At 41.4% G+C, this 144,179-nt stretch overlaps 1 protein-coding gene across 3 annotated transcripts; it reads right to left on the bottom strand.

Moving 5' to 3' along the window:
* Nucleotides 1–98,067: 98,067 nt before the first annotated feature.
* SUSD1 (sushi domain containing 1) lies at nucleotides 98,068–141,001 on the bottom strand. 3 transcript variants are annotated; one of them, XM_070742427.1, is made up of 16 exons: nucleotides 140,723–140,937; nucleotides 136,432–136,563; nucleotides 133,523–133,669; nucleotides 132,446–132,625; nucleotides 124,538–124,717; nucleotides 123,179–123,358; nucleotides 118,370–118,461; nucleotides 116,717–116,912; nucleotides 113,805–113,899; nucleotides 109,844–110,030; nucleotides 108,937–108,987; nucleotides 106,525–106,618; nucleotides 104,601–104,859; nucleotides 102,481–102,520; nucleotides 101,281–101,374; nucleotides 98,068–99,696 (listed from the first exon to the last, which is right to left on the bottom strand). In XM_070742427.1, exons 1-16 carry the CDS (start codon nucleotides 140,838–140,840, stop codon nucleotides 99,675–99,677), a joined length of 2,067 nt encoding a protein of 688 aa, XP_070598528.1. In that variant the 5' UTR covers nucleotides 140,841–140,937; the 3' UTR covers nucleotides 98,068–99,674. The 3 variants fall into 3 exon arrangements, with proteins under 3 accessions (XP_070598528.1, XP_070598531.1, XP_070598532.1); XM_070742430.1 differs by lacking the exon at nucleotides 108,937–108,987 and having other exon boundaries at nucleotides 140,723–141,001; XM_070742431.1 differs by lacking the exons at nucleotides 98,068–99,696; nucleotides 101,281–101,374; nucleotides 102,481–102,520 and having other exon boundaries at nucleotides 104,777–104,859; nucleotides 106,472–106,618.
* Between the last annotated feature and the right edge of the window lie 3,178 nt (nucleotides 141,002–144,179).

Raw genomic sequence — 144,179 nt, 5'->3', positions numbered from 1 at the left:
GGAAAGTGAACACAAGAACAAGGGGACACAATCTGAAGTTAGTTGGGGGAAAGATCAAAGGCAACATGAGAAAATATGATTTTACTGAAAGAGTAGTAGATCCTTGGAACAAACTTCCAGCAGACGTGGTTGGTAAATCCACAGTAACTGAATTTAAACATGCCTGGGATAAACATATATCCATTGTAAGATAAAATACAGGAAATAGTATAAGGGCAGACTAGATGGACCATGAGGTCTTTTTCTGCCGTCAGTCTTCTATGTTTCTATTTGAACCTAAATGCCATCATTGAGAAATATGTTATCTCTTAAGATTTTCCCCCAAGAGGCATTTCAGTAGACAGGAAAATCAACCCAACATAATCCACTGAGTTTAATTTATTTGTGTCACAATTCATCTTACAATCAGCTCAAATGATGTGATCTATTTAAAATAGCATAATGAACGTCTACAAATGGGACTCTTAAGAAAGTAGTACTGTAATTGCCTTGAGTTTGCTGTTGGGTATCACAATTTCTCAAGTAGATTTAGCCACGGTGAAGTGGTTTCCAAGCTCCAGGCCTGCTCTGAAAATCATATTTAGTTTTAATAACTATATAATTCCATCCATGTTAATTAAAATGAACAATCTGGCTTCTTTCGGATCTCCTCTAACAGGTCTTCAAAGGCCTGACAATCTCTGCTAACACCTTCTGATTTGGGGCTTATTGCCAAGAGCAGAACAGGTAGAAAAGAGACAGTTAAGCAACTGGCCATATCTTGGAGAAGCTGGCCTTGGGGGGGGGGGAAACCCATTAACTGAATTATTGTTAAGCTGAATTATCCCCAGTGGTGGGCTACTAGCCAGAACGCTAAATTGTGCTCGCCGCCATGGCTCGTAAGTGCTTGCGGGGCCAGTGCAATTTTGCTTCTGCACCTGTGGAGGTAGAAAAATCATGCACGAAGCTGCAGGTACGCCAGTATTTTGGCAAGGGTTTTTTGCTTCCATGCATGCTGAAACACGGGTGCACCTGCGACTCCGTGCATGATTTTGCTACCTCCACAGGTGCAGAAGCAAAATCGTGCTGGCCCCGCAAGCACTTACAAGCCGCGGCGGTGAGCACAATTTAGTGTTCCAGCTAGTAGCCCACCGCTATGCTGATCTCCTACTTTGACAGAAGAGACAGGGACTCTTTGGCCTTGCTACCCAAGAAGGAAGATAATTTCTAGAAGCATAGGCACTGGGATCAGAGTAGAGCCAGATGATAGTCTGGTTTGATTCTGCAACCCAACAAGACAGACACAGAGACACAGAGGATAATTAGAACTGCAGAAAAAACAGTTGCTACTAACCTGCCTTCCATTGAGGACCTGTATACTGCACGAGCTGTGAAAATATTTGCAGACACTTTACATCCTGGACATAAATTGTTTCAATTCCTACCTTCAACACAACGCTATAGGGCACTACACACCAGAACAACTAGACACAAGAACAGTTTTTTCCTGATTGTCATCACTCTGCTAAACAAAGAATTGCCACTACATTGTCAAACTATTTACTAAGTCTGCACTATTATTAATCTCATCGTTCCCATCAGTCTTGTCCTCCCACAAATGGCTGTATGGCTGTAACATTTTGCTTTTTTGTACCCGGACTAGCATTAAGTGTTGTGTTTGTTTGTTTGTTTGTTTGTTTGTTTGTTTGTTTGTTTATTTGAATGCCACCCCTCTCCGTACCTTATGATTCTTGATGAATGTATCTTTTATGTACACTGAGAGTATATGCACCAAGACAAATTCATTAGGAGACTCCATTAGGAGAAGGGCAGTCTACAAATTTAAGTAATAACTTAAATAATAATAAATAACAAATTCCTTGTGTATCCAATCACACTTGGCCAATAAAATTCTATTCTATTCTATTCTATTCTATTCTATTCCATTCTATTCTATGGAGGCTAAGAAAGCTTTCAAACAGCTTTATGACTATTATTCCACCAGATTTGGGGTCCAGATCTAAGCAGATCTATTTACTCTTCATAAATCTCAGGTGGAAACAATAACAAAATCAGTAGGAAAAGAAGACATTTTTAGACCTATTGGTCTTGAGTACTAAAACCAGATCCCCAAAATTTTGATACAGTAGCCCGAGTTATAGTTGCCTTTGTATTAACTTCCACAAGAAAGCACTTCAGGTCTCCAATTACTTGGGAGTTAAATAGGAGTCTTATTGAGTAGACCTAGTATTTTTTTTTTGTTATGTAGTGTTCATTTTCCAACTTCCAGTTGTTGGACTGAGTATGTAAATCAGCTTAATATAAGAATTCAAAGAATATCCTCTGCAATTATTAAATATATAAGTCAGCATGGAAACAACGATGTCTCTGCAGCAATTAAATTATGTAAAGCTAATGTTCTGATGCTCAGTTGAACATCTATAAGGAGACATCTTTAGCTTCAAAGACATCCAACCTAAATTCTTGAAAACTATAATGTGTAGGCTGTAACATTTGAGTCTCAGTGCTTTCATGGAACTAGGTTGTTTGTCCTTGTTTGTCACCTTGGTTAAAGCAAATCTGTTGAGTTGTGGGAATAACAACAGGAGACCGACTTCAAAAGGAACTTCTTTACTTGGCAACTTCTCTGTACAACCAGCAACTTGCAGTCTGACACCTTTTATAGTGAGCTGTCAGATGTAACAATCAATAGGAATTAAGCATTCTCCCATTCAAATGCTAGACCTGGGTGAAACTATGTATGCCGACAGTACATAACACCCAGGGGCAGGCCACCAATCTCATCCCTACTGGAATGGGCCAGGAACGCTCCCCCGCTCCCCCAGCACGCACTAGTGCAGGATTCAGCTTCTGCACATGTGTAAGTGAGCGTGCAAGATTCCTGGGTTTTTTCGCTTCTGGGCATACACAGAAGTGAAAAGAGCCCGGAAAAGAGCCCAACTGCTGTTTGCTCCATCACCACCTGCTTGCTGTCGTTTGCCCACCCGGCGGCCTCCCTCCCTCCCACCCTAACCCTAACCCTAACCCTAACCCGGCGGCCTCCCTCCCTCCCTCCCACCCTAACCCTAACCCTAACCCGGCGGCCTCCCTCCCACCCTAACCCTAACCCTAACCCTAACCCTAACCCTAACCCCCACGCGGTGACTCCCACCCACCCACTCTGGCACCACGCCACCCCCTCGCCGCACTGCAGTGGTGGGCTTCTAAGCTCGCCACCACGGGTGAGTGCTTGCGGGGCCAGTGCAATTTTGCTTCTGCACCTGCGGAGGTAGCAAAATCATGCATGAAGCTGCAGATCCACAATGTTGCTACCTCCACAGGTTCAGAAGCAAAATCGTGCTGGCCCTGCAAGCACTCACGAGCCCAATTTACTGCTATGGCTAGAAGCCCACTCCAGCTCAGGCACTTCTTACACTGGCTTCCCACCCCCCACCCCCCTACTCCTGCCTGCCGCGCCATGTTATGAGCAGCCTGCCTGGCCGTTTCCTTCCCTGCATGGGTGCTGCAAGCATGGTGCTCTCCTGCGCTGCAGGCATCTCTCTCCTGCAGCACGAGAAAATAGGCGCTTGGCAAGAGATGGGCAGCAGCCAGAACGGGCAGACTGCTTTTGGCAGCTGCTGCTCTAGGCGCCACAACGAGATTCCATGTGCAGCAGCCGAAATCTTGCGTGTGGATGTCTTTCCACCAGCAAAAATTGCTAGTTTCCTTGCTTCTGTGCAGTAGCAAAAAAACCCAGTAATATTTTACCAGAATCGCTGCGGTTGCTCATGCATGTGCATGCACACCCAGCTGCAACCGGAGCGGGTCTACACGCTCCACTTTCCACAGCAGAACAACGGTTCTGGGTGTTCAGGCTGCTGCCCATGATTGATAACACCCCTCCTGTCCTAGATGGAGTAATCCATGTGGCACACATAATCATGCAGGTACATAGGACATTTAGGAACCCTCCCTGACTTGTGCATCTCAGTTGCAGGTGAGGCAGCGGCCTGAGCAGACACATCTGCTGCTGCTCTGGGGTCTGAACTTGGAAGCTTCTGGACTCTTGGAAGTAGCACTTCTGTAGGCCTGGAAGTGTGAGCTTCAGGTTCGGCCAGGCAACAATGGAGACTGCTGAGCCAGTGTCGATCTCCATGAGCAAGGAACACCATCGATTGAGGTGATGACTGTCAGCTTGCTTTTGCTGGGAACACTGTGTCTGGCTTGTAGCAGGCTGTTGTTGAATTGTAACTTTGCAGCGCGGTTTCCAAGATTCCTGCCAAAAGGGTTTTGATAATTTGTTAGTGTGGCATCAGGCGCATGCTCCCAATTGGCAAGTAACCTGGCATAGCAGACTTTAGCCAGAGGGCCTTTCCACTTGCACCAATGGCAAATGTCATTAGTCAGCTCTGCTGTACCTTCTGTCAGGTAGCTGTCTTCGGTCAGTGCGGCAAACATCTTTGTTGCTTGCTGCTAGTCGAATCCTCGAACATGCCTTTGTGCACTCAGGCGGGTAGCTTGGTATCAGCCTTAGAAGTGGCAAATTTGTGCAGTAATTCCGTGACCTTAGTCCAATATTCATCCACCCTCGCTTTGTCCAGAACAGCGGCCAGGATCAGATTGGGTCTCACCAGGAGCTGATCCTGGAGGTGAATGTCCTAAATGCCACAAATCAATTGGTCAAGCAGGATGTCGTTGATGTCTCTGAATTCGCAGTGATCTGCAGCTTTGTGGAGGGCAGCGATATATTGGTTAATAGTCTCACTCTCCTGCTGCCGTCTCTGCCGGAATTCATAATGCCAGACAACTTTGGATGGAGTGGGAGCATAGTGGGTCTTTAAAGTTGCTTGCAGGACCTACCACAGCACAGAGTGTACTGGAGTTGGGTCCGACAGCGACTTCACGATGTCGACACTTCGGAGCCATAGTGACTTAAGAAAAATGCTCTTTTTCTGTTATTAATGAGGTCTAACAGGTCATTCGCTTCCAGGAAGCATCCAAACCTCCTCATATACGATTACCATTTCTCTTTAGCCTGGTTGAAAGGCACCTGTGGATGGAAGGGAGACCTCCTCAGTAAGGTGTGCCTGGTTGATTGCTTATGCCTAAGTAGATCATATTTGTTCTCCTACTCCCATGCCTTAGTCGCCACTGTTGAGTTGTGGGAATAATGGAAGGAGATAGATTTCAAAAAGAACTTCTTTACTTGGCAACTTCTCTGTGCAACCAGCAACTTGTAGTCTGACAGCTATCCCTTTTATAGGGGGCTATCAGATGTAACAACCAATAGGAATTGAGCATTCTCCCATTCAAACACTGGACCTCGGTGAAACCATGTATGCAGACAGTACATAACAAAATCCTTTGGAGAACTTTCTTGTTTCACCCTACCTAGATTCTTTAATTCTTCTTTAATTGATTTAGCATGCTGTGACTATTCCTCTTCTTCAGTATTCCTCTTTGGTTTTGATAAAGCAAGTTTCCCCTCTCTGTTACAAGGCAATTTCCTTCTTTCCTGAATTGCTCTGATTTTTTTTAAGCAACTGGCATTTTCTATAAGGGAGACAGATATGCCAGCTCCCTTCCAAAAATCACACGTATGCATGTTCTGAAGGTAGAATCTGTATCATATTTACTACTAAAATGTCCTTTATATCCCCAGCGATAAATAGATCTCATGTTAAGAATGGTCTGAAAATGTAACTGTTCATGTAATTGTGAGGTTTCTCCTCCTCTTTTATGTGACAAATTCCTAGACATGTCTAAAAATGTTGCAGTTTTTTCATGTATATATGAATGCATGCATCTGTGGTATTTGACATCTTTTTATTATTAGTCTTAGATCATAAGGAATTTCCCACCTTCACTTATATTGAGTTCATTAAAACAGAAACTATTTGAATGATTTGCAATGTGATTTTCCAAGGAACCTGCCTATCTTCCTTAAGCAACCAAGCACTGAGCCACTTTTATGTCTTACAGAATAATATCTCCCAAGAGGACGCCTTTTTCTTTGGGCTATCACCTTGACTTTCCAAGAAAGAATCCTAAAGTGGCTTACTTTCCCTTCATGTACAGCAGGGGTCCCCTAACTTTTTAAACAGGGGGCCAGTTCACTGTCCCTCAGACTGTTGGAGGGCCGGATTATAAAAAAAAACATATGAACAAATCCATATGCACACTGCACATACTTTATTTAAAGTAAAAAACAAAATGGGAACAAATACAATATTTAATATTTATTCTCCCCCTCTCTCTCTCTCTCTCTCTCTCTTTCTCTCTGTCCTTCTCTCTTTCTGTTGTGTTCTTTTAAAAATAATATAAGAAATTCAGTAACTGGTTAAGACGCAGCTATTTGGAAAATAGCCGCGAAAGTTAAATAACTGTCTGTTGAGAAAAGCCCGCCGTTTTAAAGAGTATAAATAGGGCAACGGATTAGCCATTGCCCTCATTCGGAAGATACTTGTTTGGTGATTGTTTCCTGTCTTGCTGTTACAATAAAATTCTACTGTTTGACCAACCTCCGGAGTCGTGATTTAACAGTGGCGACGAGGAGGTCGAACTCCCGCAAACGCAGGCATGAACTCGGCCATGGCCCCACCACCGCCTCTCTTCAATTCCGAGTCAGAATCGTGGACTTCATATATGTCCAAATTCAGACTTTTCCTCAAAGCGAGCAACCTGCACGACGCAGAAGACGAAAGGAAGAAAGCCATATTTTTGAGCTACTGTGGTCCAGATATCTACAGCTTGGCTTCAACACTCGTTGACCCAGACACGTTGGAAACCGTTGCATGGTCAACCCTCCAAACCAAACTCGCTGCACATTATCAACCCATGACTCCCGTTTGTGTACACCGTCACCAATTCGCTCAGATGCGGCAAGCGGACGGGGAATCAACCAACGATTTCATCACCCGCCTCCGCGCCCTTCTTCCGAAATGCAGATATAAGGATCCTGAGGAACAATTGGTTGACCGCCTCATCTTCGGGTTAACCAACATCACGCTACAGAAGAAATATCTAGTGGACGAAGACGCTTCCCTCCAAGACATTCTTAAAGCTGCAAAAGCCTCCGAGATCTCCGAAACTTCTGTAGCTGAAATAAAACGCACAACGCCAACCGTTCACCACATTCCAGATGACTCCGAATGGCACAACTGCCCAAACGAAGACAAACATCTGGAATCCAGCACAGCGGACGACGCCTGTCTCCAAATCCGCAGGCCATCTGACCACGACGCCAAAGAGGCACCCCGCCAGGACAAGTGCGCTGGCTGCAATGGAAATCATCCACGCTACCGCTGCCACTTCAAAGATGCCTACTGTCGCTGTTGCCAGCATCGTGGACACATCGCAGAGGTTTGCCGAGCCGTAACTCCCATTCCAGCTAACCCACAAAAACCAAGATCTTTCTCTGCACCAAGAAATAGACGACCGCCGTTTTCTCGCAACGTTTCCCGACCAGCCGACGACTCGCACTCTTTCAACCAAAGAGGTAATTGCCCCTCTTCTGTAAACTTCAATTCTCCTGCCGCGGAGAACAAACTAATTGTCTCTCTTTTCCTAAACGGCCTTCCCTGTGAGATGGAGTTGGACACGGGCTCGAGACACTCCATAATGCCTTGGCAAAAACTTAATTTGTATTTACCCCGTGTGAAAAAAACCGATTTAGAACCTTGGGATGCGGGTTTGAGTGACTTTCAAGGTTGGAAAATTCCAGTGTTAGGAAGCCTAAATGTACCAATTATGTTTTAAAAATTTCAAGGTCTTTTACCTCTTATTGTGGTGGATGGTCCTAGACACACATTATTGGGACTTAAATGGTTACAACCTTTGGGCATTGCAATTTCAGGAGTCAATAATGTATGTGAATCTTTTGACCCAAATGACTTATTGAAAGAATTTCCTGAAGTTTTCTCTAGTGAATTAGGTAAATATACAGGCAGCCCTATTTCTTTTAATCTAGATCCAAATGTTCCTCCTATTCGATTAAAGCCCCGCCGAATTCCCATTCCACTTTTGCCTAAAGTAGATGAACAATTAGATAAATTAATAGCTCAGGGCATATTGATCCCAACGGATCACGCCAAATGGGAAACACCTATAGTTACCCCTATTAAACCAGACGGCTCGATTAGAATTTGCGCAGACTATAAAGCCACAATCAACAAAGCATTACAACACAATGCTTATCCAATACCAGTCGTGCAACAACTCCTGCACACTTTGGGTAACGGTCAATCTTTGCGAAATTGGACCTTGCTCAGGCATACCAGCAACTCCCCATCGATCAGAACACCGCAGAAGCCCAAATGATTGTTACTCACAGGGACACCTTTAAATGCTCTAGACTCCAGTTCGGAGTTTCTACTGCCCCTGGCATCTTCCAAGGCCTCATGGAACGAATTTTAAATAACATTCCCGGGGTCGTCCCATATTTCGACGATGTATTAATTTCGGCCACATCAAAACCAGAACTCTGGGACAGAATTAGAAGTGTTTTAACGAAATTTAAAGAGACAGGGCTCCATTTGAAGGCAGACAAATGTTCCTGGGCAGTCCCCAATGTTGAATTTTTAGGTTTTAACATAGACAGATTTGGAATTCACCCCACTAACGATAAAGTTGAGGCCATTAAAAATGCCCCAACCCCCTCCAATAGAATGGACTTGCAGGCTTTCCTTGGACTCCTTAACTTTTATTCCGTCTTTCTTAAACAGAAAGCGACGGTGGCAGAACCGCTCCATAATCTCCTAAAGAAAGACTCTGCCTGGATGTGGGGACCGAAAGAACATGCCGCTTTTCTTTCAGTAAAAAATTTACTTTCATCAAACAGTGTCTTGGTTCAATACAATATCGCTATGCCCTTAACATTAACATGCGATGCGTCACCCTTCGGCATAGGAGCCGTTCTTAGTCATAATTTCCCAGACGGCACTGAAGCCCCGATTGCCTATTACTCTAAAACCCTTTCTTCAGCAGAGAGAAATTATTCCCAACTTGATAAGGAGGCGTTGGCAGCTGTGGCAGGGGTCAAACGGTTCCATTATTACCTCTGTGGTCGTTCTTTTACTTTAATTATGGACCACAAGCCTCTCCTTGGCATTTTGGCGGGAAACAAACAAACTCCCGCCTTTCTTTCCCCTCGCATGACTAGATGGGCTATGTCCCACAGGGGGGAGAAGGACATAGGAAACACCGATGCACTGAGTAGGTGCCCTCAAAAAGAACTAGTCATTGACCCTGCTCCAGCCTCTAGTATTCTTTTAATTGAGACAAATAAGCAAGCCCTATTGACAGCATCAGAGATAGCTGAACAAACACAAATAGATCCAATTTTAAAAAAACATTAAACAATGGGTATTAAAAGGTTGGCCAAATGAACAACAAACAGAACAATTTCAGCCATTTAAAAATAGACAACTTGAACTTAATGTATTAAAGGATTGTATTTTATGGGGGGACAGAGTTGTAATTCCAAAAGCATTGCAGAATCAAGCCTTGAAACTATTGCATATAGGACACCCAGGAATAGTCAAAATGAAAACAATAGCCAGAAGTCATCTCTGGTGGCCTGGATTGGACAAGGACATAAAGTTGTGGGTGGGTGGTTGTGTACCCTGCCAAAAATCAAGACCCAATCCACCAAAAGCCACACCATCAGAGTGGCCAACACCAAGAGGGCCCTGGTCCAGGATACATATTGACTTTGCAGGACCAATCAGGGGCCAATCCTTTTTATTAGTCGTAGATACATATTCTAAATGGTTGGAAATTGAACTCATGGCATCTACTACTACCAGTGCAACTATAAAAGCCTTAAGGAAAATGTTTGCCACACATGGCATCCCGGATATTGTGGTTTCTGATAATGGGCCTCAACTGACAGCCCGACAAATGGAGTTATTTCTTGCAGACCAAGGCATAAAACATGTGCTCACTCCCCCTCATTTTCCTCAAGCTAATGGACAAGCAGAACAAATGGTTAGATCCACAAAGGAAGCATTAAACAAGGCACCACTAGGAGATTGGCAACAACAACTTGATGAATTTCTAACCATTCAACACATAACACCATCAGCTTCAACGCACAAAAGCCCAGCGGAATTGTTAATGGGCAGGAATCTTCGTTCTAAACTAGACTGAATTCACCCAAATTACCAAAACGAACAAAAAGAACTTAAAATACAAACTGATAGACAATTTAATAACGGGGACTGATTGATTCAAATGATAAGTGGAAAGAAGGAACAGTAGTAGAAAAAACGGGTTCAAAAACGTATTTAATTTTGTTAACAGATGGGCGTAGTTGGCACCGTCATATTGACCAACTACGCAAGCGGATTAAAGCTAACACAGACATTTTACCCACTATAGAAAAATCAACAGAGGACTTACCAGAACCAGTTCAGGACTCCAGCCATGGCTGCCTGTTGCCCCTGGAGGCCGGCGGAGATCCAATTGCAACATCGCAAACAGGCCCGTCAGAAACTAGCCTTAGCGGAGCAATAACAGCGCTGACCGTCCAGGCAGGGAGCTCCCAAGAGAATGAACTGCGCAGGTCTCAGAGAGCTGTGAAACCACCAATCCGCTTGCAGGACTATGTGACATGGATTAACACGTAGTCCTAGTCTCTTCTAAAAAGGGAGGGGTGTTGTGTTCTTTTAAAAATAATGTAAGAAATTCAGTAATTGGTTAAGACGCAGCTATTTGGAAAATAGCCGCAAAAGTTAAATAACTGTCTCTTGAGAAAAGCCCGCCGTTTTAAAGAGTATAAATAGGGCAACAGATTAGCCGTTGCCCTCATTCGGAAAATACTTGTTTGGTGATTGTTTCCTGTCTTGCTGTTACAATAAAATTCTACTGTTTGACCAATCTCCGGAGTCGTGATTTAACACTTTCTATTTCTCTCTCTCTCTTTCTCTCTGTCCTTCTCTCTCTTTCTCTCTCTTCTCTCTTTCTCTCACTCACTCTCTTTGTATCTCTCTCTCTTTCTCTCTCCCTCTCTCTGTCTCCTCCTTCCTTTCTCTCTCCCTCTCTATCTCTCCCTCTTTCTCTCCCTCTCCCCCTCTCTCTCTTTCTTTCTCTCTCTCTTTTCTTTCTCTCCCTTCTCTTTCTCTCACTCACTCTCTTTCTATCTCTCCCTCTTTCTCACCGCGGTCGGCTGCTGAGCGAGGAGAAGGTGGAGAGGCAAGGGGGCGGGGAGGATAGCGGGTCTGCAATTGGCCAATTTCTTTCTCGCCTTTAGGAAGAGAAACTGTTGCTGCTCTGCCATAGGGTTTCTCTCCCTAAAGGCAGCAAAGGATGGGGCCAATTGCAGGCCTGCTTTCCTCCCCACCCCCTTGCCTCTCCACCTTCTCCTCACTCAGCAGCCGACCGCAGTGAGTGGACAGGAGATTTGGGAGCTTATTATATTGATCAGTAAAATCTCGTGAACTGCTGCAGGCCAGTTAAAAGACCTCATCGGGCTGCATCCGGCCCGCGGGCCGTAGTTTGGGGACCGCTGATATTCAGTATGGTGTTGCAATATTGGCTACTTTAAGCAGCCATGTCGGATAGGAAAAAGGAGTACAATCATAATAAAAGAAGACAGTATGATTTATAAAGAAGAAGAATAAACAATGTCCCATAAGTCACTTCACCTTGTTTTTCGGGTATACAGTACTTTGTTCTATTCACACTATCTCTGGATGCTTATAAAGTAAGTAGGAGAATCAGATATCAATGCATGTCATATTAAAATTACCATGAGGATAATCTCTATCAGAATTCCAGCTGCTCCATAGAAACAGGAAATTGTGATACACAGATCTTACCACATTAAATTCCTGGTTTATACCAATGACAGGTAGCTATTAATCTGAAGCATGCAAAATGCCCTTCCAAAGAGCTATGTGGGACCTCTGTTTCCAAACCAGGTTTCATGCTGCAAAACACTTATCCAACTGCACTGAGAACAACAAAACTCTCTTTGTTCTAAACACAAACACTGCATTTTATTGAGGAAGGCTGTCGTGTAATTCTGGATGGCAGCCAGCGGGATTCCAGTCAATATTTTTAGTGGAGAGAAAGAAAAGAATAAATGGCAAAACAGCTGACTTTCATGAATTTCTTCATGAATTAGTTTTGAATGTTACAGGGAGTCATTCCCAGTCTGAAATCACAGAATAATGTTATAAATGAGAACTGTCAAGAAAAGGAGTAATCTCACAACGGCTGCTGTGGTTTTGTGCTGCTGTTTTAGTTACATTGTGTGCTAATATTATTTTTTTTAATTGTGTAAATTTAAAGCGGCTCAATCTGAAAAGGCAGCCTCAAAGTATTTTAAATGCATTCAAAAAGCCTCAAAGTATTTTAAATGCATTCAAAAAAATAAATCAAAATTTCCTCTCTTGGATGGTTTTAAATGGTTTGTTTTTGCATGCTGTAATACTAAACTCCTTTACATACCGTAACTGATGTAAAATTTACTAAGATGATATATGTGAGAACATTTTAACATTTGAATGCACTGTATAAACACTAAGAAAACAATTCAGGCTTTCATAAGCCTAGTGCTCCTGTGCTAAAGAATCAGTTCTGAGCGCCATGCTTGAATTTACAGACAATTAACTTCTTTATTCAGTGCATAAATCCAGCACTGGAAACGTGCATTCGAGATATACCCAACTAGAATTTTCACTTTTGCCATCACCAGCGGATTATAATAAACAAATAAACAGAAACCCTAGAAGGGTGGAGGTTTTAAAATACAGGTAGTCCTTGCCTTTCAACAGTTTGTTTAATGAAGGTTGAAAGTTACAATGGCTTATGACCCTCTTTCACTCTTATGACCATGGAAGCATCCCAATGGTCACATGATTTACATTTGGATGCTTGAACAACTGATTCACATTTATCACCATTGCAGTGTCATTGGATCGGGGTCATGGGATCAACTTTGGCAATCTTCTGACAAGTCAACTCAATGGGGGAAACCAGATTCACTTAACAACAGTGTTACTAATTTAACAACCGCAGTGATTTGCTTAATGACTGTGGCAAGAGAAGTCATAAAGTGGGGGGGAAATCATTTAACAAATTTCTCACTGATCAACTTAAATTTTGGGCTTAATTATAGCCATAAGTTGAGGACTCACCTGTATAAAGCCTACGACTTTTCAATATCTGTTATATGCAAATATTTCTCTTCACAAAGCTGATCCTGAAACTCCATTTCATTCATTCATTCATTCATTCATTCATTCATTCATTCATTTAACAGATGGCATTGTAACATTAACATTTCATCTAGAATAGTAAAATTCTACAGGCACCTAATAAAAAACATGAAATAGAAAAATTTTGCAATGCACAGATTTTCTCAGTTTTACATGAAACAGACTAGTCTTATGGGCTTAAATTGGATTCAGATTACAGTGTTCATCATTGTCAATTACATTATTTATTTATTTCTAGGCTGCCCTTCTCCAGCGGATTCAGCATTATCAAGCACTGATACTGTATTTATATTTATTAATTATTTGTATTTATCAACCTAATTTTCACAGTTAGAACCAAATCATCGAATCTAATGGCTATGAATGCAGCTATTGTGCCCAGAAGCACTCTTGTTACATGTAAACTCTATTCTCATGAAAGATTATTTTAAGCCCTAGTATTTATGAGTAGAAATATAAGAGATATCATGTACCGTAATCCCTAAATACTGTAAACATTGGATTACGAACAGAACATGTTCTAATTCTCCCTCAGGCACAAAAGCCAGCTGGGGGACTTTGGGCCAACCCTAGATTGGGGAAGTTGAAAAATATCCCAACAAAATCTCAAAATCTCAGTCATTAACACCCTTGAAAATGTCCAAAGATACTTCACCAGAAGAACCCTTCACTCCTCTACTCAAAACAGAATACCCTACGAGACTAGACTTTCAATCCTGGGCCTAGAAAGCTTAGAACTAAGATGCCTTAAACATGATCTAAGTATTGCCCACAAGACCATATGCTGCAACGTTCTGCCTGTCGGCAACTACTTCAGCTTCAACCACAACAACACAAGAGCACACAACAGATTTAAACTTAATATTAACCCTCCAAACTTGACTGTAAAAAATATGACTTCAGTAACTGAGTTGTCGAAGCGTGGAACTCCATAGTGTCATCCTCAAACCCCCAACACTTTACCCTTAGATTATCTACGGTTGACCTATCCAGATTCCTAAGAGGTCAGTAAGGGGCGAGTACAAGTGCACTAGAGTGCCTTCCGTCCCCTGTCCTATTGCTCTCCTATATCTCCTATACCTTTCTTCTATTCCTATATCTCTTCTTCTATTCTTTCATTGATATGTTTCATTCCTATATCTTCTCTTTTCTTCTTTCTTAGATATATTTTACTATGAGTATATCCTCTATAACCTTCATTATGTATTTTACTATGTGTATTACCCACTGAAACCCTCATTGTGTATTGGACAAAATAAATAAATAAATAAGGTACTGAAAAAACCACTTCTAAAAATGTTGCCAAAATAATTGTCATCACTAGGAGTGAGGACTGACTCAAAAGATCAAGAATGTTCAGCATGTAGTACATTCAGTAATTGAAAGCATATTTGAATGAAATTTAGAGGATTAATTAGCACAGATACTGCTGTTGATAACCAACACCCTCTTACGTTATTTCTCATATGGAATCGTTCAAATGCTTATCTTTATATTTGTAAATGCAATAAAAAAATTGGGCCAGAAAAGTACATCAGATCACCATATTCTAATAGTCATTGGGGGCAGATAAACAAAACAAAAGTATGAAGCCCCTTTGAACTAGGTCAAAGGAAGAGGGTCTTTGGGACAAGGATCATATGCTGGTCAGTGAATGTGCTCAAATATGCAGTCAAGCCAGGCTTTTACTGCAGAACTGGAAAAACCACAGTCCCCTGTTAAACCAAGTTAGCTGGCAATTCCTTTTCGAAATCTCTCAACTAAATAGAATTTTATTAAGCCCCTGGACTTACACCTTATTAAACTTTGTTGTTTCCTTTTATTCAAATTTTTATAGAAAGCATAAACATAAACTAATATGGAAATGGAAAGAACAGAAAAAGAAAAATCCAGAAATAAAGTATAAAAAGAAATAAAAGCTTCTGGTTTCCTTTGCAGCAAATGTAAGTACAGTTAAAAAATCATCTCTTGCTCAATGGTTACAAAACTCCCCCCCCCTTTTATTCATTTTTTTTTAATCAACAGATAATAAGTACATTTTTCCCATTCCATGCAAAAAGTCTACCAGAGATTTCCAGTCGGCTATAAATGTAGATATTGTTTTTTCTCTGATCAAAGAAGTTAATTTAGCCATCTCTGAAAGTTCCATTACTCTCATCAACCATTCCTCCATTGTGGCTAATGTTGAAACTCTAATTTTTGAGCATAGAATAATCTTGCTATGGCTATCTTATACGAAAACTACATTCCATGATTTTTTTTTCAGTTGCTTATCCACTAAAATTGATAAAATACCCCTTCATGTTTCTAGCTAGGATACAAGCAGCCGGAATGCCCGGAACTGTCGTTCTGCTGTGGAAAGTGGAGCGCATAGTCCCGCTCTGGTTGCAGCTGGACGTGCATGCACGTGCACAAGCAACCAGTTCAATTTCAGTAAAAAAATTACTGGTTTTTTTGCTTCATCGCATGCGTGGAAGCAATGAAACCGGCAATTTTTGCTGCCGAAAAGAGTCCGTGCATGAGATTTAGGCTTCTGCATATGCGCAGCAGCCGGAATCCCACTACGGAGCCTAGAGTGGCAGCTGCCAAAAAAAACCCTGTCCATTCCAGCTGCTGCCCATCTCTGGCGACATGCCTGTTCTCTCGCACTGCAGGAGAGAGATGCCTGCGGCACAGGAGAGCACCATGCCTGCGGCACCCCTGCAGGCAAGTAAGGGCTGGGCGGGCCACTTGCAGTGCGGCTCAGCAGGCGCGAGCCGGGGGGGAAGCCGGCGTGGTAGGTGCGTGGGTAGGGGTGGGCTTCTAGCTGGAACAGTAAAGTGTGCTTGTGAGTGCTTGTGGGACAGCGCAAATTTGCTTCTGCACCTGTGGAGGTAGCAAAATCACGCTCCTGTGGTACCATGTGTGATTTTGCTACCTCTGCAGGTGCAGAAGCAAAATCGCGCTGGCCCCCTGAGCATTCATGAGCCAGCACGGCAAGGCTAGAAGCCCACCACTGCGGGGCGGCAAGAGGGAGGAGCAGCGGCAGAGCTGGTGATAGGGGGGTCGCTGCATGGGGTAAATAGTGGCAAGCGGATGGTGGTGGGGAAGCTGCTGTGTGGGGCAAACGGTGGCAAGTGGGCAGTGGGGGACAAAGGGCAGTGGGCAACGTCGAGCGGGCACTTACCTTTTTGCCCATTCCCGGGTTCTTTTCGCTTCTGTGCATGCGCAGAAGAGAAAAAAAACGGAAATCTCATGTGTTAGTATGTGTGAGAAGTAATGCCCCAGCTCCTGCTAACCTATTCTCAGCCATTTTCAGTTAAAGCCATTGTAAATAATTTACAGAATTATTAAATAAGGATGCTGGTCTCTAATTTCTTACTGAAGTCAAAACGGGCCCCTCTTTAGATATTTATGTTATTTACTTTATTTATTGGATTTATATGCCGTCTCTCCCCAAGGACTTCTCTGAGGTTATATTACAGTCTTTCCAACTTTCTTTCATCTTTCCCCCTATAGCATAGAATTTATTGCGTTTTATAAAAGTTGTAAAAGTTTGTGTTCACAATACTTAGACTATAAACTCATAGTCCATCTGATTCAGGCATCTTTCCAGATTTACTCTTTTTAATTGCTTCTGAAACTTCCATCAGGCTTATCGGTCCATTCATCATTTGCCTTCTCCTTCCATAATATGATAAAAAAATTATTTTCTAAAATATTTATTTTATTTATTTATTTATTTATTTATTTGGTTTTTTTTTAATGCCGCCCTTATCCTTAGACTCAGCTGTTAGCAACAGCACTTTTTAACAGAGCCAACATATTGCCCCCACAATCCGGGTCCTCATTTTACCCACCTCAGAAGGATGGAAGGCTGAGTCAACCTTGAGCTGGTGATGGGATTTGAACTAGCCATTCTGGAGGAAGAAGAGATTGCTGCTTAAAAGCGATCCCTTATTCCGGTCCCATGAGCTCAACCCGGGGCACTGGTGACGAGTGTAATCCGGGCCTTGGGCTCAAGCTGCTGCTACTCAATGCCAGGTCGGTGGTAAATAAAGCTCTCCTCATCCAGGATTTGATCCTGGATGAGGCAGCCAACCTGGCATGTGTGACCGAAACCTGGCTGTGCCCAGAGGGAGGACTTCCTCTCTCGGAAATTTGCCCAGCTGGGTTTCAGGTATGGCATCAGCCTCGACCCCAGGGAATGTGGGGTCATCACATCAAGGTTCAAATACTGCAATGCTCTGTACATGGGGCTATCTTTGAAAAGTGTTTGGAAACTTCAGGTGGTGCAGAATGCGGCCGCAAGAGCTATCGTGGGGCTTCCCAGATTCGCCCATGTTTCTCCAACACTCTGTGGCCTGTACTGGCTGCCGATCAGTTTCCGGTCACAATTCAAATTGTTGGTAATGACCTTTAAAGCCCTACATGGCCCTACATGGCATCGGACCAGAATACCTCCGTAACCGCCTTCTACCGCATGAATCCCAGTGGCCGATAAGGTCCCACAGAGTTGGCCTTCTCTGGGTCCTGTCGACTAAACAATGCCATTTGGTGGGTCCCATGGGAAGAGCCTTCTCTTATTAACTGCTGACCTACAGATCTACAGTCAGCTTTAATAGCCTGCAGTACTTTACTCTACCCACTGCGCCACCTCGGCTCATATTTTCTTCAAAAATCTATTACGTCCTTTATGCCAATGAGAATGAAGAGCTCGCCATTTCCTTCTGATAGATTTGCCCTATTTGCTGTCCAGTGGACCAAACATTCAATGTTCCTTACATGCAGGAAGCAGCCTCCTCATCAAGAATTTGGCATTAACAAGGGGCTCAGCTTCTGAAGCAAACCCTTTCAACTCATTTCACGTTCCCTGTCCTTCTTTGAAGACTGGGGGTCAGCAACTGAAGCCTTGTTGCCTCTGATTGACCAAAAAAACCTATTTTAATCCATGAGAACAATATGGTACGTTGGTTTCACATATACAGTATGGTGTTTCCACAGTCTGTCCCTCAGTTACATCTCACTGATTGGCTGTCTTGTCTGTTTGACTTGACTGTCCACCAACTGTGCTTGATGTGGCACATTACGCCCTCTCTGCCAAGGTGGCTTCAGTGTGTGTATCAACTACCACCACTTGCTTTTAGATTTGCCTATGCAGATGAATAGATGAGAGGATACTAACAAATGGCCTTGACCAGAGATGTGATGGGAGCTTAAAGGACAGGATGGGGTATGGGTGTTAAGCCAAATGATACCTCCACAGCAGGAAGAAGCCACATACCTCCCAGAGACCAATAAGAGCACACAGAGTTGGCCTCCTCCAGGTCCCGTTGATGAAGCAATGCAGGTTGTCAGGACCACGGGGGAGGGCCTTCTCTGGGGCCGCCCCGGCTCTATGGAACCAACTACTTCCCGATGTCCGTACAGCTCCCACCCTTCTGGCCTTCCATAAGGCCAGGAAGACCTGGAGGACCATGAATTAAGAACGGACAGGGCCACATTGTATGAATGGTATGTATGTAGGAGATTATCACTGCTTTTAATAAATGGGTTTCCTTTAATACGGGGTTTTATAGTTTTAGATTATATTTGACTTCTTTTTATTGTTTTGTATCTTTTTGTATTTCTATTAATATTATTATTGTAAGCTGCCCTGAGTCCTTTGGGATTGGGCAGCATAGAATTCGAATAAACAAACAAACACACACACACACAAACAAACAAATAAATAAATAAATCTGGGTTGTGCCCTTTATGAGTTCTGTGGAATTTATTACTTACTAAGAAGTGGATCGTTTTTGTTAAATTTGATTTCAGCTCGAATGATCAGGCCTGTCAAACTAGTGACCCACGGGCAGGATGCGTCACATGCAGCCACATCCACCCCAACTCCGCAAAGGCAAAAAATGTAATGATACGTCACGTGACATGATCACATTTGACACCTGTGAGCTAGATAATAATAAAACCTATGTGGTCTACTCTGGAAGTGACTGCATTTTATTTTCTTGGAATAAGAGTCCATAAATTATTATGCAATTTTTTCTTTGCTATAAGCAACATTACCATAACTAATCAGCACAGGAAAGGAAGTGATAGAGTTTGTGTGTAATGCATCACTCTACATAGTTCCTGTTCTTCGTGAGCACTGATTTTTTAAGTAATGTCACTAAGTTTATTTACTCATCTTCATATACTGTAAATCCTTGACTGGATTGCACCAGCTTCCATTTTTTGGATGACGTACCCTTGCACACTACAGAGAATACTAAGAGAATATTTCATGGCACATCCAGTAGAACATATGGCTCAAGGAGCGTCTTGCAATGTTTAGAATTTCCCTGCATTTGAGCATCACAACAGAGGTGGGTTCTTCCTGGTTTGGACTGGTTTGCTCGAACCGTTTGCGACCCACTGGTGAAATCATGATGACATCACGAAACCGGTTTGGTTTGGAATCTGTGGTGCCACCATCTTTTTCTTTGGAATTTTTTTTATTTTTAATTCTTTAATCTTTAATTGTTCTGAGTAATTTTTAATTCTTCTGAGCATGCACAGAAACCGAGTTTCCAGAACTGGGAATGCATCATCATCTTGTTTTCAGCTTTTTGGGGGGTGGGGTTACTTTTTGCCACTGTGCATATGTGTGCATGCCCACATGGCACGGGAGGAAGCAAACCAACAGTGAGATAAATTAGAACTTAACCCTGCATCACAGGGGACATGCCCTATGACATGTCTTTCAGAAAAGGTTTCCTGGACTTTCATTACTGATTATCCCAGATCCAAGCTAAAGATGGCTCTTCTTTTTCTTTTTCGGTAGAACAAGAGTAATAATCAGAATAGAGACCAGTATGTCTGGAGATGGTTTCAATCACTACTGCAATTTGCCAAGCCAAACCATTCTGCATGACCATAATTCACATTCCTTAAGAAGAACCTGAGTTCTTTGGTGGGGGGAGAGAGACATTAAATTATTAGGGTTGAACCAACACCAATACATGACCTGGCTATCCAAATCAACAGACTGGAAATTTTTGCATCTCATTTGGAAACCAAGGGCCCAGAGTATGGAGGAAGAATGGAGAGACACACACTGCAAGATGCTTGAGGTACAGTGCAACGTTTTCACAGTCTATGTTGATTTGGTGAGCCATGTCATCTGCTGGTGTGGGTCATCTGTGCTTCATTAAGTCCAGGGTCAACACAGCCATCTACTGGGAGATTTTGGAGCGCTCCATGCTTCCATCTGCATACGAACTTTATGGGGATGGTGACTTAAATTTTCCAGTAGGACTTGGTACTTGCTCACATTGCCCAAAGCACCAAAACCTGCTTCAATGACCATGGGATTACTGTCCTTGATTGGCCAGCAAACTCACCAGACCTGAACCCCATAGAGAATCTATGGGGCATTGCCAAGAGAAAGATGAGAGACATGAGACCGAACAATGTAGAAGAGCTGAAGGCCACTATTGAAGCATCCTGGTCTTCCATAACACCTCAGCAGTGCCACAGGCTGATAGCTTCCATGCCACGCCACATTGAGGCAGTAAATGCTGCAAAAGGGGTTTAAACAAAGTACTGAGTACATATGCATGCTTATACTTTTCAGAGATCCAATATTGTTCTATGTACAATCCTTTTTTTATTGATCACATGTAATATTCTAATTTTCTGAGATGGGGGATTTAGGGTTTTCATGAGCTATACCCCATAATCATCACAATTATGACAAATCATAGCTTGAACTATCTTGCCTTGCATGTTATTAATATCTCACATATATTAAGTTTCACCTTTTAAGTTACATTGCTGAAATAAATGAATGTTTGCACAATGTTCTAATTTTTTGTGTTTCACCTATAAAATGACACTTATTTTAAATGTGAATGCACTAGTTTGGGGGGGTCATAATTTTCTAAATGGCCACAAGAGACAATATGAATGTGATACCACCCAAATTATATGGTAAATGTCTTCTAATCTTTTCTTAAAATGGGGGATGTTTCAAGAAGGGATCAGACCAATTTTCTTTTGAGAAGCTTCCCATGTCTATACCATGCTTATAATGATGTTGAAACTCACACACCCAAGTTATTTTGTGGCAGGATATCAAACTCATGTTGTCACAATGGTGTTATGTGATTTATCGCGACTTTAGTATTGGATTTTTACTGTATATTGTTCATGTATATTGTTCATGACTGTTGTTAGCCGCCCCGAGTTTTCGGAGAGGGGCGGCATATAAATCCAATAAATTGAATTGAATTGAATTGAATTCCCCCACTTCATAAACCAAGCATGGGCATGACCAGCATATGATACATCTTGCCCGGGGACCATGAGTTTGTCACCCCAGCAAGCAACACTGGTGAGGTAGTAAATTGAGGATTTAACAGTTCACTTGCACGATGATGATCATTCAAGCCACTCCCACCTGGTCACATGGCCAGCAAGCCACTCCTACCCAGGCACATGACCATCAAACCACACCCACAAAATAAGCCACACCCACAGTGTGGCAGCAAAGATTTTGGCTGCCCATTACTGATTGTATGTACTATTTTTCATTGTAAACCGCCGTGAGTCCCACTGGGATTGGGCGGAATAGAAGTCACATAAATTAAATTAAATTAAATTACATTTGCTCGTTGGAATATTTGTACATGAGGGCTCTAGTTATTGCAGGGATCCAGATTTATACTTTTCAGCAAAGGTCCTGGAAACATATGAAGAATTACAATTTCTTGAAAGAGAGAAGAATTGTTTGTTAATAAATTATGGGAATCCTTTGGGTGACATCTCTCTAACTTCCCATGTCGTTTAATTATTAACAGCAGCTTCTCCACCACTTTACTGTTTGAAAGCTAAAGAAACTGCCTGCTTGCTCACTATGTTGGATAGCAACACAAACATAGCTAACTAAACAATGTTGTCTGATGGGCCCCAGGGGAAGAGCCTTCTCTGTGGTGGCCCTAGCCCTCTGGAATCAACTCCTCCAGATATCAGAACTGCACCCACCCTCCTTGTCTTTTGTAAATTGCTTAAGACCCACCTACATCACCAGGCATGGGGGAATTGAGACATCTCCCCCAGGCTTATATAGTTTTATGTATTGTATGCTTCTGTTGTATGTTTTTTTAAATAATGGGTTTTTAGATATTTTCTTTTAAATATTAGATTTGTTCATTGTATACTGTTTTATTATTAATTTATTATTGTTGTGAACTGCCCCGAGTCTGAGGAGAGGGGCGGCATAAAAATCTAAATAATAATAATAATAATAATAATAATAATAATAATAATAATAATAATTGTTGTGGTTAGCTCTGGCCCAGCTCCTGCCCCAAGGACTGTGGATGTGGGGGAGACATCCACATGCTGCAGGCCTGTTTTGCCCCCGGTGGAATCTGATGATGATGGCTCCTCTGACCAAGAAGACATGAGTGACAGGGAGGAGGAGAGTGTGGCAGACAGCTCAGAAGGAGATCAATTATCTAGCTCCTCCTTGGATTCAGAACAAGAGTTAATGATACAGCCATACATGCGGAGAGCAATGCATAGGCAACAACAACTGAGAGATTATTATCAAAGAAAATGAGGCTACCTGTGGTTGGGTGGGGCTGTGGTAATTAGTGAGGCTGCTATAAATAGCAGCCTGTGGGTTTGGCCATTGTGGAGGATTATCTGATCGTTGTGTTTCGTGCCTGCTTTACTGACTTTGACCTTTTGTGTGCTGATTTTCCCCCGCTTTGAAACTAAACCGGAGCAAAGTATGTTTCACTTTATGAAAGAAGAAGAACTGTGAATTGCCTCACAGCTGCAAGCTAAGTATCACAGAACTGATAAGGGACTTGTACAAATTACCAGTTTGTTTGGAGACGAGTGCTCTTTGCTCTACAAAAAGAGGGCTTAGTTTAAGTGAATTTTCATTATAAAGAACATTGTTTTGAATTTTCAAACGTGTGTGTGTCTGAAATTTGTACCTGTGAATTTTCGGGAGGAGTCTACCAGAGAGCCCGACAGAACAAATAATAATAATAATAATAATAATAATAATTATTATTATTATTATTATTATTATTATTATTATTATTATTATTATTGTGGTGGTGATGATGATGATGATGATGATGATGATGATGATGATGATGATGTGGCATGGCCATCTTGTCTATCCTGCCCAGTTAGACCTAAGGGAAATTAGGCTTATTCAGAAATTGGAAGTGCTTCTTAAACAATCTCAGTTTGACTACAGGGGAGTTGGCCTGCAGGGCAGAGACTTGTGTTGTTCTTGGCTCCCCGCTGCTGCTTCAGTTGACATCGTTGCCTCAGGTTGTCAAAGCCAGGAGCCTCCTAACCTGCTTCTGAGTTGGCCGATATGTCTCCGTCACTCTCCCTCATCATTCAACTTCAGTTGATAAGATTTAGGACCAGTGATTTCAATTACGGTGGCACTTGGGTTGCTTGGGTAACACAATTGCTTCACTTCTTAACAAGTCTGGTCTAGTACTTAGCACAATACTTCATTTGAGTTTCCTCATGAGTCAAAGGGAGTCCCAGGAGGAAGTGATTTTTATACCAAGAAGAGCAATGTAAAGGAAAAGAAAACCGAGAAAGAGTTTCAACCCAACAGTTTCACTTGCACTGAACTTTTTTCATCCCCATCCAGCTTCTGCACAGGTTTCCCCAACCTGGTTCCCTCCAGTTGTCTAAGGATTATGTTAGTCACATTGGCTAGCAATACTCAAAATGGGTGAGCAGTATGGTCGTGCAGTAGGAAAAGCAAGTAGGATGCTTGGCTGCATAGCTAGAGGTATAACAAGCAGGAAGAGGGAGATTGTGATCCCCTTATATAGAGCACTGGTGAGACCACATTTGGAATACTGTGTTCAGTTCTGGAGACCTCACCTACAAAAAGATATTGACAAAATTGAACGGGTCCAAAGACGGGCTACAAGAATGGGGGAAGGTCTTAAGCATAAAACGTATCAGGAAAGACTCAATGAACTCGATCTGTATAGTCTGGAGGACAGAAGGAAAAGGGGGAACATGATCGAATCATTTAAATATATCAAAGGGTTAAATAAGGTTCGGGAGGGAAGTGTTTTTAATAGGAAAGTGAACACAAGAACAAGGGGACACAATCTGAAGTTAGTTGGGGGAAAGATCAAAAGCAACGTGAGAAAATATTATTTCACTGAAAGAGTAGTAGATCCTTGGAACAAACTTCCAGCAGACATGGTTGGTAAATCCACAGTAACTGAATTTAAACATGCCTGGGATAAACATATATCCATTGTAAGATAAAATACAGAAATAGTATAAGGGCAGACTAGATGGACCATGAGGTCTTTTTCTGCCATCAGTCTTCTATGTTTCTGTTCTGTCTGGGTCCCTCCAGAAGCAAACACCAACCCAAAAAGAGAATCCAGACACACTGGTAAAAAGCAAAGGCAGTTTATAGAATTCAAAGCAAACACAGGTAACAGAAAATGTCCATACAAACAGGAACACCCTGAAACTTCAAAGATGTTTCACGAAGGCCATGAAGTAAAACAGGATTCTTTCTGTCAAAAACAACGCTGTAGATAACAAACATACGCCTCCCCCAAGTCTTCCAGTCTTCTAGGCCACAAGCCAGGATCAGAGACACCGAGAAGCAAAGCAGGGTCACAGAACTTCCAGTTGATAACGCTCCACATGGCTTAAAGGGCTGGCCTGCCTTTTAAACCCTGCTGTGGAGAACCACACCCAAACTCAGCTGTTGCCAATTCAGTGATAGAAACATAGAAACATAGAAACATAGAAACATAGAAGACTGACGGCAGAAAAAGACCTCATGGTCCATCTAGTCTGCCCTTATACTATTTCCTGTATTTTATCTTACAATGGATATATGTTTATCCCAGGCATGTTTAAATTCGGTTACTGTGGATTTACCAACCACGTCTGCTGGAAGTTTGTTCCAAGGATCTACTACTCTTTCAGTAAAATAATATTTTCTCATGTTGCCTTTGATCTTTCCCCCAACTAACTTCAGATTGTGTCCCCTTGTTTTTGTGTTCACTTTCCTATTAAAAACACTTCCCTCCTGAACCCTATTTAACTCTTTAACATATTTAAATGTTTCGATCATGTCCCCCCTTTTCCTTCTGTCTTCCAGACTATACAGATTGAGTTCATTAAGTCTTTCCTGATACGTTTTATACTTAAGACCTTCCACCATTCTTGTAGCCCGTCTTTGGACCCGTTCAATTTTGTCAATACAGTGGAACCTCGACATACGAGCAGCTCTACTTACAAGCTACTCGAGATAAGAGCTGGGAGGGGAGCGACATTTTTGTTCGCCTCCCGAGCTCACATTCGGGATACGAGCGCCAAGGAGCTGTCTCCTGAAGCCGAACACTAACTTCCGCTTTCGGCTTCAGGAGACAGCTCCTTGGCGCTCGTATCCCGCATGTTTTAAAAGGTTGCAGCCGGCCTGGGGGGCTGGGGGGGTGCTGGCAAGCCCCCCAGGCCGGCTGCAACCTTTTAAAACACGCGCGCCGCTTCGCAGCTCTCTGCTGAATCCGGAACGCTAACTTCCGCGTTCGGATTCAGCAGACAGCTGCGAAGCAGCGCGTGTGTTTTAAAACGTCAGAGCCGGCCTGGGGGGCTCGGGGGCTTCCCCCCGAGCCCCCCAGGCCGGCTCTGACGTTTTAAAACACGCGCGCCACTTCGCAGCTGTCTTCTGAAGCCGGAACGCTAACTTCCGCGTTCGGTTTCAGAAGACAGCTGCAAAGCGGTGCGCGTGTTTTAAAACGTCAGAGCCGGCCTGGGGGGCTTGGGGGAAAGCCCCCGAGCCCCCCAGGCCGGCTCTGACGTTTTAAAACACGCGCGCTGCTTCGCAGCTCTCTGCTGAATCCGGAACGCTAACTTCCGCGTTCGGATTCAGCAGACAGCTGCGAAGCCCCCGAGCCCCCCAGGCCGGCTCTGACATTTTAAAACACGCGCGCTGCTTCGCAGCTGTCTGCTGAATCCGAACGCGGAAGTTAGTGTTCCGGATTCAGCAGAGAGCTGCGAAGCAGCGCGTGTGTTTTAAAATGTCAGAGCCGGCCTGGGGGGCTCAGGGGCTTCCCCCCGAGCCCCCCAGGCTGGCTCTGACGTTTTAAAACACGCGCACCGCTTTGCAGCTGTCTCTGAACGCTAACTTCCGCGTTCGGCGGCAGCGGGTTTTTTTGTTGTTGCACGGATTAATTGACTTTACATTGTTTCCTATGGGAAACAATGTTTCGTCATACGAGCGTTCTGACTTACGAGCCTCCTTCCGGAACCAATTAGTCTCGTAAGTCGGGGTTCTACTGTATCTTTTTGTAGGTGAGGTCTCCAGAACTGAACACAGTACTCCAATGTGGTCTCACCAGCGCTCTATATAAGGGGATCACAATCTCACTCTTCCTGCTTGTTATATCTCTAGCTATGCAGCCAAGCATCCTACTTGCCTTTCCTACCGCCCGACCACACTGCTCACCCATTTTGAGACTGTCAGAAATCACTACCCCTAAATCCTTCTCTTCTGAAGTTTTTGCTAACACAGAACTGCCAATGCAATACTCAGATTGAGGATTCCTTTTCCCCAAGTGCATTATTTTACATTTGGAAACATTAAACTGCAGTTTCCATTGCTTTGACCATTTATCTAGTAACGCTAAATCATTTACCATATTACAGACCCCTCCAGGAATATCAACCCTATTGCACACTTTAGAGTCATCGGCAAATAGGCAAACCTTCCCTACCAAACCTTCCCCTATGTCACTCACAAACATATTAAAAAGAATAGGACCCAGAACAGACCCTTGTGGCACACCGCTTGTAACCTGTCTCTGCTCAGAATACTCGCCATTAACAATAACTCTCTGATGTCTATGCTTCAGCCAGCTTGAAATCCACTGAACTATCCAGGGATTAAGTCCAATCTTCACTAATTTATCTATCAGCTCTTTATGTGGAACCGTATCAAAGGCTTTGCTGAAGTCCAGATAGGCAATATCCACGGCACCACCTTGATCCAACACCTTTGTGACATAGTCAAAGAACTCAATGAGATTAGTCTGACACGATTTGCCTTCAGTAAAGCCATGCTGATTTGGGTCCAATAAGTTATTGTTTTTTAGATGCTGATTTATCCTCTTTTTGAGTAGAGTCTCCATCATTTTAACTACAACTGATGTCAAGCTAACTGGCCTGTAGTTACCAGCTTCTTCTCTACTGCCCTTCTTGTGGATAGGCACAACACTGGCCATTCTGCAATCCTCAGGGACATCTCCTGTTAACAGGGATTGGTTAAACAAATCAGTCAGGGGGGTAGCAATGACAGATCTGAGTTCTTTAAGAACTCTGGGGTGGATGCCATCTGGACCCATTGAAAGATCTTTAATCTTTCAAGTTCTTCTAAGACATCGGCTTCTAAGATCACTGGAGCTGAATCCGTACAGCTGGAAGCAATGCTATATCCCTCTATAGTATTATTTTGTAAGGTGTCTTTTGAGAAAACTGAACAGAAGTAGCTATTGAAATGGTCAGCGATCTCCTTATTCCCATCAATGCATGTATTATTCCCGGTACTAAGCTTTGTGATGCTGCAGTTTTTCTTCTTCCTATCACTAATATATCTGAAGAAGGTTTTATCCCCCTTCTTTACAGATTTTGCTATTTCTTCCTCTTTTGAGGCTTTAGCAGCATATATTATCTGTTTCGCCTCCTTCTGTCTCATTTTATACACCTCTCTATCAGCTATACTTCCAGACTCTTTATACCTCCTATAGGCAACCTTTTTTTCATTGACTATAGCCCTTACATCATTGCTAAACCATAGCGGTTTCTTCTTCCTTTTACCTTTAGTTACTTGCTTTACATGAAGTCTTGTGGCTTTTAAGATGGCCTTTTTTAATACAGTCCACTAGGTGCTCGCTCCTGCCAATTTATTCCTCCCCTTTAATTCATTATTTAAATATTCCCCCATTGCATTAAAATTTGTTTTTCTGAAATCCAATACTTTGGTTGCAGTATAGGATTGCTCACAATCAGTTTTTACATCAAACCACAAACATAGATGGTCACTGTAACCTAAATTTTCTCCCACCTTGACCTCTGAAACCCAATTCCCATTTGTAAAAACTAAATCTAGAATATTCTCCCCTCTAGTTGGTGTCTTAACTAGCTGTGCCAGAGCTGCTCCTGTAAAGGCCTCTACTATATTCTTACTTTTGCATGTAAGGGCACTGGGGATATTCCAGTCAACATCAGGCATGTTGAAATCACCCATAACCACAATATCTCCCTTTACTGCCATTTGGGTAATTTCATCCATCATCTTGTTGTCATGTTCCTCAGATTGCCCTGGAGGCCTATAGATCACCCCAATTCTAATGACAGAACCATCTTTATTTTGTATGCAAATCCAGAGGGTCTCCAGATCTTTACATGTATTTTGAATTAGTATTGTTTTTAGACTTTCTTTAACATAAATGGCTACTCCACCTCCCCTTCTCTCTATTCTATCCTTCCTATACAGTGTATATCCTGGTATGGATATTTCCCATTCATTAGAATCCTTAAACCATGTCTCAGTTATGGCAACCAGATCCAAATTATCTCTAGATATTATGGCCATTAACTCACAGAGCTTGTTGCTCAAGCTTCGAGCATTCGTGTACATTACCTGAAGAACATTATTTTCATTATTAGTTTGCCCCTTATCATCAACAACTACATCTATTTTATTTACAGCTCCCTTTTCATAAGCTTTCCAATACCTTTCTAATTGGTCCCATCTCTGAGCTGCACGTCGCTGTCTCATGTCAATTATAGCCTGTGCTTCCTCATCCAATGAGGCCAGGCTACTGGCTGGGGAGAGGGCCCCCCCAGGGCTCTCAGGCTGCCCCCCCTCACCCTCTTCCTGACTTTCCTCTCCCCCGTCTGCCTGGTCCTCCCCCTCCTGTTCACTGTCCTCCTCCTCCGGGCCTGGATCCAGCAGAGACGCAGCCGGTCCCTGAGGAGCCTCAGGCTGAATCACAACAGTTTCTATGTAACTGTAGTCCCTACATATTTGGAGGCAGGGGTGGGCAGCAGGCAGGACACGGTGGAACACAGTTCCACCGGCGGAAATTTATTTTATTTATTATTATTTATTACTTAGATTTGTATGCCGCCCCTCTCCGAAGACTCGGGGCGGCTCACAACATGTAAAAACAAATCATAAGCAATCAGACAAATTTAAAATATTTAAATATTTAAAAAACCCCATATGCTAACAGTCACACACACAGACATACCATGCATAAATTAAACGTGCCCAGGGGGAGATGTTTCAGTTCCCCCATGCCTGACGGCAAAGGTGGGTTTTAAGGAGTTTACGGAAGGCAGGAAGAGTAGGGGCAGTTCTAATCTCTGGGGGGAGTTGGTTCCAGAGGGCCGGGGCCGCCACAGAGAAGGCTCTTCCCCTGGGGCCCGCCAACCGACATTGTTTAGTTGACGGGACCCGGAGAAGGCCCACTCTGTGGGACCTAATCGGTCGCTGGGATTCGTGCGGCAGGAGGTGGTCTCGGAGATATTCTGGTCCGATGCCATGAAGGGCTTTAAAGGTCATAACCAACACTTTGAATTGTGACCGGAAATTGATCGGCAACCAATGCAGACTGCGGAGTGATGGTGAAACATGGGCATACCTAGGTAGGCCCATGACTGCTCTCGCAGCTGCATTTTGCACGATCTGAAGTTTCCGAACACTTTTCAAAGGTAGCCCCATGTAGAGAGCATTACAGTAGTCGAACCTCGAGGTGATGAGGGCATGAGTGACTGTGAGCAATGAGTCCCGGTCCAGATAGGGCCGCAACTGGTGCACCAGCTGGAAATGAAGATGTGTGCGCAGCTCCAGCTGATTGGCAGCTGTCACTTCCTGGAGTACTGGTCTCAGCTCGGCTCTCCTTTTTTTCCCCTGCTGCTGCTGCATCTATGCCCCTTGCTTTTTCCCTCTTTCCTCCTTTCTGGCCTTGGATGAGCTTCCCTCTCTCCTGCCCGGCTCGCCTCCAGCCTCACATGGCCACCCCCCACCTCAGGTGCAAGCAGAAGACGTGGGTGGAAGCAGCGCTGGCAGCATTTATGCTTCTGGCAGCACCCGCTCGCCTAGCTACCCAGCCTGAGGCGGGGGGGGCAACCCAGGAAGGAGAGCGCAGGAAACACGAAGTAAATTGTCACCCCAGCAAGCAACACTGGTAAGGTTGTAAGTCGAGGACATAACAGTTTACTTGAATGATAATGATCATTCAAGCCACTCCCACCTGATCACATGGCTGGCAAGCTACTCCTATCCAGTCACATGACCATTAAGCCACACCCACAGTATGGCAGTAAAAATTTTGGCTTGCCATTACTGTTTGGAGGGAATCTCCCTTTCTTTTAAGGGTTTATTGCTTGCATTGTTTCTGTGATATCTTTGTAAGGGAACAGGATATTATATTGTTGTCATTGGAAGCATTGTTATCCTGAGATACCAGGGGTGGGAATATCTCTCTTCTAAATTGGGTTGTAGAGACAGGTTTGGGATCCTAGTGGAAAATTGTGTGAGAACTTGCTGCCTCACACAATTCTTCCCTGAGCCGTTGCAACTGGTCTCCAGGCTGTGGGTGGGGTACCTCCATCTCTTGCTTTTGGAGAATTTCCACCTATGTGATGTGAGGGACAATTCTGGAAAGAATTCATAGCTTCCACGTCAATTCTGGGCTCATATCAAGTAATCTGACTCATGTACATTCATGTGATTTTTGCCTCTGAGCAGCTGTTACAAGGTTGGGTTATGAAGGGGGTTTCCAGCATCCCTTTGCATGCTGTGACCATGTGATCAGATCACACCCTGATCCTGGTGTAATTGATAGCCAACTGTGACCTCCATGGAACAAGTAAACTTATTCAGACAATCTGTCCTGTTCTGACTCAGCCTTAGCAGAACCAAGAAACCGACTCCTTGTCTCCAAAAACCCCTCTTTGTTTATCTAGCGTGAATTAATGGCATTCACACACTGAAAAATCCAGGCAATAATCCTTCAAATGATTAAATGACCTTATCCATTCCTTGGGATACTTGCCAGGCTGGGAGCTTCCAGCTGCAAAGCTGCAGTAGTAGTAGTACTAGTAATAGTAGTAGTAGTAGTAGTAGTAGTAGTAATAATAATAATAATAATAATAATAATAATAATAATAATAATAATAATGATAACAACAACAACAACAATTGCCGCTACCCTTCTCGCCTTCCCCAAGATGTTGAAGACCTATCTACGTCGCCAGGCATGGGGGGAATAACTATCTCTTCCCCCACCACCACCTTTTTTCCTGACTGTAATATATGAGAATGGTGTGATAGTGCAGTATGATTGTTTTTAATATCTATGGGTTTTAAATCTTGTTTTTTAACTTTATTGGATTTGTATTCTATGTATTGTATTGTTGCTGTTGTGAGCCGCCCCGAGTCTTCAGAGAGGGGCGGCATACAAATCTAATAAATCTTAATCTTAAATCTTAACAACAACAACAACAGAGTTGGAAGGGACCTTGGAGGTCTTCTAGTCCAACCCCCTGCTTAGGCAGGAAATCCTACACAACTTCAGACAGATGGTTATCCAACATCCTCTTAAAAACTTCCAGTGTTGGAGCATTCACAACTTCTGGAGGTAAGTTGCTCCTCTCCTTGTTTAGTTTCCACCCATTGCTTCTGGTTCTACCCTCAGGTGTGTTGGAGAATAGGTTGACTCCCTCTTCTTTGTGGCAACCCTGAGATATTGGAACATTGCTATCATGTCTTCACTAGTCCTTCTTTTCATTAAACTAGACATACTCAATTTCTGAAACTGTTCTTCATATTAGCCTCCAGTCCCCTAATCATCTTTGTTGCTCTTCTCTGCACTCTTTCTAGAGTCTCAAAATCCTTTTTGCATCATGGCCATCAAACCTCAATGCAGTATTCCAAGTGTGGCCTTACCAAGGTCTTATAAAGTGGTATTAGCACTTCGCGCGATCTTGATTCTATCCCTCTGGCAAGGAAATGATGTCTTTCATTTTCTTTTCCACAGAGCTATTGTTGGATTCTTAGCATTCTTCGAAATTGGTTGTTACCAGTCTAGGTAACATCAGCGCAATTACAAAAGTAAATGTGGTTTACCACATCCCCATCAAAAAGGGCAAGTTACCCTGTATAAACAGCCAACAAATTCCACTCTTCTTCATGCAATGTTGAAAAAAAAAAAAACAAGCTCAGAGAACCAAAGAGTTCAAATATATTTTCTTCTATTGGAGCAGAGCTATTAGTTTTGTGGCCTCCTAAAACTTTGCTTTAGATCAGTAACATTCCCAGGGCGGAAAGGGACAACTCGCTGCAGTCAACTCGCCACAGCTAACTTGAATGCCAAACAATTGAACAATGCATTTGAATTATTTAAAATAAAAATTGAAAATATTTTAATATTTGTCATTCACATTTCATTTTGTCCCTCCTTTGGCATTCTTTTTCCTGTAACGATTCTATTCTACCGTTTCTTTGATATTAGTATAATTCTTGTCCCATGCAAGTTGGCCATAGCTAATTGTCCTGCAGCGAGTTGGCCCTGGTGAATTGTCATAGATCTGTGATGGCGAACCGTTTAGACACCAAGTGCTCAAACTGCGCACATGTGCATGCCCAAACTGAAAAGTACAGGGGGGGGGGAACACATGCTTAATCTTAATCTTAAATCTTAACAACAACAACAACAGAGTTGGAAGGGACCTTGGAGGTCTTCTAGTCCAACCCCCTGCTTAGGCAGGAAATCCTACACAACTTCAGACAGATGGTTATCCAACATCCTCTTAAAAACTTCCAGTGTTGGAGCATTCACAACTTCTGGAGGTAAGTTGCTCCTCTCCTTGTTTAGTTTCCACCCATTGCTTCTGGTTCTACCCTCAGGTGTGTTGGAGAATAGGTTGACTCCCTCTTCTTTGTGGCAACCCTGAGATATTGGAACATTGCTATCATGTCTTCACTAGTCCTTCTTTTCATTAAACTAGACATACTCAATTTCTGAAACTGTTCTTCATATTAGCCTCCAGTCCCCTAATCATCTTTGTTGCTCTTCTCTGCACTCTTTCTAGAGTCTCAAAATCCTTTTTGCATCATGGCCATCAAACCTCAATGCAGTATTCCAAGTGTGGCCTTACCAAGGTCTTATAAAGTGGTATTAGCACTTCGCGCGATCTTGATTCTATCCCTCTGGCAAGGAAATGATGTCTTTCATTTTCTTTTCCACAGAGCTATTGTTGGATTCTTAGCATTCTTCGAAATTGGTTGTTACCAGTCTAGGTAACATCAGCGCAATTACAAAAGTAAATGTGGTTTACCACATCCCCATCAAAAAGGGCAAGTTACCCTGTATAAACAGCCAACAAATTCCACTCTTCTTCATGCAATGTTGAAAAAAAAAAAAACAAGCTCAGAGAACCAAAGAGTTCAAATATATTTTCTTCTATTGGAGCAGAGCTATTAGTTTTGTGGCCTCCTAAAACTTTGCTTTAGATCAGTAACATTCCCAGGGCGGAAAGGGACAACTCGCTGCAGTCAACTCGCCACAGCTAACTTGAATGCCAAACAATTGAACAATGCATTTGAATTATTTAAAATAAAAATTGAAAATATTTTAATATTTGTCATTCACATTTCATTTTGTCCCTCCTTTGGCATTCTTTTTCCTGTAACGATTCTATTCTACCGTTTCTTTGATATTAGTATAATTCTTGTCCCATGCAAGTTGGCCATAGCTAATTGTCCTGCAGCGAGTTGGCCCTGGTGAATTGTCATAGATCTGTGATGGCGAACCGTTTAGACACCAAGTGCTCAAACTGCGCACATGTGCATGCCCAAACTGAAAAGTACAGGGGGGGGGGAACACATGCATTTGAAAACATGCATGAACGAGCACATGGACATGCATGCATATTTATTTGTTTGTTTTTTTGTTTATTTACTTATTTACTTATTTACTTATTTTCTTATTTTCTTACTTTCTTACTTTCTTACTTTCTTACTTTCTTACTTACTTACTTACTTACTTACTTACTTACTTACTTAAATACTTACTTACTTACTTACTTACTTACTTACTTACTTACTTACTTACTTACTTACTTACTTACTTACTTACTTACTTACTTATTAGATTTGTATGCTGCCCCTCTCCGGAGACTCAGAGCGGCTCACAACAGCAAAACAATACAAATCCAATAGTTAAAAAACAATTTAAAACCCTTAATATAAAAAACAATCATACGTCTCATACAGACCATACATAAAACAAAGACAGCCCAGGGGAATCAGTTCCCTTATGCCTGACGGCAGAGGTGGGTTTTAAGGAGTTTGTGAAAGGCAAGGAGAGTGGGGGCAGTCATAATCTCCAGGGGGAGTTGGTTCCAGAGGGTCGGGGCCGCCACAGGGAAGGCTCTTCCCCTGGGTCCTGCCAGATGACATTGTTTCGTCGACGGGACACAGAGAAGGCCAACACTGTGGGACCTAACTGGTCGCTGAGATTCGTGCAGCAGAAGGCGGTCCCTGAAATAATCTGGTCCGGTGCCATGAAGGGCTTTATAGGTCATAACCAACACTTTGAATTGTGACTGGAAACTGATCAGCAACCAATGCAGACTGCCGAGTGTTGGTGTAATATGGGCATATTTGGGAAAGCCCATGATTGCTCTTGCAGCTGCATTCTGCACGATCTGAAGTTTCCGAACACTTTTCAAAGGTACAGCAACACCTCCCACTAGCTAGAAAGGATGGGGAAAATAATGGTGAAGCCTCACAGCAGCGAGGAAATGAAAGCACTTGAGAACCAAGAGTTTCTACCAATGATGGGAACCATTTGTCTCTCTCTAGAGAGGAAACAGGGGGAATTATTGCTGCTGTGTTTCCTTTGCAGCAGCAAATGCGCTGGATACCAGACTCTGTAGTGTCATCTCCTAACCCCCAAATTTTAACCTTTAGACTATCCACGGTTACCTCTCCCGATTCCCAAGAGGTCAGTAAGGGGCGTGCATAAGCGCACCAGCATGCCTTCCATCCCCTGTCCTAATACTTCTCTTCTATTTCTACTAACTACATGTACATATGTTTATGAGCTCCAGTATTTCCTCCATATTATTCCTATATCTTTCTTCTAATCTTCTATTTTTATACTGTACTATGTTTATATCCTCTGAAACCTACATTACATATTGGACAAAATAAATAAATAAATAAAAATAAATAAATAATAACTTAAGGTAATCAGCTCAATGAGCAAGGCCTACTCACGATGTCTCAGGGACATACAAGGGCAGTGCCAATCAGTCCTTCCAGGTGAAATGACCCTTGAAAAATGTACTTAGAGCTTAATAATAGCCACCCATTGTGTCTTCAAATGCAAGTGATCCCACACACCGTGTTTCTGTGTCCCAACAGTTTTGTTGCAACCTGAAACCTACTAGAAGTTAATCCCATTCTGTTTGTAAACTTTCTCAGTGTTTTGTGTTAGATTGTTACAAGTGTAGGTTTATGGTTTCAAATTCATGCCGGGAGAGATTTTTTTTCTTTCTTTCTTTTCCATGATCTTGTTTCATCTTAGTGAAGGCTTTAGAACAGGGGTGGGCAATTAATTTTGCCATGGGGCCGCATGAGAAATTGGGATGGTTTTAGAGGGCCGGATTAATATAATTAACTCAATTCTAACCAATACTGTATATTATTGGGTAGAACTGAGTTAATTATATTATAATTATATATTATATTATACTACTATAATATTATAATTATATTATAGTTATAAATTAATTGCCCACCCCTTCCTTCCTTCCTTCCTTCCTTCCTTCCTTCCTTCCTTCCTTCCTTCCTTCCTTCCTTCCTTCTCCAGATGGAGAGAAGCTTCTGTCTCTCTGATTTTCTCTGCCTTTTATTTCTGCTTTTGGGCAGTTCTTTACTTCTCTTTCAAAATATTCCTTTCAGCTACCTCTCCTCAACTGACCTACATTGTCAGTTGAGGAAACATAGTGGAGGCTTTGCCTGAAAGTAGCCTTGGATTCCTCTTCCTCCTCCTCCTCCTCCTCCTTTGCTTTAAATTTCTTGGAACCAATGAACAATTAAAAAATGAGCATTTATTGGACTTTTGCAAAAGGGCATGGAAAGAGAATTTCTCCTTCCTTCCTTCCTTCCTTCCTTCCTCCCTCCCTCCCTCCTTTCCTTCCTCCATTTCTCCTCCCTTCCTCCCTCCCTCCATTTCTCCTTCCTCCCTCCCTCCATTTCTCCTTCCTTCCTTCCTTCTTTCCTTCCTTCTTTCCTTCTTTCCTTCCTTCTTTCCTTCTTTCCTTCCTTCCTCCCTCCCTACCTCCCTCCTTTCCTCTCTCCATTTCTCCTTCCTCCCTTCCTCCCTCCCTCCCTCCATTTCTCCTTCCTTCCTCCCTCCCTCCATTTCTCCTTCCTTCCCCCCTCCCTCCCTCTCTCCTTTCCTCCCTCCATTTCTCCTTCCTTCCTCCCTTCCTCCCTCCCTCCATTTCTCCTTCCTATCTCCCTCCCTCCATTTCTCCTTCCTTCCTTCATTCCTTCCTTCCTTTCCTCCCTCCCTCCCTCCTTTCCTCTCTCCATTTCTCCTTCCTTCCTCCCTCCCTCCCTCCATTTCTCCTTCCTTCCTCCCTCCCTCCATTTCTCCTTCCTTCCTTCATTCCTTCCTTCCTTCCTTTCCTCCCTCCCTCCCTCCCTCCCTCCTTTCCTCTCTCCATTTCTCCTCCCTTCCTCCCTCCATTTCTCCTTCCTTCCTTCCTCCCTCCATTTCTCCTTCCTTTCTCCCTCCATCCCTCTCTCCTTTCCTCCCTCCATTTCTCCTTCCTTCCTTCCTCCCTCCATCCCTCTCTCCTTTCCTCCCTCCATTTCTCCTTCCTTCCTCCCTCCCTCCATTTCTCCTTCCTCCCTCCCTCCATTTCTCCTTCCTTCCTTCCTTCTTTCCTTCCTTCTTTCCTTCTTTCCTTCCTTCTTTCCTTCTTTCCTTCCTTCCTCCCTCCCTACCTCCCTCCTTTCCTCTCTCCATTTCTCCTTCCTCCCTTCCTCCCTCCCTCCCTCCATTTCTCCTTCCTTCCTCCCTCCCTCCATTTCTCCTTCCTTCCCCCCTCCCTCCCTCTCTCCTTTCCTCCCTCCATTTCTCCTTCCTTCCTCCCTTCCTCCCTCCCTCCATTTCTCCTTCCTATCTCCCTCCCTCCATTTCTCCTTCCTTCCTTCATTCCTTCCTTCCTTTCCTCCCTCCCTCCCTCCTTTCCTCTCTCCATTTCTCCTTCCTTCCTCCCTCCCTCCCTCCATTTCTCCTTCCTTCCTCCCTCCCTCCATTTCTCCTTCCTTCCTTCATTCCTTCCTTCCTTCCTTTCCTCCCTCCCTCCCTCCCTCCTTTCCTCTCTCCATTTCTCCTCCCTTCCTCCCTCCATTTCTCCTTCCTTCCTTCCTCCCTCCATTTCTCCTTCCTTTCTCCCTCCATCCCTCTCTCCTTTCCTCCCTCCATTTCTCCTTCCTTCCTTCCTCCCTCCATCCCTCTCTCCTTTCCTCCCTCCATTTCTCCTTCCTTCCTCCCTCCCTCCATTTCTCCTTCCTTCCTCTCTTCTTTCCTTCCAACCTCCGCAGGCCGGTCACAGACAGTGGGCGGGCTGCATCCAGCCCGTGGGCCACCCATTGCCCACGTCTGCTTTAGAAGAACACTGAAATTCAAGTTCTATTTTGTAATGCCATTGGACATAATAAAGACCCGGCCGTAGAGCAAGACTTTAAAGATCTGCCAGTTGGGGGGGAGGGGTTGGTGTTTGTGTAATATTGGCTTTTGTAAAACATTTGCACCAACAAAACAGTGAGAAAACCCATCTTCAGTACAACAGTTGCTCATCTCCATCAGATTCTCATTGTTTCCATTCATGCAATTTGTATCAGCCCAGAACCAAATTTGAACCTGAGATGTTTAGCCCATTGCATGTGTTTGGCAGCTGGGCTGATTTATTCCTGTCTCTGCCACTATGTCATCTACACCACAAAAAGTGGTTTGTAGGTGTTACATTTTACATTACATTCACTTTTGGGGATCTCCCTTCCTCCCTCCCTCTCTCCCTTCCTCCATCCCTCATTCCTTCCTTCCTCCCCCCCTACATTCCTTCCTCCCTCCCTCTCTCCCTTCCTCCATCCCTCATTCCTTCCTTCCTTCCTTCCTTCCTCCCCCCTACATTCCTCCCTCCCTCCCTCCCTCTCTCCCTTCCTCCATCCCTCATTCCTTCCTTCCTCCCCCCTACATTCCTTCCTCCCTCCCTCCCTCGCTCCCTTCCTCCCTCCCTCCCTCATTCCTTCCTCCCTCCCTCCCTCATTCCTTCCTCCCTCCCTCCCTCATTCCTTCCTCCCTCCCTCCCTCCCTCATTCCTTCCTCCCTCCCTCTCTCCCTTCCTCCATCCCTCATTCCTTCCTTCCTTCCTTCCTTCCTTCCTCCCCCCTACATTCCTTCCTCCCTCCCTCTCTCCCTTCCTCCATCCCTCATTCCTTCCTTCCTTCCTTCCTTCCTCCCCCCTACATTCCTTCCTCCCTCCCTCCCTCTCTCCTTCCTCCCTCCCTCATTCCTTCCTCCCTCCCTCATTCCTTCCTTCCTTCCTCCCCCTTACATTCCTTCCTCCCTCCCTCTCTCCCTTCCTCCATCCCTCATTCCTTCCTTCCTTCCTTCCTCCCCCCTACATTCCTTCCTCCCTCCCTCCCCGCTACATTCCTTCCTCCCTCCCTCTCTCCCTTCCTCCATCCCTCATTCCTTCCTTCCTTCCTCCCCCCTACATTCCTTCCTCCCTCCCTCCCTCTCTCCCTTCCTCCCTCCCTTATTCCTTCCTCCCTCCCTCTCTCCCTTCCTCCCTCCCTCATTCCTCCCTCCCTCATTCCTTCCTCCCTCCCTCCCTCTCTCCCTTCCTCCCTCATTCCTTCCTCCCTCCCTCCCTCATTCCTTCCTCCCTCCCTCCCTCTCTCCCTTCCTCCCTCCCTCCCTCCCTCATTCCTTCCTCCCTCCCTCATTCCTTCCTCCCTCCCTCATTCCTTCCTCCCTCCCTCATTCCTTCCTCCCTCCCTCCCTCATTCCTTCCTCCCTCCCTCCCTCATTCCTTCCTCCCACCCTCCCTCATTCCTTCCTCCCTCCCTCATTCCTTCCTCCCTCCCTCTCTCCCTTCCTCCATCCCTCTCTCCCTTCCTCCATTGTAAAACAGAGTCGACTGACAACGAGTCAGTCGAGGTGACTGGGGCACGTACTTGTCCACCTGTCTGGGAAGAGTTTGATCTGGTGACACCTGATGAAGTGGACAAGGCCATCGGAGCTGTGAGTTCTGCCACCTGCTTACTGGATCCGTGTCCCTCCTGGTTGGTCTCGGCCAGCAGGGAGGTGACACGGAGCTGGGCCCAGGAGATTACCAACGCTTCCTTGGGGAGGGGAGTTTTTCCACCACTCTATAAAGAAGCGCTTGTGCGCCCCCTCCTCAAGAAGCATTCCCTGGACCCAGCCGTACTTAACAACTATCGTCCAGTCTCCAACCTTCCCTTTATGGGGAAGGTTGTCGAGAAGGTGGTAGCGCTCCAGCTCCAACGGTCCTTGGAAGAAGCTGATTATCTAGGTCCCCGACAGTCAGGCTTCAGGCCCGGTTACAGCACGGAAACCGCTTTGGTCGCGTTGATGGATGATCTCTGGCGGGCCCGGGACAGGGGTTTATCCTCTGTCCTGGTGCTCCTCGATCTCTCAGCGGCTTTCGATACCATCGATCATGGTATCCTTCTGCGCCGGTTGGAGGGGTTGGGGGTGGGAGGCACTGTTCTGCAGTGGTTCTCCTCCTACCTCTCTGGCCGGTCGCAGTCGGTGTTAGTGGGGGGTCAGAGGTCGGCTCCGAGGTCTCTCCCTTGTGGAGTGCCTCAGGGGTCGGTCCTCTCCCCCTTGCTATTTAACATCTACATGAAACCGCTGGGAGAGATCATCCAAGGACATGGGGTGAGGTATCATCAATATGCCGATGATACCCAGCTTTACATCTCCACCCCATGCCCAGTCAACGAAGCGGTGGAAGTGATGTGCCGGTGCCTGGAGGCTGTCGGGGCCTGGATGGGTGTCAACAGACTCAAACTCAACCCGGATAAGACGGAGTGGCTGTGGGTTCTGCCGTCCATCACCCTGGGGGGGGAATTATTGACCCCCTCAGAGAGGGTCCGCAACTTGGGCGTCCTCCTCGATCCACAGCTCACATTAGAAAACCATCTCTCAGCTGTGGCGAGGGGGGCGTTTGCCCAGGTTCGCCTGGTGCACCAGTTGCGGCCCTATCTGGACCGGGACTCATTGCTCACAGTCACTCATGCCCTCATCACCTCGAGGTTCGACTACTGTAATGCTCTCTACATGGGGCTACCTTTGAAAAGTGTTCGGAAACTTCAGATCGTGCAGAATGCAGCTGCGAGAGCAGTCATGGGCTTACCTAGGTACGCCCATGTTTCACCAACACTCCGCAGTCTGCATTGGCTGCCGATCAATTTCCGGTCACAATTCAAAGTGTTGGTTATGACCTTTAAAGCCCTTCATGGCATCGGACCAGAATATCTCCGAGACCGCCTCCTGCCGCACGAATCCCAGCGACCGATTAGGTCCCACAGAGTGGGCCTTCTCCGGGTCCCGTCAACCAAACAATGCCGGTTGGCGGGTCCCAGGGGAAGAGCCTTCTCTGTGGCGGCACCGGCTCTCTGGAACCAGCTCCCCCCAGAGATTAGAATTGCCCCTACTCTTCCTGCCTTCCGAAAACTCCTCAAAACCCACCTTTGTCGTCAGGCATGGGGAAACTAAACATCTCCCCTGGGCACGTTAATTTATGCATGGTATGCTTGTGTGTGTGTCTGTTATCATATGGGGTTTCTTTTCTTAAATCGTTAAATTTTAATTAATTGGATTGTTGTGACTGTTTTTACATGTTGTGAGCCGCCCCGAGTCTTCGGAGAGGGGCGGCATACAAGTCCAACAAATAAATAAATAAATAAATAAATAAATAAATAAATCCCTCATTCCTTCCTTCCTCCCCCCTACATTCCTTCCTCCTCCCTCCCTCTCTCCCTCCTCCCTCCCTCTCTCCCTTCCTCCCTCCCTCCCTCATTCCTTCCTCCCTCCCTCATTCCTTCCTCCCTCCCTCTCTCCCTTCCTCCATCCCTCATTCCTTCCTTCCTCCCCCCTACATTCTTTCCTCCCTCCCTCCCTCCCTCTCTCCCTTCCTCCCTCCCTCATTCCTTCCTCCCTCCCTCCCTCATTCCTTCCTCCCTCCCTCATTCCTTCCTCCCTCCCTCATTCCTTCCTCCCTCCCTCCCTCTCTCCCTTCCTCCATCCCTCATTCCTTCCTTCCTCCCCCTCCATTCCTCCCTCCCTTCCTCCATCCCTCATTCCTTCCTCCCTCCCTCCCTTCCCCCCTCCCTCCCTCCCTTCCTCCATCCCTCATTCCTTCCTTCCTCCCCCCTACATTCCTTCCTCCCTCCCTCCCTCTCTCCCTTCCTCCATCCTTCATTCCTTCCTTCCTCCCTCCCTCCCTCATTCCTCCCTCCCTCCCTCATTCCTTCCTCCCTCCCTCTCTCCCTTCCTCCATCCCTCATTCCTTCCTTCCTCCCCCCTCCATTCCTCCCTCCCTTCCTCCATCTCTCATTCCTCCCTCCCTCCCTCCCTTCCCCCCTCCCTCCCTCCCTTCCTCCATCCCTCATTCCTTCCTTCCTTCCTCCCCCCCTACATTCCTTCCTCCCTCCGTCTCTCTCTCCCTTCCTCCCTCCCTCATTCCTTCCTTCCTCCCTCCCTCATTCCTTCCTCCCTCCCTCATTCTTTCCTCCATCCCTCTCTCCCTTCCTCCATCCCTCATTCCTTCCTCCCTCCCTCCCTTCCCCCCTCCCTCCCTCCCTTCCTCCATCCCTCCTTCCTTCCTTCCTTCCTTCCTTCCTTTTGCAGTGCAGCAACTCTTGCATTATTCTCTGGCCTCAACTGATGGAACAGTCTCTTCATAGTTCTGTGAAGTGAAAAAGTAGTCTGCTAGCTTTCTCTTTAGAGAATCACATTGATATTTTTGCAAATAACTGGACAAATGAACACTACCCTGCTGAGGTTACTTTAAAACACTGCCAGAATTTGCATGGCCTGTTATGATTTTGCAACTGTTCCCGCAGTTTCATGGTAGGCATAGAAAACAGGAAATGGGCAGGTTTTTTCCCCTTTTTATTAGTCTATTTGCATCTGACTTCTCGAGTGTTTTTCAGTCCCAGTAGTTCAGATAGCAGAAGGAGACCCTGCTTTCTCTACCTGATTTGTGTGGTGAAAAGATTATGGGATTTCAGTCATAATCTCAACCATGGTTTCATAATAAAATACAGGGAGCCCTCAACTTACACCAGTTCGTTTAGTGACTGTTCGAAGTTATAATGGCACCAACAGGGGGCCACCATCGCCCAATGCTCCCAGAATGCGGCGCAAGTGCGTGAGCGCTCCCGGCATGAGATTTAGCTTCCTGCACATGCGCAAAAGCCAAATATCACGCGAGTACACTCGTGCTCAAGAGATTTTGCCAATTTTTGGCCTGAAAATAAGGTAAGTTATCTGGTCTGCTGATGCCCCCCCCCCTTTCCCTGCTGCTTGCAGTGGCTCCCGTGCTTGCGCCCCCCCCCCCACAGCAGCTCCCCTGCTTGTGCCCCCCTACACTGCCACTCATGGCAGCTCCCCTACTCGCGCTCCCACCCTGCCATTCATGACGACTCTGCTGCTCGTGGTCTGCCCGCCCCGTCCCTTGCCTTCTGGGGCCTGTTTGCTCACAAAGTGCAGAAGGGGCCACACCAAGAGGAGGCAGAAGGGGCATACGGGTGGCAGGCTGGGCAGCCCCGAGCTCCAGCTGCGCGGCCTGTTCTGTGTTCTCCCATACTGCAGGCATCTCTCGACACAGCGATCGTACCCGAGCAAGTCGTGGCCTTCGGGAGCACAGTGCTGCTCCCGAAAGCCACGACTCACTCAGGGCGCCATCGCTGCGTGCACCAAGAGATGCCTGTGGCGTGGGAGGGCAGAGACCAGGCCATGCGGCTGGAGCTCGGGCCAGCCAATGTTGCTGCCGGTCCCAGCTACTGCTCTAGGTGCTGCAGTGAGATTCGGCTGCTGCATGTTCTGCCTGACTGGCTCAACAATGTGTAATAGTCCAATGAAAAGAAATCAAACACACACGTGCTTTGCTAATTATTAGATTAGATTTTGTTTATTAGATAAACAAAAATAGCTGACTCAAAAACAGTTCTTAATGTCCGAAAAACAATGCAAGGCTTACTTCAGCTGCATACAAAAAAAAAACACAGGGAAAAACAAACAAAGACAACCTGGAATGAACAAAGATGTTTCAGGAGTCCTTTTGAATCTTTGGAATCAACCAGCAAGTCCCAGAAGTTTCACCTCCCACTTGTCTGACAAAGCTGGGTTGAAAACTCCAACGGCACAGAAACTTCGAAGCAGGAACCACAAAACAACACAGATAAACAGCCACAGTTTGCCTTGGCCCCTGTTCCCTTTTTATCCCTTTAGCCCTCATTAAGGGAACCACACCCAGCCCAGGTGCTCCTATCATGACTTATAATACTTCTTAAAGCGATCCCTTCTTTGCAAAGCTCTTCGGTTACGTAAATCAATATATTGCTCTGCAGAACTGAGCGAGGACAAACTGTCTGAGGGACTGCAGGCCAAATCCCCTGGGCTGTCTGCTGAATCCTCCTGGCTCTCTGCCACATCTTCCTGGCTGTCTGCTACATCTTCCTGGCTGTCTGCCACATCTTCCTGGCTGTCAGCCAGGCTTTCACATTCACTTTGTGCCGCGTCTCTCCCATCTGTGGGAGCAACGGCTGGCCCAGGCCCAAACACAACACTGCACATGTCTGCAACAACCGAAATCTTGTTCAAACCTCCCAGTAGCAAGATTTTAGGAAAAATTTATTTATTTATTTATTTATTCATTCATTCATTCATTCATTCATTCCACTTTTATGCCACCCTTCTCCTTAAACTCAGGGCGGCTTACAACATGTTAGCAATAGCACTTTTTAACAGAGCCAGCATATTGCCCCCACAATCCGGGTCCTCATTTTACCCACCTCGGAAGGATGGAAGGCTGAGTCAACCTTGAGCCGGTGATGAGACTTGAACCGCTGACCTACAGATCTACAGTCAGCTTCAGTGGCCTGCAGTATAGCACTCTACCTGCTGCACCACCCTGGCCATTTCTACTACCGGAGCAGTGTTCCCCCTTATATAGTGGGGCCCACCCCTGAATGGCACTGAGGAAAGTGACTTTTTCACACGTCAGTTCAGCATCCCCAAGGTCATGTGATCAAAAATCAGACGCTTGACAACTGACTCACCTTTATGAGCATTGCAAAGTCACGGGATCATGTGATCTCCTTTTGTGATCTTTCTGACAAGCAAAGTCGATGGGGAAGTCGGATTCATCTAGCTACTGTGTTACTGGTTTAGCAACCGCTGTGTGATTCACTTAACAACTGTGGCAAGAAAGGTTATAAAATGGGGCAAAATTCACTTAACAACCATTTTGCCTATCAACAAAAACTTTAGGCTGAATTGCAGTCATAAATCGAGGACTACCTATACCAGTGGTGGGCAATTAATTTTGTCAGGGGGACATATGAGAAATTTGGATGGTTTTAGAGGACCAGACTAATATAATTAACTCAGTTCTACCCAATACTGTAAAGACCCAGCCCCTGGCCTGACCTAAATACCCAGACCCACTCTACAGACCCCTAATTGTTTGCTTTACGGCAACATGGTGCACCACAGTCACTGCGCTGGAGTGTTTGTGTGGTTTCTGTGCTCCGCCGCTCTCGGTAGGAGGTTGGGGTCCGCTCCAGTGCGAGGATGAAAGAGCTCACTGCATCTGCCGGGACTCCTCCGGTTCCTGCTTTCCTGATGAATCATGAAGAAACCAGGAACCGGAGGAGTCCCGGCAGACGCGGTGAGCTCTTTCATCCTCGCACTGCAGCGGACCCCAACCTCTGCGGACCAGTCACAGATAGCAAGCGGGCTGGTCACAGACAGCAGACAGACAAGTCACAGATAGCGGGCAGGCCGGACACAGACAGAGAGTGGGCTGGATGCAGCCCATGGGCTGCCCCTTGCTCAGATCTGATCTATACTGACAATTCCAATCGGAATCATAGTTGCTACTGTTGGGGAAATAATCGGATTGTGAAACTGAGGGCAGCCTTCATAATCTCAATGGTATTTTTAAGAAAGGAGGAATGATGGCATGGATGCGGAGAGGGGCGACATACAAATCCAATAAATTATTATTATTATGCCGGGCAGCTTCATTCAATTAGAAATGGACAATTTTTTAGAGGGGATAAACAATAAAACATATACAGGCTTACAACAGTCCATTTAATCACCACTCAAAATGACAACAGCACTGAAAACAAGTGACTTATGATCATTTTCCACACTTACGACCATTGCAGCATCCCCATGGTCACGTGATCAAAATTCAGATGATTGGCAACTGACTCATATTTCTGACAGTTGCAGTGTTCTGGGATCATGTGTAGTTCCTTTTTAAAACTTTCTGACAAGCGAAGTCAATAGAAGCCAGATTCACGTAATTAGCGTGTCACTAACTCAGTATTGCCGTGATTCATTTGGCAAGATTGTAAATGGGGCAAAGCTGATTAACAAATAGTTTTCTTCTCCCTTCCTGATTTGTCTTTTTTTCTTTTTTAATTTTTAGTTTTTATTCTTTTCCACTGATTCCATTTTGATAACAAAACCCATACACCTTAAAATATATTGGTGTATGAAATATTGAACATGTATACGTATTTTATTGAGCTATTCTTTTTTTAATTAAAAAATAATTAATGAATAGCTGCCTTTCTGACTGCATTCCTGTGGTTTTGTTATTGCAACTAAGTACTATTTGCCTGTTAAATGGTTCTTGGCCATCTGCCCTGGCTGGAACTATTAACTGAAGGGAGAGAGAAGGGGGAGAAAAACCCTCTCTTGCATTTTAAGCCTGGGTTTTCAAGGGGCTAGAATTTTTCTGCTGAGGAAATGGCTATGTGGTTATTTCTTCTTTTTCTTTTCCCTATGATAATCAAAATAATCTTATTGTATTCTTGTTGTATTTTTCCTTGTTTGTTTCTTGTTCTGTTATCTTAATTCCCTTTACACTCCTTTCATTTCTTCTTTGTTATTGTTGTAAGCTGCCTAGAGTATGGCGAGATTGGCAGCATATACAGTGTTCCCTCGATTTTCGCAGGTTCAAACTTCGCGGAACGTCTATACCACGGCTTTTCAAAAATCTTAATTAAAAAATACTTTGCGGTTTTTCCCCCTATACCACGGTTTTTCCCGCCCGATGACGTCATATGTCATTGCCAAACTTTTGTCTGCCTTTAAAAAACATTTTTTAAAATAAACTTTAATAAATAAACATGGTGAGTAATAATCTAAATGGTTGCTAAGGGAATGGGAAATTGTAATTTAGGGGTTTAAAGTGTTAAGGGAAGGCTTCGGATACTGTTCATAGCCAAAAATAGTGTATTTACTTCTGCATCTCTACTTCGCGGAAATTCGACTTTCGCAGGCGGTCTCGGAACGCATCCCCCGCAAAAATCGAGGGAACACTGTACAGTGATCCCTCGAGTTTCACAATCTCGATCTTCGCGAAACACTATATCGCGATTTTTCCACCCGATGATGTCACTCTCTTCCTTCCTTTCTCATCTTTCTTTCTCTCTCTCTTTCTCTATCTTGCTTCTTCCTCTCTCACACTCTCTTCCTCCCTCTCTCATCTCTTTCTTTCCTTCTCTCTCTTTATCTCTCCCCCTCTTGCTGGCGGGCGGCGGGCGGCGGGCGGGTGAGCGGGGGCATCAGCGAGGAGCCGGGGTTTCCCCTTTGCGTGGGCGGCTGGGAAACCCCGATCTTCGTCTGCTCACTGCTGCTGCGCCGAGCAGATCAGCTGCTGGGTGGCCGAAGGAACCTTCCCTGGGTCTTCCCCCTCTTGCTGGCGGGCGGGTGAGCGGCAGGCATCAGCGAGGAGCCGGGGTTTCCCCTTTGCGTGGGCGAAATGAAACAAAATGAAACAAAACAAAAAACAAAACAAAACAGTGTCCAAATGTATCCATCGTACTGAGTGTGGAAAAATATAGAAACCAATCCCCAGTAAGATCCAATAGTACATGGCTAAGGGCCAGACTATCTATGAGACTATCTCCTGCCCCTTACCTCCCAGAGACCAATTAGATCGCACAGGGTTGGCCTTCTCCAGGTCCCATTGACTAAGCAAGGACCACATAGGAGGGCCTTCTCTGTGGCTACCCCAGCTCCATGGAACCAACTCCCCCCCCCAATGTCTGTACTGCTCCCACCTTACTGGCCTTCTGAAAGGCTGCGAAGACCTGGCTTTCCCAGCAGGCATGGGGGTCATGAACTTCCCATCTGTCATAGCCAAATTGTATTGAATGGTATGTATGTGTGTTGATTGGATTGTCTGAGTTGTGGGTTTTTTAACTGGGATTTATCATTTTAATATTTATATTTGACTTCTTTTTTATTGTAATTTGTATTTTTTATATTGTTGTAAGCCACCCTTAGTCCTTCGGGATTGGGCAGCATAGAAGTCGAATCGAATCGAATCAATAAATAAGTAAGTAAGTAAGTAAGTAAGTAAGTAAGTAAGTAAGTAAGTAAGTAATTAAGTAAATAAATAAATAAATAAATAGAAAGGACGCATAGTCTTGTTCTTTACCTTTTGGGCACATTCTGCAGAAACTGTTCTATGGTACAGTTATAGTACAATATATACAGTAAAATATATGGAAGGACAAGCTGGTCAATCACATTTTATTCTCATGGTTCAATGAGTCATGGTAACCTGAAAAAGATGGAGTAATTGCATGATAGATAGTTCAGTACAGCCATAGTGTAATTTCAGATACGATATTACACCTCATCTTCATCAAACAAAGAAGAGGGAAAGAGGTAGGAACAGGATATTTCCACATATCCTGACCAAATCAGATTTGTTCAACTCATTTACAGAAAGTAAAGTAAGCAAAAATCCCATCTGACAGAATAGGTGCCGAGTTAGTTGCTTATTTTTGCAAAAATCAGTAAAATCAGTTGATAGCTCTCTTTCTGTTTAATGAACTTAAACAGTATTTTATTGCTTTCTTTCCAAAAATGCTGTGAAGTGTTGTACTTTGTCAGGATTCAACCAACCAAGGAGGTGAAATTGCTAAATCAATTATTGGTGACTGGTCTAATTTACTAGCTAAATTTTTGTCCTCATTTGACACAACAATAACAGTTCTTCAAAGGTCCACTAACCAAATATTTGGGAGGGGGAGGTATATTTTATTACACAAGCCATATGTTCGGGAAAGGAGTTTATGTAAAACAAGATTTAGATTTTAGTTTATAAACTCTAATATATATGTGTGTGTGTGTGTGTGTGTGTGTGTGTGTGACACACACACACACACACACACACACATATATATATATATTTATATTTATATATATATATGTCACATGTTTTTTTGCTGAATTTGAAAATTAAGGGAGACTAGGATAGATCTATTTCGGCCTTATTTTGGCCTCATCAGCTAGCCATACCTACTGGGACCTGAACCTGCAACCTTTGCCTTGTAAGGCAGAGAATTATCCTCTAGGCTACAGTATCCAATCCCTTCAGCTCTGCACCAGGGAAGGATTACATATTTTTGTGTTGAATCACCCTGGTGTATTGAAGGAACATCACAGCTCCTTATTTGCCTCTCTCGATATATATATATCGGTCTGCAGTCTAATTTGGGGTTTTGATATTGTACTCATAATAATTCCCTAGGATAATTATTGCTCCTATTGTTCTGAATTTTCATTTGTATCCTAACAAAAGGTTTTGAATTTTCATTGTTGTGTTTCTCCTAGAAAATTTGTAAATGCATATATTATAAGAAAGAGGTGGGACCAAGAAACCCATCCTTTCCTTTCTGTTAATTAAATCAGAAAGTATATATTCAGGAATTGATGCTGCTGTAATATCCACTGACTTCTTTTCCTTCAAGCACCAGGAAAGGTGTTTTAAAATACAAAACATGAGGTGGGATTTCACAGATGAACATGCTGCAAACAATAGTGAGACTGAGCAATTTAAATGATCCTCAAACTGAGTCCTTTGGGATTGGGTGGCATAGAAGTCAAATAAATAATAAAATAAAATAAAATAAGCTAGCAAGATTTTCCTCCTCATGGAGGCAGAACATAGGGTATTGTCTGCCAAATATACTAATATGGGACCAAATTCTCCTTAAATGATAAACATACATTTAATTACAACAAGAAATGGAAAGGAAACCTGACAAGCTGGAAAGCATCAGCATTCCTTCCCCCAAAATCTCTAGGCCTACATTGGTCCCACAAGCATTCATAAACCAAGATAAAATGGTAGCAAAAAGCATGGGGTTACATTTGAAGAACGTTCGGAGACTGCATGTAGTCCAAAATGCAGCTGCATGTCCTCCCAAGACATGCCCATGTCTCTCCAGCACTCCGTGAGCTGCATTAGCTAGCAATTGGTCTCCCAATGCAATTCAAAGTGTTGGTCATGACTAGTGGTGGGCGAACCGAACTTGCAAACTTTTTTAAAAAGTTCGGATAAAGTTCGGGTTCGGGTTCAGGTTCAGTAGAACACTGCAAAACGACGACACCCGGGAGGAGAGTGTAGAATCCCATTGTGGGATTTCCCACCTCCTTTTGCTTGCGGCGCCGGAAGCAAAAGGAGGTGGGAAATCCCACGAAGGGATTCAAGGGGTGGGGCTTTGACGTCACGGAGACTACTTCCTGGCCGGCCGAAACAGGGAGGAAGGAATCTCCATGACATCAAAGCCCCACCCCCAGAATCTCTTCATGGGACTTCCCACCTCCTTTTGCTTGCAGCACCGCTGCGGCATCCTTTTCTGTAAAAATAAAAGAAGCAAAAGGAGGTGGGGAATTCCCCACCTCCTTGATATTTTTACAGAACAGTACCCGCAGTGGCTTGCTGCAAGCAAAAGTTCGGGTTCAAGTTCGGCGAACTCACCCGAACTTCACAGCAAAGTTCAGATGAGTTCACCAAACCTAAATTTCGTTGGGTTTGCCCAACACTAGTCATGACTTATAAAGCCCTCCATGGCATTGGGCCAGATTACTTGCAGGACCATCTTCTGCTTCATGTATCCCAGCAGCCGGTCATGTCCCACAGAGTTGGCCTTCTCCAGGTCCCGTCAACCAGGCAATGCCCTCTGGCAGGGCCTACGGGAAGAGCCTTCTCTGTGGCAACCCCAGCCCTCTGGAATCAACTTCCCCTGGAGATTTGTACTACCCCCACCCTCCTAGTCTTCTGTAAGGCCTTGAAAACGCACCTTTGACGACAGGTTGGGGGCCACTGAATTTGAACATCTCCCCCAGCCCATGACTGAATTTATTATGTATGTTAGGAGAATCTGCGGAGAGGGGTGGCATACAAATCTAAATAATAATAATAATAATAATAATAATAATAATAATAATGAATGTATGTTGATGATTGTTTTTAAATGAATTGGGGGTTTTAGAATAGGAATTATTTAGATTTTATATGTTTCTTAGGATTGATATTTTTTTTCTTTTTATAATTTTGAATGTTTGATTTCTTACACATTTGTATCTGCTTTATTGTAAGCTGCCCTGAGTCTCAGGAGAAGGGCACCATAGATACCTAATAAGTAAATAATAAATAAATAAATACTTTTGTGAATCTGCACAGCATCAATCTTCTTTCCTGAGTCAAGTAGCTACTTCGTGAAAACAGGCACAACATGCTCTCAAAATTCCTGCCCCACACACAAAAAAAAGACTTCTCACTTCTGAAATCTACTAGCCCAAGGAATAGAATTACAGTACTCTGAGCAATGGCTTTTGCCAGCCAGCGAAACAGGATGGCTTTTTCTTCCCATGTTTTCCCTCACACTCAATAGTCCCCCTTCTATCACATTGCTCCCTGTTATGTTTAACAACTCAATAACATTTTTTCTATTTAGCTCAGCTGCATTTACAAATCATTTTCTCAATGCCACCAAAGCCGTATCTGAATTGTGATGTACTTGATAGCCCACTGGCCTCCAAAATTTTCCACCAGCGGACAAATGTGAAAAACATATTTTTCCAGATAGGCAAGCAAACAAGAAAACAAGCTGAAAGAACACGAGATGTCATCTTTTGAGGTCACAGATTCCACCTGCTAAAGAACCCAGCTGTTTGCGCTAAATTCTGAAGGCCATGATCCACAGAAGATATTCTCTGGTGAGTGTTCAGTTTTTCCCAATGTGACGCTCACCAGTTGTGTTGCACAATAATTCTATTAGTCATCTCGGTGAAGGAATTTTTGGAGGAGTCCAAACACATTTACATAATGCCAACTTGAGCAAAGCTTCTATATATATATGACGGTCTTGGTATATTCGGGTTTCTTCCTGTGTAGGATTTAGAAATTTCTGGCGACGTTTCGATGAGGTCCCACTCATCATCTTCAGGCTGGTGTTTCTGTCCTTGTTCTAAGGTGAACACTGCGAGACCTAAGCTGCCTTCCTTCTATATATACTGGTGGCTGGGACCTCATCAAAACGTCACCAGAAATTTCCAAATCCTACACGGGAAGAAACCCGAATATGCCAAGACCGTCATACCTGTACCCGTGAAAATCTACGAAAATATATATATATATATATATAGCCATCAAACCACACCCAGCCACCAGTATTTATAGAAGGAAGGCAGCTCAGGTCTCGCTGTGTTCGCCCTAGAACAAGGACAGAAACACCAGCCTGAAGATGACGAGTGGGACCTCGTCGAAACGTCGCCAGAAATTTCCAAATCCTACACAGGAAGAAACCCGAATATACGAAAACAAATATATATCAAGCTATCAATATGTGCATCAGTAGAATTGTAAACCCTCATAGACACTGCTGCTATGTTGAATATGGTCAGCACAGAGTCAACAGACAATGGTAGTACCTTCCAGACATATTCTTTCAGATATTTACCTTTATTAATTGCATTTTTTCATTCATTCATATCCTGGCCAAGTTCATTTGTAACACTGGCAATTTGTAACACACAAAGAAAACCTGAGCAGAGCCAGGTTACAAGCGGTGTGCCACAAGGGTCTGTTCTGGGTCCTATTCGTTTTAATATGTTTGTGAGTAACATAGGGGAAGGTTTGGTAGGGAAGGTTTGCCTATTTGCCGATGACTCTAAAGTGTGCAATAGGGTTGATATTCCTGGAGGCGTCTGTAATATGGTAAATGATTTAGCTTTACTAGATAAATGGTCAAAGCAATGGAAACTGCAGTTTAATGTTTCCAAATGTAAAATAATGCACTTGGGGAAAAGGAATCCTCAATCTGAGTATTGTATTGGCAGTTCTGTGTTAGCAAATACTTCAAAAGAAAAGGATTTAGGGGTAGTGATTTCTGACAGTCTCAAAACGGGTGAACAGTGCAGTCAGGCGGTAGGGAAAGCAAGTAGGATGCTTGGCTGCATAGCTAGAGATATAACAAGCAGGAAGAGGGAGATTATGATCCCGCTATATAGAATGCTGGTGAGACCACATTTGGAATACTGTGTTCAGTTCTGGAGACCTCACCTACAAAAAGATATTGACAAAATTGAACGGGTCCAAAGACGGGCTACAAGAAGGGTGGAAGGTCTTAAGCATAGAATGTATCAGGAAAGACTTAATGAACTCAATCTGTATAGTCTGGAGGACAGAAGGAAAAGGGGGGACATGATCGAAACATTTAAATATACCAGGAGGGAAATGTTTTTAATAGGAAAGTGAACACAAGAACAAGGGGACACAATCTGAAGTTAGTTGGGGGAAAGATCAAAAGCAACATGAGAAAATATTATTTTACTGAAAGAGTAGTAGATCCTTGGAACAAACTTCCAGTAGACGTGGTAGATAAATCCACAGTAACTGAATTTAAATATGCCTGGGATAAACATATATCCATCCTAAGATAAAATACAGAAAATAGTATAAGGGCAGACTAGATGGACCATGAGGTCTTTTTCTGCCGTCAGACTTCTATGTTTCTATGTTTCTATGAAAAAACTTATTTAAAATAAATCAACCTTTTCTATTCTGGAAGCCTTCACATGCATTAGACCAGAACTTCAATCTCTAGTAGTTTATATGCAGTGATGGGCTCCTACGGGAACGGTCAGGAACGCAGTTCCGGTAGCAAATAATAATTAATAATTAAATAATTTATTAGATATGTATGCCGCCCCTCTCCAAGGACTCAAAAGGCAAAACTCGAGACAAAATTTGGAGCTCCATTCCAGAGCACCCAATTTACACTGAAAGATGCTGAAACAAAATGCATAAGCCATACCCACAGTGTGGTAGTAAAAAATTTGGTAGACCATCACTGTTTATGTGGCTGGGAATGATAGGAACTGAAGTCCAATACATTTGGAAATTGCAGTTCTTGGTGACTGGGGTTACAATCAAACATTTCTAAAAAGCATCATGTTAACAGACTCAATGAAGAGAGTGTCAAGTAGCATAACAAATACTAAATAAAAGTTATGATCGAATAAAAATGTAGTCAAATCCCAGTTAATTTCCCTGAAATATATCTTGTTACTAGTTTTTGAAACTATCAATTTATTGCAAACAACCAAGTCTAAATTAAACTGATTATTTATTTATTCATTTATTTTATTTATTTATTGGATTTATATGCCACCCCTTTCTGAGGACTCGTAGCATAGACAAAAGCAATACAATAGAAGTGTACTAAATCCAATTAATGTAAATTAACTAATCTAATCTAAAATCCCCAGTTACATTAAAAGTCAGGCATTCCCACTTGCACAACAAATATACATAGCATTTATCGGCCAGAGGGCTAGAGTCTAATAGCCCCAAGCCTGGTGGCATAGAAGAGTCTTCAGACTCTTGCAGAAGAGAAGGAGGGTGGGGGCAGTATGAATCCCTGGAGGGAGCTGATTCCAGAGCGCCGGAGCCCCCACAGAGAAGGCTCTTCCCCTTGGCCCCGCCAAGTGACCTTGTCTAGTTGACGGGACCTGGAGAAGGCCGATGCTGTGGGACCTGGCCAGTCGCTAGGACTCTGGTAGCAGGAGATGGTCCCGTAAGTAATCTGGCCCGATGCCATGTAGGGATTTATAGGTTAAACCAACTCTTTGAATTGCATCCGAAAACAAATCGCAGCCAATAAAGTGGTTATGAGAGCCATTCAGGATGCCAGCACTGGTCCTGATAAAATTTTTAGTCAGCTGAAATTAAATCAATACATTCAGCCAAATCATTTCAGCTTTAATTCAGCTTCATTACACAATAAAATGATTATACTAAGCTGCAGGAAAGCAAAAACGGAAATTTCAAACCAGGAAGGATTGGCGTTGACAGCATCCAGTATAAACACATTTAAACTCCATTCATTCTAATCACTTTTTGGTGCCACAATAGGGCTAGCTTAATTTCAAAAACATCAATGATTGACATGTCATTCCCTCCCCCCATCACAATTATATAGCACAGGGGGGCTCATGGCCTATTTGGAACTGGGTCATATGAGTGGGTGGCTGGAGTATGCACATGTAACTCAACTGGCAGAAGCAGCAGGGCGATGGGCACTTGTGCACGTTTGTCAGTTTGCCGCTCGCACAAGTTGCGTGCATTCATGCCAGCCTGCCACTCATGCAGCCCAATTCCCCTCTCCTCCTCCCCCCCCCCCCGCCACTGGGCCACCAAGCTCCAAAGATTGGGGGCCACTGATCTAGCAGGTATGAAAGAAAAATGTTTGCTCACCCCTACTGTAAATTAAGACTTTATAGTAGAGCTATTACCGATATATCTGGCTGCAAAAAAGGTTGATGACTCTAATAAAGTTAGTGATGGCCTTACTAGGTAGAACAGACAAAAAACATGGCCATATAGGTTAATTCTACTTTGTTGAAAAGTTACATTAACAGAGTCTTGCAAATGTGAAAGGACAGTTCTCCCACTGTCACCTTTACAGTCCCGTAATTTAGGGAGAGTCCCTTCTGAGTCTCTTGCTTTATCCACAATGCAGTTGTGGGCTATGTTATCTATTGTTCCCTAGGAAGCATCTCTTTGCCTAGTCTGCCAAGACCATTTATTTTAATTTAATTTAATTTAATTTAATTTAATTTAATTTATTTATTTTATTTATTTTATTTATTTTATTTATTTTATTTATTTATTTTATTTTATTTATTTTATTTATTTTATTTATTTTATTTATTTTATTTATTTTATTTATTTTATTTATTTTATTTATTTTATTTATTTTATTTTATTTTATTTTATTTTATTTATTTTTTATTTGTAAAACATTTATAGGATAGTAGTAGTTTGTATGAACATAAGTTTAAAAAGTAATGATAAAAGGACAACAGGACAGTAGGACAGGGAGGCTAGGCATTCTCACATACTGTTATAGTTTTCTAAATTTCATTACTGCCATCCCATGGTCAGCTGGATTTCTGCAATCCATTGACAGGTTGTTTGTTTGTTTGTTTGTTTGTTTGTCAAGTACGTATTGGTAGTATGCAAAGATATAACACTGTTTATATACCTGAGATGGGTACTAATAAAAGGGAAACATTGGGACAGGGACAGTAGGCATGCTGGTACACTTATGCACGCCCTTTACTGACCTCTTAAGAATTGGGTGAGGTCAACAGTGGATAGTCTAAGGGTAACGTTTTGGGAGTTGAGTGACAAAACTACAGAGACAGGCAGTGAGTTCCAGGCATTAACTACTCAGTTGCTAAAGTTGTATTTTCTACAGCCAAGTTTGGAGCAGTTTACTTTGAGTTTCTATCTGTTGTGTGCTCGTGTATTGCTGTGGTTGAAGCTGAAGTACTCATTGACAGGAAGGACATTGTAGCAAATAATTTTGTGGGCTATTAGGTCATGTCAAAGGCAACATGGTTCTAAGCTTTCTAAGCCTAGGATTTCAAGTCTGGTTGCGTAAGATATTCTGTGGTGAGTAAAAGAGTGGAGGACTCTTCTCATAAAGTATCTCTGGAAGCTTTATAATGTATTGGTGCCCAAATGCGGCGTGGGTTCCATTAGATAGATAGATATAAATAGACATATGATACATGTAAATACTGCATGTACAGTATGTTAAGTACTTATTACCTTTATATTCTATCACAAGTGTAATTGCCTAGATTTAGCTATGAGCTCATCTAGACAGCACATTCTGGGAGGACACCCAGGAGTTTGCTGGCCTAATTTGCTGTCCCAGCATCTAAACTCTATTCTGGTTTAGTATTGAGCCCTGAAAAAGACGAGGCAAGTTAATGGCAGCAATTGATGTCTTTTCCCCCTCCCATCAGTGTCCCCATCCTCCCTGGCAGCCTGGGATGAAGGGAGCTTGTGGAACTTCTCTGGAGAGTGATCAAAAAAAGTCAAGATGATCGAATCTCTGCCTGCTTGTAATGTGCATCATGTTTGCAATGCACATAAAAACTGAGCATAATAAAAGGCGCTTTAAGTGAAGCCTGAGCTGCTTCTGATGTCACAGCAACTGCTTGAGTGGGCTGCCTCTCGTTCCCTGTTCAAACAAAGATAAAAGAGGGAAGATGCAATCGGAAGAAGGGAAAAGAAAAGGTTTTTAAATGAAGGTTGGGGAATATACAGCTTTCCGTTCATTTTCACTACCAGGCTGTGTGCCTAATAATAAGAGCCAGACCATGAATGGAAAATTGGTGCAGGGAGCCAACAGATGGCTATCCAATTTGTGATTTCTCCCAAGGTCTGGCTGTTGCCTAGGGAACTCCATCTCTGCTGGTCTCCCTCTATACTAGACAACTTGTTTTGTAAGAGGCAGCGGGTGCTTCAAGGCAGCAAAACAGGACAAACAGGCTCAGCCACTGCTCCAAATCCAGACCCGGTGGTGGGGGTGGGGGAGAACAACCCCCGCCAACAATATTGACCATGGAATTGTTGCCGTCAGTGGGGAAAGAATTTTCATTTCCCAGCTGATTCTGAGGCCTGGATCAAAGCAGCCAAACCCTCTGTCTGTCTGTCTGTCTGTCTGTCTGTCTGTCTGTCTGTCTGTCTGTCTATTTATTTATTTATTTATTTATTTATTTATTTATTTATTTATATATATTTGTATGCCGCCTCTCTCCGCAGACTCGGGGCGGCTCACAACAAAGTGAAAAACAATTCATAACAAATCTAAATTTCTACTAAAAACATTTTAAAAACCCCATTTTCTAAACACACATACATACACACATACCATTCATAAATTGTATATGCCCGGGGGAGATGTCTCAGTTCCCCCATGCCTGACGACACAGGTGGGTCGTAAGGAGCTTACGAAAGGCAAGGAGAGTAGGGGCAGTTCTAATCTCCAGGGGGAGTTGTTCCAGAGGGTCGGGGCCGCCACAGAGAAGGCTCTTCCCCTGGGGCCCGCCAACCAACATTGTTTAGTTGACAGGACCCGGAGAAGGCCCACTCTGTGGGACCTAATCGGTCGCTGGGATTCGTGCGGCAGCAGGCGGTCTCGGAGATATTCTGGTCCAGTGCCATTACCATTTTATGTCTTTCGTAATGTGCTTGATGCCTCTCCTTGACCCAGCTGAAAAGAGGCTGAAAAAGGCCCATCTTAAAAGAACAAAGTGCAGTTTCTATTTACTATCCAGATGTCCAGAAATCAAAACTGCAGAAAAAAACAATTGCTGCCAACCTGTCTTCCATTGAGGACCTGGACACTGCACGAGTAGAAAAGAGGGATGTGAAAATATTTACTAACCCCGCTCATCCTGGACATAAACTGTTTCAACTCCTACCCTCAAAACGTTGCTACAGAGAACTGCACACCAAGACAACTAGACACAAGTACATTTTCCCCCCAAGCGCCATCACTCACAAATAATTCTCTCAACACTGTCAAACTATTTACTAAATCTGTGCTACTATTATTACTAGTTTTTTCTCATCATTCCTATCACCTATCTCCTCCCACTAATGTCTGTATGACTGTAACTTGTTGCTTGTATCTTTAAGATTTTTATTAATATTGATTGTTTCCTGATTGCTTATTTGACCCCTATGACAATAATTAAGTATTGTACCTCATGATTCTTGACAAATGTATATTTTCTTTTATTTTGATTTGATTTATTGGATTTATTGGATTTGTATGCCGCCCCTCTCCGAAGACTCGGGAGCGACAACTGGGCTGACACCCTGGGCTGCCTTCAGCCCAAGTGTGATGTCAGTGTGCTTGGGGGCAGGGCTCAATCAGGGGACTCACAAATGTTGAAATCAGATGAAAGATGAGGTTGGAGAAGTCTTGAGTGAAAGGTACATGGCCTTGGCTCAGGACTGAGTCAAAAGAGGGGAACTGAGGCAATAGAGGTTCTATCTATACTCTTTCAGACACAATCCTGCATCCTTGGCTCAGGACTGAGTCAAAAGAGGGGGAACTAAGGCATGGAGGTGCAATCTATACACTTTCAGACTCAGTCCTGATTGCCTTAGGGCAGTGTCTTTTCCATTTTTGGAGGCTAGCTCCACCCACTATGGGAAAAAGATGTGTTCGTGTGAGCTGTACTATGTTAGGTTTATTTACACAATGTATGTCCGTTCTCCTTGTAATCTTGTTTATTTTGTTGGATTAATGCCTTGTGGTTGGGGTTTATAATTTGCACATTGCAAGATTCAATCTGGATCAGTCACCAGGACTAGAGATTTAGTCTTCCGAGCATTTGTACATTGCCCCAAATTGCTATGAATTGGGTGGCCTTAGAAATCTCTATTAGAAATAAATAGTTACAGTATTTTCCCTAATATGCACATTGCTGTAAGAGCTTTCGCTTGGAGACCTGAATCTTTCTGCTAATTGACAATACCCAAGGAGCAGTCCGATGTGCATACAGCAGAAACAAATAAAAGCTGTCCTCATTTGTCGTTCTAATGCTTTATCAGTATGCATATGCTGATGCAGCTAGAGGTTTGCATATAAATGCCAAGAAAGTTGAGTAGCGGCAGTGTATTTTTAACTATGCAGAGCAAAAACATTGTGACACAAGTACAAGAAATTAGTCATGGTCCTAGCTGAAAATCATTGTTAATGAAGCCTGAAGTAAGCATATGTCCAAGCAGGGCATATGAGAGGAGGAAATTTTTATGAGCCTATCGAGAATGTAGTAAGGCTCCTCTGTTGATTAAAGAAGGGGAAGGTAAAAATGATATAATTTCTTAATTAGAACAGAGATGGAAGGGATCTTGGAGGTCTTCGAGTCACTAATGCTAGAAGACCTAAGGCTACCAAAATTTTTGCTACCACACTATGGGCGTGGCTTATGCAGGACGCCCTGCATTTTCTTTCAACATCTTTCAGTGCAAATTGGGTGCTATGGATTGGAGCTCTATTTTCGCTACCCCACTGCCTCCCTCTCCCCCTCGGCCTGGGCAGCAGCCCATCCCTGCTTCTAGTCCAACCCCCTGCTCAAGCAGGAGACCTTAAACCATTTAAGATAGGTGGATGTCCAGTTTTTTTTTCCTTTAAAAACTCCAGTGATGAAGCACCCACCACTTTATTTATTTATTTTACTTATTTATTTATTTTGTCCAATACACAATACATAGAAGAGAATAGACATGAGGTAATATATATACAGAAAAATATAAAATAGAGGAGAAGATATTTGAAAGGAAGAAAATATATATGATATATGAGATAAAGGAAAGACAATTGGACAAGGGACAAAAGGCACACCGGTGCACTTATGTACGCCCCTTACTGACCTCTTAGGAACCTAGAGAGGTCAATTGCTGGTAGTCTAAGGGAGAAATGTTGGTGGTTAGGGGTTGACACTACTGAGTCTGGCAATGAGTTCCACGCTTCGACAACTCGATTGTTAAAGTCATATTTTTTACAATCAAGTTTGCAGCAGTTAATATTAAGTTTGAATCTGTTGCGTGCTCTTGTGTTATTGCAGTTGAAGCTGAAGTAGTCATTGACAGGTAGCACATTGCAGCATATGAAGGCAAGCTATTCCAGTGGTTGTCCTCACTGTTAGGAAGTTTCTCCTTAATTCCAGGTTGTTTCTCTCCTTGATTAGTTTCCCATCATTGTTTCTTGTATTGCCTTGTGGTGCTTTGGGAATTAGATTGACTTTCTCTTCTTTGTGGGAGCTGTTCAAACATTGGAACACTGCTGGTCCTTTTTTTCTCTAGCTATGCCCAGTTCCTGCAACCATTCATAGCATGTTTTAGTGCAGGGGGCTCCAATCTTGGCACTTTAAAACAATTATTGCCAACCTGCCTTCCATTGAGGACCTATATACTGCACGAGTCAAAAAAGAGGACCGTGAAAATATTTACTGACCCCTCACACCCTGGACATAAATTGTTTCAACTCTACTGTCAGGCCGAAGCCTTCATGTGGAGTTAGAGTTCAGCCTGACACAACACAAGGGGGAATGGGAGGGGTAGTAAGTAGTCAGAGGGGAAAGTTACTAGACACAACCAAAGATTCCTTTCTCCAAGCCAAGGTCACCGTTTGTTCTGCCTCAACTGAAGAGGAGAGGAAGTTGATAAGCCCCTGCACATGGATTGGTTCTCGTGATGAATCTGTAGATATAGGGGATGTAAGATGAACCTTAACCTTGGTGGGATTCTGGGAACTATTCAGAATCGGAATGACAATGGCGTAGCCAACATGGTTCTGTTAATAAACCAAGCTCTGATTGAGAGAAATGGACTGGGACTTGGTTTATTTCTCAGGTGCTATTTGGAATGCTGACATCTACCCTCAAAATAATGCTTAAATTAAGATTAAAGAAAAAATAAGAATACAGTTATGGGCGAAAGGGTGGAAGCTGAAGATGGAAATTGTTTTCTGTGCTAATACTGAACTATTTTGTTAGGCACCACATACTTTGACCATAGCCCAAGAGGTCATTCTTCTGTTGCTATGAAATCCTTTCAACAGAGTTGCCTGGATCATCCTCCATACACCACATTCACTCTTGCATATACTCACGTATACCCGTTGCTATCAATTCAGGAACATTGTGTACACATAAACAAAAGGTATGCTAGCTTTTCTCAGGTTAAAAATGATGCCTGTCTTTTGAATGGCATGCCACTATTCAAACTGTTAAAGGGAGGTCAGTCCAAAGCAAATATGAGTGGATTTTATGTACTTGCTTAAATTAAAATGAATTTAATCCAAGCCTTGACTGGCCCTTCTGCTTTTGATCAGGAATACAGCTATCAGAACTGCAGAAAAAACAATTGCGGCCAACCTGCCTTCCATTGAGGACCTGTATACTTTATGAGTCAAAAAGAGGGCAGTGAAAATATTTACTGACCCCTCACATCCTGGACAAATTGTTTCAACTCCTACCCTCCAAACGACGCTATAGAGCACTGTACACCAAGACAATTAGACACAAGAACAGTTTTTTCCCCGAATGCCATCACTCTGCTAAACAAATAATTCCCTCATCACTGTCAAACTATTCACTAAGGCTGCATTATTATTACTATTAGTCTTCTTGTAGTTCCTATCACTCTTTTTCTCCCTCTTATGATTGTTTAACTGTAATATGTTGCTTGTATCCTTATAATTTCTATTAATATTGATTGTTTCCTGGTTGCTTATTTGTACCCTATCACAATCATTAAGTATTGTATCTCATGACTTTTGACAAATGTATTTTTTCTTGTATGTACACTGAGAGCATATGCACCAAAGACAAATTCCTTGTGTATCTAATCACACTTGGCCAATAAAGAATTCAATTCTATTTAAGACTTGGGGATTTCAATTCCCAGCTGGCTGTGTTGAAGCCCACAAGTTTTAAAGTTGCCAAGGTTAGAGACCCCTATCTTAGTCTGCAGGGTCCTTTAATCAGCCTAGTCACTCTTCTCAAAAGTCTCAATGTCTCTTTTGTAATGTGGTGACCAAAACAGGATGCAGCATTCCAGATGTGGCCTTACCTATGCATCTCTAGCAATACAGGTAGTCCTCTATATCAGTGTTTTTCAACCAGTGTGCCGTGGCACACTAGTGTGCCGCGAGACATGATCAGGTGTGCCGTGAAGCTCAGAGAGAGAGAGAAAGAAAGAGAGAGAGAAAGAAAGAGAGAGAGAGAGAGAAAGCAAGAAAGAGAAAGAGCGAGCGAGAGAGAAAGAGAACAAGAGAGAGAAAGAAAGCAAGAGAGAGAGAAAGAGAGGGAGGGAAGGAGAGAGAGAGAAAGACATAGAGGGAGTTAGGGAGGGAGGGAGAAAGAGCAAAAAAGAGAGGAAGGAAGAGAAAGAAAGAGGGATGGAGAGAGAGAGAAAGAAAGAGGGAGGGAGAGAGAAATAAAGCAAAAGGGAGGAAGAGAGAGAGAGAATTTTTTTGTCCAAACTTTTTTTACACCCCCCCCCCCCCCCGCTCAATGTGCCCCAGGGTTTCGTAAATGTAAAAAATGTGCCGCGGCTCAAAAAAGATTGAAAATCACTGCTCTATATAAACTATAATCACAATTGGAATCAGAATTTCTGATGCAAAGCAAGGCAGTGAGTTGTAAAATAAAAAAAAGCAAAGGAAGCAAGATAAGCGAGTAAGGTAAGAAAGGTGAGTTATGCCCTATTTTATGAATTTTTTGCCACCGTTGTGAAGGAAATTATTGTGGTCGTTACATGGATCATGCAGAATCCGGCTTCCCCAATAGACTTTGTTTATCGGAAGCCAGCTTGGAAGGTCACAAATGGCACTGGGGGGACCCTGCAAACATCATAAATAATGCTAGTTGCTGTTGTGGTTAGCTCTGGCCCAGCTCTTGCCCCAAGGACTGTGGATGTGGGGGAGACATCCACATGCTGCAGGCCTGTTTTGCCCCCGATGGAATCTAATGATGAAGGCTCCTCTGACCAAGAAGACATGAGTGACAGGGAGGAGGAGAGTGGGGCAGACAGCTCAGAAGGAGATCAATTATCTAGCTCCTCCTTGGATTTGGAACAAGAGTTAATGATACAGCCATGCATGCGGAGAGCAATGCATAGGCAACAACAACTGAGAGATTATTATCAAAGAAAATGAGGCCACCTGTGGTTGGGTGGGGCTGTGGTAATTAGTGAGGCTGCTATAAATAGCAGCCTGTGGGTTTGGCCATTGTGGAGGATTATCTGATTGTTGTATTTCGTGACTGCTTTACTGACTTTGACCTTTTGTGTGCTGCTTTTTCCCCGCTTTGAAACTAAACCAGAGCAAAGTGTATTTCACTTTGTGGAAGAAGAAGGACTGTGAATTGCCTCACAGCTGCAAGCTAAGTATCACAGAACTGATAAGGGACTTGTACAAATTACCAGTTTGGTTGGAGACGAGTGATCTCTGCTGTACAAAAAGAGGGCTTGGTTTAAGTGAATTTTCATTATAAAGAACATTGTTTTGAATTTTCAAACGTGTGTGTGTCTGAAATTTGTACCTGTGAATTTTTGGGAGGATTCTACCAGAGAGCCCGACAGAACAGTTGCCGAGCAATCAAATTTTTATCCTGTGACCATGCAAATGCTACATAGGTCATAAATGCAAGAACTGGTCATAAGTCACTTTCTTCATTGCTTTTGCAGCTTTGAATAGAGTTGCTTAGCAAAAGGTTGTAAATCAAGAATTACCTGTAAACAGTTAAGGGTGAACCACACAATAGAAATAAGCTGGCTTCCAATTGTAATAAACAATATTTATATGGTAAGATTTCAACTCCCATACACAAGAATGCATAAAAACAGAGCAGGCATCCTATGTCTTCTGACAACTTTCTTTCAAGAAGAGCTGTGGGATGCTGTGGGATCCTTCAGGTTAACTATTCTCACACTCTTCTTCTACTCCAAGATTTAAAACCCACTTGCTCCAGCAACCCTTTCGCTAGTTAGGAGAAAGCAGTGGGAATTTTCTCCGAATTGATTCTTATTTTGAACGTAAGTAAACTTTCCCTCCTGAATATCCATTTTTCTTTCAAAGATCACCTGATGGCTAACCTCCTAATGCACAATCAACCACAACAACACAAGAGCAGACAACAGATTTAAACTTAATATTAACCGCTCCAAACTTGACTGTAAAAAATATGACTTCAGTAACCGAGTTGTCGAAGCGTGGAACTCATTACCGAACTCCATAGTATCATCCCCAAACCCCCAACACTTTACCCTTAGATTATCTACGGTTGACCTATCCAGATTCCTAAGAGGTCAGTAAGGGGCGAGTACAAGTGCACTAGAGTGCCTTCCGTCCCCTGTCCTGTTGCTCTCCTATATCTCCTATACCTTTCTTCTATTCCTATATCCCTTCTTCTATTCTTTCATTGATATGCTCTATTCCTATATCTTCTTTTCCATTATTTCTTAGATATATTTTACTATGAGTATCTCCTCTATAACCTTCATCATGTATTTTACTATGTGTATATAGATATATACCCACTAAAACCCTCATTGTGTATTGGACAAAATAAATAAATAAAAATAAAATAAAAACATTTGGCCATTTTAGGCAACAGACCTATATATCTTTAGACTCATCAGAAATCACAACAAATTCAGAGTCAGTGGAGACTGTAAATATTTTGTAGGCACTGTTCCCCATGAGTCACCTTTCAATAAGAGGAGGGAGAGGAAACCTACTTCCATAATTTACTTAGAACAAACAACCATCTTGGCTAAGGCATCTCTGGACTGATCAAAGAAACTATAATTCTTCTGATGGATTTTACCCAAACTGGCAGCCCTTGATGTATTAAACTAAGCAAGCATTCACTTCCTTTTCAAATATTTTCCAGATGCCTCTTAAATAAAGCTGGATGCCTTGCTCATCTCAACAATTCTCCGAGGATTTCTGAATTAATCGAATGCAAGTATTTTGTTTGAAAAGCAAAACAGTGACAGCGAATTCCATTCATACATCCATTTCGCCTAGATATTTTTTATCATTTTAAAATCTTGAAATGCTTAATTTTTATAAGGAATAATTAATCAAAAGATAAAGAAACAACTCTAAAATATCATTTGACACCTAGCGACAGCAGCACAAATTGTTTAGGCTCAATGTTGGGAACTCGAAAATATAGCAGCTAAGGAGATGATTATGGATAAGATATTAGAATGTGCCAAGATGCATGAGATAATGTTGGAAATGGAAGTCAATGAAGAAACAGAATTTTATGAGGTGTGGGATATGTGGTATAATTGGTTAGAACAGAGAAACAAAAATGTATAGAAATAAATGTCAATAACTGTAAGGGATATACAGTGTTCCCTCGATTTTCGCGGGGGTTACATTCCAAGACCTCCCGCAAAAGTCGATTTTCCGCGAAATAGCGGTGCGGAAGTAAAAACACCATTTTTGGCTATGGACAGCCAAAAACTACCCCCGCGCACCGTTTTTCAAGGCAGCGCAAGGAGCCGGGCTTGAAATTAGGGCAGGGAGCGACGAAAGTGCGGAGGCCGGCAAAGATTGCTTTGAATGTTGGCTGCCCCCGCCCCCCAGCGCCTTCGGCCCCCTCGCCGCTACCGCCCGCCCGCCCGATCTACCCCTCTCACCGGCTTTCTTCAGACACGGGTCCTCCTGCAGCAGCACTGGCGGCTACGGCTTCTCATCCTCCTCATTCGGCCGGTAGCCGCTCTGAGCGCTTTGAGAATGCCTGCCTCGCCCCTCTCACAGTCCCTTAGCTGAGAGCACTTTCGTCCCAGCTATCAGCGAGGGGGCTGCAGGAGAGGTGGGTGCAGGCATTCTCACAGAGAGGGAGAGGGAGAAAGAGAGAGAGAGCAAGAGGGGGGAGAGTGGAAGGTAGAGAGAGAGAGAAAAATGATAGAAAAAGGGAGAAAAAAAGAGAAATGAGAAAATGATTGATGCAGAGAATGACAGGAAAGAAAGAGAAAGAGAGAGAGAAGTGACTCTTGGTGATGACGTATGACGTCATCGGGTGGGAAAAACCGTGGTATAGAAAAAAACCCGCGGAGTATTTTTTAATTAATATTTTTTGAAAAACCGTGGTATAGCCGTTTCGCGAAGTTTGAACCCGCGAAAATCGAGGGATCACTGTATGACACAGTGCTATTAAAAATGTTTATTGTTATGTAAATTGGAAAAAAATGGAAAATTAAAAATAAAATAAAATCTTTAAATGCTCTTCCTTCAGTCTTAAAACGCAGCATCCTTTCTGCCAGTCTTATCATGTGAATTCCATGTAACGAGTATTCAAAGAACAAAGAAGAACCCACCAAAATCCCACAAATTAAAGAGAGTGTCATGAAATACAACAGGCTAAAGATTATATGGCGGAAAACAAAAACCGTTGAAAAGATTCCAGCAGATAGAGTTGGCAATTATGGTTAAGAGGCTTCTTTTGTGTTTTATAATCCTCTTGGAAATTGTCCTATTCAAACAACTGCGAACTAATTCTGCCTATGTAAAATTTTAAAAAACCAGCAGGATAAGAAAAGACAACAATGAAAGAAAAGAAGGCTCAAGTGTTATATGCTATAAATCCCACTGTGATTTGTACCTGTGGTAACAATATGCAGCCGTTGGTTGGATTGCAATTTGCTCTCATATTAAGCTCAAATTAAGCACTTTGTAAATACTAGCTCTCTGGTAAGTTATTTGTGACTTTCCCACTAATCTTTTCCTTGAAAAGAATGTCGTGACAAGCAAAAAGAGATTAAAAACCAAAAGATGGAAAAAAATTAGACTCCTGCTTCCCCTCCTTTCTTGAGTTAATTGTTTTTAAATAATCTTTGGCCAAGGTACACACATAGAAGCATTGGAGATACTCCTTTATACTTCATCCTAGGCAGAATCTAGACTGGCCAGGATCACAGGAAAACAATTCAGGTAGAATAGGCAGGTAGAACATTTTGATTGAAGTCAATTGTTCTGCTGTGAGAATTTGCCCTTTTTTAAAAGAAAAAAATGCAAGCGAATAAATTGTGTGCCTCCCAGGTTTCTGCCTTTGCCTTTCAAATGTTTTGGGTTTTTTCCCCCCCAAACTCTATTGTGCTACAAGAGCAAATTAAAAATCCCCTCCAGTGAAGATCTCCCGTTTCGAGTTTTGAAGGAATGCTCAACAGCTGTAAAAGAGCATTTTCTGGACTATGAACAGAATGTTACAGAGACAAATTGAAATTGCTCATGATTGCAAGTTCCTATTTCAGATACCATGCCAGCAACAGGAAGCATGATCACATGTACGCAATGACTATGCCTTTATATGAAAGACTGCAAGGCACAGTTAACACATCTGGCCAAAAAACTGGTGTTCCATTCATAGAATCAACATCTCCCCAGTGGCTTTAAAGGGCAGAAGAAAACGCATGATTACTTCTCAATGATCTATCAGCCAAGCAGCCAAGGCTATTAGAAACAATCACTAAACTGACATTTTCAAAAGCCAACCATTTCGATTTTTCTTCCACAGTTCTTCCAATTTATAATTAAAATAATCACTATTCTGGAACTTTAGATAGTTCAAGCAGGAGCTTTCGGAGAACAAAATATTGGGGAAATTTGCTTCAGTGTTTCCTGTTTTTCTGAACAAAGAGGAAAGGGAAAATGAGCGACTTTCTGGCGTCCCTACTATGTTGGGTTTACTCCAATATTATACGCTTGAAAATAGCCCCTTTTCTAGTAAAACACAACGCTTCGGTCTGCAAGCTTCCAGATTTCCAGAATTACGTAATGAGATTGCTTTAGTCAAATATTCTTGCCCATTAAAATAACCAGCTTTTCAAGGCGGTGCATGATAACTTATATTGACTCAAAAGGACATTTTGTTTTCATCCCCACTGACAAAGAATGGACAAGTAAGCCATTGATTAAAATTAACTTAAAATTGTAAACTTTTTTCAATACCACATTCTAGAAATAAGCTTCATATTTTTCCAAAAAAAGCATATGATCTAAAATGATGCTAAAACATTTTATTGTACTTTTAGAAATAAAGCCCTTGAACAACATATAGTTTTGCTTCTATTAGTTTACTATGCAATTCTTATTACAGATGATATTCTTTAGTCCTTTGTTTAAACTTCTACCCTCAAAACGTTGCTACAGAGCACTGCACACCAAGACAACTAGACACAAGAACAGTTTTTTCCTGAACGCCATCACTCTGCTAAACAAATAATTTCCTCAAAACTGTCAAACTATTTACTAAGTCTGCACTACTATTACTACTAGTTTTTTCTCGCCATTCCTATCACCCATTTTCTCCCACTTATGACTGTATGACTGTAACTGGTTGCTTGTATCCTTAAGATTTTTATTAATATTGCTTGTTTCCTCATTGCTTATTTGACCCCATGACAATTATCAAGTGTTGTGCCTCATGTTTCTTGACAAATGTATTTTTCTTTTATGTACACTGAGAGCATATGCACCAAAGACAAATTCCTTGTGTGTGCAATCACACTTGGCCAATAAAGAATTCTGTTCTGTTCTGTTCTGTTTTGTTCTGTTCTATTCTATTTAGTCCAATGCTCCAAATTAAAAGGCTGCTTTTTATAAAATATTCTGTTTTTTTCAATTGAACCAAAAACATTACTTTAAAAATTGCCTTTCTGCATACTTCCTTTCTTCAGAACAGCCTGTAATAGTGATGACGAACCTATGGCATAGGTGCCACAGATGGCACGTGGAGCCATATCTACCGGCACGTGAGCCATTACCCTAGCTCAGCTCCAACCTGCATCTGCAAGAAAACTCCCATTGATTGTACTGAATGCTTCTAATTGTTCAATTGCTTTTAACATTTGTATGGCTGTTGCTTACTATTGATTGGTTGGTATTATTTATGTTTTAATCGTACACCACTAAGAGTCACAAATGTAAGATGGACAGCCATATGTAAATTAAATTAATACCCAAACATAAGAATGTAAATAAATAAATAGTAAAATCTGTGAAGACTTTAAATGCAACAAGAAATGAAGCCAGGGATATATTATTGAGCAGAAATAACAGGCTGGTACAAAATACGTCAATCTATGAGATCTTAGTAAAGGCATAGCAAAGGCATATAATGGAACTGGAAAAGGTGCAAAAAAGAGCAACAAGAATGATAAAGGAAATGGAGCACCTGCCTTATGAAACCAGGTTGCAATGCCTTGGTCTCTTCAGCCTTGAAAGACAGCATTTAAGGGGTGACTTGATCAAAGTGTATAAAATCATGCATGGGATAGAAAAGGTGAAGGTTTTCTCTATCACACAGTACTAGGATGAGGGAGCACTCCCTAAAGCTCATAGGTTAGAAAGCAAGGACAAATAAAGGGAAATATTTCTTCATCCAGAGGGTCATTGGTTTATGGAATTCATTTCCAGAAGAGGTTGTGACAGCTGTCAGCCTTGATAGCTTCAAGGCAGGATTAGACAGATTCATGGATGCCAAGTGTATCAGTGGTTATTGAAACGGATGTCCGTGTGCCACCTCTATGTTGGTTGAGGCAGGCAGGATTCCCTTGAGTACCATTTGTTGGGGGTCAGGGGAAAGGGAGGGCTTTGCCTTCTCTTTCTGCTCAAGATCCCCATGTACAATTGGTTAGCCACTATGTGACACAGAATGCTGGACTCGATAGGCTTTGGCCTGATTCAGCATGGCTCTTCTTATGTTCATAGCAGGTAGCACACAAAGCCATATTGGAGGGCACACGAGACATTGTCCTATGGCAGCTTCAGTGCATGTGCACGCACTGGCCAGCTGATTTTTGGCCTTGGGGAAGGCCGTTTTGCCCTCTGGACAAAAGGGAAGCTTTCCTGAAGCCCAAAGTGTAAAAAACCACCCAACGGGCAAACCGGAAGTTCCAAAAGTGCGCTTTCCAAACTTCCGGTTTGTCTGTTGGACTGTATTTTGCACTCCAATGCTCCAGGAAACTTCCCTGAACCCTCCGGAGTACAAAACCAGCACAATAGACACACTGGAATTCCATTTTCCGAACGTCCAGTTTGCCCGTTTCTCAATTTTTCACTGTCTCAGGCTTTGGTGAGGCCCAGTGATAGGAACGGTCAAGAATGCAGTTCTGATAGCAAAATTTGGAGCTCCACCCCGGAGCATCCAATTTGCACTGAAAGATGTTGAAACAAAATGCATAAGCCACGTCCACAGTGTGGTAGTAAAAATTCTGGTAGCCCATCTCTGGTGAGGCCTATACGCATGCACGGGGATAAAGGGGGATTGTGCGCATGTACAGGGGCAGTGCAGGAATTTGTGCACATACACGGGGAGGAGGGAAGGTGTAGGCACGTGCACACATGGTAGCCTATCCACACACTTCCTTTTGGCATGTGAACAGAAAAGGTTTGCCATCACTGGCTTAAGGCTACCAAATCTGAACTGCAAAAAATATGACTGATCACTAGAGGGGCCTCAAAGATTTTCAGGTTTGGTTTTCTCTTTGCTGCCATCTAAGTACTTAACTGGAGTTTTGGTGGGTGAGCTATTGATTCTTGTGTAACCAGTTCTTCGGATGACTTAGACTCGGCTCAAGTAAGTCCAGAAATACTCTGGCAACTGTTTTAGCTGATATATAGGATGTTGTGGTTAGCTCTGGCCCAGCTCCTGCCCCAAGGAATGTGCAGGTGGATGTGGGGGATGTTTGCTCCTGATGGAATCTGCGATGAAGCCTCCTCTGACCAAGGAAGCATGAGTGACAGGGAAGAGGGGAGTTTGGCAGACAGCCCAGGAGGAGATCAATCATCTATTGGATTCTGAACAAGAATTAATGACACATCCACGCATGCATAGAGTGATGCATAGGAGACAACAACTGAAGGATTATTACAAGAGAAAATTAGGCCACCTGTGGTTGGGTGGGGGTCCAGTAATTAGAGCTCCTGCTATAAATAGCAGCGTGTGGGTTTGGTCATTGTGAAAGAGTATCTGATCTCAGTTCTTCAGGAATCGTGTGTTGCTGTTTTCTGGACTTTGTTGATTTTTCATGCATTTGAAACCACAGCAGAGCAACGTGTGTGTGTGTGTGTGTGTGTGTGTCTCACTTCGTCGGAAGAAGAAGGGGTGTGAAGTTTCCTCACAGCTGCTAGCTAAGTACTTAATGACTGCTTAAGGGAAATTGTACAGACTACCTGGTTGTTTTGGGACGAGTGCTCTTTGCAATACAAAAAGAGTGCTTAGTTTATTTTGAATTTTGTGATAAAGAACATTGTTTTGAATTTTCAAACGTGTGTGTGTGTCTGCAATTTGTACCCTTGAATTTTCGGGAGGCTCCTACCAAAGAGCCTGGCAGAACATAGGATAACCCATCTCTCCAAACTAATGATGCATTTGACATATGAGGCTGAAGCTTGTATGGAGTGTTGGACCACATTGTACATACGTATACAGCTGGATTTAAAAAACAGCTTTTGTTCTTCCTATATAGACATGCTTATTTTAGAACTTACAATATATTACTCATCTATTTTCCATTTGAAAACAGCAAAATATTATGCCATTATTTTCCAACATCCTTGCTAGGAGTAGAGGATTTTGTGCTGTGAAAACCACAAAATGGAGACGACCTAGTGAAGTGCATAAGGCTATATGATCATCCAATGCTCCCCCACTTTAACCCCAACAAGAAGACTACTGATTGCATTCTGAGATTTCCAAGTCGTAGATCTGTATAAAACATAATGAAGTATTGATGCATAGTTGAGGATATGTTTGTTTATGTCCTCTGAAGCTGATAAAAAGCATTACTGCCCATTGCCACCACTTGTCTCAATACCATTTGCCTCATCAGATCCAAGCAAGGAACAAGAGCATCAATAATGCTGACATAATTTGAGAGCAGCACTAAAATTAGAAAGCAGAAGAAAATTCCATACAATATTTGGAATGGAATGGAATGGAATAGAATAGAATAGAATAGTTGTCTTGTGTCTAGTTGTCTAAGTGTGTAATGCTCTATAGCGTCGTTTTGAGGGTAGGAGTTGAAGCAGTTTGTGTCCAGGATGTGACAGATTTGTAATTATTTCAACTGCCCTCTTTTTGACTCGTGCAGTATACAGGTCCTCAATCGAAGGCAGGTTGGCCGCAATTGTTTTTTCTGCAGTTCTGATAGCTGTATTCCTGATCAAAAGCAGAAGGGCCAGTCAAGGCTTGGATTAAATCTTTTTTAGTTTTAAACACGTACATAAAATCCACTCATATTTGTTTTGGACTGAGCTCTCTTTAACAGTTTGAATGGTGGTATGACATTCAAAAGACAGGCATCATTTTTGACCTGAGAAAAGCTAGCATACCTTTTGTTTATGTGTACACAATGTTCCTGAATTGATAGCAATGGGCATGCATGAGTATATGCAAGAGTGAATGTGGTGTATGGAGGATGATCCAGGCAACTCTGTTGAAAGGATTTCATAGCAACAGAAGAATGACCTCTTGGGTTATGGTCAAAGCATGTGAAGCCTAACAAAATAATTCAGTATTATTCAGTATAAAGGGCATGCATAAGTGCACCAGTGTGCCTTCCATCCTCTGTCCTAATGTTTCTTTTATTTTTTTTCTGTATGAATATTATTATATCTAATGTTTCTCCTTATTTTTTCTTGTTATTAGTATCCTTTATATGAATATTATTATATCTTTACAAAGCTCCAATATGTACTTGACAAAACAAATAAACAAATAAATAAATAAATAAATAAAATTAGCACAGAAAACTTTTTCCATCTTCAGCTTCCATCCTTTCGCCCATAACTGCATTCTTATTCTTATTTTTTAAAAATTTGTATTCTTCTTTCAATTTTTTTTTAAAAGCCCAAAGTAGTGAACGTATTCAACACACTTTCCTCCTCCTATTGACTGGCTCAAAGTCACCCAGTGGGTTTTTGTGGTTAAGGTTGGATTTTAATTCCTTTTGGCACCTGAGCAAAAAAAGCTCTTGTACTGTTCCGGTCATGTTAGCTACTTGCATTTCAACAGATTCCTGTGAAACTAAGCAATCATCTGTACCGACCAGGATCTGGTTTCCCATCCTATTGAACCACAACCGTTTTCATCCTTCACTTCGACATATCCATCATGCCACTAGATAACATACCTTTAAAAAATTATCAGAAGGAATAAGAGGACAGATTAGGGACAGATCTTCATGGAGCAAATGTATCTAACTGATTGAAGGGCTGACACTGAGTTCATGGCACATGATGAAACAACCAATCCATCAAAAGGACTGCTACTTCAGAATATCTTGATAAATTGTGCCATTAATGTACAGGAAGTGATGTGTATATAAAAAACAACATTATCATAAGATAGCCATTGAAAGTTGTTTTTAATGGAGTAATAAAGCAGAAAAAGACACATTAAAAATGGACACTTCCTTGTTATAGAAGGCAAAATGGAATATGACAATGAGGAAAAAGCACATTTTGTAATTATAAAGGACACTATTCCAAACTCCCAGATATCAAAATATTTTTCAGTTTCAGCTGCGGCATCCCAGTTCCCTCAAACCATTTCTTCTGCATTTCATTCAGAATGGTATCAACAATAACACTTAGATGTATACCCTCATCACCTCAAGGTTCGACTACTGTAACGCTCTCTACATGGGGCTACCTTTGAAAAGTGTTCGGAAACTTCAGATCGTGCAGAATGCAGCTGCGAGAGCAGTCATGGGCTTCCCAAGGTATGCCCATGTTACACCAACACTCTGCAGTCTGCATTGGTTGCCGATCAATTTCCTGTCACAATTCAAAGGGTTGGTTATGACCTATAAAGCCCTTCATGGCATCGGACCAGAATATCTCCGAGACCGCCTTCTACTGCACGAATCCCAGCGACTGATTAGGTCCCAAAGAGTGGGCCTTCTCCGGGTCCCGTCAACTAAACAATGTCGGTTGGCGGGCCCCAGGGGAAGAGCCTTCTCTGTGGCGGCCCCAACTCTCTGGAACCAGTTCCCCCCAGAGATTAGAACTGCCCCTACCCTCCTTGCCTTTTGTAAACTCCTCAAAACCCACCTTTGTCGTCAGGCATGGGTGAATTGAGATATCTCCCCTGGGCCTATACAATTTATGTATGGTATGTTTGTTTGTATGTATGTCTGCTTAATAATGGGGTTTTTTAAATATTTTAAATTGTAAATTATTAGATTTGTTATGAACTGTTTTATTGTGTTGTGAGCCGCCCCGAGTCAACAGAGAGGGGCGGCATACAAATCTAATAAATACAAATACAAAATACTGTTTCCATAGCACTTTGCAGCCCTCTAGAAGCAGTTTACAGAGTCACCATGTTGTCCCTAACAATCTGGGCCTTTGTTTTATCCACCTCAGAAAGATGGAAGTCTGAATCAACCTTCAGCGGGATCGAACAGCTGGTGGTCAGCAGAATTCGCCTGCAATACTGCTTTCTAACCACTGCGCGACCACAGGGCTTTGGCAACAAATAGCAACTGAAATTTCAGTCTTTGCAAGAAGGATGTAGGAAGAAAAAGAAAGATTTTAGCCTCGGTGTTGTAATGTCAGCTGTATCTCATAACTCGAGTCTATGGCTTAACAACTGGGCAGCTGGGGGAGAGAGGAATGGGGGAAAATGACTGGGCAGAGTGTCAAAGGATTAGCATACGTGTCTCCAAATTTGGCAACTTTGAGACTTGTGGACTTCAACTCCCAGGATTTGACTCATGTTACTCCTTTCTGAGGCACCAGATTATTCAGATGCAGTAGGGTTACTAGACTTCCATTGAAAGGAAGCCATATCATCCAGTTTTGGGAGTACAAACTTAATTGGTTCTGGGACGAGGTTCTTAAGGTGAAAAGTTTGTAAGACGAAACAATGTTTCCCACAGGAATCAATGGAAAAGCGATTAATGCATGCAAGCCCAAAATTCACCCCTTTTGCCAGCTAAGCGCCCGTTTTTGTGCTGCTGGGATTCCCCTGAGGCTCCCCTCCATGGGAAGCCCCACCTCCGGACTTCCATTGTCAGCGAAGCGCCCATTTTTGTGCTGCTGTGATTTCCCTGCTGTGATTTCCCTGCAACATCACAAAAACACGGAAGTCCGGAGGTGGGGTTTCCCATGGAGGGGAGTCTCAGGGGAATCCCAGCAGCACAAAAACGGGTGCTTCGCTGGCAACAGAAGTCCGGAGACGGGGCATCCCAGCTGCGGTGGTGGGTTTGTAAGGTGAAAATAGTTTGGAAGAAGAGGCAAAAAAATCTTAAATCCCGGGTTTGTATCTCAAAAGGTTTGTATGACGAGGCATTTGTAAGATGAGGCATCACTGTATCTTGAGATTCTCTCTCTTTTTTTGAGGTGGGGGGGACTATTTCCACAACAGTAGTCATTCAAACTTTAATGAATAGTGTTTTTTTAAGTTTCTTTTCCTCATCCGTTGACAGACTCGACAGTCTAGATTTACATTACTTAGTTTATTTCCTGATCCCACTATTTGGCTTTAATCCAGCCCCTTCAAATTTGCAATCACCGGAGCCTGTAGATCGTGTGACTTGTCATGGGTTTCTTCAGTAAAGCTTGAAAAGAACACCATTTATGATTCTATATAATTGCTAGCATGTGTTCCTGAAAAGAAAGACTTATTTGGGGGGGAAATGTTACAATGGAACAGTCTTTCTGATGCTAGAAAAAGTACATCCATTAAAAAGTCAATTTTCACTGAAATTTTTGTTGAGGATGACAAAAAAGGTAAACAGTATATTCCTCTTCTCCCTCCTTTGTCCTTCTTTCCAATTGTATGTGTCCATCTTTGCTTGTTCCAATATCTGGTAAAACTCAGCTACAAAGAGTTTATTATTTATTTATTAGATTTGTATGCCGCCCCTCTTCGCAGACTTGGGGTGGCTCACAACAATAATAAAACGGTGTACAATGAACAAATCTAATATTTTAAAAATATCTAAAAAACCAATTATTTAAAAACATACAACACAAGCATACCATACACAAAACTATATAAGCCTGGGGGAGATGTCTCAATTCCCCCATGCCTGATGGCAGAGGTGGGTTTTAAGGAGTTTGCGAAAGGCAAGGAGGGTGGGGGCAGTCCTAATCTCCAGGAGGAGCTGGTTCCAGAGAGTCGGGGCCACCACAGAGAAGGCTCTTCTCATGGGTCCTGCCAGATGACATTGTTTAGTCGATGGGACCCGGAGAATGCCAACTCTGTGGGACCTAACTGGTTGCTGGGATTCGTGCGGCAGAAGGCGGTCCCGGAGATATTCGGGTCCGATGCCATGAAGGGCTTTATAGGTCATAACCAACACTTTGAATTGTGACCGGAAATTGATCGGCAACCAATGCAGACTGTGGAGTGTTGGTGTGACATGGGCATACCTAGGGAGGCCCATGATTGCTCTCACAGCTGTTGTGGGATCATTCCCAGTCACTAACTTCTATCCTCTAATGACCATCTGAATTTTTTCAATTCAGAGACCTTAATGTAGTTTTAATGTGATGTTGCATGCTGTTGAGCCCAGTCTGCATGCTCGCCATATCTGGGGGGGGGGGAGTGGTGCCAGCGCTGTTGCCCAACCCCAGCTGACGTTTCCGTTTCTGACTGCTGTTCCTTGTTGTCAGCATGGAGAGAGGCAGCACATTGCAAATGGAACCATGGATAGAGGTGGAGGGAACGGCACTGACAGCTGTGAAGTCAATAGGCCACCAGAACTGTGGTGGTCGGGCCACATGGTGGCTGGTGGATGGGTGTGATTCTCGGGTAATTGGGAGGGGGAGTACACATTTTAAAAGTAGCACTGCCTGGAAGGCAGAGCTCCCAGCACTGGCTTTGCATCGACATTTTTGAGACCAAATTGTTGCATTCTGAGGCTCAAGTCTGTTTGATAGAATTGTTTTTGCTGCACTTGTGGTTGCATTTTGTTATTCTTGCCAAACCTGCCTTGACAAGTTGAGACATGCACTTCCAAAAGCAACATTTGCAAACCAGGGGTGGGTTCCACTCTCCTTCCCCACCAGTTCATATCACAACATTGCATCCCCTCGTGCAATTCTGCTCCCACATATGCTCAGTATAAAGTGACCAGATTTTAAGATTGGGAAAAAGGGACACCATTGAAGGGGGGGGGAGGGCTAAAAAAAAGTTTAGAAAAAAAAATTCACCAAAAAAAATATTTTTTTCTCTCTCTTTTTTCCTCCCTCTTTCTTACTCTCTTCATCCCTTCCTCTCTGTTTTTTCTCTCTTTCTCTCTCCCTTCCTCCTTGTCTCTCTTTCTCTCTCCCTCTTTCCCTCCCTCTCTCTCTCTTTCTCTTGCTATCTCTGTCTTTCTCTCTCTCTCTCTTTCTCTCTTGTACACCACGCTGCCGCCTCCCCCGTTGCAGCTCTCGGGCAGCAGTAAAGGCTCGGGCCCAAGGTGGGCCTGCAAGGGCAGTGGGGCCGGGCAGCTCTGACAGGTGTGGGCAGTGGGGCGGGCAGCAAAGTTGGCGGCACCAAGCAGGGGTCAAATTAGGAGTGGGAGGGCACTGGCAGCAGCTGCATTGGGTGGCGGGGCGGTTAGCTGTGAGCGGGAGGCACCAACGGCAGCGGCTGGACGTGTTGCCGGACGCCGTACATGCTGGCACTGTGCTGGGCATGGGTGCAGGGCTGGCATTGGCCCTCTGGCTGGGCCGGGACGAAGGTTAGCCAGCTGGGACGTCCATTGCCGGGCCCCAAAACTCACCTGCCGCTGCCTTCAGGGAAGCTCTAGCCAGGCGGGGCACTGCAGCTGTGGGAGAGGCTGCCTCCGAAGCCGAAGGGTGGAAGCTCACCCCCTCCCTGGAAGGGCTGCGTATGCATTTGGCTCCAAACTTTTTGCAAACTTTGCAAAGCTTCAGGACTGGGGGGAGGGGGAGAAACCAGCTCCAAAATCGGGACATTTTTGAACTGCTGCAGGATGTGGTAAAAATCATTCAAAGGCAGGACTGTTCCGCTGAAGTCGGGACGTCTGGTCACCTTAGCTCAGTAGCTAATCAACCCAAAACACAGCTGAAGAGCTGATCAGCTGTGCTTTGGACAAAGGAATAAAGGTAAGTATAAACCCAGGGGTGAGCAGCAGGGCTCTTTTTCAAGCAGCAGCAGAGGAAAAAACTTCAAAACAGTAAAAAAATTCTGAACAAAATCTGAAAAAAAGATGGTGGTGCCCACAGACCAGCCCTGACCGAACTGGATCTGTGACCCCATCGTGACATCAGCACTGCCCCTACCCTCCTCGCCTTCTGCAAGAGTCTTAAGAATCACTTATGTCGCCAGGCTTGGGGCAATTAGGTCTTGGCCTCCTGGCCAATGTATGTGATCTGAATGTGTATGATTGATTTTTAAAATATTGGGATTTTAGGCTACGTAGTTTTAGTTAATTGGATTTGTCTTTGTATTTCACTGTTTTATGTTATATAGAAACATAGAAACATAGAAGATTGACGGCAGAAAAAGAGCTCATGGTCCGTCTAGTCTGCCCTTATACTATTTCTTGCATTTTATCTTAGGATGGATATATGTTTATCCCAGGCATGTTTAAATTCAGTTACTGTGGATTTACTAACCACGTCTGCTGGAAGTTTGTTCCAAGCATCTACTACTCTTTCAGTAAAATAATGTTTTCTCACGTTGCTTCTGATCTTTCCCCCAACTAACCTCAGATTGTGCCCCCTTGTTCTTGTGTTCACCTTCCTATTAAAAACATTTCCCTCCTGAACCCTATTTAACCCTTTAACATATTTAAATGTTTCGATCATGTCCCCTCTTTCCCTTCTGTCCTCCAGACTATAGGCTGTAAGTCGCCCCAAGTCTTCAGAAAGGGGAGCCATAAAAATCTAATAAATAAATAAATACATACATACATACATACATACATACATACATACATACATACAGTGTTCCCTCGATTTTTGCGGGTTCAAACTTCGCGAAACGTCTATACCACGGTTTTTCAAAAATATTAATTAAAAAATACTTTGTGGTTTTTTCCCCTATGCCATGGTTTTTCCTGCCCGATGATGTCATATGTCATTGCCAAACTTTAATAAATAAACATGGTGTGTAATAATCTAAATGGTTGCTAAGGGGTATTGTAAATTGTAATTTAGGGGTTTAAAGTGTTAAGGGAAGGCTTGGGATACTGCTCATAGCCAAAAATAGTGTATTTACTTCCGCATCTCTACTTCGTGGAAATTCGACTTTCGCTGGCGGTCTTGGAACACATCCCCCGCGAAAATCGAGGGAACACTGTAGATACATACATACATACATACATACATACATACATACATACATACATACATTACAAATCCATCAAAGGAAAAAAATTATTATTCTTTCTCTGATCAGAATCATGTTTCTCCACATCCTTCCTATCATCACCAAACTTCATTAAATACCTCTCTAAAACCTTAATCAAAACTATGCGTTATGGAAGGAGCTGTTCTACACTGCTTTTTTTGAGAGACAAACAGATACAAATCAGAGCATTACCTCCCAAACTGACTGCTGCACCATGGGTGGTTTTCTAAAGTTGGAAGGGGAAATCACATTTAAGTTGATTAAAGAACAGTTCACCTTCATTTAAGAGAAATGAGAATTTGGTGAGGTCAGCATTGAGTTGAAATCCTTTGTCCTCAAACATAGGTGGAGATCGGAATGCCTATCAATTAGTGTTGTGAGGTTGGGGAAGTACACTCCTCGCATACGTGATGCACAGACACCCTTCCCTTGAAGCTCAATTTTGGGAGGATTAATCCTTTGAAGTGAAAAGCAGCTCTGCATAACCAGCTAGGCTTCTCCCTACCTCGGTGATGTAATAAAATCTGCTAGGTAGGACTAAGGCGTCCTAAATATTAACCGCTCCAAACTTGACTGTAAAAAATATGACTTCAGTAACCGAGTTGTCAAAGTGTGGAACTTATTACCGGACTCCATAGTGTCATCCCTAAACCCCCAACACTTTACCCTTAGATTATCTACGGTTGACCTATCCAGATTCCTAAGAGGTCAGTAAGGGGCGAGTACAAGTGCACTAGAGTGCCTTCTGTCCCCTGTCGTATTGCTCTCCTATATCTCCTATACCTTTCTTCTATTCCTATATTTCTTCTTCTATTCTTTCATTGATATGTTTTATTACTATATCTTCTTTTCTATTCTTTCTTAGATATATTTTACTATGAGTATCTCCTCTATAACCTTCATCATGTATTTTATTATGTGTATATAGATATATACCCACTAAAACCCTCATTGTGTATTGGGCAAAATAAATAAATAAAATTAAATTAAAATAAAGCTAGAGCTTAAGAATGGAAACAAAATGTTATAACAGCCAAGCCAACTGAGGGAAGCATCAGTCCTGCCCTGTAGGTCAGCAGCTTATTTTAGACCACATTAGACAACATCCTGCATCTGAAATATCCTTCTGCTTTTTCCTAGAATGGCCATATTTGCACTCCTTTGTTTGTTTATTTGCCTAAAGGCCATAGACCAAAAGAACCAAATTCTGTGGAACTGTGGAAGCAAACAGAGGCTAAATTAGTTCACTAGCAAAGGTCAATCCCATAGCTTAAACCTAACTCAACCAAAGAATACTGCAATGAGTAGGAAGTTTCTATAGAAGAGTTATCCGATTGTGAAAATCTGCTTTGTGGAACATCCTCCCTTTGGAGATCAGAATGCTCTGCAACCTTGTTAGTCTTCCTAAAAACCTAGTTATGTTACCAAGCCTGGGGTGCTGATTTTGTTAAGGGCCCATTTTTCTGGCTGTGTTGCTAATTGACCAGGAGTCGGCTTCAAAAAGTGGGCTAGTCAGCCTCCTGCACCACGTCAGGGGAGAGCATTTTTGCCCTCCCTAGGCTCCAGAAGGTTTCCTCAAATCTCTGGGAGGGCAAAAATGGCATCCCTAGACTCTGAAGCCACTCTGGAAGTCAGAGATGGGCCCGTTTCTGGCGTTCCCTAACTTCCAATAGACCCATTTTTTACCCTCCCTGAGCCTCTGTATGTGCCCTGCATGTGCCCTGAATCCCAGCGGCCGATGAGGTCCCACAGAGCTGGCCTTCTCTGGGTCCCATCGACTAAACAATGTCGTCTGGCAGGACCTAATGGAAGAGCCTTCTCTGTGGCGGCCCCGGCCCTCTGGAATCAACTCAAATAAGATTTATGTATGGTGATGATTGTGTAATTTTGATTGTAATAATAATAATAATAATAATAATGATGATGATGATGATGCTGTCAAAGCCAGAATTGAAAAATCAACAGACGATCCAAAGTGCAGACTCTGTAAAGAAACAGATGAAACAATCGATCACATACTCAGCTGCTGCAAAAAGATTGCACAGACTGACTACAAGCATAGACATGATGCTGTGGCACAGATGATCCACTAGAACTTGTGCCGGAACTACCATTTACCAGTGACAAAGAACTGGTGGGATCATAAGCCCGAAAAAGTGGTCAAAAATGAGCAAGCAAAACTACTGTGGGACTTCCGACTTCAGACTGACCGAATTCTGAAGCATAACACACCAGACATTGTGATCGTGGAGAAAAAGAAAATATGGATCATCGACATCGCAATCCCAGGAGACAGCAGAATTGAGGAGAAACAGCTAGAGAAATTAGTGAAATACGAAGATCTAAAAATCGAGCTGCAACGACTCTGGAGTGAAAGTGGTCCCAGTGGTACTTGGCACGCTGAGCGCAGTGCCAAAGGATCTCAGCGGACATTTGAAAACCATTGGAATTGACAAAATCTCCATCTGTCAATTGCAAAAGGCCGCTTTACTGGGATCGGCAAACATAATTCGCCGCTACATCACGCAGTCCTAGGTGCTTGGGAAGCACCCAACTGGTGATGAAATACGAAATCCATCATAGTGATCTTGTTTGCTGTGTTGTACTGACATAATAATAATAATAATAATAATAATAATAATAATAATAATAATAATAATTTATTAGATTTGTATGCCGCCCCTCTCCAAAGACTCAGGGTGGCTCACAACAACATAAACAGTGTACAAGTCCAATTTAAAAAAAAAATACAATTTAAAACCCTTATAATAAAATAATCACACAATCCAATCAAACCATACACCAACCTTGACAATTTAATGATAGTGGGTTTTTAGCTATAGTTTTTAATTGTTAGATTTGTATTGCATTGTTTATTGTTGTTGTGAGCCGGACCTCCGTAAGCGGTTTACAGAGAGTAAGCATATTGCCCCCAACAACCTGGGTCCTCATTTTACCAACCTTGGAAAGATGGAAGGCTGAATTTATCTTTAGCCTACTGAGATTCAATCTGCCAAACTGCCAGCAGCCGGTGATCAGCAGAAATAACTTGCAGTACTTCACTCTAACTGCTGCACCACCATGGCTCTTAATTTGAAGTGCACAGGACCTTACGTAGAGGTTCTTCTGAACCCCTGCTAACCAGAGGTGGGTTCTAACTTACCTTGCTATCAGTTCACTTCCTCCCACACTGCACCTCATGGGTGCGCATGCACAGTGCGAAAAATCCATTTGTTTTTATTAAAAAGGCAAAAACAAGATGACAGTGCTAGAAACATGGCTTCTGAGCATGCGCTGAAGAATAAAAAGATCCCCCTCCCCAATTTTTTTTAAAAGATGTCGGCTCTCAAGGACCAGCACCAACTGAACCAGTTCCGTGACATCATTGTGACATCACCAGTAAGTTGCTACCGGTTCAGGTGAAACAGTCCGAACCAGAAGGAATGCATCTCTGCTACGAACTCCCAGCAGCTTACCCTTGTATCTTGGTATCTTGGCTACCAGGAATATTTAGTTTAGATTTTTTTAATTGTTTTTTTATTATTTCAAACACCTATAATAATAATAATAATAATTATTATTATTATTATTATTATTATTATTATTATTTATTAGATTTGTATGCTGCCCCTCTCCGAAGACTCGGGGCGGCTCACAACAATGATAAAAACAATATTATAATGGCACAAATCTAATATTAAAAAACTAAAAACCCTATCATAATTAAAAACCAAACAACACATACATACCAAACATAAATTACAATAAGCCTGGGGGAAAGATTTCTCAAATCCCCCATGCCTGGCGGTATAGGTGGGTCTTAAGTAGTTTACGGAAGACAAGGAGGGTGGGAGCAGTTCTAATCTCCGGGGGGAGTTGATTCCAGAGGGCCGGGGCCGCCACAAAGAAGGCTCTTCCCCTGGGGCCCGCCAGACGACATTGTTTAGTCGATGGGACCCAGAGAAGGCCAACTCTGTGGGACCTTATCGGCCGCTGGGATTCATGCGGTAGCAGGCAGTTCCAGAGGTACTCTGGTCCAATGCCATGTAGCATAATGCCTTGTTAATATTTTAATCATAATATTTTTTTTGAACTCTAAACTTCCTGGGGCCATTGACTAAAATGAGCCGCTATGGAAATGGAATGAGCTTAGCTAGCTACAGAGCAAATACACTGCTTTCTGATGGCTGTTGGTAGAGCTAAATATTTTGTGGCCTTCTCAGATATTTCAATCTGCTGACCTTGCAATGGCTCATCTGTAATCCCAGACTAGTAGATGGGGAAATAAGTGGTTCAATGACTTCAAAACCCCAGTTGTAATAGAACGGTCACTTGGCGGCTTATGTGCCTTAGACTCTGTCACGCTGAATATTGCCAACCCCAGAGACATTTAGTAATTAAAGAGTTAACTTTGTGTGCCTTACTAAGATCCTCCTATTATGATGTAATATCCTGCCAAATCTAACATCACTTCCTTCTTCTTCACCCTAAAACTCTTTTCTCTTTTCACCATCATGTAAGACGTATTTGTTATGTTGTCCCTCGAGACATGTTTTATTTTCTACTTTTATAATAAAAGAAATCTTGTTTTGAAGAAATGACTAAAGGCTTCTATCTATCGCCTCCCCGGGATTAATGTCTTAACGGACTTTAATTACTTACAAACCGCGACAGACTCAACCTTGTTCTCTGAGCACAAACAACAGGAAAGAGATGATATGCTGCAGTATATAACTGCAGTAACTGTTAAGAGCAGGCCATGAAATCACAGCAGCGAAGGAACCTTTTTATGTAAAAAGGTATGAAAAAAAGGAGGCAGTGAAGGGCTACCAAACTTTTTACTACCACGCTGTGGTCGTGGCTTATGCAGGACGCCCTGCATTTTCTTTCAACGACTTTCAGTGCAAATAGGGTGCTCTGGGGTGGAGCTCCATTTTCTCTACCCCACTGCGTCCTCCCCCCCGGCCAGGCAGTAGCCCACCCTTGCACGTAAGCTTGAGAAAATAGACATGTGAAATTTCTTCTCTATAATTTTGGACATCTAAGCCTAAAGACTTCCCATTTAAGATATGCAAAGACACTATATACACCCCATAGGACATATATCTGGCGGTGGGGGTGGAGGCACCCACGTAAGTCCAATTCAAATCTATTCTTTAAAGAAAAATATTAAACATGTAAAATGTGTAGGCTGAACCCAATTTGTTTAAAAAAATAATCAGAATGTAAAGCTGCAAATTGTTAGCGAACCTCAAGAAAAGATGCAGTTAAAATCCAGCTAAGCGAGTATACACACACACATACACACACACACACACAAACACACAGTATGGCATGTAGGTCTTGGCATATTTGGGTCTTTTCCCATGTAAGGTTGATAGAATCCTGGTGACATTTCGACGAGGTCCCACTCGTCATCTTCAGGCTGGTGCTTTCGGCTTTGTGCTCGAGCAAACAAAGTGTGATCTGAGCTGCCGTCCCTCTACAAATACTGGGGGGTGGGGGTGGAGTGCTGGCTCAGCTGCTATAAGTGGCTTGATTGGCTGTGTTGAAAAATCCTGATTAGTTGGTGAGGTAACATTTTGAGTAATTGATGCAGTTGGCGTATGCACATTAGTTGATGTTTACATATTAGGAGTGACATCCTGAGTAGTTGTTGCAGTTGATGCCTGCAGACTAATCAGCTGTTTTGTAATGTAAGTAACATCCCAGATTTTGGTTTGGCTCCAAGTTTGTGGTCTGACTATGTGTTTATGGCGTGTGTCAGTTTGCTTTGTGTGTGTGTCGGAGGGAGGTGCAGCAGTTGGAGGCGCTGCCATGGTTTGGCTTCTGGGTGGTGGTTGTATTTTGTCTGGGGGGGTATGGGTTTGGGTCTGGTGAGGGTGATTGGTGGTGGCTTCCTGTGTTGTTCTGGGTCTGGTGTCAGTTTTCGTGGCTGGGATTCGTTTGCTGATTAGGGTTAGTTTCCAGATATCTGGTAGGCGGGAGGTATCATCATGTTTATTCATGTTGTGGGGGTGTTTCTCTTAAGTCCACAAGTCTTAAGCTGCCAGGTTTGAAGACCTCTGACTTAGATGACTGAGAATCTCCATAGACATGCATAAATTAAACAAGGTGTGGCAGACTACATCCCTGCTTCCCTCTGTTTGAGATGAAAATAGGGACAATTATAATTCGTCATTGTTTTTGCACTTAAATTGCATAAAGGTGCTTTAATGCAATGGCATTATCTTCATTAAGAGGATAGCCATGCTTTATTAAAAGTATCTTCTGACTGAAGGGTTGTTAATCCCTTTGACCACTATTAAGAACAGTGTTATCTCTTTACATATCTAACACATTCTTATTTAGAAACACAGAAACATCGAAGACTGACAGCAGAAAAAGACCACATGATCCAGTCTGCCCTTATACTATTTCCTGTATTTTTATCTTAGGATGGATGTATGTTTATCCCAGGCATGTTTAAATTCAGTTACTGTGAATTTACCACCATGTCTGCTGGAAGTTTGTTCCAAGGATCTACTACTCTTTCAGTAAAATAATATTTTCTCATGTTGCTTTTGATCTTTCCCCCAACTAACTTCAGATTGTTTCCCCTTGTTCTTGTGTTCACTTTCCTATTAAAAACACTTCCCTCCTGAACCTTATTTAACCCTTTAACATATTTAAATGTTTCGATCATGTCCCCCCTTTTCCTTCTGTCCTCCAGACTATACAGATTGAGTTCATTAAGTCTTTCCTGATACATTTTATGCTTCCTTCCACCATTCTTGTAGCCCATCTTTGGACCTGTTCAATTTTGTCAATATCTTTTTGTAGGTGAGGTCTCCAGAACTGAACACAGTATTCCAAACGTGGTCTCACCAGCGCTCTATATAGCAGGATCACAATCTCACTCTTCCTGCTTGTTATACCTCTAGCTATGCAGCCAAGCATCCTACTTGCTTTTCCTACCGCCCGACCACACTGCTCACCCATTTTGAGACTGTCAGAAATCACTACCCCTAAATCCTTCTCTTCTGAAGTTTTTGCTAACACAGAACTGCCAATACAATACTCAGATTGAGGATTCCTTTTCCCCAAGTGCATTATTTTACATTTGGAAACATTAAACTGCAGTTTCCATTGCTTTGACCATTTATCTAGTAAAGCTAAATCATTTACCATATTACAGATGCCTCCAGGAATATCAACCCTATTGCACACTTTAAAGTCATCAGCAAATGGGCAAACCTTCCCTACCAAACCTTCCCCTATGTCACTCACAAACATATTAAAAAGAATAGGACCCAGAACATACCCTTGTGGCACACCGCTTGTAACCTGACTCTGCTCAGAATACTCGCCATTAACAATAACTCTCTGATGTCTACACTTCAGCCAGCTGCAAATCCACTGAACTATCCAGGGATTAAGTCCAATCTTCACTAATTTATCTATCAGCTCTTTATGTGGAATGACGCAGGCTGAAACACATCTTTCTGTCATTATTTTCATCATTCTCTTGCCCAAATCCCTTTTTTGGTCAGGTAGAGCCATCCATGCAACATCTCAGATTTGCAACTCAGATAAATTTATCTCCTCCTGCAACATGCTATTCCAGTCAGCCAACTGCTCTTCCACAATAAGCCGTCCTACTTAATTCCACAATAATGTGCCACCCGATTGTCTATCCCTTAAATTGCTTTCGAATTATCACTCCACCTAGTGTGGGATTATTATTTTTTTCAAAATTGCAGGTAGTTCTGCAAACAATGGGACATTTCCTAATCCTACCAATCCCTGAGTTTTATGTGGGAACAGCATCATTGCAAAAATTGCCTGGATACTCCCCTTCAGAAAATCACCTGGAAAATCACCTGGAAGCTTTCTATCTCTCTAGTCTAGAATTAGAGGAGTTCTGAGTGGCAGAGAAAGAAGAAATGTGTTAGTTCATTTAAAGTCATCCGATGATGCCAAAGATTGCTCCACCAATCAGCAGGATGATATGCTCAGTATATGGCCACACATCTATGGAGAGCCTCAATCACCCAGCTCAGGGGTAGGCAAAGTTGGTTCTTCTATGACATATGGACTTCAACTCCCAGAATTCCTAAACTAGCATGATTGGCTCAGGAATTCTGGGAGCTGAAGTCCACAAACCCCTGACCCAGCTCATGGTTGTCCTAAAGATGCTTCCCAAAAGGCAACAAGACCTTCTTTGGTCCCACCCCCCTAAAAAAAATTCGCTTCTCATCCAAGAAGTTAAAAAGCCCAGGAAACTCCAGAAAACTTTAGTTGCCTTTTGAAAAGGACAGCACCTTTGGGATATTTCTGGACAGATACCAATCTATCTATCTGCCTATCTATCTGTCTGTCTGTCCAACTGACTGTTGGTCGGTCTGTCTATCTCTGTCTCTGCCTCTCTGTCTCTCTTTCTACCTACTTACTTACCTACCTACCTGACTATTGTACCTACCTACCTACATGCCTGCCTGCCTCTCTATCTACCGGTATCTATCTATCTATCTATCTATCTATCTATCTATCTATCTATCTATCTATCTATCCATCCATCTATCATCTGTCTATCTGTCTATCTGTCTGTCTATCTATCTATCTATCCATCCATCCATCCATCCATCCATCCATCTATCATCTATATATCTGTCTATCTATCTATCTATCTATCTATCTATCTATCTATCTATCTATCTATCTATCATCTATGTATCTATGTATCTATCTATCTATCTATCTATCTATCTATCTATTATCTATCATCTATCTATCTATCTATCTATCTATCTATCATCTATCTATCTATTATCTATCTATCATCTATGTATCTATCTATCTATCTATCTATTATCTATCTATCATCTATCTATCTATCTATCTATCTATCATCTATCTATATCTTGTGGGTGAGGCAGAGACACGTGAATAAGTACTGACATTATAGAACCAAGAAGAAAGGCAACTGCAGGTATTAACATTTCCCACCATATTCCTCATATTTAATAATGGAAATCCACACTTGGGTACATGCACAGGAAGCTATCAAACACAGGTACAGGTAGTCCTTGACTTATGACTGCAACTGAATCAAAATTTCTGTTGTTAAGCGAGGCAGTTTTTAAATGAGCTTTGCCCAGGGCTTTAATTCCTCAGGTTCTGGAGAATCAGTAGCGGAAATGTTGAGTAGTTTAGAGAACCAGCAAATACCACCTCTGGCTGGACCCAGAATAGGGTGGGAATCAGAGGTGGATCCTAACTTATCTCAACACTGGTTTGCTTCCTCCCACACCGTGTAGTTGTGCACACAGCTTCTGTGCATGCGCCCACAGACCAGCATCGAAAGAACTGGCTCCGTAACATCACTACCGGTTTGGTAACATTTCTAAAGAACCAGTTAGAACTGGTAGGAAACCACCTCTGGTGGGAATTGAGATTTTGCAATATCCTTCCCCCAGGAGTGGGGAGGGAGTGGGGATTTTGCAGTATCCTTCCTTTGCCACACCCACCAAGCCACGCCCACAGAATCAATAAAAAATTGAATTTCACACCCTGGCTTGGCCCCATTTTACAGCTTTTCTTACCACAATTAAATGAATCACTGCAGTATTAGTAACAGGGTTGTTAAGAGATTCTGGCTTCTCCATTGACTTTGTTTATCAGAAGGTGATCAAATGATCCCCTGCAACTGTCAATATGAGTCACTTACCAAGCGCCTGAATTTTGATCATATACATATGCCGTATTTTTCGGAGTATAAGACGCAGCTTTTTCCTCCCTAAAAGAGACTGAAAATTTGGGTGCATCTTATATTCCAAATGTAGCTTTTTTGAAGCTTTTTTTCCCAGCCCTAACTAGGTGCTAACGATCTTCCCAGCTTCCTATTTCCTCCGAAGAAGTTTTTTTCCAGCCCTAACTCTTTTGCAGGGTTGTTTCATTCCTATTCCCTCTGAAAAAGGCCTTTTCAGCCCTAACCAGGGGATAAAATAATGTGCTGAAGCTGACCAGACTAAGGACACTAGCCAGATGAATACCTGGTAGGTAGATTTCCCCCCTATTTTCCTCTGCCAAAAGTGAGTCTTATACTCTGAAAAATACGGCAAATGCAACTATACTTTGATTGTCTTGCCTTTCCTCCTGTTTGTTTCTACTGTTCTGCAATCTTTAGTTTTATTTGTGTTCACAGATTTTGGTTCTGCCTTTCCCTTTCTGTCATTGTGTTAAAGCCGTAAAATCAGCATCCTCTCTTTTCTTATGTCTAGAAACACAAGCTGAAATATATCAAATTCCAGGGCTCAGCTTGGTTCCATGGAACACTGACAAATGCCTATAAAAGAAGTCCAAACAGAAATAGATACATAAATACAGGGCATCCTCTGCTTGGGAAATCTTGTAGATTAGCAGCACATCAAAGTTATTAATGGTTTGGTTACAACCGAACATGGGAAGTTTGTTTTAAGGTTGGCGCTGCTCAAAGCCTGAGAAAAAGCCCCGATTGGATGGAGACTCAAAGACTATCAGGGCCACACAGCAGCTGAGCACCAGCGTGATTTACAGCCCATCACATGGAAAGTCTGCTTGTTTTTCCAACTTCCATCTCATCGGCTTGCTCATAAAACTGACAATGGCTTCCCCCCACCCGCATTTTTCATACTTTCCCAGTCATGCTCATCACGCAGGCAGAATGCGCCACCTACTGGCCATATGCAGGGTACAATCTTAGCGTTTTCCTACCCAACAAAAACAAAAAACTTTTTACTTGTAAAACTGCCTGTACAGTGGTACCTCTACTTAAGAGCACCTCTACTTAAGAACTTTTCTAGATAAGAACCGACTGTTCAAGATTTTTTTGCCTCTTCTTAAGAACCATTTTCTACTTAAGAACCGAGCCTGGAAAAATTTCCCAGGAAATTTGAGAGCGGCACGAAGGTCCAGCCAGTTTCCTGCCATTCCCCCTGGGTTTCTCTCTCTGGCGCAGTGTATGGGAGGCAACCTTGCGCCGGGTGTATGGGTGGTGCATGCTCCTCCTCACCACCCCAGAGTCCCTCTTTTTTTTTTAAGCCTTAAAGTTTTGGAGGTACCTTCTTCCTTCAGCAGCGACTGTCCTCCTCCTCTTATTCCTCCTCCTCCTCCCACCCAAATTCCAAGCTTTTCTTTCTTTCCTAATGGGTTTGCACGCATTATTTGCTTTCACATTGATTCCTATGGAAAAAATTGCTTCTACTTACAAACTTTTCTGCTTAAGAACTTGGCCACGGAATGAATTAAGTTCTTAAGTAGAGGTGCCACTGAACTGCCTTTTACTTGACTGCCTTACAACCAGTTACGTATGGACATGTGTATACACCAATGAAACTGAAATGTTTGTTGTATTGAAATTAAAAGCAGACCCAATGCCTTTCCCTTCCTGTAAAAACAAACCAAGAAGTGAGAAAAGTTTAACAAGCTTTTTGAAATAAATTCCACAAGCCCCGTGTTCCCTTACAATATGTTTGTGGGATTGTTTGTGGAAGGAAAATAATCTTCCTGGACACCTTGGAGCAGGGTGTTGGGGATCGATTTTATTTATTTATTTATTTATTTATTTATTTATTTATTTATTTATTCATTCATTCATTCATTCATTCATTCATTCATTCATTTATTTGATTTTTATGCCGCCCTTCTCCTTAGACTCAGGACGGCTTACAACATGTTAGCAATAGCACTTTTTAACAGAGCTAGGCTATTGCCCCCACAATCCGGGTCCTCATTTTACCCACCTCGGAAGGATGGAAGGCTGAGTCAACCTTGAGCCAGTGTTGAGATTTGAACCACTGACCTTCAGATCTATAGTCAGCTTCAGTGGCCTGCAGTACAGCACTCTACCTGCTGCGCCACCCCAGCTCATAGATGGCAATTTTATGACTTGTGGACTTCAACCATAAAGGGGCCATTGTTCCCCACCTCTGCTTTAGAACTACATTCCTTCAGAAAGATCATAACAGAGATGGCCATCAACCATCCACCTTCCACCAATCTGATTTAGCTTCCTTGGTGCCTTTATGTTGCATCATCACACCCAGCACTAAACTACAGTGGGATTACTGTTCTGGAGGGATATGAAGTCTTTAAAGGTGATGATAAGAACAGTTTATCTCTTAGATCAGTGATGGTGAACCTATGGCACAGGTGCCACAGGTGGCACGTGGAGTCATATCTGAGGGCACACAAGGAGTTGCCCTATGTCAGCTCCAGTGCACATGCATACACTGGGCAGCTGATTTTTGGCTGTTTTCACTCTCCCCCACCTTCAGGAAAGCCTCCTGAAGCCTGGGGAGGGCAAAAATTGGTCCAAATGTCTGGCAGGCAAATGTCTGGTTGGCCCATTGGGCCATTTTTCACCATCCCCAGGCTTCAGGAGGCTTTCCTGAAGGTGGGGAGAGTGAAAAACAGTCCAAATGGCCTACCAGAAGTCCAAAGCCTCAATGAGGCCTATCTGCATGCATGGGGGGGGGGGCGCAGTGAGGTTGTCCGCATGCGCAGGGGGATGGCATTGCATTGTGAATGTGAGCACGTTTCCCAAAGTTCAGTGCTTATAAACCTATGATTACAACACATACGTGCACATGCACGCAACCTTTCCACAAAAAGGTTTGCAACAAATTACCCTACTCCTCCAGACTTTAATTACTATGCTTAGAAAATTTACAGTTACGCCGCCTCCAAACTGATTTAACTGTTGTTCATAAAATCATACATCACAATGTACTCCCTGTCGGCGACTACTTCACCTTTGCAATAGATGCAAACTAAATGTAAATCGCTCCAAACTAGACTGCAGAAAATACGATTTCAGCAATAGAGTGGTCAATGCCTGGAATTCACTAACGGACTCTGTTATTTCTTCCCCCAATCCCAAAATCTTCAATCTTACATTATCTACAATCGACCTCTCCCCTTTTCTAAGAGGTCTGTAAGGGGCGTGCATGTGCACCTTTGTGCCTACCGTTCCTGTCCTAATGTATTTTGATCTTTTCTATCTCTACTTTATACTTACATTATGTTAATACAATACAATACTATATTTGTGTGACAAATAAAATAAATAAATAAAAATAATAAATAAATCACTATCCTAGATCTCATGCAGTCCTACTCCCATACTGCTACTCTTCCACCCCAGAATAAAAACACACCATAAATGCAATTTTACCCCATCTCAGGGTTAGGCAAAGTTGGCTCTTCTATGACATGTGGACTTCAACTCCCAGAATTCCTGAGCTATCATGATTAGCTCAGAAATCCTGGGAGTTGAAGTCCATATGTCATAGAAGAGCCAACTTTGCCTACCCCTGCATCCAGCTGATTTGGGTAACTTCATAGTAACAGTAGAAGGTCACCCGCACCTTTTCAGAAGGCTAGGAGGACAAAATGAAGCCCCTGATTTCTCAAGTGTTTGGCCTACCTAATATCCCTACCTGTAGTCCCTGGGAAGGTACAACCCCAACAAAATATATTATGCCTCCCTCATCTGGAGAGATGATACCTTGAGATGGTGCTGCTGTCTTGATGGAGCCCACCATGCATAAGTAACTTTTCAGTTACTCTCCAAAGTTAAGACTTCTGCTGTAACTGTAAGCCTGGGGGGCAGTGTTCCCTCTATTTTTTGGGGGGGGGGCGGAAAAGTATAGTGTCTGAGCGGCAGTCCCTTTGGGACTGGGTGGCACAGAAATAATAAATAAATAAATAAACAAACAAACAAACAAACAAACAAACAAAAAACCACCCTGTTTTGCCTCAGAGAATTTAAAAATAAAATACTGTACTGTGTGTCTATAACAGTGAGCTCATAATAGGGCAACTCTATCAATATCAAAATGCCACTTAAATAGTTGAGCTAGTTTCAAACTAGATTTTGATTTTCTTTCTCTCTTCCTTACTCCCATTCTTTTTCTTTCTCTTTTCCTTCCTCTCTTTTTTCTATGTTTCTCTCTCTTCCTCTCTTCCTCTCTCTCTCCTTCCCTCTCACTCTTTCCCTCTCGGCTTCTGGGTAGGTTTGGAAAACTCTGAGTTGATGATGATTTTTAAGTGAGCGATTGTTCACTGCTCAGCTTAGAGGGAACTATGCTGGGGTGTGTGTGTTCCATCACTGTTCACAAATGAGGAGGTTCTCTTATGAAAATCATTCTCTTCGCATTGAAACTTGGTTGCCTGGATTTTTGACTGCCATCCTATGTTTACCACATGATACATAAGGGCCATTGAAAATATCCTATTACTAAACCTCCCAGAAATCCTAGTATAAAATCGAAGAGGCCAAAATGACTCAAACTTTACCCGTGAAAAAACATCCTGTTATCTCCCAAAGCAATCAGATATCCTATCAACCTAACAAGTACACCTTGCTGATATATCCCTGCGGTTGGAGCCTGTGGTTAATTATACAATGCTTTGCCAATACATTTGTCTAAATTAACTATTTACAAGACCACACCCTGACAAGAATGATTTTACTCTGCCATATTATTATGCCAACACAAGCTGTTCTCTAAAGTCATTTTGGTTCAGAAATGTCTTTAAGCAGCCAGCCGCAACCTGTGGGTTCTTATATATCCTAGATTGCAACCTTTTCATAACCACAAAGTAATTGTTAGGATGAAGGGGGCTGTAAGCAGACCAGGCTTTGTCTAAAGATTATTTTAGAAACAGAAAAAGCGGAACGTTATATTGGAAATCTGAATTAAGGTGCTGCTTTATCCAGGTGTATAAAGGCAGAGGTAAAATTCAGCAGGTTCTAACAGGTTCCAGAGAACCAGTAGCCAAAATTTTGAGTAGTTGAGAGATCTGGCAAATACCACTTCTGGCTGGCCCCAGAGTGGGGTGGGAATGGAGACTTTGTAATATCCTTCCTCCAGAAGTGGGGTGGGAATGGAGATTTTGCAGTATCCTTCCCCTGGCACGCCCACCAAGCCATGCCCACCAAGTCACACCACGTCCACCAAGCCATAAATAGATTATTAGACCCTACTAAAGCGATAATAGAGAGTTGGATGAAATGGCAAGATAAATTGAAAATGACAAACTCAAAATTAGCAATGCTGCATGTGATAAATACAAAGAAAGAAAGTAACCTCACAAAGATAATAAGGGAATTAAGGAGGAAAGGTATACAGAGAATGGAACAGTTATATGAAAAGGATGGAAGAATTAACAGAAATGAAATAGAGAGGTGCCTTGGACAACAAAATTGGTTACAAATTAATGCAATAAGCACATATTTAAGTAAAAGGGAAAATAAAGAAATATTCATCAGACAAGAAACGAATTTAGAGAAGATATTAAGGGAAAAGAGTAAGAATATAAAAGCACAAACAGGTAATATAGAGAGAGAATTATTACAAGCAGAGAAACAAGTAGTAAAAGGATTGACGAGATATTGGCAGGATGAATTAGAAATTGATGAATGGGATATGGAAGGCATAATTGAAAATATTAAAAGAATTAAAAACACAAGAATAAGAGAGATGAGAAGAAAAATATTACATAAATGGTATTATACACCAGTACAATTAGCACACTTTCAATCAACGAGGAAAGGAAATTGCTGGCATGGATGTAAGGAAAAAGGAGTATTTATGCATATGTTTTGGGAATGTAATAAAGTTCAAAAATTTTGGAAGCAAATACAAATGGAAGTGAATAAAATTACGAATGGTAATTGGAAAATAACCAAGGAAGCAGCATTATTGATAAAAAATAGTGAGGTAAAAGAATATGAAGAAATCAAAATTGCAGCGATAGAAAGCGCCCAGTCGACGATAGTGCTTGGGTGGAAAGACGATAATAAATGGACGGTTAAAAATTGGTGCAGGTACATGGTGGACCACATTCACTATGAAATTACGGAAATCAGATTACATAATTATAATGAAGAGAAATTAGCAGCAACAATGAGGCGGTGGGAGGTTAAAAATTATATATTAACAATATCAGCAAGCGATGCAAATGTAAGATATAAAATTCAATTACTCTATAAAGAATGAACAATGTAACCCAGAGATGAAGCAAATGAAGGACACAAAATTGAATCTTCCCTTGTGAAGGGAATTTTTATTTTTCTGTTTGGTGATGGTACACTTTTATGTTTTATGTTTTTGTCTTCTGTAAAATTATTAAAAATCAATAAAAATTATATTAAAAAAACAAACAGAACCAGCAGTAAAAAAAAATGTAGATTTCACCACTGGATGAAGGGGGATAAAGATGGAGATGTTTGCGGCTTCCAAAAACCAAGCCTTTTGGCTGCTCAGTGAGAAATCTTGTCATGCCAGGGCTACGGAAACAACGCCGGGAAAGGGGAAAAATTATTCAACCCAAATGCAAAAACGGAGGCCGAGATGAGATTTGGGTGGAATTTCAAGCTTAAAAATGGTGATGTTTGCTATTTTTAAGAATCAAGCCATTTGGGTTCTTGGGGAAGAAAATGTTTGATGTTGGGGTCAGGGAAACTGGTTTAATTTAATTAGTTCAACTTCTATGCCGCCCAATCCCAAAGGACTCAGGGAGGCGAGGTGGTTTCTGGAAAGCCAAATTTTTTTCCAACCCAAATGCAGAAATGGACGCTGGGACATGATTCATGGTGGGATTTCATGCTTTAAAAATGGTGGGGTTTTCTGTTTTTAAAAATCAAGAAAATGTGTGACGCCTGGGTTATGGAAATAGGTGTCTGGGAAGGCCAATATATATATATATATCTCCATTACCCTGGGGCGGGAATCACTAACCCCCTCAGAGAAGGTCCGCAACTTGGGCGTCCTCCTCGATCCACAGCTCACATTAAACATCTTTCAGCTGTGGCAAGGGGGGCGTTTGCCCAGGTTCGCCTGGTGCACCAGTTGCGGCCCTATCTGGACCGGGAGTCACTGCTCACAGTCACTCATGCCCTCATCACCTCGAGGCTCAACTACTGTAATGCTCTCTACATGGGGCTACCTTTGAAAACTGTTTGGAAACTCCAGATCGTGCAGAATGCAGCTGCGAGAGCAATCATGGGCTTCCCTAAATATGTCCATGTCACACCAACACTCTGCAGTCTGCATTGGTTGCCGATCAGTTTCCAGTCACAATTCAAAGTGTTGGTTATGACCTATAAAGCCCTACATGGCACCGGACCAGATTATCTCCAGGACCGCCTTCTGCCACACAAATCCCAGCGACCAGTTAGGTCCCACAGAGTGGGCCTTCTCCGAGTCCTGTCAACTAAACAGTGTCGTTTCGCAGGACCCAGGGGGAGAGCCTTCTCTGTGGCGGCCTTGGTCCTCTGGAACCAACTCCCTTCAGAGATTAGAATTGCCCCCACCCTCCTCGCCTTTCGTAAGCTCCTTAAAACCCACCTCTGCCGTCAGGCATGGGGGAACTGAGATATTCTCTCCCCCTAGGCCTCTACAATTTATGCATGGTATGTTTGTATGTATGTTTGGTTTTATAAATAAGGGTTTTTTAGTTGTTTTAGTATTGGATTGTTACATGCTGTTTTTATCACTGTTGTTAGCCGCCCCGAGTCCATGGAGAGAGGCAGCATACAAATCCAATAAATAAATAAATAATTTTAAAAATATCAACTGAAATGCAAAAAAGGGACGCTGGGACTAGTTGCCAGCTGGAATAGGAAACCACACTGCCACTCTTCAATTGCTAGCGGGAGTCGCCCTACATCTTGCAAGACACGTGATGAAGCCAAGTGGCAGGGAAAGGGAAAGTGATGGACAGCCAAGCTGGTCAACCCTTTAACCTGGATTTACAACCACACCTGTCTGCATGACTCATAAAAGCAGTTTGGGAGCCATATTAGCCTGCACATGCAAATCCCATGCAGCCTGTGACGCCTTCAAATGACCTGGAACCAGTGTGACTGAAAATACATGAAGTGCCCAAAACATTTACTTCTGTTGTGATGCGAACCGATTGGGGAAGATAAGTGCTTGGAAAGAAAATTCCTGATGCCTGCAGTAGAGAGGCAGGTGCCACAATGTGAAAATTAGGATAAAATAGCAGTGATAAAGTTCTAGAATTCTTTGCAAAATTTTACCATCTTACGGGTGAAAATAGCCAATAGGATCACCAAAAGCAATCTATATGTAGATATTAGACAGCGATACTAGGAGTCTGGGAGGACTCTTAAATTGGTCAAAGTGCCAAGGAGTGTAATATCGCAATAGGTCATGTTTTTTGTTGGAAAGCAAGTGAGAGAGAAGAAAACAAGTCATTTTACACAACTATGTAATTTACTTGTTACTAAATCATTTCAAATGTACTGTACACATATTTTTAACCGTTCTAACAGACCATATGTAAGCCTGATAACCTCAGGAGGTTAAGGCTGTGTGATGTGAAACATTACTAAAACCACAATACGTTTCAAAATAAGGAAGAAAAGGATAACTCAGTGAAAAATAAATGCTTCTGTTTAATACTCAAGTGATCATCAAAGTTCTGTAAACATTTCTGCTTAACTGGTTTCTACCAATTATTTCTTTAAATTGTAAGTCACAAAACTACATTTAAAACAAAGTTTTAAGGGCAAATACATCTGAGTTAGAAGTTCTCTGGATTTGAGAGTGTGTTGAAATATATCTTCCACTTTGTCCAAAGTTTACTTCCATGAAAAAAACTTGTCTTTTCTCTTGCATTTTACTTGCAAATTTCTTTTGGTTTTTTTGTTTGTTTGTTTTGGAAACAATTTTACTTTTGAACAGAAAATATGTTTTTTTTTTCTTTACAGATCACAGAACACCAGATGTTAACAATTTGTAGTCCAAGGCTAAAGAATGTCCAAGAATGTCAATTGAATAGCAAAATAGAATTTTTGATGGGGGAGTTTTAGCATTTTCAATTTAAAGAGAAAATTAATGTAGGTTTTACATTTTTCAGTTAAAGCTTTAAAATGGATGGGTTAACCAGGGGACCATCCAGAGGGTTGAAGACATCAGCCCCAATCTCTGCAATGTCAACACTGCCTTCCATACTCTTTGAAATCTAATAATCATATTAAAATGAATACCATTTCTTCTTGCTTTCTGCCAATGCTTCTAATATTTTTTTAAAAAAAACTTTGAAAGATATTTCATTATAATTTTAAGTGCAATTTGGGAAGCGAAGGAGGCTACAAAATACTGTAAAGTTCTTGCTAAATGAAAATTTCACCAAATTTTGCTTCTTTGCAAATTATGAAAGTAGTAAATTTTTCTGAAAGTTATGAGAATGGCTTTTTAAAAACCACAATTTTTTTGGCCTAGTCCCGTTAAACAACTCGGTAGAAATGTGCACCCACTGAGTGGATCCGAATTACAAAAGTAAGCATAGATTCTATTGAAATAAGGGGAAAAGTCTTTTTTGTTTCAAAGGAAAACAAATTCAGCTTTAACTCATTTTCAGAAATGTGTATTTCTGGATTTAATTTGGGCCTCTAATATAAATGTTCTATTTTTAAAGCGTTACTAGAGGTTTTTATTTTAAATTTTTTTAGTAAATCCCCATCGAAAAATAAATTCAGTGTCTTAACATGAACTGAAACAGTAGACACACAAGTTTGCCCTGCATGTAACATGTCAGCAGTGGGTTGCTCCTGACTTGGGACCGGTTCTTAGAACTGATGGGCGCTGGCAGCTGGAGGCTATGCCCAGGACGCTTGTGCGCATGTGCAGAAGCATCAAGCACGTGGATGAGCACATGCACAAACTGGTAGCAAAATCATTTATTACCCACCACTGGTATGTATGTTAACAAACGTATCAAGCTTCAAGATTGAAAATTACATGACGAAAACAAGGTATGAAAACCCATTTCAAAATGGGAAGGCAGGAGATGATGTTTTGCATATGGGTTTCCTCCTCTTGAGCACTGAAGGATAACTCCGTATTTCTGTGTCTTCCAAACGATCAGGAGTTTTATCTATTAGACAAAAGCATTTGCAGAACCATGCATTGCTTTCTTGGGCAGTATTGATAGCAGTTGATAAATATCCAGTCTATTAAAAAAAAAAATTCTTGGCGGTTCAGCTGGAGTTGAATGTGCTGCTGCATAGAGGAGTGGGAGAAACAGAGTGGGGAAAGGATGAAAAATGTCAAGTCCAGTTGAAACACAGAAAATAAGACAAAGTAACAAAGACAGTCACTAGTCAAATGCAAATGTAGCAACTCAGATACAGTGATACCTTGTCTTACAAACTTAATTGGTTCCAGGACGAGGTTCTTAAGGTGAAAAGTTTGTAAGACGAAACAATGTTTCCCATAGGAATCAATGGAAAAGCGATTAATGCGTGCAAGCCCAAAATTCACCCCCTTTGCCAGCCGAAGCGCCCGAAGCAAAAACACAGAGGTCCGAAGGTGGGGTTTCGAGGACTTTGGTGTTTTTGCGATGCTGTAATTTCACTGATGCTCCCTTCGCTGGGAAACCCTACCTCCGGACTTTCGTTGCCAGCGAAGCGCTCATTTTTGTGATGCTGGGATTGCCCTGCTGCGATTCCCCTGCTGCATCACAAAAACATGGAAGTCCAGAGGTGGGGTTTCCCATAGAGGCGAGCCTCAAGGGAATCTCAGCAGCGCAAAAATGAGTGCTTCGCTGGCAACGGAAGTCCGGAGGTGGGGCATCCCAGAAGCAGCGGTAGGTTTGTAAGGTGAAAATAGTTTGTAAGAAGAGTCAAAAGAATCTTAAACCCCGGGTTTGTATCTCGAAAAGTTTGTATGATGAGGCGTTTGTAAGACGAGGTATCACTGTATTTTGAGCAGCTTAATTTTCTCAGCAGCAAAATTTCCCACATTTGTTTGGTTGACAAATATATAATCTGTCTGAATCCCTTATAAAACAGCAGAATATAATGTCTCTAGTGATAAGATTTTACAAGATTCAGACAAATAATAATTTTGAAAAGTAAAACATATAGGTAGATCCTATTAGAAGAGTTCTACATGAATATATACTTTTATAATACACTAGAAAAATTAATAGCTAAATGTTTACAGTTAATATTTATATTGTTCTTCATAGTAGTCATATAATATAGATTCGATAGATCAATGAGATTATGAAAGTCAAGTGTCTTCAATATTAAGGCAGGACTGGTGCCTTAAGGATTGTAAGTACTACATAAATGAACACTTGATAGTGCTACTGTTCTGATAGATAGATAGATAGATAGATAGATAGATAGAGAGAGAGAGAGAGAGAGAGAGAGAGAGAGAGAGAGAGAGAGAGAGAGAGAGATACACACAGATACATAGAGATATAGATATATCCCTCCCTCCCCCTTATTCATTTTACAGCAAAGAGTTTTAATAAAACATAAATTGTGGGGGTTTTTTCTTTTTAATAATTTGAGTGGTGAAAAGTATCAGTGACATTGCCAGTATACTACTCCTGGAACATTTTTCTAAGAAAAATATAGACCAGCTTTTAATTATTTTTGCTAACAAAGTTTAAGGTTAACTCTAAAAGATTATATATTAAAAATGATTGTATTGAAGATCCCCAAGCATCAATAATTACATAACTGGGGAAATTTATCTCCAGCATCAATTATTGCTTATCTGATTGAATTCATTGTGAAAGGAATAACTGACCTTTGAGCTTAAATAACATATACGTCGTGTAATGTTACCTACCATGCTAGGCAGAGCAATAATAAAAAGATGGTACTGATGGCAGAAATTGAGCTTAAAATAACGCTAGTCAAATGCTGCACAGGGAATGATATATCTGAAAGAAAGAAAAAATAAAACAGCATTTGCCAATTGTAAAACATGCAATAAAGGAATTTAGCAAAGAAGGATCTGTAACCATCTGCAATACACACAGACACTATTCTTTGCTTTCCCACACTTTGCAGGGGGGGAGTGGCCCAGGACTTTCCCCTTTGATTTGCAATTTGCGCTGAACAAGCTGTACAAGTCAAGTACAAGCAAAAGACCATCATCAGTACTGCTGCATGTAACTCTTTAGTTGTTATTAAAAATAGGAAGGATATCAAAGATGGTGGCGAAGCTAAATTTGAGATGCTTCTTGTTCGGACATGAAGGCCATCTCTTACGTAATGAAGATTATTAGATGCAATTCCCTCCCAAGACAAATAAAAAACAACATTGAGTCAAAAACCTGAACTGTTTCCAGGGGACAGGAAAGTTCATCAAGAGATAAGCAAAGGAAGTTCAAATTACAACTTGTGCAAACTGTCCTCCATAAAGAAAAGATATTCGAGCAATCCACAAAAGAACTGCCCACTGACAATGTCATCCTCATCGCAATTTCAATCTTACATCCGTTGAGCCACTCCGCTGCATCTGACAAAGTTAGCTATGCCCTTTAATAACATTCGTTTAGTTGGAAAAGGTGCCATCAGACTCCTAATTTTGGAACACCAAAGGCCAACACAGCTCTCCTCCTACAATTAAATGTGACACATCGTGGTCCATAACAACAACAACGGAGTTGGAAGGGACCTTGGAGGTCTTCTAAGTCAACCTCCTGCTTAGGCAGGAAACTACACTAGTTCAGACAAATGGTTATCCAACATCTTCTTAAAAATATCCAGTGTTGGAGCATTCAAAACTTCTGGAGGCAAGCTGTTCCACTGATTCATTGTTCTAACTGTCAGGAAATTTGTCCTTAGTTTTAAGTTGCTTCTCTCCTTGTTTAGTTTTCACTCATTGCTTCTTATCCTACCCTCATGTACTTTGGAGTCCCTCTTCTTTGTGGCAGCCCCTGAGATATTGTAACACTACTATCTGTCCTACCTTCCCCCCCCCCCATCATTTTGTTTCCCTGCCTCAACAACCCAGCACTATTTTTTTCAGCACAAAACCTACCTCTAATATGGGCCCATATTACACAGGACTGTGTTCTCATCTGAGGAAAAAAAGATACATAAATATATATTATTTTGTATAAAACTCTTAATTCTCAACAAGGATGGCAAAAAAATCAGCAAAAAATATGTTACACTTATGGATTATAGTTGTCAGCTTATACAGTAATACCTCATGATACGAACTTAATTGGTGCAAGGAGGAGGTTCGTAAGACGAAAGGTTCGTAAGACGAAACATTGTTTCCCATAGGAAACAATGTAAAGTCAATTAATCCGTGCAACCAAAAAAAACCCCACAAGAAAGCAGCTTTCGGCGACTGCTGGGAAGCCGCGCGGCTGTTTTAAAAGGTGACAGCCGGCCTGGGGGGCTTCCCAGCACCCCCCCGAACCCGAGTTCGGGGTTCGGGGGGTGCTGGGAAGCCCCCCAGGCCGGCTGCGACCTTTTAAAACAGCCGCGCGGCTTCCCAGCTGTCTCCTGAAGCCGAACGCCAAAGCCGAACTTCCGCGTTCGGCTTCGGGAAACAGCTGGGAAGCCGCGCGGCTGTTTTAAAAGGTGACAGCCGGGCTGGGGGGCTTCCCAGCAACCTCCCGAACCGAACCTGGGGTTCAGAAAAATTTTGCCTCTTCTTACGAACTTTGTTCGAGTTACGAACCGGCGTTCAGGAGGCTTCTGGGAAGCCCCGCCGCCCGGCTGTCACCTTTTAAAACAGCCGCGCGGCTTCCCAGCAGTCTCCGAACGCCGGTTCGTAACTCGAAAAAAGTTCGTAAGAAGAGGCAAAATTTTTCTGAACCCCGGGTTCGTATCACGAGTTGTTCGTAAGACGAGGGGTTCGTATCTTGAGGTACTACTGTAATAGTTTATCTGCCTTGGAATATGGCCCCTAGCTCTTTCCCATATTTGGGCATACCAGGGTGATTCCAGAAAATGTCCCATATGTGTGTGTGTGTGTGTGTGTGTGTGTGTCAAAAAAATAAAGGGAACACTCAAATAATACATCCTAGATCTGAATGAATGAAATATTCTCGTTGAATACTTTGTTCCATACAAAGTTGAATGTGCACAACAGCATGTGAAATTGATTGTCAATCAGTGTTGCTTCCTAAGTGGACAGTTTGATTTCACAGAAGTTTGATTTACTTGGAGTTATATTGTGTTGTTTAAGTGTTCCTTTTATTTTTTTGAGCAGTGTATATACTATTACTATTTGGCATATATACAGTATATAGGAGATATTTTGTCAAGTCACCCTGGTAAGCTGAATGAAGCAGTTGGTAAGTGAAGACTACCTGTAATGAGTTTCTTTTTTCCCCTCTATAAAATAACCTTGGAAACAATTGTACTTGATTACAGACTGCCTCCATCTGGGATCTTAAAACAGGTCATATTATATTTCCTCTCCTGTGCGTCTGTACTTTTTTTTTTTTTTTAAATCAAAACAGAGAAACAATAGAAATGGGTCAACATAACATCCCAATACTTCAATACTGAGTTGACTAACTGGTCAATTTAGTATAATCTGAATTTGACTCTGGGGGACAGGAGAAAGATCTTATCAAAAGAGGACAAGCATGACCCTGTCCTTGTTCCCACATATCCCTGACAGTAAATATATTCAGACTCTTAAGGATCCTGGTTAATTGATCAATTGAAGGTTTGATTGGTGGTCATTTGGTGATTATGCTCTAACTATTTGGTGATCATGCTCTAATTATTTTTCTAAAATCAATAATTCACTTCACTTACCAACTGCTTCATTCAGTGACCATCTAAAGTTACAATGACCTTGCAAATGAAGGTTTATTACCAGTCCTCGACTTATGGCTGTCGCAGTGCTGTCTCTGCTAATATCATTTCAATTTAACTGAAATCTCTCTTGATCTTAAAAGAGACAGTTAAACATCTTTTTATATGCTCAGGCTTTCTTATCTTCAGTACATTGTTTTGATTGTTTTGCATTCTTCTAATTACTATTTGGCATGGTCATGTTAAAAAGGCTTTGTTTTCAACTTATTTCAACGTATTTCAATTTACTTCTGTTTTGGAAGCTGTCCAGGAATCAGTTGAAATGAAATATAAAAGGAGCTAAAGTATGGGGGAGAAATTTAACAGTCCCCTTACCCAATTCCACCTGCTGACAGTCCTAAGTACAATACAATATGCTTTTCTTGGTTTCAAGGGAGCATTATAAAATCCTCCATAATATAGTCGGTCTCCGAGAACAAAGGTCAACCTCTTCTCAGGAATGCTCTTGTCTGAGAACTCAGCTGTCACGTAGCTATTAGATTCTGAACCTTTGCTGAAGTAGGAGTGGTTGGTCAAGGAGTAGCAATTAAAGTTGCAGAGAGGAATCCCAGGAATGACAATCACTTGGTAAGAACTAGAAATCAGAAGATAAAAGCATCAAGTCACGCGAAGAACTATTTTTAACGGCTGTTGAACCTTGCAGCCCAGCTTGATTTTCTTCAAGATGCTGCTTTCAGAGTTGCGGCTCAGGTGACCAACATTAAATGCTTTTTGAACACATGAGCTATCTTATTTGCAGAGGCCCCATTCCATCCGTGGACATGAGAGACAATAATCAATCAGAATAGAGCTGGAAAGGACCTTAAAGGTCTTCTAGTCCAACCCCCTGCTCAAGCTGGAGACTCTATACCCGTGATGGCAAACCTATTATATGTGTGCCACAGGTGGCACGCAGAGCGTAATCTGCTGGCACTTTAGCGTGAGCACAGAAGGTAAATAGGTCACCATCACTGTACTACACCATTTCAGACAGGTGGCTGTCCAGTCTCTTCTTAAAAACCTCCAGTAATGGAGTGCCTACAATTACTGAAGGCCCTAGCTCAGCTCCAGCATGCATGTATGTGCGCGCCAGTCAGCTGATTTTTGGCTTGCACAGATGCTCTGGGAAGGTGTTTTCAGCCTCCGGAGGGGTGGGAAAGGGCATTTTCACCCTCCCCAGGCTCCAACAAAACCTCTGAAGCCTGGGAAGGGCAAAAAACAGGGCAACCAGGCCCACCAGAAGTCAGGAAACGGTGCAGCGAGAGGTCATGCGTGGGGAACGGGACAGCACCGAGGGGAGGGTTGCATGGGGGCAGGGCACACACACACACACACTTTCGGCACATGAGATAAAAAAAGTTCACCATCACTGCCCTACACCATTTCAGACAGGCGGCTGTCCAGTCTCTTAAAAACCTCCAGTAATGGAGTGCCTGCAACTACTGAAGGCCAGCTGTCCCTCTGCTTAATTGTTTTCAATGTTAGGAAGTTTCTCTTCCCTTTCCAAAATGAACAGCTTCCTTAATGCAAATTAAATGATTGTCAGAACTCCTTATCTTCAAAAACCTCCCAGAATCAATTTTTCTGAATGTGGTGAAATGAAAGTTTCTACCTCCCTCTGAACAAAACTCAAAGGTCAACTGAAATGAACTAACCAAAATTATCTAAGTAAACATTTTGGGATATTTAAAGTGCAATCCACATGCAAGAGGAAATAATCTGAATTTGCTATGTACGGGTAGTCCTCGGTTTACAGCCACAATTGAGCTCAGAATTTCCATTGCTAAGCGAGGCAGTTGTTAAGTGAGTTTTGTCCCATTTTATGACCTTTTTTGCCACAGTTGTTAAGTAGATCGCTGAAATGTTAAGCGAATCTAGCTTTCCCCATTTGCTTGTCGGAAGCTGGCTGGGAAAGTTACAAATGATGATCATGAAACGGTGGGACAGTGCAACTGTCCAAAATACATGCCAGTTACCAAGCACCTGAATTTTGATCATGTCACCATAGGAATGCTGCAATGGTTGTAAGTGTGAAAGACAGTCATAAGTCACTTTTTTTTAGGGCCATTATAATTTTGAAAGGTCACTAAATGAATGGCTCTAAGTCAAGAGCTACTTGTAGCATTGCCTTGAATAAATGTGATATTTGAAAGGAGAAGAAACAAAGTAATCAGAGCAAGTAACATTTTAAAAAACAAAACAATTACATGGAAGTTAGCGATCTTGGGTGTCTGAAATATGTAGCGTAAAAGCCAGAGACCTGATTGGACCATTCCTTCCTTCAGCTTTCACAAAGCTCAATAATGGTATAAAGTCTCGTGTTGACATGAATTCTACTTGTGGCAATGGGGGATCTAAAAAAGAAATAGGTGGTCCTTATTATTGTAGCATTTTTTAAAAAATGTATTCATTCAGCATTCATTTTATTCATTCATTTTAAAAATTTCACCCTCTTTTTTTATTATAAATCCAAAAAAACAAGCAAGCAGCAAAATCAAATTGTATCAGAACCGGCAACAATAAAACAGAACAAAAATACTTTTTAACAGAAAATTTATATTTATAAAAATGAGATTAGATTAGATTTATTGGATTTATATGCCGCCCCTCTCCGCAGACTCAGGGCGGCTCACAACAATTGTGCAAAACAGTACATAGTAACAAATCTAATATTTAGCAATCTAAATTACAGTTTTAGGTTAAAAGTCCAAATAAAGAAACCCCAATATATAAAAAACAAGCACACAATCTAATCATACACAAAAACTACATGGGCAAGGGCCATGTTTCAATTCCCCCATGCCTGATGACAGAGGTGGGTTTTAGGGAGTTTACGAAAGGCAAGGATGGTGGGGGCAATCCTAATCTCCGGGGGGAGCTGGTTCCAGAGGGTCGGAGTCACCACAGAGAAGGCTCTTCCCCTGGGTCCCGTCAGACGACATTGTTTAGTCGATGGGACCCGGAGAAGGCCAACTCTGTGGGACCTAACTGGTCGCTGGGATTCGTGCGGCAGAAGGCGGTCTCGCAGATATCCTGGTCCGATGCCATGTAGGGATTAGTTTACAACAAAAGCTTTTTTAAGAAAATCTCTTGTCTGAAAAAGCCTAGCCTGCCAACACTTTGGCAACTACTGTCTATTCTCCCAAAATGCCAGTCTCCTCACTGAGGCCCCAAACCTCGAGGCTCGACTACTGTAACGCTCTCTACATGGGGCTACCTTTGAAAAGTGTTCGGAAACTTCAGATCGTGCAGAATGCAGCTGCGAGAGCAATTATGGGCTTCTCCAAGTATGCCCATATCACTCCAACACTCCGCAGTCTGCATTGGCTGCCGATCAGTTTCCGGTCACAATTCAAAGTGTTGGTTATGACCTATAAAGCCCTTCATGGCACCGGACCAGAATATCTTCGGGACCGCCTCCTGCCGCACGAATCCCAGCGACCGGTTAGGTCCCACAGAGTTGGCCTTCTCCGGGTCCCGTCGACTAAACAATGTCGTCTGGCGGGACCCAGGGGAAGAGCCTTCTCTGTGGGGGCCCCAACCCTCTGGAACCAGCTCCCCCCTGAGATTAGGATTGCCCCCACCCTCCCTGCCTTTCGTAAACTCCTTAAGACCCACCTTTGCCGTCAGGCATGGGGGAACTAAAACACCTCCCCCTTGCCCATGTTGTTTAGTTGATTGATTGACTGTGTGCCTGTTTTTTATATATACTGTTTTTTATAAGATTATTAATTTAAATTGGAACTGGATGGGTGGGCATTGGATTTGGTATTGTGTACTGTACTGTTTTTTATTATTGTTGTGAGCCGCCCCGAGTTTGCGGAGAGGGGCGGCATATAAATCCAATAAACCTAAACCTAAACCTAAACCTAAACCTCAACCCTTAAACTCTATGTGAAGGGGAAAATGACCAATATTTCTCTGTGGCCAGAGGTTTTCTCATTGTTCCAAACAGAGGTCAGTTCTAACTTACCTCGCTGTCGGTTCACTTCCTCCCGCATTGCTTATGTGAGTCTCGTGAGCACACATGCACGTTGCGTGCATGCACAACTCCCAAAAAATTTAAAAGTTAAAAAAAAGAGCCAAAACCAAGATGTTGATGCTTCTGCGCATGCCCAGAACAAAAAAATATCCCCAGAAAAAAATAAAATTAAAAATTTGAAAAATATTCAAAATAAAGACGGTGGCGCCCACAGACTGGCACAGAATAAACCGGTTCTGTGATGTCATCGTTATGTCACCAGTGGGTTGCTACCAGTTCAGGCAAACTGATCCAAACCAGTCCGAACCCACCTCTGATTCCAAAGCTTTAAAAAACCCAAACAGATGTAAACAGCCCATTATCATTGCAAGTCAGCAGTCAATAATGTTATACCTTTCTTAGTTCATAAAATGCCAGTATGCATGTTATCATTTGGTCCTTGTCCTACACTTTAATTAATTAATTAATCAACCATTATTATTATTATTTATTAGATTTATATGCCGCCCCTCTCCGCAGACTCAATCAATCAATTAATATTAATTCTGTTATACATTAATCATAGAAACATAGAAGACTGACGGCAGAAAAAGACCTCATGGTACATCTAGTCTGCCCTTATACTATTTCCTGTATTTTATCTTACAATTATATTATATCCTTAGTGCACTCTAAAAAGGTTCAATATACCTGATGGATCCAGCAAAATTCCAGATGGCACTTGAGGAGTTTCCCAGTGACCTGGGGGAATATTATTTTAATTTTAAATTGTTTTCAGTACCTGATATACGATAGGGATGGGTCAAACTCACTGACTCAAAAATGAAATATTCGCAGAACTTTGGAATGCTCTGTTCCCCCTCTGAACCAATCTGAATCACTAGCAGTTTTGCCTAAGCTGAGGTCTCCCAGATATTTTTGAATTCAATTTCTATAATTTTGGATGGGAATTCTGGAAGGAGAAGTCCAATAGACCTGGAAAACTCCAGTTTGGGAAAAACTGATATATGGTTTGAGACAGCACAGGTAGTCCTTAACTTATGACTGGTGTCTTAACAAGTGTTCAAAGTTACCATACATCATCTCAAAACTACTTATGGCCTAGTTTTGGCTGCTCTATCTACAGTCACATGCTTGGCAACCAGCAGACATTGATAGTTGTTTGTAACACCACGTAGTCAAGTGACTATAATTCACTTTTTTCCCCCCTGGAAATGGGCATTTATTTAGTATTTCCTGCAACAACAACAACCACCCATTTGGAACAATGGCTCCTCTTCACAAGAGTGCCCAAGCTGTTTTCTGTGTGGGAAACCTGCTCATTAATGAGGAATGAAGAGCCACTGAATGAAGGATGGTTTAGCAATAAACCCACCCTTTTATTAACTTTTTAAGATCTGCCACCTTGCTTTTTAGGGGAACAAGTCGTGTTTTAGGTCTGATTTGTGCAGAAATTTGCCTGCCTATAAAATAATTTAATGAAATGTGGAAGCTGGATCTAGAAGAATGTGAAGTATCTTCAGCTGCTATAGATTCTTATACTGAAGAAACAAGGTTGGGATAAGAAAAAAGAAAAATTGTAAATTAAGGCACTTACCTGCTAAAGGGACGCTCAAATGGACGAAGATACTATGATTTAGGTCAGCAGTGGAGATGTTTACGGTGTAATTGCTGCCCGAAGATAAATTGAGGCATAATTCTGGATTCCAAGAATCTGTGGTAAAGTTAAGAATCATTTCATGACTGAATTCCTTCTGATACCAGCGTAGACCCACTAGGTGAATCTGTAACAAGAAATCCATAATTATACATATCTGACACTGCGAATTATGCTGTGTGTGACACTAATGGACAGTCTAAATATACATGTAGTGAAAAAAAATTGAGAGTAAAAAGGTATGATGGGAAATAAGCTTTCTTTAACCTGACTGGAGGGGGGGGTGCCAAACTAAATAGCAATAGTACTTAGACTTATATACAACTTCATAGTGCTTTTGTTGGTATGTCTCGGTATAGCTAGGCTATGAGACCTTTGACATACACTGAGCAGAGAATTTTAACAGAGTGTGGATGTGTGGTAAAGCCAAAGAAAAAAAGACACAGATTTAGTTATGCTTAATAAGTACTATTTACATATATACAAAACAGAAACAATCCATAACAAGCACTAAGCCATACAATATAATAAGCACTAAGCAAACACACTCCCCCCTCAAGGCAAAGCAAAAACGAATGAGCGTTACAGCATCATTGAGGGAAGGAGTACTGGCGCCCTCTTATGGCGAACCAGCCCAAAACATTTAAAGTGATAATACAAGAGACTACAATAGGTAGTTTACAATGGCAAACCCTAACAACCATGTACCTTGTACTAACAGCTTTTACAGCCCTCTCTAAGCAGTTTACAGAATCAGCATATTGCCCCCAACAATCTGGGTCCTCATTTTACCCATCTCGGAAGGATGGAAGGCTGAGTCAACCTTTAGCCAGTCAGGATCAAACTCGTGGTAGTGGGCAGAGTTAGCCTGCAATATTGCATTCTAACCACTGCACCACCATTGCTCTTGATGATAAATGATCCATGCCCTGAGACTTATTTCAAAACACTTGAAAGCGATTTGTCCACACTTCTGGCAAGACCAATCCACCAGGCAGAGAGGAAAAAGTAAAGAAAGGGATCGCCTTCACAATCCATGGCAGGCATGACTGAGTAAGTTAAAGGCTGCATCTGCAAATCATTCAACAGGTCCAGGAAGTCCACTCCACCCCCACTTCACATTTCTGTACATTGAGAGATTGATTGCCTTGTTCTTCAGGTTTATTAAAGTGGGCTGGTGCTATTGGGATATGTAGTTCTACAAGATCTGCAGAACATCTAGACCAGGGGTCTCCAACCGCCGGTCCGCGGACCGGGACCGGGCCGTTGGGGGTTTTCAGCCGGTCCGCGGCGCCAGGGCCCCCTCGGCCTTTCCGCGCTGCCCACCGCCCGCCCGATTTGCCCCCTCTGCTCCTCTGCCACCTCCTGCCTTTCACCGCAGCTCCTCCCGCACCCGGAACGCACGCCCTGTCCGCCTCACATTTTCCGAGAGGACTTTCGCCCCGGGCTCTCAGCAAGGGGGCTGCATGAGAGGCGGGGCCGGCGGAAGGTGATATTCAATGTCGGGGGCGCACGGGCGGTTTTGCGCGCGCTCCCTATCTCCCTGCTAGCCCACTCGGAATACTGTATTCAAAATAAGAAAAGCCTTCGCCGGCAAAGGCTTTTCTTATTTTGAATACGTATTCCGAGTGGGCTAGCAGGGAGATAGGGAGCGCGCGCAAAACCGCCCGTGCGCCCCCGACATTGAATATCACCTTCCGCCGGCCCCGCCTCTCATGCAAACCCCCTTGCTGAGAGCCCGGGGCGAAAGTCCTCTCGGCAAATGTGAGGCGGGCAGGGCGTGCGCGCGTCACCGCTGAGAAGAACGGAGAGAGAACGAGAGTGAGTGAAAGCAACAGACAGCAAGATAGAGAGAAAGTGAGAAAGAGAGAGTGAGAGAAAGGGGGGGAGAGAAAGAGATAGCAAGAGAGAGAGAACAAGAGAGAGAAAGAGCGTGAGAAACAAAACAAGAGAGAAAGAGTGAGAGAGAGAGAAAGCAAAAGAGACAGAAAGAAAACAAGAGAGAGAAAGTGAGAAGAGAGAGAAAGAGGGGGAGAGAGAGAGAAAGAGAGAGGGGGGAGAGAGAGAAAGAGAGGGAGAAAGAGAGGGAAAGGGGGGAGAGATAGCAAGAGAGGGAGAGAGAAAGAGAGAGGGAAAGGGGGAGAGAGGGGGGAGAGAAAGAGGAGATAAAGGAAGAGGAGAGAGAGAAAGGAAGAGAAAGAAAGAAAGAGGGATAGAAAGAGAGAGAGAGTGAGAGATGCTCAGTGAGCCTTTCTTTGAAGTTGCCTTTCTTTCTTTCTTTCTCTTTCTTTCTTTCTTTCTTGCTCTTTTTCTTTCTCTCTTTTACCTTTCCTTCCTCTATTTCTTTTCTTTCTCCTTCCTACCTTCTTCCCTCCCTCCCTCCAGTCCTTCCTCTCTTACTCTCCCCTTTCATAAGTTTCCTTGCTTCCTTCCTCTGTTCCTGTCCCTTCCCTCTTTCCTTCTTTCTTCCTTCCTTCCTTCCCTCCCTTCCTTTCCTCCCTCCATTTCTTGCTTTCCTTTTCCTTCCTCCCTTCTTTCCTCCCTCATTCCCTTCTTTCACTCCTTCCTCTCTTACTCTCCCCTTTCAAACCTTTCTTTGCTTCTTTGCACCCTTCTTCTGTTCCCGTACCTTCCCTCTTTCCTTCCTTCCTTCCCACCCTCCATCCATTCATTCACCCATTCCTCTCTTGATCGCCCCTTTTACGGCGCCGCTGACAGCTAGCTCCCCCCCCCCACCGGGCCATGGAAAACTGGTCTAGCTGAAAGCCGGTCCCTGGTGCAAAAAAGGTTGGGGACCTCTGATCTAGACAACTAGACACAAGAACAGGTTTTTTCCAAACGCCATCACTCTACTAAACAAATAATTCCCTCAACACTGTCAGACTTTCTACTAAATCTACACTTCTATTCTACTAGTTTTTCTCATCATTCTATCACCCATTTCCTCCCATGTTGACTGTATGACTGTAACTTGTTGCTTATATCCTAAGATTTTTATTAATATTGCTTCTTCATTGCTTATTTGACCCCTATGACAATCATTAAGTGTCGTACCACATGATTCTTGACAAATGTATATTTTATTTTATGTACGCTGAAAGCATATGCACCAAGACAAATTCCTTGTGTGTCCAATCACACTTGGCCAATAAAATTCTATTCTATTCTTTTCTTTACACCCTACAGGCCTATTCAAACCTTAATATAGTTTATTACAATCTACGAAGAGAAGAAGCATAACATAACAGTTTTTCATAACATGCACAAGAATACTTGCAATTCTATGCCATCTGGCAAAAATACTTCAGGGAAAATAAATTTAAATAAATCTATACTATTCCTTTGCAAGTAGTTCTCAACTTACGACTAGTCACGTAGCAACTGTTGGAAGTTTGGACATACCTGGAAAAAAGAAATTATGACTTGGTTTTGATGGTCGCCCTTACCCCTCGCATGTGCACACTTTGGATAATTGGCATTTACGGATGTTTATAACATCCTGAAGTAAGGTGACTGCATTTTACAGTTTCAGTTTTCGGCTAAAATAACACCATAGTGATGGTTTGCTTAATGACTGTTGTGTTCGCTTAACTGCAAAAAAAGGTCATAAAATTGGTTTGGTTGCATTACAATCCAATTTATGATTGTAAGAACATACAACTGTAATGGGCAGGCTCCACGGCAGTCATATGTCAAGGACTATCTAGTTCTACTTCACCTTTTAAAGAGGCAGCTACCAAAATCAACAAAGCCTCTGATTCGGAATAGATAATGGAGTCATCCTGTGTGTTTCAGATAAGAACGTCACTCTCAAAATGTCACCATCAAGAGAAGCATGAAAAAGGTATTTCTCAAAGCTCTTCCATTACTTGCCATTCAATTACAACTGTGCCTAACTTACTAGGTAGGTTTCCTCAGACTGTCTTCTTCCTGGGACTCTCTGCCATTTAATACAGGTGTCGTTAAATATGGAGACGTTGTTGAATACTGTCTTTGCTGGAAAGGAAAAAGGAAGTGGACGACAATGAGTTGAATACTTACAAATCTTATTTTTATTGGAATTATTTATTATTATATTTTTATTATTATTATTTATTAGATTTGTATGCCGCCCCTCCCCGTAGACTCGGGGCGGCTCACAGCAATGATAAAAACAACATACAATGGCAATTCTAATAGTTATTAGTTATTTATTAATTAAAGATACTGAATTTAGACATAAAAGCAGAAGCCTGGGGCCAAAGTAACTGGTACTCTTTTTGTGTTTCATAGGTCTTTTCAGATCAAAACACTGCCATGCAGAGAGGCTGTTACTGAAATATAATTCTCAAGATTCTAGTCAAGACATTCCCTATACTGGCTGCTTATATTGCTTGATTACTTCTGGATCAATAGAAACTGCCCTGCCGATCTGTACAGCACATATATCCTCCAGTTCTATTTGCTCTTTTGTTCTATGGTTTTCTCAGCCTTCCTACGACTTTATATCCCTTTATTACTTCAGCAGTATATTTTGATCCAGTATTTAACATGCTTCTCATCCCCCTCTCTGAATCCTACAGAATATTGTTTTTCCTGATAGAAATACTACCTATTTTTAAAGTAACATTTCTTACACCAATAGCTTCTTGTTCAATTTCCTGTTTTAACTTCATAGAAACGTCATTACTTCATTGTTGTTGTGCATAGTGCTTTCATTTCACAAGGTTTCAAGATTTCTTCGCAATCCATAGCCATTTCAAGTCACATTTAATTCTAGTTCCATTCACTCATTGAAAAGTTGACCACAAATTTTAGTTTTTACATTAAATTAATGGGTTGATTTAATGCATTCAGTGATTGAATTCACTGTCAATCACTTGAGTAACAGTTCACTATTCAATAAGACAAGAAATATTACAGCATAGGGTCGGATAGGGTATGTTGTGGTTAGCTCTGGCCCAGCTCCTGCCCCAAGGAATGTGGAGGTGGAGGTGGGGTAGACATCCACATGCCGCAGGCCTGTTTTGCTCCCAGTAGAATCTGCCGACAAAGTCTCCTCTGACCAAGGAAGCGTGAGTGACAGGGAAGAGGGGAGTTTGGCAGACAGCCCAGGAGGAGATCAGTCATCTGTATCATCCCTGGATTCTGAACAAGAATTAATGACACATCCACGCATGCGTAGAGTGATGCATAGGAGACAACAACTGAAGGATTATTACAAGAGAAAATGAGTGGTTGGGTGGGGCTACTGTAATTAGTGCTACAGATAAAAGTGCAGCCTGGTGTTTTAGCCTCATGGCAGTTTATCTGATTCATTGTTTCGTCAAGATCGTGGTTTTTGCTGTTCAGGATTGTGTGTGTGGACTCTCTGGACTTTAGAATTGGACTCAATTTCCCAGTTATTGGGTGAGCAATTGGACTGCATTTAACCTGTGCCTTGTGTGTACCAGAAAATCCCTTTGATATTTAAAAAGGGAGCTGTTTCTGTTTTTCTGTTTATAAAAACATTTTGGTTTTCCTTTCATCGTGTGGTGTGTGTCTTCCTGGACTAATTACCCTGTAATTATGGGCGGTTGAGACACGCCAGCAGAACAGGGTAAAGTAATGTAACATAATATCATACCACCTATTTGCATGCTTTTGCAAGGAAACAAATTTGCAGGCTCAGAGAGTACCAAGGACTGCACGGTTTAATACTAACAGGCAGATATTCTCTTTTCTTGGAACTAATATAGGCATCAGTTGCTTCAGAAAACATTCAAATGAGGGAAATTTGTATGTAGGCAAACTTCCATATTTATTCTTTTTGAATAAATATCTAAACCCCATACTCAATAGCACTGAAGATGTTACCTACTTGGGTAATAAAATGTCTGCAAGTTAACAACCAGTTTCAGGGAAAATCAAGAACTCCACAATTCAGTATCCAATTTTGCAGTGTAAATTATACCATATATTTCAGCTAATTTAAGTAGCATTAGCTAATTAATCTTGGCTGATCTTGAAAACCACTGAACATTGTTAATATCTGGATAGGATGTTACCAAGATGTACCAGGACAATACAGTGCATTGGAAAGTTGACAAAATATCAAAGAAACCAATGGCAAAACATAGGAGTAAAGCATGATTAAATGCAAACATTACATTTATCTTTTAATTTTGTTAGCAAAAAGTGTTCATGTTCTTTAAAGAGAAACAATGTTGCTTGTTAATTCTCATTTGAGATCCAACAGAAGTAATAGAATTGCATGACAAAACCTGCATTATTTGGAAACACTATATTAATTCATGTAGTGTGATTCTTGCCATGTTCATTATAATTTTAAGTCATGAAGAATGCCCCCCTCCTTAAAACTATCTTAGGAAATATTCCCACTACAAATGAATTGATGGACTAGTTGCTATCATGTCCCCAAAATTTTTAGTTATTACAGCCTTAAAAGTAGAATCTAAAACTCTCTAAACTTCAATTTTCAAAGGCAATTATATTATTTAAAACTGCCCCAAATTGCACAAGTATGCCAAATAATCAAATATGGGATTACACAAATTTACACGTACAAATTTAAGAGCTTCTAAACCACTTTGCTTCTAAACCACTTTGTGTCAATGTATATATATTTAAGAATTTCCTTTCTATACAATATAAACATTTCCCCCCTGAGAGAAGTATCAATATCAGTGCAATATACTGGGGGTGGGGGATGGGACTTCATTTTCTTTCTCATTATCGTAAGATCTGGAAGGGTAGTTTGTGTTCCACAATAATAATTTAAGGCAATTTTTCTATTTATTAATGTTTAATATTTTCTAGAAGTACAGAACCTACCAACCACTGGATGAATTATTGGATATGCTATTCTGAACCGTAAACGCAAATTAATGGTGTCTGCAATAATGTCCACAGTATAATTTGTTCGTTGGCGTAACTGCAAACACACATTTACAGCCATTTCAGTAGCGGGAGGTTTGATCAACATATCTGCCGTTTCTTTTGATTCATTTCCTAGCATCCACATAGTAACCTGTAAGCAAAAAGAGAAATAAATTCTACAAAGCAAGAGTCCATGGTTTATCTCTATAATATGATATTTTAAAATTTCCAATTCTCCATAGAATTTTAGAGATTATAGTTCTGCACGAGCATCATCACAATACAGTTTCCCAAAGTTATTTGAAGATAAATGTTATGGCAATTGTTTAAATTGCACGACACTGACTTAGGCTCAACTTTTGGTACATACATGGATGAATGCTCATCATCTCTTTCTGTGATCTGATGAACCCCATTCAGCTGCTATCGTGTTTTCCTGAATATAAGACCCTGTCTTATATTTTGTGAACCCCAAAATAAGCACTTGGCCTAATTTTCAGGGAGGTCTTATTATTATCCTCTTGCTGTCTTACCTGATTTCCCGCTCTATCTCCCTAACCCTAACCAGAGGAAATGGAGGGAAAAGTCTGTGCATGCGATTAAATATTTTCAGGGAGGGCTTATTTCCAGGGAAATATGTTATCTTCCCTTTTCTCAAATTCTCTCAGCCTTGTCAAGTATAGTCACTAAAATAGTGACATCATCTGCCCAAAAGTCCACTATACATTTGCTTCATGCCTTCCCTTTTTGATCCTACAAGCAAGGGTAATTTTGTCAGAAGTTCATACTTCTGTATCACTCTGAGAGTTACCTACATGACAGTGAACATTCTTACCATGGAATGGGACAACTTGCTGAGGCCAACTTGCTTTGGCCAACTCGCCATGGGACAATTTAACAACTCGATTTAATTAGAGAAAATCATAGCCATCTAAATACAGCGGTACCTCTACTTAAGAACGCCTCTACTTAAGAACTTTTCTAGATAAGAACTGGATGTTCAAGATTTTTTTGCCTCTTCTTAAGAACCATTTTCTACTTAAGAACCCTAGCCCGGAAAAATTTCCCAGGAAATTTGAGAGCGGCATGAAGGCCCGGCCAGTTTCCTGCCATTCCCCCTGGGTTTCTCTCTCTGGCGCAGTGTATGGGAGGCAGCCTCACACCGGGTGTATGAGAGGCGCGTGCTCCTCCTCACCGCCTCAGAGTCCCTCTTTTTTTTTTAAGCCTTAAGATTTTGGATTTTTTTTATTCCCCTCATCTCACCTACTTCCTTCAGCAGCGACTGTCCTCCTCCTCTTTCTCCTCCTCCTCCCACCCAAATTCCAAGCTTTCTTTCCTAATGGGTTTGCACGCATTATTTGCTTTTACATTGATTCCTGTGGGAAAAATTGCTTCTACTTACAAACTTTTCTACTTAAGAACCTGGTCATGAAACAAATTAAGTTCTTAAGTAGAGGTACCACTGTAATTTTATTTCAAAAAATACTTACTTTATTACTAGCATTTTAATGTTTATATACCCATACCTACAGAAGACAGACTGCCTGTACTAAGTAACAAAGATAATTTTATCTTTCAAAGACAGAAGATATCAAATATCTCACGAACTTGATAAGTTTCATTTACTCCAGCACTTCCATAATGCCTCTTCCATGATACACAAGGATCTTTCCATGTAACATTAACAAAGTCTTGCACTTCTACAAGACAAAAAACAAACACGCATCCATATACATTACTTAGCAAAACTATTTAAGAAAAAAAGTCATTTATAAATCCAATTTCTTATTTTTATCATGTACCACTAACCAGTACATGATAATGGTATTGTAAATTAAAATGTCAAGAATGTAAGAAGAGCAATCAAAGCCTTGTCAATATTCTTTTTTTAATGACCCTGTAGTCCTTTTATTAGGGTAGAGTCAGGACAATTGGATGGAGCTGAGTATTTATTAGCAAGATGCCCTTCCTGGTGTCTGCATGGAGTTCACAGAGATACAGTATTTTTTCTTTGTGTCCTAGGAGAAAAACATCTGCCGCTACCTAGGATTGAACTCTCCAAGTGGGAGGCGAGCGTCTTCATAACTAAACCACAATGCCGCTCATCCAGTATTCTGGTTTTATTGTTACTATCACAGGTGGGTTTCTACCAGTTCTAACTGGTTCTTTAAAACTGTTAGTAGTTCTGTGATGACCGGAATTCTTTTTGCTAAAACTGGCAAAAATGCCAGAAACTGGCAAAAAAATAATAATCACAAATCGCAATCACGACTGCAGAACAGCATAAGTTATAAACAAACATTTATGATGGCTGTGGATGCTTTACAGTTCATAAGCACCTCTTCCTGTGGTAAAACTGATAGTCATTAAATGACCTGCATTTTTAAAATTATTAACAACCAATGAACGGATGAAGCTTTACTTTTTCTTTCTCCACAAACTGATATCTCTGCAAAATTAGTGAGAAAAAGTCATGTTAATTTTAAAGCCAGGTTCACATCCTGACTTAAGAATGTACTATATTTAGTATATTTTTATATTAAAATAAAACACACCTCATTTGATTTTAAATGCCACAAATGACCAAAAAAAACCTGTAACCACAGTCGAACATGAAAGCATGCATACACAGCATTTTTCCTTCTCACTTCACCATTCACATAAGAAATATGTCTTAGATCAGCCGGGTCCCCAACCTTTTGAGAATCAGGGGCGGGTTCTATGGAGAGGTGTTTCCATGGACCAGGGGGGCAACATGCATTAATTATGTAACTTAAAATATTCTGCTTTAGTTGATAAATAAGTAATTAATTCTTATCTTCCAAATCACTAATATAATATGTGACATCAAACTCTACAATTCTTTCCAGATCAAAAAGAAGCCCCAATAGGCAGATATATATTTATTTGTTATTTATTTATTTATTAAATTTGTATGCCGCCCCTCTCCGTAGACTTGGGGCGGCATACACATTTTTTCCCATTACAACCAAAACGTTTCCTCTGTGAATTACTGGAAATGAAGCTCTTTGTAAGATAAAATAAGGCACTCTAGAAGAATCATATTCTCTTAACTTCATATTACGCCCCAAGGCTCAGTTTAGTTTCAATCTACAATATTAGATTTATCAAAGAAGGAAGGAAGGAAGGAAGGAAGGAAGGAAGGAAGGAAGGAAGGAAGGAAGGAAGGAAGGAAGGAAGGAAAGAACAAATAAACAAATAAATATGCATGCTGTTAATAAAAAAGGCCACTGGATGCCAGTGCTGTTCTGTTAAATGCAAGACTTCAAAACTATACCATTAAAAACTTAACAAACCTTCTTTTCAAACCAGTCTTATAAAGAGATTAAGAAGGGTGACTGGGTGACATAATCTAAATATTTAGATAGCTTTAAGGGAAATGTTAATGGAAATGTTATGTTTGGGCCCGAGAAGTTCTTAAAATATTAATTAGAAAATAATAAAATATTCATTTTATAATGGAACCAAAAGGTACTACTGTAATTGAAAAGGAAAAAAAAACCTACTGAATGAAATTGAAACAAACTTTAAGGTGGATTTTAAAACTACACCTTATAAGAAAGAGAGGAAAATACTGTACTAGATTTACAAATGAAATATGAATTTAAAAATTTAAAAGATACATGAATAAAAAACCAAAAGAAGGATGTGCATTATTTTTAACATTGGACTTGATGAATTTCCTGGAGTTGTTTCAGTGCAACTGTAAAAAGATTTTAATACAGATGAAAAGAATTCTGAGAAAAGAGACAAGAAAGTATATGTTGAAATTTTATTGGTGAGGCTTAAAGATCACTGGCGGAAAGAAATAAAAATACAATCTTGTTTTATAATGTTATCTCTGGTGATCTCTAATGGGAGTCTTTTTTGACAGGGATTGGATGATGAGTGTTAATTTTGGTAATGTTTAATTAATGGAATGAATTAATTTGTAAAACTATCTTTTACAATATTTAATTGTTAATTGGGGTTGGACTTCGAGTATTATTGGAAGAGACAGTTAGGGGGATTTTGCTTGTGCAGAAAAATAAACATAAGTTGTTATTTCTGTTAAATCTTAGTGGACTTTTCCTGATTAACCTTGCTGTTCTGCTCAGGTCAACATGACCCGAAATGAAATTTAAGACCTGTAGATCATGCAGATCTCAAAATTGTGATTACCAGTAATTGACTTTTTCTCGTTTGAGGGGTTCTTACTATGAGTGTGGGTTTTTTTTTCATTTTGTTTTCTTTTTGCTACGCACTGATTGTTACACTTCATTACACCTGAAACACTACAAGTTTAAAGTAAATGCGAACACAACAGCAAGGTTAATAAAAGTAACTGAAAATTTATAGATGGGTTTACAGAAAAGTGATGATGTTAATTTTGGCTATACTTGCTAGAAATGAAGGGTTAAGTTTTTTCTTCCAATTTTTCATCTTTGTGCACGTTTGTGTGTATTTCTACATTAGTTTTTTGTATTTTCCTTATTTCTTAAATATAATTTTTAATAAAATTATTGGGGGGGAAACTTGGGATGGAAAATGTGTCATAGATAATATACTTCATTTCACTGTAGTTTAACAATGATTCCCTCTACAGTCTATCACAGTATAAATCAATCTTAACAGCAAAAACTATTAAGATTTACTAAACTTGTCCTTAACATAGTTATTTAAAATTTGAGACTCAATGCTATAAGTAACTACTAAATAAAAAGCCAGTAGGTTATCATAACCTAATCTGATAGTTGTTCTTATAATTCAATATATTATATATCAGGCTACGGGAAGGATTGTTCTAAATATTCACTTCTAGTTCTACAATGTTCGTCAAAAATCTTTTTGTTTTTACATGTACAGTGGTACCGCTACTTACGAGCTTAATTTTTCCCATAGGAATCAATGTAAAAGCAAATAATGCATGTGATTGGGGTAACCACAGGGAGGGTGGAGGCCCTGTTTCCTCCCAGGAGATTCCTAGAGAGACCCCACAGAGGCTTCTCCCTGCCTTTTCTAATCCTTTTTCCTCCCAGATTCCTAGAGAGGCCCCACAGAGGCTTCTCCCTGCCTTTTCCAGTTACAGTTTAGGAGGCTCAGGTTTGTAAGTGGAAAATGGTTCTTGAGAAGAGGCAAAAAAATCTTGAACACCCGGTTCTTATGTAGAAAAGTTTGTAAGTAGAGGCGTTCTTAGGTAGAGGTACCATTGTATAAGTTACTATGTCCTTATGCATCTTAATTTGAAACTGTATAGCCTTGCCTTTCCTAAACTGGCCAATGAAGTCACCACCTTGAGGATGTTCAAAATAAAAGATAGATAAAAATCTCAATTCTTGACTATTAATGCAGACTACTCTATGCATTTTCTTTTCAGAATGTCTATTCTATTCCACAATCTGGTCTCCAAAATCCTTGAATTCTCCAGTGATTTTTCATCAAAGCACTAACCAGCTCTAGCCTAGCTTAGCTTCTGAATCTAAAAATAACAGTGAAGTTCTGCCAGTTGATGAAATACACATGTGCGTGCACACACACACTACTCTAAATGAACTCTGAGGAACTGGGAGATCTCTTTGAAAAAATTGAAATTGTAGCTCAGATATTTGAGGAACTCAAACAAATAGCTTCTGTTCTTAGGTCAGGAAATATCTATAATATTGTTCTCCCGTTTTCAGAGTGATATATCCACCGTAACTAACTAACTAACTAACTAACTAACTAACTAACTAACTAACTAACTAACTAACTTACTTACTTACTTACTTACTTACTTACTTACTTACTTACTTACTTACTTACTTACTTACTTACTTATTAGATTTGTATGCCGCCCCTCTCCGTAAACTCGGGGCGGCTCACAGCATACAATAAAACAATTCATGACAAATCTAATAGTTTTAAAAAACATTTAAAAACCCCATTATTAAACCAGACATACACACAGACATACCATACATAAATTGTATAGGCCCGGGGGAGAGGGGGGGGGGAATGCCTCAATTCCCCCATGCCTGACGGCAGAGGTGAGTTTTAAGGAGTTTACGGAAGGCAAGGAGGATGGGGGCAGTTCTAATCTCAGGGGAGAGCTGGTTCCAGACAGTTGGGGCTGCCACAGAGAAGGCTCTTCCCCTGGGACCCACCAGATGACATTGTTTAGTCAATGGGACCCGGAGAAGGCCAACTCTGTGGGATCTAACCGGTCACTGGGATTCGTGCGGCAGAAGGCGGTCCCGGAGATATTCTGATCCGATGCCATGAAGGGCTTTATAGGTCATAACCAACACTTTGAATTGTGACCGGAAATTGATCGGCAACCAATGCAGACTGTAACACTATGAATGTAACAATGAAATAAAATAAATGATATACACAACGTCTAGAACAATCTCACTGTGGATTTTATTAGGCACTTACTTTTACATCTTAAATCCAACATTTCCCAAGACCCATTTCTGGTGCAAACTGAATGACTTTTTGTCCCTGTGGGATAGAACCCTTTTATGCAGTTGTATTCTACAGTGCTTCCTGGATGAATAGACCCATTCCACATCCTGTTTGAGAAAGGCAGTACAGGAGGTTGGCCACAGTTGATTTCTAAATGGGATGAGAAGGAATTTTTTATTAAGAAACACACTTTGCAATATTGTACTACATCAGGGGGGCTTATTCCTTTATTTTAAATGGATTCTTTTTAAGAGTCCAGTGTTTAGAGTACTGTGCTCTATAATTTGTCCCAAACTCCCAATTGTGGCAAGCAGGATGAAGCAGAGAGGTCACTACTATAAAACTCCCTACTAATTCCCAATCAATTGATTATAATCAGCTTTAGATACAGAATAAGCTTCCTGCTTTAAGAGTTGGTTTTTAAGGATAAAGTGAAAACAAGGCTATAAGTAAAATGAATAGTATCTTGAAAAGTGCACCATTGACTGTAATTTTACACCCCAGATCTGATGACCCTAATATTAGTCTTGTTTATACATTCCTTATTTGGAGCCTTCCAAAACACCAAATAAACTCCCCTGCAACCAGTGTCATTTGAGTGGCACTGGCTACAGGTGGCAAATACACATACACTCAGCATAAATATCTGCAGCACTGAAGCCACACTGGGTTTCATGTGAAGTGATGGAGAAAATAATGAATGAACAGTTGTATAGGTGAAGGCTTCCATGCTGCAAACACTTAAATTCATTGGATAGATATTGTAATAGCTAATGTTTAACAGCATAATGTTGGCAGGAAAATATGGTTGTCTGGATAAGGAACATCTGCCTATAACCAAAGTTAAAAGTGGAAACTATGAATCAGCCATTAGAATGGAGGAGATGAGAATCATCTACCGAAAATGTACTTTTCATATAACCATTCTGATTCTAAACTAGTTACTGGTTGTGTTATCAGGACTGAACAACTTGACAATAATAATGAGACTTTTTCCTCAGAAAGAAAATTGTATTTATGATGTAAAAACAACCTTCTGGTGCCATGGCAATAGACAGGATGTGGGCAAGATTACGTCACTATCTAGTGGGGAATGAATTTTCTATTTTTTCCTATTGAAGAGGGTGTTTTAACCCTATGTTAGGGTATATGCTGTAATTTTCAGTATTGCTGTTTTAAAATTATGTCACCAATTTTGGACAGTATGGTAAGAAGGGGCTCTAGAGACTGCAGAGAAGGAATCAAATATGATCCTGGATTTGGAGCAGATATTTGATTTTATTTACCCATTAAAAATATTTGAATAAAAGTAACAGATAATATATTTACCCTTGCATTCAAAACTAATGTTTTCCCATTTGTGAGATTTTTTACATTGTGAAAAATTATGTTCTCCGAAAGACTGAAATCCATCCTTGCATTTATAGTATACGGTGCTCCCTAACGTTGTTCTGTTATTCCAAATAATGTCTGCATTTGGTAGCCATGGTGGTTTTCCACAGTTTATTTCTAAAGGGACAGGAGATAAAACAAAGTATTGAAAATTGAACGCATATCCAATAGTTTAATAAGAGTCCCAAGTCTTCGGAGAGGGGCGGCATATAATTCCAAATAATAAATAAAATAAATAAGAATCTACATATTACATTTATTTATGTACTTCACATAAATACACCCTTGCCAATGCAATGGAACTGTGAGATAAAATGGATCTAGAAAGACAGGGATAATGTCTACCATACATGTTCCTCTATTGGCATATTCTCTGTATAACTCTTCTCATCCTGCTTACAATCTTTTTGAATTGTTGCCTTCTGGCAGAAGATATAGAACAACTAGAACTCGGACCATACGTTTCCTGAATAGTTTTTATCCCAGAGCTATACTCACACTTAACAACTAACTAAAGGGTCACCATCAGTGAACTGTTGGACAATATTACTCGGTTTGTCATGTAGATGGTTGAGTGGTTCAGGGTGGGGAATTTGTAGTGGGTGGGACATTTATTCTATTTTTTATTCTATTTTTTATTCTATTTTTAAATTTACCTATTCTGATTTTATGCATGGTGGGACTGATCTCTGGGTGTCACACGACTTTCGTTGCCAATTACAATTCGTTGTTTTTGACAATGACAATAAATTTATTATTATTATTATTATTATTATTATTATTATTATTATTATTATTATTATTTGTTCATGTCACGTTTAAGCATGATTGTCCACTTCATAGGTACTCCTAAAACTGACAGCAGTTTTAAGCCAGTTGATCTATTAAGTCTCTTTTAAGAGAGGCTATATGTTGTCTGCAGCTTGCACAAGCTGCTAGCTCAGGCACAGAATGTCCATCTTCTCAAACAGATTACAGACATTCTCAATACACATATACAAGTTAGACACAACCTACCAGCAATGTTGTACACTCATGGCCAGTACACCAGGAATCAGTTTTCAACCCACCCTCTCTACTGAGGAGGGGGGGAAAAGATAATGGATACAAAGCCATGTATTGAGATGGCAAGGATGATGTTTCTTCTATAGACCCCACCTACTCATGGGAAACCGCAAGACCTCCATCCTGCAGTCTCCTGCAGATGAGCGATCTCTCCTGCTCTCCTTTATCTGGAAAGACTTACACTGACCAGAAATCACTGCTGACCAGTGTTCACTTCACTAATCTGCTACTTTGGAGGCAACTGGTCCGTCACAGAACCTCACCGAGGAATCTCATTGATTATTTTAAATATTGAAGCAGAATTAGAGCAGAGAAGAAAATGAGTAGTTGGATATCAGAACGAGGAAAAAGAAATAACCAACACAACTTTTCTGAAATTTTGATTAAAGTACAGGGAAATAAACAGACATCTAAGGCAGAAAAGTGTGCTAGAATGCATCTCTTTGTGTGAAGCTTGTTAGCCCTTATTGTCTCTTCTGTTTATTTCTTATGCAAATAAGAAATTTTAGATAAACTTAGCCTTCTTTTATATTTCTCCTCCAGGATGTGACTGATTTATTATTTTCTTCATTAATATCTTGTGGTCTAAAATATAGCAATAGCGCTTAGACTGATTTACTGCTCCATAGTGCTTTACAGCACTTTCTAAGCAGTTTACAAAGTCAGCATATTGCCCCCAACAATCTGGGTCCTTATTTTATTGACCTTAAAAGGATGGAAGGCTGAGTCAACCTTGAGGTAGTCAGAATTGAACCCCAGGCTATGGGTAGAGTCAGTCCACAATGCCGCATTCTAATCACTGTGCCACAAAGGCTCTTACATAATCTAGAAACTGTGACTCTTCTAATTTTGTTTCTTTTCCCATTTTTACCTTTTAGTCACCATAACAGATGGGAGAAAAACTGAGAGCCCCAACTGTCACAGTTTAAAGGGAAGATGGCAGGAAAGGCATACAATAGAATATAAGTGGTGGCGGTATCCTAAGATAAAATACAGAAAATAGTATAAGGGCAGACTAGATGGATAATGAGGTCTTTTTCTGCCGTCAGTCTTCTATGTTTCTATGTATGAACTACCATGTAACTGAAAGTTGAAAGCTGAGCTAGGATGTGAAGTCTCAGGCAGTTTCTGAAAGAGAAGATTTAATTCTAAAAGCTCAGTTATGCTGTTATACCCATTACTTCAATAAAAAAATAGTATAGTTTCAGAAAGCTGCATGACATATTCTGAAAGTAGCCTAGCACAAGCCATATTCAGATACCCTGCTATGAAACACCTATTATATTTTAATAGTCCTATCTCTTCTAATATAGCTATAATGAGGTACAGTGGTACCTCGAGATACGAGTTTAATTCGTTCCGGACCTGCGCTCTTAAGTCGAGCAGCTCTTATCTCGAACGACTTTTCCCCATAGGAATTAATGTAAATAATTTTAATTGGTTCCAGCCCTCAAAAAACTCACAAAGTTAGTCTAAATTATGCAAAAAGACATTGCAAGAATAAATGTAACTTTACTTATTAATAAGATGATAAGCTGAGAGCTTTCCTTCCCTTCCTCTTTTTACCCAAAACAATCAACATGGCAAACTTTTATTTTTATTCATTAAACTGTAGTTATTTATTCAACTTCACTGCCACCCAATCCTGTAGAGGGAGGAAAGAAGGGAGGAAGGAAAAGGAAAGCAAGAAATGGAGGGAGGAAAGAAAGAAAGGAAGGAAGAAAGAAAGAAAGGAAGAAAGAAAGGGTGAAGGGACAGGAACAGAGGAAGGAAGCAAGGAAACTTATAAAAGGGGAGAGTAACTTCACTGCCACCCAATCCTGTAGAGGGAGGAAAGAAGGGAGGAAGGAAAAGGAAAGCAAGAAATAGAGGAAGGGAAGGTAAAAGAGAGAAAGAAAAAGAGCAAGAAAGAAAGCAAGCAAGAGAGAAAGAAAGAAAATGAAAGAGAAATAAAAATAGAGAGGGAGAATGAAAGAAATGGAAGGAGGGAAGGAAGGAGAGAAAGCAAGAGAAAGAAAGAAAGCAAGAGAAAGAAAGAAAGAAAGAAAGAAAGAGAAAGAAAGAAAGAAAGAGAAAGAAAAAAGAATGAAAGAGCAAGAGAGCAAGAGAGAAAAAGAAAGAGAGAGAGAGAGAAAGAAAGAAAGAAAGAAAGAAAGAAAGGCAACTTCAAAGAAAGGCTCACTGAGCATCTCTCACTCTCTCTCTCTTTCTATCCCTCTCTCTCTCTCCCCCCTCTCCCCCCCTTTCCCTCTCTCTTTCTCTCTCTCCCTCTCTCTTTCTCTCCCCCCTCTCCCCCCTTTCCCTCTCCCCCCCCAGGCCGGCAGCGATGTTTTAAAACAGCCGCGCCGTTTGCGAGCTAACTCCTGAGGTGCGGAAGTTCGCCTTTGGCGTTTGGGCCACTCGGAATGTGAAATTCAAAACAGCGTTCGGATCCCCCCACCCCCAGCAGAAGCCAAGGACCCCCAGAGTGGGGCGGCAGGGGAGGCGACCGCCTCTCCACTCACCAAGTGCCGGGATACGAGCCGAGAAGAGCTGGGCTGGCTTACTTTCCTTCCTTCCCGCGCTGATGCAGAGCCACTCGAACAAAGCGTCACGCCCCCCTGACGCTTTTGGCGGCAAAAGAGCCCAGCGTCGCTTCGGAAGCCGCCGAAAGCATCAGAGGGGCGCGACGCTTTGTTCGAGTGGCTCTGCATCAGCGCGGGAAGGAAGGAAAGTAAGCCAGCCCGGCTCTTCTCGGCTCGTATCGCGGAGAGGGGCGGCATACAAATCCAAGTAATAAATAAAATAAAATAAAAAAATGTCTCTCCTCTCCCAGCTCTTATCTCGAGTAGCTCTTAAGTCGAGCAGCTCTTATGTCGGGGTTCCACTGTATTGGGAAAATTCATTTCTGTGGTGATTAACCACAACTTGTGTAAAAATTGGTTCTCAGACTGATAAAGATTCAAATGACTGTTATGTAAACAGCCAGATGTAGACTTCTCTGTTATCAAGAAAGGGAGCTATCGTGCTTTTAGTTCACAATGACGTTGTGAGAAAGATTCAAAAGGTCTTTTTCCTAATATGGAACAAACTTCCAGCAGACGTGGTAGATAAATCCACAGTAACTGAATTTAAACATGCCTGGGATAAACATATCCATCCTAAGATAAAATACAGAAAATAGTATAAGGGCAGACTAGATGGACCATGAGGTCTTTTTCTGCCGTCAGACTTCTATGTTTCTATGTTTCTATATAAACTGAAAGAAATATGTTCTGCAGTGAAAAATTAGTTCCCTTGTTGGAATTCTTATATCCTTATTCATTTCATCTGAATATATCTTGCTAAAAAGAATCATTTTCAGTTCAGGCAGTCTGTCATGTTTGGATCAATAAACTGATAGCTGTTGTTAAAAAGTTAATGTTGTAAACTATTATTCATCAAAACAAAGGCAGTATCTAAATTTTAACTAAATTGCACATAAAACCATTTTGCACATATTATAAGTAGACAACATCCTGGGTCTATCTCTAAGAAAATTGCAAAAAAGATCATAGATACTGAATAATTTTATATATAAAGATCAAAATGGATTTCTTGCAGGACGACAAATAAAAAATAACATGAGGATTATAATGAATACCTTGGAATTTTATGAGAGCTATTCTGAGAGACAAACTTCACTGGTTTTCTTTTAATGCCCAAAAGGCTTTTGGCAATTTCTACTGGGAATTTATTACAACACAATTAATAAATATGGAATTTGGCCCAAAATTTGAAAGGATGATTGAGCGAATTTATATCACACAAATAGCTAGAGTAATTATAAATGATGACATTGCAGAAAAAAATGACATAACCAAAGAAGTACAACAGGGATGCCCACTCTCTATTCTTCTATTTATTCTCTCATTAAAAATACTATTAATAAAAATTAGGGAAGACCAAGAAATAACAGTTTTAAAAATTAGAATGGAAGAGTATAAGGTCCAAGCTTTTGCTAATGACTTAGTATTATAGAAACAGGACTGAAATTGATACAAAAAATAGAGGAATTTGGCGAAGTAGCAGGATTTAAGATAAATAATAACAAATCTAAATTAATAACTAAAAATCTTACAAAGAGACAAGAAATGGAATTGGAAGATAAAATAAAAATACAAATAACTAAGAAAATAAAATATTTAAGAATTTACCTTACAGCAAAGTGGAAGATTAAGGAAGATAATTATGATAAATTGTTGCTACAAATAAAAAAAGATTTAAAAACTTGGAAAAATTTACAAATCTCACTTTTAGAAAGAATCGCTACGAATAAAATGCACATACTCAAGAGAGTACTATTTTTGTTTTAAGTTATCCCAATCAAATTAGGCATTTTTTGTTTGAAAATTTGAATAAATTGGTCACCAAATTCATGTGGCAAGAAAAAAAAAAGTAGGATTAAGCTAAAGTTCTTGCAGGATACCAAAAGATAGAGGGGGATTGGCATTACCGGAATTGGAAATACATGTATACTACAACGAAGCTACTTTAATTTGGCTAAAAGATTGGATTGAACTAAAAAATAAAATAATTTTAGTGATACAAGGCCATAATTGGCATAAAAGTCCAATACATACATGAATGAATGAATGAATGAATGAATGAATGAATGAATGAATGAATGAATGAATGAATAATCAATCAATCTGCAAACGGGATGGCACATATTTTTATGGGATGAGAATACAAAACAGTTATTTCCAAAACTTCTGAGGAAGAATGGATAGGGGAAATGCTTGACTGCACAGAGATGGACAAATTAACAAAAGAAATAAAGGAAAACAAAGAGACAGAGTATTATTTACTTTGGGATAAATTTAGAGATAAGAAATAGAAATTAAATTCAATGGTTTTGAAAGGTGAAAAAAGAAACAGGATGAATACAAAATAAGGGTCTTATAAGTAATAAATGTGAAGAAATAAAGACAGAAATGTGCACATAGCTCAACAAATACAAAGACAATTACAGAAGTTTAAAAAGGGAAAATGTAAATAAGAGAATAAATAATGACAAAACTGTTGTAAAAAGTGAATATATGTTTTTGTTGATGTGTTTTGCTGTGTTAATATTGTTTTGTAGTTTTAAAAAATAAAATTAATAATAATTTAAAAAAGACCAGGAAAGGGTTTTTTTTCCTTATGTTTTTTTGATAGAGTTTTAATCCTACTAAGTATTTTATGCAGTTTTTGTGTGTTGTTGTTGTTGTTGTTGTTGTTGTTGTTATTATTATTATTATTATTATTATTATTATTATTATTATTATTATTTAGATTTCTACGCCACCTTTCTCCGAAGACTCGGGGCGGCTCACAAAATACAAAAAACAACACAACAACAAATCTAATTAATTAAAAATTACTACTATATATAGGTGGGGGGGTATATATACATTTAATCTTTTTCTTACTTTCTGAAAAACACTGTGAGAATATCATTGAAACATGGTATGAAAACAGTATGTAAACAAGCCAGCCTGGATCAGTATGTCATAGCAAAAGAGCGCATAGTGAGACATTCATTAAAATTAATTTAAAAATAACACAGTAAAACTTATTTTTAAAAATAAATACAAAAGATAGAACTGATGCTATCATTAGGCAGCATGAACCAGGAGAAGAAAAGGAATGATCACAAAAGACCATCTTAGACCTGCAGAGACAGCATAGTTTTAAAACCTGCCAATGGTGCAGGATTGTCTCCTGTAGGAAAGGTAAGAGCCTTTTTTCACACAGAGACGCTGTCTAATGAACAAAACTGAACTCAAAGTCAGCAGCCAAACATTTTTGCTCCTCTAGGAGAAATTTTGGAGAAATCTCACCTATGCAGTATAGTGTTAGGCTAGCTCAGGGGTAGGCAAAGTTAGCTCTTGTAGACATGTGGACTTCAACTCCCAGAATTCCTAAGCTAGCATGATTTTCTTAGGAATTCTGGGAGTTGAAGTCCACAAGTCATAGAAGAGCCAACTTTGCCTACCTCCTGGGCTAGCCTAGGCCGCAAACAATCAAACAACAGCGAGTAGCCAAGATTGGTGCAATATCTTAAAACAGCGATGTCCAAGCTTTGTGGCTTTAAGAATGCTCAGTGGGGAATTCTGGGAGTTGAAGTCCACAAGTCTTAAAGTTACAGAAGTTGGACACCCCCTATCTTAAAACATCTATGGGGAAAAGCTCTTTCCAGTGCTGACTACATATTTTCATTTATAATCTGCACCAGGGGTGAATGCTCCCGGTTTGCTCGTGCCTGTCAGTCATCGGAGACCCAGTGCGAGGCTTGGCCTGGATGCTGCCATTTGGGTTCTTTTACCTCTGCGCATGGACAGAATGTTTTGCACATGGACAGAGGATAAAAGAACCCAAAGGATGGTGTCTGGTCAGGTGGGCGGAGCCTCATGCTGCCTTCGTGACTGGCTCTCCAACAACCAACAGGCACAAGCGAACTGGGAGCATTTCAGCCCTGATCTCTACTCCTATTATATATTAAGAATAACATAAGAGGCAGGAGGTATGTTCACTGCTTTAAGTCGTATATTAAAATGGAGGGATAAAAATCCAATAATAGTAGGTAAACTTTAAAAAAATATCTAGGGGACATTGTATCCTGGGTGGGTACAACACAGAAAATCTTGGAATTATATAAAGTTGGCATTGATTTCTGTGAGATTTAAAGGAACCGTTTTTTTCCAAATGGATTGACAAGTGACTATTCTCATTGGTACAATTACATTTATCAATGGATTTTTCAAATGCTCTCTTTACCTTTACACACTATATCTGCACCTTCCCATTTTCCTTTGGCATTGCAAACAGCAGCTGAGTTTCCACTTTCAAGGACATAATTAGGCTGACAAATATAAAGAATTTGGTTTCCATAAGTGGTTTTATTCACAGGAGCTGACAGAGTGTTTGGAATATAAGGTGGAGGTCCACAATCCACAACTGCAGTAAAATGAAAGGAAAATACATTTCAGATACTTCAGCCCAAATACTTTTACTTCCCTAAATCTATCAACTGGAGAGGGAAGTGTTCCTTGAGAGAAAATATAAAACACCAAGTCTCATTTTCCTCAGAATCAAATGCCTACAAGTGAACAAAATTCGAAGAATCAGATAACTTTACCTGCTTAAGATGAAAAGCAACTTTGAAGGAAATGGTATTCCCTTCCCATTTTTTTGGTTATTACCCATGTAAATAATTCTCTTCCCTACTGGGTTCAGATCTTTAACAGACTGAGATTTATTGTGAGAAAAATAGTGTTTTCCTTAGTAATATAAGCAAAAATAAATTAAAAATTAAAACAAATGGGTTTTTAAAACATTGCACATCTTCTGCCATTTTAAACCAATGTATCCCCACCTGATATGTTTAAATAATTGATAATCAGTAAAAGCAATAAATGTGCTACTGATATATGAAGAATGCAAATCTTAAGAACAGAATGATGAACTGATAAAGGAAAAAGAAATAAGCACATTTTGTGTGGTTTATTCTGACAAATCCAAAGAATAAATAAGTAATATATCAATTTTAGCAAATCTAAGTATTGTGTCATAAGGATGATCCATGCAACGTCAATACTATACAATACAAATATATTTTATTGCTTCTGCTAAATGTTGGAGATGTTAACTTACTGTTAAATTTTAAAAAATCATTGTTTAATCTATTAATTATATGAGATTTTAAGAGAATCAGACACAAATGCATTCTGCTCACAAAGTTTAAAATTTACTCAATGAAAAAGCACGACCAAAACTAAAACTAATTGTAACAACTGCACTTTAAATTAAACGAAAACAGAAAAAATATTAATGATTTACTGTTATGATACCTACCTATACATTTTGTGCCATCATTGGGAATAAATGTTCCATGCTTATTGGAAGCCTGGAAGCCTACATGGCAAACACAGTAATAGCTTCCGTGTGTGTTATGGCATACAGCATGTTCTCCGCAAATGCCAGAAAGACATTCATTTTTATCTGTCAATATATTTAAAATATATGACAGAGGTTAATCAAATTAATAATAATATATAATAAGACAAATAATATTGTTCTACCACTTTAACAATGGATGAAAATATCCTTAATATGTGTCAGTGTAATACCCAGAGCAAGTAGGCAATATCATTTTGTTACTATTAACATGAATTAACAAGTTAGAGAAAAAGACACAAGTTAGAGAAAAAGAAACTAACTGGAGAGGATGCAATAGATTTGAATAACAATTGTCTGGTTTTTGGAAGTGGAATTGATAATCACATTCAGGGAAGTGGAATTGATAATCACATTCAGGGAAGTGGAATTGATAATCACATTCAGGGAAGTGAAAGTTTAGGCTTAATTATGAATGAAAGGGCTAACTGGTATGTTGGAAATTATAAACTAGCATCATCTGAGCTGTTGTAGGGAAGCATGTACAGACTGGTGAATGTTGATAATGGAAGAACCAGATATGATTTTGGGTGGAAATTGTGCAAGGTGCTTAACTAATATGACATTTGAAGAGCCAAGGAAAAGATTGGTGACTGGTGAGCATCTTTCATAAAATATCTGTTTGTTTCAAACACAGCTGCAGGAAAAGCTTCAATAAAAGATAAAATGGCAGATCTGTTGTAAAACAAACCACAGACCTTTTGTCCATATGAATAAAAGTGCAGGGGTCAACTGACGCTCCTCCTACCACCTGTTGACAATAGGAATGCTGCAATGGTTGTTAATGTAAAAAAATGGTCAAGTCTTTTTTTTTTCACTGTCATTGTAACTCTGAACAAATGAACTGTTGTAAGTCGAGGACTATCTGTAGTTGAGTGTAGAGCAGATTTTCTGAAAAAGGATCCATTTTCCCCAATATAATAGCTCAGGCTAGAAAAACTATTTAGATCAGAAATGGAAAACAAATTACCCTCACATTTCCCAGTGCCTGGACAAAGAAAAAAAACAGTCCTTGTTTTTATCTCAGCAATGTATGGGAGGCTTAGTTAAGGGGAAATGGCTGAAGATACTTAAAGGATTGATTCCAATGTTTAAACAATAATGATCACCTTGTATTTCAGGTTGAGTTCATACTTGCTATTTCCTGGAAGTCTGCATAATAAAATCAGTACAGGACGGTCATCCTTGGCTTATGACCACAACTGAACCCAAAATTTATGTTGCTAAGCAAGGCAGTTATTGTGCCTCATTTTAAGACACTTTTTGCTATAGAATTTAGGAAATAACCACAGTTGTTAAGTGAATCACATGGGCATGACACAAATCAGGTTTCCCCCACTGACCTTGGTTGTTGGAAGCCAGCTGGGAAGATTTCATATAGTGATCACATGAGCCAGTGGCCAGTTGCCATATCACTTGCCAAGCACCCAAATTTAGATCACATGATCATGGGAATGCTGTGATGACTGTGCAAAAACTGATCATAAGTCAGTTTTTTTAGTGCCGTTGTAACTTTAAATGATCATTACACTAACGGTTGTAAATTGAGGACTACTTGCACATTTAGCTCAAGGTTTAAAGTATACTTTTGATCTATTATCCATACCCTGTCAATTTTCAAAGTGTGCTTTTGCTATTGCAACCCTTAACTTCAGATTGTGCAGAATGCAGCTGCGAGAGCAATCATGGGCTTTCCCAAATATGCCCATGTTACACCAACACTTCGCAGGCTGCATTGGTTGCCGATCAGTTTCCGGTCACAATTAAAAGTGTTGGTTGTGACCTATAAAGCCCTTCATGGCACCGGACCAGATTATCTCAGGGACCGCCTTCTGCTGCACGAATCCCAGCGACCAGTTAGGTCCCACAGAGTGGGCCTTCTCTGGGTCCCATCAACTAAACAATGTCGCTTGGTGGGACCCAGGGGAAGAGCCTTCTCTGTGGCGGTCCCGACTCTCTGGAACCAACTCCCCACAGAGATTAGAATTGCCCCCACCCTCCTTGCCTTTCGTAAGCTTCTTAAAACCCAACTCTGCCGCCAGGCGTGGGGGAACTGAGATATTCTTTCCCCCTAGGCCTTTACAATTTTATGCATGGTATGTTTGTATGTATGTTTGGTTTTATAATAAGGGTTTTTTAGTTGTTTTAGTATTGGATTGTTATATGCTGTTTTTATTGTTGTTGTTAGCCGCCCCGAGTCTGTGGAGAGGGGCGGCATACAAATCCAATCAATCAATCAATCAATCAATCAATAAATAAATAAATAATCGCTTCTCAGCTTGCCAGCGAATTGGAGAGAGGAAAGGAGGAGATGGAATGTAGTCTCCAGATATCAAGAAGACAGCCATGAGAACCAAGGACAGTTCGGCAGATGCTTGCCAGAGCTAAAGACTTTTTCTCATAACAGTACAATCAGACTCAATTGGACAATGTGACCTATTCTAATAGGGGGAGGGTAAATCTATACTTTAATTACAGTATATGGGTTTTCGGCGGAATTAGCTAGATCTGGTTTTGCCCTCAACAGTGCTGAAATGATGTACTCAATACATTTTTGCAGAGAGATTGGATCATCTCGGCTGTGCTTGCTTTGGCTGGGTTCATCAGTCAGAACGTTGACATACACTCCACAATAATGCTGGCCACAACTATGGCCATCCCTGGGAGGCCAAAATTGCTGCATTGTGGTCCCTAATTGGAAGGCAGTGGTCTTTGCCTCCACGATCTGACTTTTATTTTCAGTGTATTTAAAAGCATATTATTGTAGAACTCTCTAAGTTGGATACAGTTTGTTAATATTCACCTACCATGACAGATTGTTCTTCCATTTCCAATAAATCCATAGTTGCATTCACAGATATCTTTGTCATCTTTTTGCACACATGTGGCATTTACATGGCAAGTAGCACAAATATCAAAAATTTCATTGTTGGTGTTTTCTGCAAAAAACAAGACAAAAAAGGGGGTGCTAAATTAAGATGGGAAGTACTGTACCCTTCTGGGGTACCTAAAAACCTGAAAAACAGGGAGAACCTGGAAAGAGTAGCAAAGAGGAGAAAAAGCAAGCATATATTTTAAAATACATTAGAATAAAATATTTTAAATTGTTAGCATTTTTAGTGTTGTATACACTGCTTTGAGCTCAATGAAAAGCGGGATTTAATTTAATAATTAAATTAAATTAAATTAAGAGAAATGCACCCAATATCTAATTAGCAGCCACAGATTAGGATTATAAAATGCGACCTAAATTCAATCCCTCATGGAGCAGTTGCTTTATTGTAATCTAAGTTATTTAATAAGTTTGTTGTAAGAAGAAATCATATCATACTAGTGATAATTAGTAACAATAGAATGCACTGGGTTATGATCCTTAAATTTGAAATCAGCAATCAGCATGGCAAAAGACTATCCGTCTATCCATGTTAATCTGGTAGTCCAGCACATTTGGAAGAAGCATAATGTACACCAGTACTTCTCAGACTTGGTTGGTACATGTGGTCAAACTCTCAGAAATCCCTAGGCAGCATATCTCTTGCTGAGAATTCTGGAACTTGAAGTCTACATATCCAGAAATGATTAAGATTGACTAATAGTATCAACTTAAAAGGTGTGCACACAAAGAATCATTAGAATCACCTAAAGCAGCGGTCCCCAAACTACGGCCCGCCGGCCAGATGCGGCCCGCTGAGGTCTTTTAACCAGCCCGTGGCACCACACAAGATTTTACCGATCAATATAATAAGAGAGAGAAAGATGTAGAAAGAGAGGGAGAGAGAAATGAAGAGGAGAGAGAGAAAGGGAGAAATAGAGAGAGGGGGAGAGAGAGAAAGTGTGAGAGATACAAAGAGGGAGAGTTAGAAAGAGAGTGAGTGAGAGAAGAGAGAAAGAGAGAGGGACAGAGAGAAAAAAAGAAAGAGATAGAGAGGGAGAGAGAAAGGAAGAGAGAGATGGAAAGAGAGAGAGAGAAAGAGAAAAATGAGAAAATGATGGAGGGAAAGAACGAGGGAGAGGAAAATGAAACAAATGAGAGAAAAGGAAGAGGGAAGAGAGAAGTGGAGAGGAAGGAGGGAGGGAAGGAAGGAAGGAGAAATGGAGTTTGTTGATTTAAGTTTAAATTTACTTGTTAATAAAGAACTTTAAATAACTTTATTGCTTAATTATTACTTAATTACTTATTACTTCTTCTTTATTTTAAATATTGTATTTGTTCCCATTTTGTTTTTTACTTTAAAAAAGGTATGTGCAGTGTGCATAGGGATTTGTTCATAGGGTTTTTTTATAGTCCGGCCCTCCAACAGTCTGAGGGACAGTGAACTGGCCCCCTGTGTAAAACGTTTGGGGACCCCTGACCTAAAGAAATAAGAAAGGGAGGTGATTTTATTGACCTGCAACTCCCAGCTTTCTTCACTATTAGGTAAACTGACTGGACCTGCTGGAAGTTCCCCATATAAACCTTGCAAACTGGAAGGTTTGCATAACATATTTAAAAGGACATTTTGCAACCTGGCATGAAGTGCTGAGTGGCTTCCACGTTCAACGCTTGCTGGAAGACAACATCCTCATTTTGGAGATGTTGGGCAAGCTCAATGGTTCACAAACATCTCTCTCTTCCCCTCCCTCCATGTAATTTGCCATTGCTATATTTGGGGTTTCTCTCTATCAAGATTAGGCCCATCATATTGGAAAAAGGAGACACAGTTGAAATGACCACTGTATTTTTTAATAATACCGTATCTTTACTCACTGAAAGTTAGGGGGGAAATGCAATAAATATGTCTGGAAAATGTTATGAAAAAGTAGAATTCATTCTGGGCCTATATTTATTATATAGATAGGGTTTTCCCTCTAAATAAACAACAAAACATCTGATGCATTCTTGAGCAATTTATGCATGTGTATTCTGCACATGACCAGAGATACTTTCTTAGCATTATTCAGACAACAGAAGAGTAAGTAGATGACTGGCCTTCACAACACATCTGGCGATCAATATGTAGGTTGATTTATCACATTGTTCTAGGGACTTGCTGCAGCCCTGCTTAATAATGGAATACAGTGTTCCCTCAATTTCCGCGGGGGATACGTTCCGAGACCGCCCACGAAAGTCGAATTTCCGCGAAGTAGAGATGCAGAAGTAAATACACCATTTTTGACTATGGACAGTATCACAAGCCTTCCCTTAACACTTTAAACCCCTAAATTACCATTTCCCATTCCCTTAACAACCATTTAATCACCATTATTACTGGCACTCACCATTGAATAAGACACTTAGTGATCCTGATATTTATAAACATAATTATTTATTAATAATAATTATTAATTTTTTTGTTATTTATTTGCAAAAATTATTAGCTTGGCGATGACATATGATGTCATTGGGTGGGAAAAACCGTGGTATAGGAAAAAAACCGCAAAGTATTTTTTTATTAATATTTTTTGAAAAACCGTGTTCAAACCCGCGAAAATCGAGGGAACACTGTAACAGAGTTGGAAGGAACTTAGTCCAACTCCCGGCAGAAGCAGGCAACCCTATACCATTTCAGACAAATGACTATCCAACCTCTTCTTAAAAACCTCTGGTGTTGGAGCACCCACAACTTAGCTCCACTGATTAACTGTTCTGTCAGGAAAAAACTTATTTTTCCATCTTAAGATAACTTGCCTCAGCCTTTCTATAGCACGGTGTTTGTTTGTTTGTTTGTTTGTTTGTTTGTTTAAGCATGCATAGATAACAGATACAGGTATAAACATGGTTATTAATACATGAAATGGTTACAAATAAAGGGAGACATAGGAACAAGGACAGTAGGCACGTTGGTGTGCTTATGCACACCCCTTACGCCCCTTTTAGCAGTGGGGTGAGGTCAACAGTAGACAGTCTAAGGTGAATGTTTTGGGGGTTTCGGGAAGAAACCAAAGAGTCAGGTAGTGTATTCCAGGGATTAACCGCTCTGAGGTTGAAGTTATTTAATTTTAATTTATTTAAATAAATAAAATTAAAATTTTAAAATTTTAACTTTAGACTCTGTCTACTGTTGACCTGACACTCCATTCGTAAGAGGGGCGTGCATAAGCACACCGGCATGCTTACCATTACCATCCCTTTCCAAATGTACCCTTTTTAAAATTCTTTCCATGTATTCAAATCATGTTTATATTCATATGTACTATCTAACACGGGTTTTTGTATTCATTCCATGTATTCTTATCACATTTATATTCACATGTACTATCTAACACATGTTTTTGTATTCATTTCATATATTCAAATCCTGTTTATATTCATATGTACTATCTAACACGGGTTTTTGTATTCATGTATTCAAATATGTTTATATTCATATGTATTAACACGTGTTTTTGTATTCATTTCATTTATTCAAATCATGTTTATATTCTTATGCACTATCTAACACGTGTTCTTGCATTCATTTCATGTATTCAAATCCTGTTTATAGTCATATGCACTATCTAACACGTGTTTTTGTATTCATTCCATGTATTCTTATCACATTTATATTCATATGTACTATCTAACACATGTTTTTATATTCATTTCATGTATTCAAATATGTTTATATTCATATGTACCATCCAATACCTGTTTTTGTATTCATTCCATGCATTCAAATCACGTCTATATTCATGTGTACAATCTAACACGTGTCCTTGTATTCATTTCATGTATTAAAATCATGAATATATTCATGTGTACTATCTAACACGTGTTTGACAAAATAAATAAATAAAATAAATAAAATATAGTCGTATTTCCTGCAATCGAGTTGTAATCATAATGAGTAATATTTCTATTAGTATTGACAGTCCAATATGTTTAATAAAGCAGCTTGGAGGAGAGAGGGAGAGAAGGGGAAAGGGAGAGGGGGTGGGAGGGATAACGAGAGAGAAGCAGCAAACATTGACCCCGGGGCTCCGCCTGCAATTGCCCAACCCTACGCTAAACCCGGCTTCGGATATTTCAAAAGCTAAGTTTTGGGCGCGGGAGCGGCGCTCCGAATTAAAACTCCGAGCCGAGCGCACAAAAAGTGCCGGATTCCACGCGAAGTCCCCCACCGCTCCGGCGACGCTTACCCGGTTTCTTCTCTTCCTCCGAAGAGCAGGTCGGAAGCAGCAGCGCCCACCACAAGACCAGCAGCAGGAACTGAGGACGTCGACGGGCTCGCGTCGCCCCAACCGGCCCCGAGTCCATGTCGCCTCCGGCAGCGACTGTTTCCCGCCTCAATTCGCCTCAGCTCCGGGGAGGCCCTGGCGAGGAGAGGCCCGGCCTAAGGCGCGGTCACCTTCTACTTCTTTCTTCCTCCCTCAGCACCAATCTGCCTTCTCCCCCCTTCCTCCTGCCGCTTGTCACCCTCGTGGGTTGCAGGAAGGAAGCGCCCAGCACTCGCCAAGCGTGGGAAGTTGTGTGGCGGGACCTTTCCTGCGCTTTCCATCGGGGGCAGCAACAGAGACCCCCTCCCCGAGCATCTGAATTGCTCCCCATCTCCACCCGAGTACCCCTCACGGCCGCTCTTCCGCCTCCCTTTTAGGGCCTATGAACCCCCAACGAGCTTAATTTGTTACCCAAGAGGCTGCAACAAAAGCATTTTAGAGTTTGCAGAATGGAAGATGTAGGAAGGTGTGGCCTGCCCGCATTCCCCACTCCGCCCAGGGCTGAAGTGGGAGACTGAAATTAATAGGCTGGGAATTTTGCTGCACTGGTGTTGTTTAGAATCGATTTGCCTGGCTTTTTGAGATTTAAAGTCTTTGAGGGGTTCATCAGTACCATTTCTAAAGTTGGAGCAGAGACTGCTGCAACGCCTTGCCTGTTGGCGACTACTTCAGCTTCAACCACAACAACACAAGAGCACACAACAGATTTAAACTTAATATTAACCGCTCCAAATTTGACTAAAAAATATGGCTTCAGTAACAAGCGTGGAACTCATTACCAGACTCCATAGTGTCATCCCCAGACCCCCAACACTTTACCCTTAGATTATCCACGGTTGACCTATCCAGATTCCTAAGAGGTCAGAAGGGGCGAGTACAAGTGCACTAGATTGCCTTCCGTCCCCTGTCCTATTGCTCTCCTATATCTCCTATACCTTTCTTCTATTCCTCTATCTCTTCTATTCTTTCATTGATATGTTTTATTCTAATATTTTCTATTCTATTCTATCTTAGATATAGTATTTTACTATGAGTATATCCTCTATAACCTTCATTATGTATTTTACTATGTGTATACCCACTTAAACCCTCATTGTGTATTGGACAAAATCAATCAATAAAAAAATAAATTAAATAAAATTCTCACCTTTGGCCAGAATTAATCAGCTGGTAAAATGAGGAGGAATGACTATCATTAAGTGTTGTGCCTCATGATTCTTGATAAATGTATATTTTCTTTTATGTACCCTGAGAGCATATGCAACAAAACAAATTCCTTGTGTGTCCAATCACACTTGGCCAATAAAGAATTCTATTTTCTTAAAAAAAAGTTTGCAAATGTATTAGTTATTATGTGAATAGTTTGCAAATGTATTAGTTATTATGTGAATTTTCCACAGAGACCCGCTAAGTCTTTAAAACTACAAAATACCATATCTTGATCTTTCAGTTCTGGACTATTTTCCGATATGGTCATTCTATCCAAGTGGCTGTCCTGATAAGAGTATGGGTTGACTTTACAAGGGAGTAGTTAGTTTCAACCAGCAGCCAGAAAAAAGATAGTAAACTGGTTTCTTGCATGATTTCATACATTTCATTGCCATACGATTTTTCTTTTTCTAGTACTGTAAACCCTTTTCTTGTTCAGATAATCACACTTCAAAAAATATGTTAATATACTTGGGCTTATAAAGGTTTGGGGAATGTTTCTAGCCACATTATCCCTTTCTCCAGAAGGTGCAACTGATAATAGTATGATTTAGAGCAGAGTTTTCAAACTGAGCAAGAAAACTGCAGGCATTGCCTGTGTGTTAAAAAAACACCTTCAATAGTGCAGTTCTAATCCAATGAAAGGGAATGAGGATTCGGATGTAACACAAACAGGATTTTGAGGCTTCTAATCTAATTTCCTGATGGATCTTTTGTATTGCCTTTGGCAACATTTTCTCCCTTTACTAGCTGGAAAGTTTTTGCATTTACTTTTTGCAATTAGCTCCCAAATATAGCTCATGTTGACAAGGAATAGCCTTTAGAGATAGAGGCAACATTAGCCACACTAGGAATTCAAGAGCAGAAAATCAACTCCCCGGTTAAGAGTAGAATTACACTTTATTGAGATAGGCTATAAAGTCAGAATTTTCAAGTTTAACTACTTTTTCTTCAGGAATCGGAGAGGGGGAGAAATCAGGGAGGTATTTGCTTAAACCACTTCTGAATATTATTTTGTTTCCTAGATTTTTTAAAAAAATATTTCAGCATCCTTGACTAGGTAACAGTTTCTAAGTGTTTCTATCAAAATTACCTCCCTTATTCTCTACAGGTAGACTTGCGAAGTAGTTATCCAAAAAGGATCTGCCTACAATCAATCTTTGTAGAGGCATGCTGTCATTTCCTGAATTCCAGCTAGGATTTTGCTGTGTCAAAACCCAAGAATTCCCCAAATAATTCAACAGAGTGTGAGGCAAGGGACTTACAAATGGATTCCCCAATATGGCCTTGCATACTAGTAAGTTTTAATCAGGTGTCTACGGAGATTCTCAATCATCCAGGTTATGGTTGTCCCAAATATTATTTTTCAAGAGGCAACTAGACTTTTTGGGGGTTTTTTGAAGACATTTTGTTTCTCATCCAAAAAGCTTATTCAGTTCTGACTGGATGGTGGGGAAAGTTTTAGTCAGGTGGTCCTCTGGAACAATGTTCCAGATAAATCTATAAATTAAAGCTTGCTTTCTTGCTTAGGTGCTATCAGTCAGTTAGTGAGCACATAATGTAGATTTTTCTCCCTAGCAGGATCTGTCCCCAACTTGATCCTTCAGGGATTCCAATGGTGCACCTATCTCCACTATAGCCAAATCCTTACGCTTTGTTTTTGATTGCCCTCTCCTCTTCACCTTTCCCAGCATTATAGATTTTTCCAAAGAGCGAAGTCTTTTTATAGTGTGCTGCAGAAACAAAGTCTCTAAAGTATGATAGCTCTAGATTGATTTGTTCAACGATCTGTTTTCTTAGCTATCTAAGGTATTTTCAGGTACGATTTCCTGAGCACCGAAGTCCACAAAGCATCAACCCACTTTCTATTCTGTTTCTTCCAAGTTTCTAACTTTTGCTTTCACAGACCGTCACAGGGAAAAAGTATGGATTTCAGAGTCTCATTTCACTTTCAGCTATTTTTTTCTACACCCAAGTGCTATTCCATTGGACAGCATAACCAGGCACCCTTTTAACTCCTGTAATTCCAATCATTGTTTTTTATTTGTTCTGCATCATGAATACAAAAGCGGTTATAACATATAGGGTAGAGCCATGATGGCAAACCTATGGCACGCATGCCACAGGTGGCACAGAATACCCTCTCTGGGCACGTGAGCCATCACCTCAG

This window comes from Erythrolamprus reginae, chromosome 2, assembly GCF_031021105.1.
Source record: "Erythrolamprus reginae isolate rEryReg1 chromosome 2, rEryReg1.hap1, whole genome shotgun sequence".
NCBI classification, from domain to species: domain Eukaryota; kingdom Metazoa; phylum Chordata; class Lepidosauria; order Squamata; family Dipsadidae; genus Erythrolamprus; species Erythrolamprus reginae.
The sequence above is the reverse complement of the archived record's forward strand: the minus strand, read 5'-3'. Positions and strand labels throughout refer to the sequence as shown.

Coding starts and splice junctions, on each gene's coding strand:
- SUSD1 (XM_070742427.1), bottom strand. CDS start 140,840: ATGGACTCGGGGCCGGTTGGGGCGACGCGAGCCCGTCGACGTCCTCAG. Junction 108,988..109,843: donor TTTGAGCGTCCCTTTAGCAG/GTAAGTGCCTTA, acceptor ATATTCCCCCAG/GTCACTGGGAAACTCCTCAA. Junction 104,860..106,524: donor GGAAGGAATGGTCCAATCAG/GTCTCTGGCTTT, acceptor TCTGATTTCTAG/TTCTTACCAAGTGATTGTCA.